The sequence below is a fragment of the Equus przewalskii genome, chromosome 17 (assembly GCF_037783145.1).
Source record: "Equus przewalskii isolate Varuska chromosome 17, EquPr2, whole genome shotgun sequence".
NCBI lineage: Eukaryota > Metazoa > Chordata > Mammalia > Perissodactyla > Equidae > Equus > Equus przewalskii.
This window is the reverse complement of record NC_091847.1, coordinates 74,866,288-74,985,473: the sequence shown is the minus strand read 5'-3', so window position 1 is coordinate 74,985,473 and position 119,186 is coordinate 74,866,288. Positions and strand designations below refer to the sequence as shown.

The following is a 119,186-nucleotide window of genomic DNA, read 5'->3' as shown; positions in this document are numbered from 1 at the left end:
CTTAATCTCTTACTTCTTCCCATTTTCTGGAATTCACATATGATGGCTGGACCTCAGTCAGTCATCTCTGACTGTGAGGAGAAAGCTGTAAGCTGATGAAGGTGGAGCGGCAAGACATAAGGAGCTTGGTTCTCTGATAGTGTTGACACACTGCTTTACTAGTCCTGATCTATCTACCTTTGGGCTTCCTTTATGTGACTCGGACAGCCATGAGAATGCACCTTACAGACCTCCTTCAACATGGCGGGTAACTGATCATGAGACCCAGATGCTGCACTTTTATATCTACCACCCCAGTTTTCATTAAGGCCATGCCTCCCACGGGCTGCTCCCCATTAACGGCTCAGTTCTGTGAAGAGACACAGGAGTCCTTGCCATGAGCCTCACCCCCAATAGCTTTGAGGAACATTCCTGGGAGTGCACAGCAGTCTAAGACCCTTCCACTCAACCTCCTCTCCCTCTCTTCTTTACAGGTCAGTCTTGTGTTGCGGTCTAATGGCTCCCTAAGCCTTCTCTGGCTCCCTTCCTATTTCCCTTCACTCACGCATTTCTCCTAATAAAACCCTTGTACACTTAATCCCATTTTTTGATGTTTGCTTCCCAGAGAACCTGAACTAACACAATGAGAAAGAAATTAACTGCTATCTTCTATCCTGTTTACTGCTATTTGGGATTTTCTGTCACTCATGAGTGAACCAAATCTGAAATATTACATATTTGCACCATGAATAACCAGGAAATCAGTGTTCATTGTTTCTATTTCCAAAGGTCTTGAATTACTTTCAGAACATAGTTATTGATGCTTTTTGAGTTGTGTAGTTTTTTGGAAATTTCACTCTCTCCAGGGGAAACAAATGTACAAACTCCCATTGTCACATAATTTTGCATATAATCTAGTGGGGTCTATAGGCCTCTGGAAGCCCACTGGAATTCATGCATAGCAGGCTAAGAATCCATTCCTTAGCCGACTTTTATTTAGAAAGGTTTTCTAAGGTAACATTTTCAGGTTTACTTTCTCCATTGTTCTTTTACTTTCATTTTGGGAGATTTCTGTGCTCTCTTTCTCTAACAGGCATGATAATTAGTCCTTGAAGAAGGATTTTCAATATTGTGACTCTTAATCCTAAAGATGGTTAATTAAGCCTTTTTAACATTTGCTTTAATTCCCATTGCTAGATTCTTCTTTTTGTACAACATATTTAGTGCCAAAACAGAGATTAGAAAGAATGTGTTCCTTCTGACAGCCACAATTGTGCTCTGCCTACAAAACTAACATGTAGGACTTTCTTAAAGGAGAACATAAAACCAAAATTGTAGGAATAAGATTCAGTGTGGCTCTAAAAGGATATGTGAAACATCACCTGATGAGGATATCAGAGCTGCACACACAGACGACGCACACACTCAAAGCAAAGAAAAGGATACGCTTCTTCCTCAGGTATGGTAACAGCATTGTTTCAGGATCAACATTTTTTTCTATCACCTGTACCAGAAACAAAAGAAGAGTTATGCAGATAAAGTTGAGAGAGCTAGTATAATGCTCACATTGGCAAGCTTATCATCATTTGATGGAAATATAAATTAACTCTTCTACTCATATTTTCAAATTGATTTAATGTCTAGAGTACACCTGGGATATACAGATCACCTCTCTTAAGCATAAAGTCTAAATCTGGAGCCCCACAACCGCTTTGCCGCTGTCCTTGGTCCTGCATCATCACTGTGCTCTAAGGCCGTGGGTGTTTCTACTAACAGGAACACCACTGATGTCTGCAAAGTTTCTCTTAGAAAGCCTGAAGCAGGTGAGGGAGAAGATACTCGCAGAGCAGACTAGAGGAGAAGGAGGTGGAGGGCAGCTGCTGGAACAGAATGGCCTCCGAGAAACTGCTTTAGTTTTTGTAAAAAAGACTTATTTGCTTATCATGTTCAAAGAGTTGCAGTTTTCAGAAAGAGATCACACCCAACCATAGCCCCCCAACCAAAGAAACAAAGGGGAAGACAAAACTGTGTATGCCAAGGATACAAAGATGTGCAAGCAAGGGCACACTTCTGAAGCAAGTCTGTGTGGGCAGCCTGGCAGCACAGCAACAGAACAGCAGCATCCAGGGGACGGCATATTGAAATGTCATGATGGGTTATGTTTTCCAAAGTGACCATGTTTCCTCTTTTTTGATTAAAAATTTGGATTTCTTGAGTGACGTCAGCATCACGGTGGAGTGGGCTCTTCACTTGGACTTTTCCCTCTAAGAAACGACCAAAAGGACATTCATACACCAACAAAGGTACACACATCACAAAAGTTGTATGGGAGACACACACAGCCATACGCCTCAAGGTGGTGATGGGGTTGGATCCTCTGGAGAAAGTGGAAGCTGATCTGCAGGATCTCCATGGACAGAGATGGGCTGTGGTGGCAGGAACTGTGCAGGTGAAATGGGGGCCCTGTTCCCGCCTGGTGCTCCAGTCCCAGAATTGTTTGGAGCACGGTGCAGAGAGCATGGTGGTAGTGGTGGGGAAAGGGCGTGGTTGAAGAGAGGTCCCCTGTCCCCACTTGGCATCCCAGTCCCAGAATTGTCCAGAGCATGGTGTGGAGAGTGCGGCAGCTGCAGATGGGAAAGTGTGTAGGGGAGAGAGTTGCCCCACCCCAGCCTGGTACTCCTGCCCCAGAATTGTCTGGAGCATGGTGCAGAGAGTGTGGCAGCCATGGAGGGGAAAGGGAAAGTGCACAGTGCTGAAATCACCCAGAACTCCGTAGAGAGAGACAAGCAGGGGTTGCGGGAAGCACTGGGTAAAGAAAGTGCCACTCCCTCTGCCCAGTGGTCCAGATCTGCCACTGATCAGTCACTCAGAGAGAAAAGCAGCCAGTGGCTAGAGCTGGTGAGCCCCTGCTTGTGCCAGGCCCAGAATACACAGTGCCTTATCCCCACCCAGTGGTGGTACGTGACAGCTGCAACCTGATAAGAACACCTTGAGTAAGCAAAAATCTACCCCATCAAGCAGTATGAGTAGGTATATTAAATCTCCAGACCAGAAGGAAAGTGACAAGTATGCAGAAACCAACCCTGAAGGCAAAGAAATCCATAACCTAAATGACAAAGAATTCAAAAGAGCTATCACAAAAAAAACTCAACAAGTTACAAGAAAATACAGAAAGACAAATTCATGAATTCAGGAGCTTCTTCACAAAGGAGATTGAAATCATAAGGAAGAACCAATCAGAACTGTTAGAGATGAAAACCACAATGGATGAAATAAAGAAAAATCTGAATTCCCTAAACAACAGAGCTGACAATATGGAGGACAGAATCAGCCAGTTAGAGGATAGTACTAGAGAAATGCTTCAGAGGGAGAAGAGAGAACTAAGACTGAAAGGAAATGAAGAAGCTCTCAGAGAAACATCTGACTCAGTCAGGAAAATGCAACATAAGGATTGTAGGTATTCAAGACGGGGAAGAGAAGGAGAATGGAGCAGAAGCCTTGTTCAAAGAAATAATACTTGAGAGCTTCCCAAACTGGGGAAGGGAGCTGGAAATCCATGTGAAAAAGACCTCCAGAGTTCCTAACTTTGTCAATGTAAAAAGACTGACAACAAGGCATATAGTAGTGAAGCTGGTAAATGTCAAGGACAAAGACAATATACTAAAGGCAGAAGGTAGAAGAAAATAACTCACAAAGGAACACCTATCGGGCTTCCAGTAGATTTCTCAGCAGAAACCTTCCAGGCTAAGAGAGAGTGGAATGATATATTCAAAATCCTGAAACACAAAAACTTTCAGCCAAGAATACTCTATCCAGCAAAAATCTCTTTCAGATATGATGGAGAAATAAAAACTTTCCCAGATAAACAGAAGCTAAGGAAGTTCATTGCCACAATACTCCCCCTACAAGAAATCCTCAAGAAGGCCCTCATATCTTTAAAAAAATAGGAAAGGGGCTGAGCAAGGAGATGAATAGATAGGCAAGAATCAGAAAACGGCAGCTCTCTATCAGATCAGGTTATAAACCACTTAACTTTAACATCAAGGATAAGGAAAAGGAAAACACCAAAACAAAAATGATACCATCATTTTAACCACAAACTCACAACACAAGATGGAAAAAGATACGACAAAAATAGAAGGCGAAGAGGAAAGACATGGAATCAGTATAGTCTAAGGAAATAAAATGCTATCACAAAATGGACTATCTCAACTATGAGATTTTTCATACGAACCTAAGGGTAACCACTAAACAAATAATTAGAACAGAGACATTTATGATAAACAAGGAGATGAAGAAAACCAACAAAGAACACTACCTAATCAAATTGGTAGTCCAAAATACACGGGACAAGAAACCAAGGATATGCAGAAGAACCTGGAAACCTGCAATCAGATGGCAGTATTAAGCCCTCATATATCAATAATCACTATAAATATAAATGGATTGAATTCTCCAATCAAAAGACACAGAGTGGCAGGATGGATTAAAGAACAAGACCCAACAATATGCTGCCTCCAGGCAGCATCTCAAACTAGAGATAAACATAGGCTCAGAGTGAAGGGATGGAAGACAATACTCCAACCTAATGGCAAACGAAAGAAAGCAACTGTTGCCATACTTATATCAGACTAAGTGGACTTCAAGATAAAACTGGTAAAGAGAGACATAGAGGGGCAGGATGTAATGATAAAAGGGACTCTCCACCAAGAAGACATAACACTTATAAACAAGTATGCACCCAACACAGGAGCACCAAAGTACATAAAGCAACTATTAACAAACCTAAAAGGAGATATCAATGACAACACAGTAATAGTAGCAGACCTGCACACTCCACTTACATCAATAGATAGATCATCCAGACAAAAAGTCAACAAGGAGATAGTGGACTTAAATGAAAAACTAGACCAGATGGACTTACTAGATATATACAGAACACTCCACCCCAAACAGCAGAATATACATTCTTCTCAAGTGCACATGGAACATTCTCAAGGACAGACAATGTATTGGGAAACAAGGCAAACCTCAATAAATTTAAGAAGATTGAAATCATATCTACTATCTTTTCTGATCATAATGCCATGAAACTAGAAATCAACTACAAGAAAAAAGCTGGAAAAGGAACAAATATGTGGAGACTAAACAAATGCTACTGAACAACCAATGGGTCATCAAATAAATAAACGGAGAAATCAGAAAATATCTGGAGACAAACAAGAATGAAAACACACCACACAAACTATTATGGGATGCAGCAAAAGCGGCCCTATGAGGGAAATTTCTAGCAATACAGGCCCACGTTAACAAACAAGAAAAGCTCAGATAAACACTCTTAAACTATACCTAACAGAATTTGAAAAAGAAGAACAAAGCCCAAAGTCAGCAAAAGGAGGGAAATAATAAAAATTAGAGCAGAAATAAATGAAATTGAAACAAAAAAGACTGTAAAAAGGATCAATGAAACAAGGAGATGGTCCTTCATAGGATAAACAAAATTGAGAAACCCTCAGCTAGACTCACTAAGAAAAAGAAGGTTCAAATAAATAAAATCGGAATGAAAGAGGGGAAATTACAACAGACATCACAGAAATACAAAAGATTATAAGAGAATGTTACGAAAAACTATATGCCAACAAACTGGAGAATCTAGAAGAAATAGATAAATTCTTAGACTCTTACAACCTCACAAAACTGAATCAAGAAGAAACAGAGAATCTGAATAGACCAATCACAAGTAAAGACATTGAAACACTAACCAAAACCTCCCCAAAAATAAAAGTCCAGGACCAGATGGCTTCTCAAGAGAATTCTACCAAACATTCAAAGACAATGTATTACCTGTTCTTCTCAAACTATTCCAAAAATTGAGGAAGACAGAAATATTCCTAACACATTCTATGAGGCCAGCATCACCCCGATCCAAAAATCAGATAAGGACAACACAAAGAAGGAAAATTACAGGCCAATATCGCTGATAAACATAGACGCAAAAATCCTCAACAAAATATTGGTAAACCGAATACAGCAATTCATTGAAAAGATCATACACCATGATCAAGTGGGATTCATACCAGGGCCACAGGGACGGTCAACATCCACAGATCAATCAATGTGATACACCACATTAACAAAATGAGAAACGAAAACCACATGGTCGTCTCCATAGATGCAGACAAAGCATTTGACAAGATCCGACATCCGTTCATAGTAAAAAACTCTCAATAAAATGGGGATAGAAGGAAAGTCCCTCAAATAATAAAGGCCATATATGACAAACCCACTACCAACATCACACTCAGTGAGGAAAAACTGAAAGCCGTCCCACTTAGAACAGGAACAGAGAAGAAACCTGGATCCTAGATGACACCATGAAGTTTCTGGACCAGCCCCACAATGTCTATCTCCAGATATCCTTTATGTAAAAGTAAAAACGGTTTGTATCTTCTTTGAACCACTGCTAGTTTTGAGTCTGTGCCATCTGCAGCTGAAACTAATCTTAAGTAATAAATATGATGGTGAATCCACAGAAGCCCAATTTTAATGGAGAAACAGGATCTGGGTAGCCTGGATAGTAAAGAATAGCATTTTAGGCTTGAGAGAGATTTGTATCTTTTGGGAAAGAATTAACGGAAGAAGCAGGCCTTGCTTGTTTGGGTATTTGTTCCAGGAGATGTCTCAAGAGACTGGAGTCTGACTCAAAGCGCCACTGGCTTGAACCGTGTTTGTTTTTCTTGATTTGGTCCATGGCATATTTGGCCAAGGGAAGTGGGAGATGGGGTCTAGCACGCACCCTGTCCTGGCAGGTCTTGGAGTGAAACAGGGAGGTCAGGACCAACACGGGGGCTGGGGGGCGGGGAAGGAAGGAGGAACAGAGTTATCTCACTGACTGGGGTTTGGAGAGACGATGCCAGTTCTCCGGTCGGGAGCATCGCATGTTCCCGTCTCGGTACGGCCGTGCGTGTTGCAGGGGGAGAATCTGTCCCTCTGCATCTCCACCAGCCCTTCGGGAGATTTCAAGTTCATATTGCACAAGGTTGAGAAATCACTTTCCTCTGTGCAGGGCTGGTGACTGATGCCTCAGGGGGCCCCGCCAGATCCAAGGCGGAGGCAGAAAGAACAAAGAGAAAGGAGGTTAAGAGGAGAAAGAAAGGAAAGGAAGGGAGACGGGTATGTGTGAAAGGACCAGGATGGGAGTAGGCGAGGGAAGAAGGAGGCGTGAACTCTGGGACCTGGTCAGGAGCAGACCCCCACCCACAGCAGCCTCAGAGCAGAGAAGGAGGCCGGAGCGGGCGTCAGCGAGGACACTTCTGCTGAGCTCGGGGTTGCTGTAAAATTCATTTTAATTGTTGGTTCTTCCCGCCTAAGTCACCCCACCCCCTCCACCTTTCTCTGAATCGTTATAGTCATCGCAGCATCCCAGAAATTTCCTCTCAGTTCTGTAAACCAAAACCCTGGGAAACACCAGGCAATGGACAGCCCTTCGGGTGCCTGTACTGATATAAAGACCCTACATTTTGTTGGGCAAAGAATGCTCAGTGACTCCTTTTGGCCCCCGTGATACTTGTGGCATGTCCCGGCTCTACGCATGAAGCAGACTGTTTTTCAGTCCAGATATTAACAATCATTTCCACATATTGGGTGCTGATTGTGTGCCGAGCACCTTGCTGACCACTCTCCAGGGAATTTAGTCCTCTTCCCAATCCCACGGGAGAAGGTACTGTTGCCAGCCCCATTCTGTAGGGGGGAAACTGAGGCTCAGAGATATTAAGCAACTCACCCAAGGCTCAGGGCTGCTGAGGGGCAGAGCAGATATCACAGGATGCAAACCCATGCCTAACTAGTCCCAAAGCCCACACCTGTGATCTCTATGCATCGCTGCTTGTCGAAGGACACACTTCAGCTCCTGACTGTGTTCGAGAGTAGCGTCTAGGGGATAAGTCACTCCTGGGCTCTTCCTCCCTCAAATCCATGTTAACTGGGTCACCTGTTCCTCTGGGGGCCCCTGGTGGAACAAGTAAGATTTCAGAAATTTCTCCCAGTGGCCTTAGCCCCTGTCCAGTGACACCTTTTGGAGACCTGGGGGCATTTTGCAAACAGCACAGCCTGGAGGCCAGTCGCATCACCTGGAGTCTCCTAACTGGCTCCTGAGCTTCCTTTTCAAAGGCAAGTTTTAATCCCGGAGGGCTTGTTTGACTGAGCCCTCTTCCCTGGTGTGCATGTTCTCTCTCTCTCTTTCTCAACAGCCCCTCCCCTCTGATTTCTGTCCACTGGGCAAGCAGGCTTGGTCACCAGCATTGAAGCTCAGCCTAACAGAATTTGGAAGGGAGTGAGGAAAGGGATAGGGAGACGTGATTTCTCTTAACAGAGTAATTGCGAAATTGGAATCAACATCTCTAGAGTGTACTTGCCAAACGACCAAAGGGCATTTGGCCCGTAGATAAGAACCCGCTTGTCTATTTTTAAAAATCAATAGAGCACAAAGCACTGTCAGGCGCTCTGCTAGAAATCTCGCTCCCGTTTGTTCGGGAACAGGGGCCGGAGGCGGAGGAGAAGGCAGACTCAAACACCTCTTCTCCCCTTTAACCAAAGCCCTCACCGTGGCCACAAAGCCTGAATAACCCGGCGCTGGCCCCTGCCGCAGCCCCAGCCTTGCTGTCCCGCAGCACCAGGACCCTGCGCCTGAGGGCCTCTGCCCTGTCCCCTCCCTCTGCAGTGCTCCTCTCCTAGACATCCGCTCCGCACCCCCTACCTGTCCCACTCAGATGGCACCTCTGGGAGGGCTAAACATCCCTCCCATCTGGAGAATCGGCTCCTGCCCACCCTGCTTCCCGCTCTGCTCCAGTTTTCATCCTAGCCCTTCTCACTGCCCCGCGTTAAACCTTTCCACGCACTTAGACGCTGCCTGCCTGTCTGTCCCCACACAGTGTAAACTCCATCGACAAGGACTCGGTCCCTCTGTGTTCTGCTGTGTCCCCTGGGAGCCCTGGAACACCCCCTGGCCCACAGCAGGCCTTTAACAAATAACCAGTTAAATTCCCATCATCCTCGTAGTGCAGTAAGCACATGGCCCCTTCCAACAGAGGAGCCGAGCACTGAGAGGTTAGCTTGTCCCAGTGAGAGTGAGAGCAGACCCAATCCATGCTTGTCTAAACAAGAAGGCCATAGTCGTTTTGGGATGCCATTCCGTTTTGCAAAGGAAGAAAAAGTGACATACTGTTACCACTTGACCCCACTGCCTCATTTCTCTCTCCCAGCAGTCCTGCGAGGGCAGCCTAACAGCCCCCACACAGGGCAGGACAAACAAGCTCATCTTATCCGGTGTGGGACCCAGGTGGCAGGGCAGAGGAAGGTGGTATGGGGCCTAGAACCTGCACAGTTGGTGGGGGGCATCTTTTTAAGAAAAATAATACAAAACGACAAAGGGGAATTAGGCTCAGGGCCTTAGAAGGGGCCTGCCGATGAGAGGCCCTGGTGCTCGGCCCTCATTAGCTTCCTGGTGATGCCACGTGCCAGTCAGGGGCACGCTGTGGCCATCCCTGACCCAGGAGCAGGGATCGCAGGTGGCTCTGACCTGGCTGGCGCCGTGGAAAGGTAGCTGTCACGACCCTTGCACGGCTGTCAGCTCTTAGGCAAGCCCTTTAACCTTCGTGCCTCGCTTCCCCCTTGCAAAGTGGTGCCATACGCTGTGACAACATTAAGAGTTAGCAGTGTCTATGGCCATGTTGCGAGGGAGGAGGAGGTTACAGGATACCCGGGGCTTTGCTGTCCCCACACGGGACACTGCCTGGAACGGTCCCAGAGGTTCTGCAGAGCTAGCCGGGCTTCTGAGAGGACAGTGGACCCAGTGAGGACCTTTAAGTCCCCAGAGCCCGGCACTGGTTCCGCTTTGCTAGGAACTCGCTGTGACTTTGGAAAGTCATCATTTCGTCCTCTGAGAAACGAGGCGAGTGGTCTGGATTGGTTCATCTCTGTGGTCCCGTCCCGACTCTAAATTGCCCTCTGCACTTCCACACACGACCGAGCGCTGAGGCTGAGCCACCTCGGGATGGCTCTCAGTCTGCTGAGGGACTTGCCCTTATCCGTGTGGTTTGAGGGAGGGAGATCGGGGAGCGGGGACCTGGACGAGCAAGAATGGCCATTTCTCTTGTTTTGCTTTCATTTCTGGGATGGAGGTGGTTGGTAATGAGCCGGGCATCTGGGACCGCGAGGGGAAAGGAGCATCAGAAAGGGGAGACCCGCAGATCCAGGGCAGTCCCTGCAAAGGCATCCTTTCCCCGCCCGGTGGAGAGGGGCGCACAGGCAAGCCCCCCCAGCAGAAGCCCAGGGCGCTCACCTTGCGGCCGTTCACGCAGAAGACCAGCTCGGCCGCCCCGTCCATGGCGGCGCCGGATCCGGGGCGCGGGGCGCGGACCGGGCAGCGAGAGCGGTCTGCCGGCGCCCGCAGTGCACGGAGGCCGCGAGGAGAGTGCGGCCCGGAGCCCGCGTCCCCGCGGCTCCAAGCCGGGGGCGCCCTTCCCGCACGTGGGGGCGTCACCGGGGCGCTCGGCCGGCTGCAGCCATTGGCGGGACCTGTCCCGTCCCGCCCCGGGGCGCCGGCTGCCAGCCTGAGATCCCCGTGACAGCTTTTGGCCTCTTTGTACTATTACATATTTTAAGTGGCCTTCCGGCTAGATCTAAAGTCCACGAAGGGTAGTTTTTTTGTACCTCTCCTCTCCCCACGCCTGCTGCAGTCCTGTACTCTTAATAGGTAATAAACAAGCACGTTTATTTCAACTTTGCAGGAAAGGACCTTAAGCACAAGGAAAGGTTTTACAACGTTATCCCACGGTTTTAGAAATAGTCAAGTTTATTTTTAAAATCAAGAGCTACCTTGATATAAACTATTTTTAAAAATATGTTCTCATAATTCACAGTTGATTCAGTAAATAACCACGAAGTTTATCTGATAAATAACAGAGGTGTAAAACATCTTGAAAAACTTTTTAAAAATAAAACTTGGAAAATACTGAAAAGCATAAAAGTAAAAATCACGTGTGCCCACAACTTAGAATTTACCACTCTTAACTTTCTGGGTCTATCCATACGTTTTTGAAAAGCTGCACTATAACGCCTTGTAAAAACTCAAATCGAATCAAACTATTTTCCAGACTTCTTTTCACTTAGCGTTCCTAGCATATTTTCCTGTGTCATCTCATTTATGTAAACACAAATTTTATTGTGAAAATTTCCAAAATTTGTACATAAAAGAGTGCAACGAGCATTCCTGGACACCTCGCTCACCGAGCTCTAACTGGCCCACGCTTTACCACACTCCTGGGTTTCTTCTGGAGTATTTTAAAGCCAATCTCAGATGCATTATTTTACCTCTAAATACTTCAGTATACACTTTTAAAAAAACAAACATTATTTTACTAAGCCAAATTGCCATTATCTAATCTAATAAAATGAATATTTTCTTAATATCCTCAAATTTCCCAATCTTAAAAAATATCTTTTTACCCTTGATTTCTACTTGATGTACTATTTGCTTGTTGTCTCTTCAGTCTCCTGTAATCTAGAACAGTCTCCTCACCCACTCCCCGTTTTTAATGCTGCTAACATGGTGAAGAAACGAGGTGGGTTGTCCTGCAGAATGAACACATTTTGCATGTGGCTGGAGGCTTCCTCCTGGTGTTCTCCGTTCTTCCATCCTGCTTTTCGCCTCTACACTGCCTAGAGGTCTAAAGCCGTGATTAATTTGTTTCGGGGGGAGTAAGTCTACTTCATGGGTGGTGCCATCGTTTTATCCTGCGGCACATTGGCAGGCATGAGATGTCTGGTGGTCACATTCTTACTGATGCTAAGACCGATCACCGGGTTCAGTGGGTTCCCTCTTCATAATGAACTTCTCCATCAACATCCTTCCTCATGGTTTCACCATCCATTGTTGACCACTGCCTGAAGCACTTATTTTGTTAGGGGGTTGCAAAAGAGTAATTTTCCTAATTCTCATATTCCTTGGCGTTCATCAGCTGAGATTCTTTTGAATCAAAGAATTACCAATATTCACTGGAACTATTTCCTGTGCACAAATTAAATTCATACCAGAAAGGCAGGACAAGTTATTACTTTCCCTTAAATACTAAAGTTTTGGAGGATTGAGTTAGTGTCCTAGTAACTGCAGTGGTATCCCGTGTTCTACTTTGTTTCTCCTTCTTTTTGAGTATCATTGAGCATCATTTATGACATTGCACAGTTCATGTTTTAATCAGTTGCAGTCAGCATTCTTTCTGATGTTCAGTTTGTCCCACCTTAGGCCGATGGAAGCACCTTCAAATTGGAACCTGTGTCCTTTTCATGTGGTCACATTAGATTTTGATAATTTCCTTGCTTTCTGGCACCAGACATCGCAGGCTCACCTTGTCTGCATCCTGTCACAGATTTTGAATCAGCCATTTCTCCAAAGCCCTGGTTCCTCTGAATGGGAAATAGTTCTTAGAAAATTGGACAGAGCTAGAAAATACACAGTTTTAAAAAGAGGAGTGCAAAAGGCATGAATTCATACCAATATTTCTAATTAAAATTTAAGACTGCAGAGTTTTTCTAATCTCCTTGGATTTCATCATTGTATCCCTTTTCTCTTATGCCTTCTTGGTTCTGAAACCCTAACATTATTGCTTTAACCTGTCCTTAGACCTATGTCAAAGAAGCCACATCAGTATTATGGCAGCAATACGACTAGTGATGAAAGTTTAAGATATTTTTAAGATAAAAAAAATTGTTGTGGTAGAATATACATAACATAAAATTTACCATTTAACCATTTTGAAGTGTACAATTCAGGGCACTGAGTACACTCATAACGCTGTGTAATCATCACCACCATCCAGCTCCAGAACTTTTTTAGCATCCCAAACTGAAACTCTGTCCCCTTTAAACAATGCCTGCCCATCATCCCCTCCCCACAGCCCCTGGTAACCACCAGTCAACTTTGTCTCTAGAATTTGCCTATTCCGGTACATCATTTAAGTGGAAGTATACAATATGTGTTCTTTTGTGCCTGGCTTATTTTACTCAGCATAACGTCTTCAGGGTTTGCTTATGTTGTAGTATGTTGTTAGAATTTCCTTCCTTTTTTTTTGATAGTTTTGAAAAATTACTTTATTGAGGGGCTGGCCCCGTGGCCGAGTGGTTAATTCGCACGCTCCGCTGTAGGCGGCCCAGTGTTTCGTTGGTTCGAATCCTGGGCGCGGACATGGCACTGCTCAACAGACCACACTGAGGCAGCGTCCCACATGCCACAACTAGAAGAACCCACAATGAAGAATACACAACTATGTACCGGGAGCTTTGGGGAGAAAAAGGAAAAAATAAAATCTTTAAAAAAAAAAATTATTTTATTGAAGTCATATTGGCTTATAACACTGTAAATTTCAGGTGGACATTATTATATATCAGTTTGCGTGTAGACTGCATCGTGTTCACCGCCAATAGTCTAGTTTCTATCTGTCACCATACATATGTGCCCATTGACCCCTTTTACCCTCCCCCACCACCATTCTTCTATGGTAACCACTAATCTGTTCTCCTTATCCATATGTGTGTTTTTCTTCCACATACAAGTGAAATCATACGGTGTCTTTCTCTGTCTGGCTTATTTGACTTAGCATAATGCCCTCAAGGTCCATCCAAATTGTCACAAATGGCACAATTTTGTCTTTTTTATGACTGAGTAGTATTCCACTGGAATGGACACTTGGGTTGCTTCCACATCTTGGCTATTATGCTGCAATGAACATACAGACGCATAAATCTCTTTGAATTGTTGATTTCAAGTTCGTTGGATGAATATCAAGTAGTGGGCTAGCTGGATCATATGGTATTTCTATTTTTAATTTTTTGAGAAATCTCCATACTGTTTTCCATAGTGGCTGCACAGTTTGCATTCCCACCAGCAGTGTATGAGGGTTCCCTTTTCTCCACAGCCTCTCCACCATTTGTTGTTTCTTGTCTTGTTAATTATAGCCATTGTGACAGGTGTAAGGAGATATTTCATTGTAGTTTTGATTTGCATTTCCCTAAGAGTTAGTGATGTTAGACATCTTTTCATTTGTCTGTAGGCATCTGTATATCTTCTTTGTAAAAATGTCTCTTCAGATCCTCTGCCCGTTTTTTGATCAGGTTGCTTTTTTTTGTTGATGTTGAGTTGTATGAGTTCTTTATATATTTTTGAAATCAACCCCTTGTCAGATATATGACTTGCAAATATTTTCTCCCAGTTGGTGGGCTGTCTTTTCATTTTGTTGATGGTTTCCTTTGCCTTGTAGAAGCTTTTTAGTTTGATGTAGTCCCATTTGTTTATTTTTTCTTTTGTTTCCCTTGCCTGAGTGTACGTGGTATTCGAAAAATACTGCTAAGACCAATGTCAAAGTGTATACTGCCTATATTTTCTTCTAGGAGTTTTATGGTTTCAGTCTTACATTCAAGTCTTTAATCCATTTGAGTTAACTTTTGTGTATGGCAAAAGATAACAGTCTACTTCTTTTGCACGTGGCTGTCCAGTTTTCCCAACACCATCTATTGATGAAACTTCCCTTTCCCCATTGTATGTTCTTGGCTCCTTTGTCGAAGAGTTACTGTCCATAGATGTGTGGTTTTACCTCTGGGCTTTCAATTTTGTTCCATTGATCTGTGTGTCTGTTTTGGCACCAGTACCATGCTGTTTTGATTACTATAGCTTTGTAGTATATTTTTAAGCCAGGGATTGTGATGCCTCCAGCTCTGTTCTTTTTCCTCTGGACTGCTTTGGCTCTTGGGGTCTTTTGGTGTTCCATATAAATTTTAGGACTCTTGGTTCTATTTTTGTGAAGAATGTCATTGGGATTCTGATTGGGATTGCACTGAATCTGTAGATTGCTTTAGGTAATATGGACATTTTAATTATGTTTATTCTTCCAATCCCTGAGCATGGAATATCATTCCATTTCTTTACATCTTCTTCTATTTCTTTCAATAATGTCTTATAATTTTCATTGTATAGGTCTTTCACTTTCATGGTTAAATTTATTCCTAGATATTTTATTATTTTTGTTGCAGTTGTATATAGGATTGTGTTCTTCTGTTTCTGCTACTTCATTATTAGTGTATAGAAATACAACTGATTTTTTTTTTGTTGATTTTGTACATTTGCTGCAGTTGTTGATTATTTCTAATAGCTTTCTAGTGGATTCTTTAGGATAGTCTATATAGATAATGATGTCATATTCCAAAACAGTGAGAGTTTCACTTCTTCCTTTCCTATTTGGATCCCTTTTATTACTTTTTCTTGTCTAATTGCTCTGGCCAAAATTTCCAGTAGTCTGTTGAATAAGAGTAGCAAGATTGTGCACCCTTGTCTTGTTCCTGTTCTTGGAGGAACAGCTTTTAGTTTTTCACTGTTAAGTATGATGTTGGCTGTGGGTCTGTCATATATACCCTTTAATATTTTGAGGTACTTTCCTTCTATACCCACTTTATTGAGAATTTTTACCATAAATGGATGTTGGATCTTGTCAAATGCTTTTTATACATCTATTGAGATGATTATGTGATTTTCATATCTCATTTAATGTTGTGTATCACATTGATTGATTTGTGGATGTTGAGCCATCCCTTTGTCCCTGGTATAAATCACACTTGATCATGGTGTATGATCCTTTTAATGTATTTAATGTATTGTTTAAATTTTAATTTTAATCCGATTTGCTAATATTTTGTCAAGGATTGTAGCATCTGTATTCATCAGTGATATTGGCCTGTAATTTTCCTTTTTTGTGTTGTCTGTGTCTGGTTTTGGTATCAAGGTAATGTTGGCCACATAGAATGAGTTAGGAAGCATTCCATCTTCAATATTTCAGAAGAGTTTGAGAATGATAGGTATTAAATCTTCTTTGAACATTTCGTAGAATTCTCCAGAGAAGCCATCTGGTCCTGGACTTTTGTTTTTTGGGAGGTTTTTGATTACTGTTTCAATCTCTTTACTTGTGATTGGTCTATTCAGATTCTGTAATTCTTCTTGATTCAATTTTGGGAGATTGTATGAGACTAAGAATTTATCTATTCCTTCTAGGTTATCCAATTTGTTGGCGCAATATCTTTTCATAATACTCTTATAATCCTTTGTATTTCTGTGATATGTTGTAATTTCTCCTCTTTCATTTCTAATTTTATTTATTTGAGCCTTGTCTTTTTTTCTTAGTGAGTTGGGGTAGGGTTTGTCAATTTTGTTTATCTCCTCAAAGAACTAGATCTTAGTTTCATTGATCCTTTCTATTGTTTTTTTAGTCTATATTTCAATTATTTCTGCTCTGATTTTTATTATTTCCCTCCTTCTACTGAATTTGGGACTTTTGTTCTTTTTCTATTTCTGTTAGGTGTTGTTTAAGATTATTTATTTGAGATTTTTCTTGTTTGTTGAGGTAGGCCTATATTGCTATAAATTTCCCTCTTAGTACCACTTTTGCTGCATCCCATAAGAGTTAGTATGTTTTCACTTTCACTTGTCTCCAGGTATTTTTTGACTTCTCCTTTGATTTCTTCATTGATCCAATGGTTGTTCAGTAGCACATTGTTTAGTCTTCACATATTTGTGACTTTCCCAGCTTTTTTCTTGTAATTGATTTCTAATTTCATAAAATTGTGGTCAGAAAGGATGCTTGATATGATTTCAAACTTCTAAAATTCATTAAGGCTTGCTTTGTTTCCCAACATATGGTCTATATTTCAGAATGTTCCATGTGCACTTGAGAAGAATGTATATTCTGTTGTTTTTGGATGGAATGTTCTACGTATATCTAGTAAGTCCATCTTGTCTAGTGTTTCATTTAAGGCCACTGATTCCTTGTTGACTTTCTGTCTGAATGATCTATCCATTGATGTAAGTATGGTATTGAGGTCCCCTACTATTATTGTGTTGCTCTTAATTTCTCCCTTTAGGTCTGTTAATAGTTGCTTTATATACTTTGGTGCTCCTGTACTAGGTGCATATATATTAATGAGTGTTATGTCTTCTTGGCAGAATGTCCTTTTTATCATTATATAATGCCCACCTTTGTTTCTCCTTGTCTTTTTTATCTTGAAGTCCGCTTTGTCTGATGTAAGTATGGCTTTACCCGCTTTTATTTGCTTGCCATTTGCTTGGAGTATCATCTTCCATCTCTTCAATCGTAGCCTATGTTTGTCTTTAGAGCTGAGATCCTTTAGAGCTGAGACCTTTAGGGTGTTTCCTGGAGGCAGCATATTTTTGGGTCTTGTTTTTCAATCCATCTAGCCACTCTATGTCTTTTGATTGGTGAATTCAATCTATTTACATTTAGAGTGAATATTGATACATGAGAGCTTAATACTGAAATTTTATCTCTTGTTTTCATATTGTTCTATATTTCCATTGTTTCTTTTTCCTTGTATTTCTGACTGGTATATCAGTTTGGTGGTTTTCTGTGATGGTTTTCTCTTTACTTTTGATTTGTGACTCTGCTCTTATGTTTTGTTTTGTGGTTACCATGAGGTTTGTATAAAAGATCTCATAGATGAGACAGTCTATTTTCTGACAGCCTCTTATCTCCATTAGCTTAATCAGGTTCCATCCCTTTGCTCTTCCTCTTCTATGTTTTTGATGTCACAAGTTATTTTTCATATTGTGAATTTGTGACTAAAATGAAGTGCTTATTTTTGATACTTTCTTTCCCTTTATCTTTTATAATTGTTTGCTAACCTATTCCGATAGAGATCTGCAATTTTTTTATTTTGTCTATCTCTCATTGCTCAAAGCTGTGTAAACCTTTGCCTTTTTGTTTCAGGTAGGAGGTCTCCCTTTATCATTTCTTGAAGACAGGTCTAGTGGTGATGAAATCCCTCAGCTCTTGTTTATCTAGGAAAGGTTTTATTTCTCCATCATATCTGAGGGATAATTTCACTGGACAGAGTATTCTTGGCTGATAGCTGTTGTCTTTCAGTATTTTGAATATATCATTCCAGTTTCTCCTAGCCTGTATGGTTTCTGCTGAGAAATCAGCTGAAAGCCTGATGGGGGTTCTTTTGTAGGTTATTTTCTTCTCTCTTGCTGCCCTTAATATTTTTTTGTCATTGACTTTTGGCAGTTTCAATATTATATTCCTTGGAGATGGTCTCTGTTTATTGATGTAATTAGGAGTTCTATTGTCTTCACGTACTTGTATGTCCAGTTTCTTATCCAGGTTTGGGAAGTTCTCAGCTATTATTTCTTTGTACAAGCTCTCTGCTCCTTTCTCCCTCTCTTCTCCATCTGGGATACCCATAATCCTTATGTTACTTTTCCTAATTGAGTTAGATATTTCTCAGAGAATTTCTTCATTTTTAAAAAATGTTAGTTCTTTCTCCTCCACCTGAAACATTTCTAGGTTTCTATCTTTGAGCCCACTAATTCTCTCCTCTATAAGGTCTACTCTATCTTTTATGCTTTCTACCTTATTTTTTATCTCATTAATTGTGTTCTTCACATCCAGAATTTCTGTTTAGGTTTTTTTTTAGGGCTTAAATCTCTTTGGTGAAGTATTCCTTCTGTTCATTAATTTTATTCTTGAGCTCACTGAGTTTTCTTGTAACTCACTGAGTTTCTTTATGACAGCTATTTTGAATTCTCTGTCAGTTAGACTATAGTCTTCTGTCACTTCACGTTTGGTTTCTGGAGAGTTGTCATTGTCCTGTTCTGTAATGTTACTGTAGTTCATCATGGTGTTTGATGAACTACAGCGCATTTGTGGTAGTAATCACCTTTTCTTATTTGGGTACAGCTTTGGTTACTTTGGTTTTGGTCACCTGGGTCTCATGTTCCTCCACTGGCTCTCCATGGCCTTGGATGCTGCTGTCTTGTGTACCACCTGCACTGCTGTTCCTGGGTTGTGTTGGAGTGCTGGTTGCACCGATGCCAGGGGTTCTGGGTTCAGAGATATCACTGTTTCTGGTGGGGGGCCTGTGGACCCAGGGACTTATATACAACCTCCTGCTGCTGGTGGAGCTTGTGTCAGAGTTGCTGCCATTCAGGGCTGAGTCACCAGTTCTGCTGTGGTTCCTGTTGTTACCAGTCACAGACTCCACCTGCCACCACTGGGGGAGGGGGACAGGGGTTGTTTTCTGTCCCTGCTCTGTCTGCTCGTAATTGTTCCAGTCAGCTGCTCTGCATTCACATGGGTGGGGCCACTGCAGCACAGTGGGAGCTCCTACAGGCAAGGCCAGCTGGGCTCCGCAAGCATTCATGTATGGGCCAGTCTGCCCCCAGTTCCATTCACATTCATGCTGACTGCTATGAGGATCTGCAACCTGCATCACTCCCAACGGCAGGGAGTAGGGTGGAGGTGGGGGGTGTTCCCCCACTTCCACTGCTTCCCAAGGGTCCAGTCCACCCACCTTCAGATGCATAGCTGAATGGATCTCTCAGGCATCCTGTTGTGCTGTGTAGAAATCCTCTGTTGGTTAATGGATGTCCATTTAGTTGTAAATTAGAGGGGAGAGACAAAGGGAACTCACTCCAACATGATGCCGATGTCACTCCCCAAAAGTTTAAGATTTTTTACATTCTTTTTATTCTTAGAGTATACCCTAATAAAGATACAAATTCAAAATTCCTTTTCTGAGGTCAAGTATCTCTGTGTTTGTCACCAACTTGGTAGTTATTTTCATTCATTTCGGGCAGCTTTCAAGTTAGCTGTCCCCTATTTATGGTTATTTAGATTGCTCCTTTTTATTTTTCTTCCTTTTTCGCTATTACAACGCATGCCATAGTGAGATTTTTGTATTTTTTCAAGAGAATTTTTGGTATAGTTTCCTAAAAGTGAGATTGCTGGGTTGAATGATTTTACACACATATGAAATTTTGCTGGATATCATCAAAATTTTTTCTATAAAGCTGTGATCATTTTGCATTCCCTCCAGTTATGTATAACAACAAGCTTGGGTAAGAAAAGGACAAGGCTGGGATTATTAGAACCTAGAAACTTGGAAGAGACCTTGAGGGGAAGGCACTGCTCGGCCACTGTTAATACCTCAAGTGCTAGGAAAAGGGCTTCCAGGAGTTGGAACTCAGATCTCAAAGGATGGCATGTGGCCAGGATGGAGCTGCCACTTCAGGAGCCTGATGGACGCTCCCTGAGGAGCTAGGCCTCAGGCCTATGAAGGCGTACAGCCCAAGTAGTGCTGCTACCTCCAGGGGGCATAATGAGACTGGTTCTGGGAGTGCTAACCAACTGGTGACTGGAGCCAACTGCTGGCCTGAGGGAAGCACCACTGCTGACGCGATGCTGACAGGAAAAGCAAGCAAATAGGCAGGAGCAAGTTCCTTTTCCCTCTTCCTGACTTTTCATCCCCTTCTATCACCTCCTATTGACAGAAGCTAAAAAAGAGTCAGCCAGCAAAGAAACAATCTGATTTGTTGTGTTCCTGCATCACAGAGCAAAGTAGAGAGAGGTGGCCTTGGAGCTGAGAGACGATAGCTAGCATACATTAAAAACTGGGATTTAGTCCATGAAAACAAGAATGTTACAGTATCAACAAATTAATGAACACAGTTCATCACACTAAGCTATCATGTGTCATTTTTGTGCTGATTATTAAGATACATTGTGTTTCAGCATCAAATCCACACTTCTCTACTCCACTTTGTTAAGGTTAGGCCTTTGCAAACCACACTTCTCCTTTGCCAGGCTCCCTTTTAGTCTCTGGCAATAGAAGATGATAGAGGCAAGCTGGAAGGAGGGAAGAGGAAGGAGAAGTTTCTTGCTTCCTGTTTGCTTCCTGTTCCTGCCAGCATCGACACAGAAATAGTTCATCCTGGCAGGAACAACTGACTTCAGTAGCAACAGGTGGCTCCAGTTCGCAGCTTTTCCACACTCAGATCAGTCTTGTCATAGTGCTTCAGAGAGACAGCACCAGCCAGTTGTACTCTTTCACCAGAGTCCTGGAACTCTTCCTAACTTCAGTAACTACATCCTGTCCTGTTCCCTCAGCCCTGGAGGTGGTGGGTGCTTCTCCTAGTTACTTCCTTGACGATACTCCACTGGTCCCTTTTGCCTTTTCAGTTCTTGTCCAGTTCTCTAGTATATGGTTAACAATTTATAAAATAAATACAATAACGAATACAACCTCCATCAATGCCAAAAGTCACATGACAAAATTCAACACTCATTCATGATTTTTCTAAAAAGCACTGAATAATAGATAGATAGTACTTTAATGTGATTATAAATATACATAACCAGCTCAAACCCATTATCTTACTAAATGGGTAAAACTGGAAGCATTCCCATGAAAATCAGGAACAGGACAAGGATACCTACCACTATTTAACATTTTACTTAAGGTAGCAGCCATGCAATTAGACAAGAAAAAGCAATGAGCAGCATATGAATTGGGGAAAAAAGAAGTAAAGATAGCTTAGTTTTCAGGAGATATGTCAGGAATATACTACAAGCAATAACAGAGTTTAGTAATTAACATACAGAAATCAATAATCTTCATATATGTAAAGAATAATCAATTAGAAGAGAGAATCAAAAAGAAGATTCCATTTATATTACAAAGAAAAAAAGGTAAAACATCAAGGCATAAATTTATCAAGAAATGTGTAAACCTCTATGAGGGAAACTTTGAAACTTCCCTAAAGTCTCTATATTTTAAAGAGTATGGGGGCTGGCTCCGTGGCCGAGTGGTTAAGTTCGAGTGCTCTGCTGCAGCGGCCCAGGGTTCGGATCCTGAGCGCCGACATGGCACAGCTCGTCAGGCCACGTTGAGGCAGCGTCCCACATCCCACGACTAGAAGGACCTGCAACTAAGATACACAACTGTGTACAGGGAGGGTTTGGGGAGATAAAGCAGAAAAAAAAGACTGGCAACAGTTGTTAGCCCAGGTGCCAATCCTTAAAAAATAAAATAAAATAAAGAGTATGGTAGTGGGGCATAAAAAAGACACACAGACTAGTAGAAGGGAAGAGAAAAAGGAGAAATAAATTTAACTGCACATGGAGATACAACATAAAAAAAGGTGGCATTTCGGGCCAGCCTGGTGGCACAGATCCGCTTCAGCAGCCCAGGGTTTGCAGGTTTGGATCCTGGGCGTGGGCCTACACACTGCTCATCAAGCCATGCTGTAGCAGCATCCCACATAGAAAACAGAGGAAGACCGGCAAAGATGTTAGCTCAGCGACCATCTTCCTCAAGCAAAAAGAGGAAGACTGGCAACAGATATTAGCTCAGGACCAATTTTCCTCACAAAAAAGAAAAGAAAAAAGAAGGTGTCATTTCAAATCAATAGTGGAAAACACAAATTTTTAAATTAATGGGGAGTCACTTGGAAAAAGGTCAAAATTGCATTCATACCTCATCCTATACAACAGAACAAAATCCACATGGATCAGAAATTTAAATGTAAAAACAAAATGTAATCATGGGTAAATGTCTTGATAATCTGGGAATACGAAAATTGTTTCTTACTGTGACCAAATTCTGCTGCTAAAAAAAAAAAAAGGTTGACAAATTTGACTATATAAAATGAAAAATAATTTGCATGGGAAGGGAAAAAAGAAAAGACAAATCTCATAGAAAGGAGAAAAAAATAGAAATAAGCAATAGGAACAAAAATATAATACCAGAGAATGATGACTACAGGAAGTCCAAAGGCTGAAAGTAACAGGGGTGCAGGAAAGGGATCAAAGGCTGTCAGGGTGCCGAGCTCCCCAACACTGTGTACACTGTGCCTGTAACAAAGCCTCTGGCCTCCACTCCACCGACACTGCTGGTCTTGTGAGCAAGTTCTGTGGGACTCTCTTCTCCTACAGCAATTCCCAAAGTTTGCTCCTAGGACAATCTACCCCCAAATTCTCTGAAATGTTTGCTAGAAATGCAGATTTCTGGGCCTATCCTTTTACTTGTCAGATATTGTTTAAGAAAGCTTTCCCATTTAGTCAGAATACAATTTGACTGGTCATTTGAATGCAGTGAGCTACGTACCTTGAGCTCAGATATGAATAGGATTTATTACTTTTCATGACTGGAATAGTAGGTGAGCTTTAAAATAAAGCATAAAAACCAAATTCAAAAGAGCCTGAAAGCTTAACCCCCTCAGCCAAGTCATCAGATTACATATAACACAAGTAATTCTGCAAGGAGAGGAATGAAGAGTGAGAGAAGACTGGCTGGGGCAGGGGGCGACTTTTAAAACCTCTGAGATGTTCCCATATACTGAACGGTTTAAAAACAAAACAAAACAAGATAGCTTGGCATACAGCGAGAAAACCAATGCGGAAAGTATTTATAATACATTTTATTTGGCTAAAAGGTAATAGCTATTGTTTAGTTAAGGGCTGTGAGGTTGAAAGAAGCTTAAATGAGCAGGTGGATAAGTTACAGGATAACCAAAATGACTTCCTAAGTTTAATATTACAAAACAGCTACTTTAGGCACATATATCTAAACATAAGAATGGATAAATCAACACTCCAGGAAAACGCAGAAGACGAAAAAAAACCCTAAAACTTTTCAAAACGCGTTTCCTTTTCTTGATCCTAGTTATATATCTGTTTTGAGAGGTTATGGTTTGAGAATTCAGAAAAACCAGAATCCATAAATTCACCTTATCTTCTCATCTTCCTGCAAAGTAGAAAAAAAGGGAAGATTAACAATAATAATAACACAAAACTACTGCTTTTGCTGTGAAGCATGGAGAAGAAAATTGCTGCTTCATATCAGTAGAAAGCTGTTTCCTCAAACCACAAGCTTTGCCATATATTTGAAATACTCTGTGATGGTGGGAACTATTAACAAAGTTTAAGAAAAATTTATTGACATAGATTTTATACATTACATGTTACCTACATATTTCCTTTTTATTATGAACGTTAGCATACATGTAGGAATATATGAAAACATACAATTTAAAAACAATCAAGTAAAAGCTGATGCACCTGCCACCCAGGTTAAGGAATAAAATACTGCCACACTCAGCAGCCTCCGGCATGCCCCTTTCTGACCACACCCTCTCGTCCCCCAAGAAGTAACACTATCCTGAAGCGTGTCCATCACTGCCTTGCTTTTTCTTTAGGGTTTTTACCATCAGTGCATTACACTCCTAAAAAGGATGTGGTTTGGTCTCAATTAGGTCTGACCTCTGCAACACTGGAAGCATTCTGTAGGTGTTTTTCTGTAACTTACTTTTTTCACTTAACACCTTTACTCATTTTCAAGCCTCTCTTTTAATTGACATTTTATATTTTATATTCTGTGTCTGATTCTGCCATCAGTTGCTTCTGCAGGTCCCTTGTCCTCTGTGTGTGTAGTGTTTTTCTTTACTGAGAACTAGCTGTTTGTTTCCTTTGGCTCTCTGTGGAAAATATGTTGAGGACTGAGACGAAGTCTCTAGAAAATATTTGCATTTGCTTCTAACAGACAACAGGGGGCGCTACAAGCCATGGACTAATACTAAATCCTCAGCTTGACTTTTTTGTGACTTCCAGAAATTGTGAGTTCCAGGCACAGTGCATGAAGATTTCATTTTGGTTACGAATTCTCAGAAGATTTTTTTTTCTCCTCAATTCAGAACCAGAGTTATCTCCTGGGGCTGAAAAAGCTGGTGGGAAGGTTATTTTTAGTTTGCTCTTCTACTGAAAGAGGAGCTCAACTTTATTGAAGGAGATTTACTATTAGACTTTTCATTTTAGCTAAACTCTAGGATCTACCCTCTGTCCCCAGCCCCATCTGTCTGTGACTCCCATGCTGAGGTTCACCTAGCTGCGCAAATGCCTTGAGGCAAACAGCCAGTTTCAGGGTCAAGTTAACTTGCTGGCTTCCTGCTCTCATTCAGTCTCTGATCTGAGCTTTCTTACTTCTCTACTAGCTAATAGATGCATTTAAGGTTTGTTTTTAAAAAATACTTCACCCAGTAACTTTATTTTGTTTTTTCAGGAAGAGGGTTGATCCGTGCACCTAGTATATCATGTAGCAAGAAGTGGTGGTGTAGCTGTTCTTTACATGATTTATGGTTTTCGGATAAGATAAATACATATGGCTCCAAATTAAAACAGTATAAATGGTTAGATGATGAGTAGGTCTCTTTCTCTTCTCTGCAGCCCTCTCTAAAGCCAACATGATACCACTGCCTTGGGTAACCAGATAGAATTTAATTAATTCTTTCAAAAGAGCTACCTATTCTAAACTAAATACAGCAAAATGCTGTAGATCTACTGGTCATGTAGATTATTTGGTAAACAGTTTAGTTGGTAAATTTTTTAAAAATGAAAATCACAATGGACATGCAGTATAAATACTAAGAATGATGCCAACCTAGGCGTCATTTTTTTCTTTTGTCTTTTTGGATTGGGAATGGCATGTGGCAGGTATATCACAGCTTCTGATAGGCCCCCAGTGACAGGAACATGCTGCTGTGGAGTGATCATCACAGGCACTGAGGACAGGAGTCACAAGAGTTATCAGGAAGGTAATACAAATATTTTTTTTTAAAGTCTTTATCTCCTAAAGCACTGAACATTACAAAGGGAGACATTTTTAATAGTAAAAGCCCGAATCCATAATCAGTATACAGTAATTATGATATTTATGTACCAAATATCAGAGCAACTACCTTTATGAAGCAAAAACAGGAGACCCATGGAAATAGATAGGAACACAATAGGAGATTTTAATATACTACTCTCAGTATAAGACAGATAAAGTAGACAAAAAATAGGTAGGAGATAGAAGATCTAAACAACGCAATCAATAGGGTAAATCTTATGAGTATATATCGAATTCTATACTCTGATAATAGAGAATACATATTCTTCTTAAGTGCTCACAGCACAGTTACAAAAGCTGATCATATATCAGGTCACAAAGAATACACTGGTAACTTCCATAAAGTAAAAGTACTACAAAAAACAATCTCTGATCACAATGCATTAAAACTAGAATTTGCAAACAAAACCAAAAATCAGAAAGGCCCATCTACCTGGAAATTTAAAAATCTCCTATTAAACAACTCCTGAGTAAAAGGAGAAATTAAAAAATGATAAACACATTACATATCAGAATCTATGGGATGCATCCAAAGCATTGCTAACAGGAAAATTAACTCCACTAAACGTTTTTACGCGTATAAGTGAAAGAATAGAAATAATATATTGAATTCTCAACTCTAAACACTAGAAAAAGAACTAAGGAAACCAAAAGAAATAAAGGAGGAAATAAATATAAAGCAGGAATTAATGAAGTAGAGAACAGAAAACAGTAGATCTAATATTAAATCAAAGTCCTAATTCTTTGAAAATGTTAACAAAATAGACAAACTATTACCTAACTTGATCAAGAAAAAAAGAGAAAAAGCACAAATATATATATAAAAAAATGACAAAGGAGAAATAATCATTGAAAAAATGTATTTAAAATTCATTTACATGTCCAATTTATAAGAGAGACTTTTGGAGACATGCAAATAAACTTGAAAACATTGATAAAACGGAAGATTTCCTATGGAAATGCAAACGACCAAAACTAACACCATTAGTGTGAGAATACTTAAACAAACCAATTGTCACAAGAGAAACAGACAAAGTTAGTAAGGAACAACTCCACAAAAAAAGCACCTGGTCCAGATGGTTTCAGAGGGGAGTCCTACAAAACCTTCAAAGACTAGATAGTCCCAACATTCTGTAAGTTATTTCACAGCAATGTAAAGAAAGGAAAACTTCTTGATTCTCTTAACGAAGCAAGTATAATACTGATGTCTAAGCAAGATAAAGACAAAGCAGGAAAAACTATAGACCCATATCAGTTAAGAGTATTGACACATGGGCCGGCCCAGTGGCGCAGCAGTAAGTGTGCATGTTCCGCTTCAGCGGCCCAGGGTTTGCCAGTTCAGATCTTGGATATGGACATGGCACCACTTGGCACGCCATGCTGTGGTAGGCATCCCACATATAAAGTAGAGGAAGATGGGCATGAATTTTAGCTCAGGGCCAGTCTTCCTCAGTGAAAAGAGGAGGATTGGCAGCAGTTAGCTCAGGGCTAATCTTCCTCAAAAGAAAAAAAGAATATTGACACAAAAGTTCTAAACAAAATATTTCAGCAAACCAATCCAACACCATATTATGAAAAACATACACCACAACCAAATGAGATTTATTTGAGGAATGCAAGGTTGGTTCAATACTAGAAAACCTATCATCATACACCATGTTAATAAATAAAAGGGAATAAAGCATATAATTTTCTCATAGATGCTGAAAAAGCCTCTGACAAAATTCAATACTCATTCATGATTAAAACACTCAATAGGCATTGAGGGACACTTTCTTAATATGATAAATTATATATACATATCTCAATCCTAAAGCCAGTATCTTGTTTAATGGGGAGGCAATACTGGGAACAAGGCAAGAATGCTCACTATTTCTGCTACTATTTAACACTGCACTGAAGGTGTCAGTGATGCAATGACACAAGAGCAATCAATTAGAGATGTGAGCGGGTAAAGAAGAAGAAAAATTATCTCTATTTTCTGATGATATCACAGCACACCCGGAAAACTCCAGGGAAACAATGAGATAGAGAAGAAAAGAATTTAGTTAAGTAGCAAGTTATAAACTTACACAGAATTCAACAGCTTTCACACCCACAAACAATAAACACTGGATATGATTTATACATCCAATTTACACGTCCATTTACAACAACAAAGACTAATCCATACAAATAAATTTAACAAGAAATGTGTAAAACCTAAGAGGAAAACTTTTAAACACTTCCAAAAGATACAAAGGAAGACTTAAAGAAATAGAAAGCCATCTCCTGTTCTTGCGTAGCACAACTCAATACAAAGATGCTAGCTCTCCCTAGATTAACATATAAATTCAATCAATCCCAATAAAAATACCAAAAAGCCAGAGCAGTAGTTTTCAACTCATAGCAGTTTTGGCCCCCAGGTGACATTCTGCAACATTTAGAGACATTTTTGATTGTTATAAATGGGTGGGTGCTACGGAAATCTAGTGAGTGGACGCCAGGAATACTGGTAAATATCCTACAATGCACAGAACAGCCTCTCATGACAAAGAAATATGTAGCCCAGAATGTCAATAGTGCCGAGACTGAGAAACCCTGATCTAGACAAGTCAATATTAAAGTTCATATGGAAAAACAAACATATAAGAACAGCCAGGAAAACACTGAAAAACTATAAGAGGGTACTAGCCCTACCAGATATTAAAGCATATTATCAAGCCTCAATACTAGACAAGCGATGACTCCAATAGAATAAAAAGCCCTGCATTAGACTCCCTAAAAATACATATAGAAATTTAGAATATGACACGGTTGACAGCTCAAATCTTTGGGGTAAAGATGAATCTTTAAATAAATAAATGGTCCTAGGACAGCTATAAAAAAAAAAGACTACCCAATAAGCTGGGTACCATTTGGAAAAAAGATAAAATTAGATCCGTATCTAACATCACACACCAGAAAAAAACCTCAAGCACTAGAGATTTATGTAAGAAATAAATGAGAAAAAGCAAAGCTCAACAGAGCAGCTACCTTTATGTAAAAAAAGGGAGACATACATATATCTGTTTGTTTGTGCAAAAGAAATATAGGAAGGATAACCAGAAACTAAGGAAATTGGTTACCCGCAGGAGATGGGTGAAAACAAGACAAGGGGTAATGTGTATGGAGTAGCAGGATGAAAGTAGTTGATGTTTCTCTGTGTACACCATTTTGGATAGCTCTGACTTGTTTCCAAGAAAAATGTTTCACATACCCTAAAAGTAAACATCAAAATCTACCAAGATGTGGGAGAAGAAAATGGAATACAATAACAAATGTACCTAACCGAATTACAAATGAATAACATAACTACGTTGAAGGGGGTTGGTAAGAAAAGAACTAACCTAAGACAAAAAAGAGCTGTACCTAAATGACATAACTTAGTAAATATGAAGAACGGTCACTAGGCTAGAGGAGACTAAGGAGAAACAAGAACTAAAGGCAAAGTGAGATCCTGGATAGGATTCTAAAACAGCAAGAGATATTAGTGGAAGTCTATAGTTTAGTTAACAGTACTGCAGCATAAGATTTTCTAGTTTTGAAAATCATACCATGGCTATGTAAGATGTTAAAATTAGAGAAAGCTGGGTGAGGAGCATATGAGAAACCTCCATTCTATTTTTACAACTTTTTGGTAGGTCTAAAATTAGTCCAACATAAAAAGTTTAACTTACAACTCAATAATAAAAAGACAACCCAACTAAAAAAAGGGCAAAGGATCTGAATAGATATTTCTTCAAAGAAGATACACAAATGGCCAGTAAGCACATGAAAAGATGCTCAACATCATCAGTCATCAGGGAAATGCAAATCAAAACCATAATAAGACACCACTTCACACCCACTGGTATGGCTAGAGTCATCAAAAAGTCAAATAATAATAAGTGTGTTGGCGAGGATATGGAGAAATCAGAACTCTCGCACACCATTGGTGGGAATGTAAAATGCTGTAGCATCTTTGGAAAACAGTCTACCAGTTCCTAAACTGATTAAACATAGAGCTACCAATGACCCACCAATTCACAACAAGAGTTCACAACAAGCAATTCACTCAAGAGAAGAGAAACATATGTACACAAAAAGACTTGCAAACAAATGTGTATAGCAGCATTATTCATAATAGCCAAAAGGTGGAAACAACCAAATGTCCACCAATACACAAATAGATAAACAAAATGTGGTGTATCTATACAAAAGACTATCATTCAGTCATAAAAAAGAATGAAATACTGATACATGCTACAATATGGACAAACCTTGAAGACATTATGTTAAATGAAAGAAGCCAGTTCCAAAGACCACATATCATATGATTCCATTCATAGGAAATGTCTGGAACAGGGAAATCTATAAAGACAGGAAGTAGATGAATGGTTGCCTAGGGCTGGAGGGTATGGTAACGATAGGTAAAGGGCATGGGGTTTGTTTTTGAGGTGAAGAAAATCTAAAATTGACTGTGGAGATGGTGCACATATTCATGAATATACCAAAAACCACTGATTTGTACACTTTAAATGGAGAAATGTATGGTTTGTGAACTACAGTTCAATAAAGCTGTTTTTTTAAAAAAAAGCCCTTGGGTCCTTTATTTCCCTTTTAATTTGCTTCTCTTGCACCCACTCCTGTATTGCTGCCATCTGCTGGTTATTGTTTTAAAATACCTGCCAGAACCTCCAATGTCTAATTTTATTAAAAAACCAAACACTGAAACAACATAAAGAAGTGAACATTTAACAATATTTTTCTCTATCTTTTTGAAAATACTGTCCCAAATACGATCAGGTTCATTTATTCTTTAAAAAAATGAGATTCTGAATAAAACACATGTAAAAGGCATTTCGGCATTTTTGAGATAATCAAGGAAATCTGAATAGGAATTAGCTATTAGATGATAACATTGATAACTTTGTTAGATGTGATCATTGTTGTCCAGTTTGGTTGAGAAGTTCTTATTTTTCAGAGATATATATGGAAATGTTTTAGGAATTGAATGACCCAATATTAGGCATTTGCTTTAAAAAATACCACAACAAAAAAGGATAGATGAAGTAAATATGTCAAAATATTGATGACAGTTGAACCTGAGGGATGGATACATGGGGGTGGGAGGTACTATTTTCTCTTTGTTGGGGTATGTCTGAAGTTTAAAAAAAGAAAGAAAAAGGAGTGTTGTTCTTTGAGGCCAAAGGACATATAAACCACTTTGAAGTCTTTGAAGGATAAGGTAGAAAATAAATGTGGGTAACAGATATTGAAACGCTGGTTTGCAAATCAGAGGCAACAAATTAGTTTTAAAAGTCTGTTCAAAGAATAAAAGACCTTTCTTCAATTCTTACCCAGATCATACTGTGGTTGTTACAAGTCAACAGTATACGTTTTATCGATAATCAGAAGTATTCAAATGCTAATTCAGGCAGGAATTTTTTAAAAAACATATATAATATCACAGTGAAATCACTTGAATATCACTGAAATACATACCTTTTGAGACTTGGCTCTTTTAAATCGAGAGGAGTACACCTTCTTCTTCGGCTTGGTAGCTCTGAAGACAGACCTTCTGACTTACTGTCAGATTTAGCAGTGTTATTTGAAACAAAATTGGTATTTGTCAAGTCCTGTAGTGTTCTATCTCCTGAAAAGAATATTATTTTCAGAAATATTTGTAAAAAGAGAGAGAGAGATGGAAAAGATATGGGATATTTAATGGCTTGCAAATTGTTGGTAGCAAATTTTTAAACTTAACAATAACTAAGTTATAATTTTAACCATTACAATAGTAACAGTGAAATTATTTGTAAATGTTTAATTTTTTTCTAGCAATAAAGAGAGGAAAAGAGACTTAAAATTTGAAATAAACTATCAAAGTGGCCTGCAACAATTTTATTCTGAAATCACATACAGGCTGATAACAATTCTTCATGATTCAACTCTCCTCACAGAATCACACAAATTAATGTGCATTCATGGAACACTGGTCATCAGTGGCTCACTCTGTGAAAGGCACCATGAGGAGCAGAGATGAAAGATGGCTCCCATCCTCTAACATGTCCTGCAGCTCTAGACCTTTCTCCTTCTTTCCCTCCAGTATTCCTTCTACTGGAGTAGCCTGATCCATCAAAGTCCTAGTGTTCCACACACATGTACTGGAAATGCTAGGCTCCCTGTAGAAAACTGTAATTGATATGGGAATGTCAAATGTCACAAAATTTCTATTAACAAAGGAACATCCTTAGGATTCAATGTTAAGGGGAAAAAGTGGGATGAGTAATGTTATATATAATAGGATTTCAAGTATCTATTTAAAATCCATAGATTCAAGTCTGCATGCATATGTCAAAATGTTGACTGCAGTTCCCCAGATGACTGTTTTTCCTGCTATTTTCTGATTCTCTACTTCCAATTTTCTTCAGTGAATACTATTTTAATAACTGGGGCAAAGAAGAAACACTGAAGGTCAAAAGCCTACCTGTCCCTAAGGGCCTAAATGCTCCCTTCATGATGCCTTTGCAGGTTCCTCTAGTCAAATGACTCCCAATTATAGCCTTCAGCATAATGTGTGTGCTTTTATTACACCATTTACCACATTTCAACACTGTTTGTTACTTTTACATACATGTATTCTGAGGAAAGGGAGCTGGTATTGGTTATTTTTTAATCCTCTAAAACATCTAGAACAATGCTTTGATCACATTAAATATACGCTGTTGGAGAGTCTCGCCCTTAGGAAACTTGCAGGTGGCTTTGGTAAACAAACCAGGGCAATTCATTATTATACACATTGAAAACACTCAATTTCCTTCAAACATATGAGGAAAAAAATTATCTGCCTAATGCCATTATCAGAGAACTTTGTGGTGAAGGCCAAATCCGTTTTTTAGGTTATAAAAGTCCAAGACATTCTCACGGTTATCTTCCCAAAGTATTAAACCTTTTTAAAATTGCTTCATATTGCTTCCATAGATCAGGCAACACAGTTAAATACTGTTTTTAAATTCTATAAAAATATCAGCTATAAAAGGAAATATTTTACTGGTTAAGTGAAAAAAATATACACTTTTAAAACTTGATCACCTCGGGTATTGACCTACCTATTTCTGATTTTTGTGTCCTCTGGCTGACTTTACATTTCATCCCTTCCATCTTCTCATGCACATCCTCACTTACTTGAAAGACTGGTGAGCTCTCCAGGGCAAAATTTTCTCTTATTATCAGATTTTTACTAGAAGAAATACTTAAAGGTATTGAACCTTCATGAACACTGTTAAAGGAAGACTCTTGTATATTAGGTGAATATATTTGAGATAAAGATGTCAACACCTTTGTGTAAAAGTCTGGCTTAACTGTGACAATTTTATCATTTTCCAAATTTTTTTCCTTATCGGCTTGTTCAGATTCAACTGATATTCCCTGAATGGTGTTGGTTACTTCACAGCTCTCTGGAGAAGGATCTCTGAAGGTCTTCCTTTTTGATCTGGATGGCATCTTACTGACTTTTCTGACCTGGCACTCTCCTTCTTTTATCACTTCCACAGAGGAGATATCTCTGTTTTTATTCAGAGTTGTAGTGCTTTGCTTTAGGTTGTTACGTAATTCCATTTGGTTTCCAGGATCAGAATCTGCTTCATTAGGAACATGTTTTAAACCCGATTCTAAGGAGATACAAGTCTGTGAAGAATCTGTTAACTGCAAAATAGGTTTGTTTTCACTTTTTGCCAAAATGTTCTTTGCCCTGCCTGATGATTCTTTCCCAGGCTTTTTAACAAGTTTACAAGGATTTGAAATTTGATCACAATTTTCCTTTTCATTACTGTTGATTTCCATACAGTTTCTACTGATAATACCTTGGCATTCAAGTCTTTGTTTGGATTTACTTATTTTAAGATCAAGATCTTTTGTATAGCTTTCTGGGCCAGGCACGTCTTTATGATTATCCTCATATATTTGGAACATTTCAGAAATTATTTCTGTCTTCCGATTTACTTTCTGCCTAGGCTTCTTACTTGTTTTTGATTCCTTTCGCTGAGCAGATTGCATATCAGTGACACGCTTTTTCATATCCAACATATTCCAGGTCTCACACTCATATAAATTTCCATTATCTTTGGTGGAAAGATAAGCTGTTTTAAATTCATTTGTGACTTCCAGGTTTTCAGAAATGTTTTCTTTATCCTTTTGGGTTAGGGAAAAGAAGCCATCTTTTTCTGGGTCATGCACACCTTTGTCATTAAATTCATTTAGCTGGTTCATTTCCAGAATTATTTCTGTCTTCCGACTTACTTTCTGCCTGAGCCTCTTATTTATTTTTGATGCATTCTGCTTTGCAGGTGGCATATCAGTAACATGCTTTTTCATCCCCAAAATGTTTTGAGTCTCATAATCACATAGGTCCCTATTACCTCTTGTGGAAGGACCAGCTGTTTCAAACTCATTTGAGTCTTCTAGGCTTTTGTGGATGATTTCTTTATCCTTTAGGGCCAGAGAAAATAAGTTACCTTTTCCTGGGTCATGTATGCCTTTGTCATTATTCTCATATATTTGGTCGATTTTGGAAATTATTTCTGTCTTCCGACATACCTTTTGCCTAAGCTTCTTATCTATTTCTGATTGATTTTGACAAGCAGCCTGCATATCACGGACAGGCTTTTTCACCCTCAAAACATCTTGAGTCTCAAAATCATACAGGTTTCCACTATCTTTGGTGGAAAGAGAATGTATTGTAAACTCACTTGGGTCTTCTCGGTTTTCAGGGATGATTGCTTTATCATTCTGGGTTAGGAAAAAAGAGTTATCCTTTCCTGGGCAATACACACTTTTCTCATCATCTATATAATTCACTTCAGAAATTATTTCTGTCTTCCGATTTACTTTCTGCCTAATCTTATTAACTTTTGATTCATTTTGCTGAAGAATGGACACATTGGTGATCTGCTTTTGAAAACCCAACACATCCTGGGTCTCACAATTGCACAGGTTTTCATTACTGATGGTGGAAAGAGTAGGTATTTGAGACTCTTTAGAAACTTCTAGGTTTCCAGAGATGGTTTCTGTATCCTTCTGGATTTGGAAGAAAAAGTTACCTTTTTCTGGGCCATGTGCGTCTTTAGCAGTATCGCCATATATCTGGTTCATTTCGGAAATTATTTCTGTCTTCCGATTTACTTTCTGCCTAAGCTTCTTATTTATTTTTGATTCATTTTGCTGAGCAGGTTGCATATCAGTGACATGCTTTTTCAAATCCAACATATTTTGGGTCTCATAATCATGTAAATTCCCATTATCTTTGGTGGAAAGATCAACTGTTTGAAACTCATTTGTGGCTTCTAGGTTTTCAGAAATGGTTTCTTTATCCTTTTGGTTTGGGAACAAGTTACCTTTTTCTAACATATGAATCACAAAAGTCTGTCTAGAAGGTTTACTTTTATTACAAGCTAGAGAACTCTGACCCATATCAAATTTACTCTCCTGTTGGAATTTATCTGAACTTTGGGAGAACAAGTACGGTTCTTCTGGTTCATCTGTTACACATATTCTGTTCTTTTTTTTATTATACCGTGTACTTTGTCTGTCATCTTGATCGAAGCCATTATGAATTTTCTTCAGGATGTTCAACTGAGCCAGCTGTTCAGTATTGAAAATAAAACTTGGATCTTCTGAATCCCCTTTGCCATCCAGAACAACAGATCTTCTTTCTGGTCTGTTTTCAATCTTTTCCTCAATATCCACATGTGAACTATTTTTAAATTGTCTCTTTGATCTTTCTTTCTTTTTGTCAGAGCTTGAATCTTTCACTTTTCTGAAAGTTTTCATTCCACAATCATTTGGCTTTTTATTACTTTTATTTTTAGTCCCTGTTGAAACTGTAATAATTGTGCTTACTTCACTTGCAGTTAAATCCATGTCAGCATCATACACAGTTTTCTGCAATTGAAAGTCACCATTACCCTCAACTTGACTCACGTGCTCTGCAGTAGGTTCACCAGCAGACTCAGAGGTGTCAGGAAGGCCCTGGATGTTTCTTTGCATTTTAATATTTGTTTCATTAGTACAATCACTTATCTCATTATTCCGATTTAATCCTGGACTTGAAATCTGCTGTTGCTCTAAATCTGTCACACAGGGAGCGTCTGCAGGATTCTTTGATTCCCGAGATGATACACGTTTTTTCCTTTCAGTCACATTACCAAGAGATGGTTTCTCCTTTCTGTGGCCGATGGACTGGACATTTTTCATCTCACTCATTAAAGAACTCTTGGAACTTTGGTCTGAGCAGGAATGGCTTTCTATAAAACAAAGGGAAACAAAACTCAGAAATAAGAAATGACATGAAATTTATCATTTTAAACAAAAGAGATTAGAAATCAAACTGTTTCACAGAGAAGAGTTCTGACAATGTGTTCTGTTCTGTTCAGATACTTATATTATGAAGAATCTATGCTGATAAAAAATAAAGCCAAAATGACCACAGTATTCATAACCCACATTTTACACTTGTATTATGGAATATAATTCCTGAGAATTCACTCTGCTTTGGTCCCAACAGTAGAGTGGAGAATAGCCAAAAGTAGAGCCACTAAAATATATTTCTAGAATGGGAGGAGGCCAGCAAAGGAACCCAAATAACAGTAATAACTCTGATAAGGATTACTGTCGAAAGGCTATGAGAAGGAAGCTAAAGTTTATATAAATTACACACACACACTCACATAAATTTTTAGAAAGGAAAAATAATTCTAAGCTCTAAATTCAATATAGTTGTGGTTCCATATCCCAATCTGAAAATCTATGACAAATACAAAGCCAGACTACACCATAGGATTATTATTCTGAAATACCACATAAATAAAATGTGTCATTTTCTCTAACTAAACCATTAGCCAGGCTCAGGTTTTCGCTTTACCACTAATTGGTTATGATTTTTAAAAAGTCACTACACCTATCTAAGCATCTAATTTTTCTATCTATGAAAAGGAGAAGACCAAACTTAATAAATATACAGTCATGCACTGCACAAAACATTTTGGTCAATGACGGACTATGTATATGACGGTGGTCCTGTAAGATTAGTACAATAGAGCCTAGGTGTGTAGTAGGCTATACCATCTAGGTTTGTGTAAGTACACTCTACGATATTTGCACAACTACGAAATCAACTAACGATGCATTTCTCAAGAATGTATCCCTGTTGTTAAGCAGGGTATGGTACCTTTTAATTCATAAGCTAAGATACCAAGAGAAGCTCTTTAGGCAGGTTTACTTCTAAATACTGCTCCCAGAGTAACAGTATTAGCCCATGGTGCATTTGACATTTGTCAGCATATTTATTTTTAAATTTTTCACCAGCAATTTTAAACAGCAAAAGTTAGTAAATCCATAACGTAACAGATCTAACTTATTAACTGTTTATAAACCATGCCTCAAGAAAAAAATTTGATGAACCTAACTACTTAATAATGATACTCAAAATGAACTAACAAGCTTACCTTCGGGAAGTATATCAATAGAAGAAATATGCTCTGAATCACTTAAACCACACACATTCTGATTATTTTCTTTAAGAAATAATAATTCCAAATTACACTGAGTTGATAAAGGTGGTCTTGTTGATACTGAAGAGGGAATATCAGGTGACATCTTTGATTTAATATTGTCATCACATTGCATTTTCTCTTTACCATCATCATCATCATCATCATCATCATCATTTGAAGTTAATGGAACCCTAAAGGAAAGTGGGAAAGAATGGGAAATTTTGTATTTTACAAAAAGTATTTGGAAAATTACATGGATAGTTCTTTCTATATTCCATTTATTTAAGATCCAACCATGAACCCACCTTGTTACCTTTTGTGTTCAGTGAAGACAACTTACAAGTAAAAAACAGATAGTTTCTAATAGTACAAACCTTGGAATAAAGAGGAATGCTTCTTATCCCCACAGCTCCAAGGGCCCCAGAAGGAGATCACTGATATAATTACTGGTTAGGCTATTAGGATAATAATACTAATGAAATGAATAAATTTCAAACATACTTACAAATACTCATGCATAATATTTATAGTTTTCCTATAATTAATTTTATGGAATACCCAAAATTCTTACTTTGGTTTCAAATAACTACAATTGCATGTAAAGTTATGTGTGAAATAACGTTTGCTATGTTTCCAAAAGGCATGCATGCAAATTAAAGCCATATTCCTAGAGTAGCTAAATCTATGGGGGGGGGGGGGGACAGAAACTCACAGAAACAATCTGATAATCTAACCTTCTTGAATTCAAACAACGAAGAGTAAAATCCCCCAATGCTAAAGATTTTGCCTTGTATGCCAAATGAATCATAGATATTTAAAAATTATTGATGATGATCAAAATAAATCTTGCAAACTATTTGTTAAAAATTTAAAGGCAAGTATTACTAGAATAGCCATTCAGAGGAAATTTCTATGCCACCTGAAGAAACAAGTTAACAAAAATAGGACAGAGGTTCTGATTCTGGGTTACAGTCGAACAGCTACTACTGAATCCAACCCTATCAAACATAATGTCTACAAATTCTGGACAAAATATAAAAAAACAATTACCTGAAGTCACTAAAAAAAGTGAACAAAAAACAAGTAGAAACTGAAGGGAGTTTGACACTTAGAAAAAGGGTGAGTTGCCACTGTTTACAACCTCAGTCACTGCCACATTTTTAAAAACTTAGAAACCCACAGTCTAGTTCAACCACAGAATTCAGGACAACTACAACAGCTGTAAACTGTGTGTGACAGGGAAAATAAATGAGAGGTAGAGCGGGGAGCCCCAAATTTTGTGTATAAACTCTTCCCAAATCTCTGGCTGACTCCCGAATCATATATACGTGAAGAAGATTCCATGCAGCCCGGCTAAGGACAAAAGAACTGAAACGAGATTCCATATGTTGCTCACAACAGAGAAGCAAGAAGTTTAAGTTCAGACAAGGTAACCACCTACTAAAATCAAATAATCAAATTTGTTGAAAGAACATACTTGAATCCAGATTTTCTACAATGTAGGATTCACAATGTCCAGGATATAGTCCAATATTATCCAACATATGAAACCATAAGACAACAACTCAAACTCGAGAGAAAAAGATAATCAACAGAGAATGATCCTGATATATATAAAAGGCCAATAAGCACATAAAAATATGCTTAATATCATTAGTTAAAGGGAAATCCAAATCAAAACCATGAGACACAACTTCATACCCACTCGGATGGCTAGAATCAGAAGGACAGATAATAAGTGTTGGTGAGGATATGGAGAAACTAGAACCCTACATTTTGCTGGTGGGAATGTAACACAGTGCAGCAGCTTTGGAAAACAGTTTGGCAGTTCCTCCAAAAGTTAAATGTAGAGTTTTCACATGACCCGGCAATTCTACTTGTAGGTACATACCCAAAAGAACTGAAAACTATGTCCATACAAAAACTCTTACACGAATGTAAGTAGCACCACGACTCATAAAAGCCAAAAAGTGGAAATAGCACAAATGTTCATTAACTGATGATGGATAAACAAAATGTAGTATATCTGTACAACAGAATACTATTCAGTCATAAAAAGGAATGAAGTACCATAGATGCTAACATGAATGAACCTTGAAAATGTTACGCTAAGTCAAAGAAGCTAGACACAAAAGGTCACATATTGTGTGATTCCACTCATATAAAATGTCCAAAATAGGCAATTCCATAGAGACAGAAAGTAGATTAGTGGTTGCCAGGGGCTAGGGAAGAGGAGACTGGGAAGTGACTGCTAACGGATACAGGCTTTCTTTTTGGAGTGATGGCAATATTCTAGTGGAATTTGATAGTGGTAAAGGTTGTACAACTTTGTGAACATACTAAAACCACTGCATTGTATACTTTAAAAGGGCGAATTTCATGTTATGAGAAATTTTATCTGTGAATTATATCTTAATTTTTTAAAAAGTAAGTAGAAGAAAGGAAATAGTGAGGAGCAAACACCAATGACATATGAAATGGAAGAAAAATTGATAACAAAAATCAATGAAACCAAAAGCTGAGTTTTTTAAGAGATCAATAAAACTGACGAAACTCTAGCTAGTTTGAGCAAAAAGGTGGAAAACACAAATTACTAATATCAGGAATGAAAGAAAGGACCACACTACAGATGTCACAGGCATTAAAAGAATAAGGGCACGTTATAAACAACTTTATACCAATATACTTGACTGCCAAGATGAAATGAATGGTTTTCTAGAAAGACAAATAGTTTCTAAATTGACTTGAAAAGAAATAGAAAATCTGAAAAGCCCCATGTCTATTTAAGAAATCAAATTAATAATTAAAAACTCCAGGCCCAAATTACTTCTCTTGTGAATTCTCCCACACATTTAAAGAAGAAATACCAACTCTATAAACTCTTTCAGAAAATGGAGGAAGAGGGAATGCTTTTCATCTCATTTTACAAAGCCAGCATAACCTTTATCAAAACCTATCAAAGAAATAATAATAAAATTATAAATCAATCTCTTATGAACACAGTTATAAAAATCTTTAAGAAAATATTAGCAAATCAAATCTATCAATATGTAAACAGAATAATACACCATGACTGAGTGGAATTTATTCTGGGAATGCAAACTTGCTTTAACATGAGAAAATCAAGTGAAGTCATCATATTAAAAGAACAAAGGAGAAAAGACATGATTTTCTCCACAGATACAGGAAAAAACATTTCACAAAATTAAATACAAATTCATTAGAAAAACTCTCAGCAAAGCAGAATAAAAAGGAACTTCAACTTGCAAAAATGGTGCTAACTTTTCAAAAGAAAAGATAGAAGCTAGAAGACAATGAAATGACCCTTTTAAATTACTCAAAGATAATTCCAAACCCTCAATTTTATAAACATACTCTTCAAAAATGAAGGTGAAATAAATATGTTTCCAGAAAAACAAAAACTGAGTGAATGCATTGCCAGTACTTGCACTAAAAGAAATAATAAAGAATTTCTTCAGGCAGAAAGAAAATTATCTCAGAAGGAAATATCAAAATGCAGGAAGCTTATTTGTCAGTTTTACCTCAATAAAGCTGAAATAATAATAAAAATAAGATTATGAACAAGCATAAAATAAAAATTGAAGGAAGTAATATGAAAAAATAGAAAAGTTATATATGTAGGTAATTATAAATGAAAACTGACTACTACACAAAACAATGAAAGTAGGAATTTGTGGGACTAAAACATATGCTGAATGAAAATACATAATAATAGAAAGGCAGAACACAGGAATGCAGAATTGAAGTATGCCAAGGTGCTAGCATTACTGAAGAAGTGGTGAAGTAATACTTTGTATAATAGTGTAATAAATCAAGGATGAATATTGCTACACTAGGGCAATCATAAAGGAATAGAAGATAAGTTAATAGCTAAGAAAAATTAAATACAGTAGTCTCCTCTTATCCTCAGTTTCGCTTTCCACAGTTTCAGTTACCGGAAGTCAACCAAGGTCCAAAAATAACGCTATGTCACAACACCTACGTCATTTGCCTCACTTCGTTTCATCACGCAGGCATTAGATCATCTCATGTCATCACAAGAAGGATGAGTACAGTACAATAAGATATTTTGAGAGAGAAAGACACCACATTCACATAACTTTTATCACAGTATATTGTTATACTTGTTCTATTTTATTATTAGTTATTGCTGTTAATCTCTTATTGTGCCTAAACTATAAACTAAACTTTATCATAGGTATGTACATATACCAAAAATACAGTATAAAAGGGTTTGGTACTATCCGTAGTTTCAGGCATCCAGTGGGGGTCTTGGAATGGATCCCCTGCAGATAAGGGGGGAGACTACTGTAACGAAAAACATTTGATTTCGAAAGAAATCAAGTAAGGAGAGAAAAAAGAACATAAAACAGGTAGCTCAAATAGAAAATAACCAGATGGCAGATATAAATCCAACTATATCAGGAACTAGATTAAACATAAACATACTAAATATTCTATGATGTTACACTGAACTTATTTTTTTAAAAAAGATGAATCTATATGCATTTTAAATATAACAGAGAGTTTGAAAGCAAAGTTATAGAAAAAGACATACCATAGAAATGGTATATCAGATAAGTAGACTTTAAAGTAGGAATCATTTCTAGAAATATTTCACATTGATAAAATAATCAATTCATCAGGAAATCAATCTTAAATTTATATGCATCTAATAATAACTTTAAAATATATAAAGCAAAAATTGACAGAACTAAAAGGAGAACCAGATGAATCCATAATCACAGTGGTACACTAAGGCACTTCTCTCAATAGCTGATAGAATAAACAGACAAGAGAACCAGGAAGGCTACGGAAGATCTGAACAATACAATCAACAAACTTGACACAACTGACACATACAGAATACTGCATCCAACAACCACAAAGTACACTTTCTTTTCATGTGAACCCGAAATACTTACCAAATTAGACCAAGATGAGACCAAGTAGGTCTCAATAAATTTCAAAAACCTAAAATCATTTTAACAATGTTCTGTAACTACAATGGACTTAAACTAGAAACCAACAACAAAAAGTAACTAGAAAAAAATAACCGGCTGTTTGGAAATTTAATAATATACTTGTAAATGATCTATAGGCCAAAAAATATATCAGAACAGACTATCAAAAATTGGGAGATGAAGCTGAAGCAGTACTTACAGGAAAATAGTTGTATTTTTTAAAAGAAAGACTGAAACTCAGTAATCTACACAATCTGAAGAAGCAAATAATGGTAATAATAATAAAAAATTTTAAATTGAAAAGGAAAAGCAAAACAGGAAGAAAAGAAATAACAATAAATGTAACAGAAAACAAAAATACTAAAAAGAAAGATCAACATAGCCCTAAAGAGGACTATCTTTGCAAAGATGAACAAAACTGATAAACTTTTAGAGCAAAATTAATCAAGAAGTATTGAGAAAGAAATAGAAAGAACATTGAGAAAGAAAAGGAGAACATCACTATATATCCTGCAGACATTAAACACATAATTAGACATACTATGAACAACTATAGCTAATAATTTGGTACTATAGATGACATGCACAAATTCCTTTCAAAAGTCAACAAACTAGACACAAGAAGAAATAGAAAATCTGAATACTTTTACATCCATTAACATGGGATGTTATCAAAAACATTTCCACAAGAAAACCACAGGCCCAGATAAACTTCTCCCAAGCATTTAAAGAAAAAAACAATTTTACACAAACACTTCCAAAAAATGGAAAAAGAACTGCACTTACCAATTCATCTACTGTGACCAGTATAATGCAAATACCAAAACTTGATAAAACATATTACAAGAAAGGAAAATTATAAACTATCCTCATTTTAAAAATACATGCAAAAATCCTTTAAAAAATTAGCAAAAAGAATTTAGTGATATATCAAAAGGATGGATTATCAGGAGCAGTTCACTGCAGGAATGCAGCGGTGGTTTAACATTCAAAAATCAATCTTTATAATTCATTATATTAATAAAAAAAGAAAGAACAAAGTATTATCTTCTCAATGGTGACAGAAAAAGCATCTGATAAAACTCAACAGCCATTAATCAGATAAGGAGCATCTACAAAAACCCAAGAGCAAACAAATCAAATAATGGGAACACAATAAGAATGTCCACTATTCTTTTATTCATTATTTACTCATTATTGAGCAAGAAGCAGCCGCTGCAATAAGGTGAGAAAAAATAAAAGTCCCATAAACTGCAGGGAGGCGGGGGAGAAAACAGTCATTCACGAATAATAAAATTATATTCATAGAAAAATGAAAAAAATCTCACCTCAGATAAACTTAAAATTTATAGTAAGGTCACAGGAAACAAGATAAATATTAAAAACTTAATTGTATTTCTACACACTAGCATCAAGAAGAAAATGAGGTTTAAAAAACAACATTCAAAATAGCACTAAAAATACCATATAAGTAGGAATAAATCTAAGATGTGTAATAACCCTATTCAAAAAACTACAAAACAGTGAGAGAACACACATAATATCTAAATAAACGAGTAATATACCATGTTCATGGATGGAACTCTCAATTTTACAAAGTGGCAATTTTCCCCAAACTGAAGTATATTCCATGTAACCCCAATCAAAACCCCAGAAGTGTGAGAGAGTGCATGTGTGCATGTGTTGATTCTAAAATTCACGTGGATATGCAAAGGGAAAATAATAGCCAAGATAATATTCAAGAACAAAAACATAAATAAATAAAATGGAGATTTATTATCAAATACTACTTATTACAAAACTAGTAATTAAGATAGTCTGGTAGTTGACAAAAAGACTCATATAAGAGAATAGTGAGTTCAGAAACAGACACATATACATTCCGTCACTTGATTTATGATACAGATGACACTGCAATGAGGTAGGGAAAGGATGGTCTTTTCAATAAATGGTGCAAGGTCAACAGGATCTCCACATGAAAAATAAGGACCCTTTCCTCACATCACACCTAAAATTCCAGATAGAATGAAGAATGTGAAATGTGAAAGGGAATGTGAAAGGGAAAATAATACAGCTTTTAAAAGAAAACACAGGCGAACATCTCATGACCTTGCAATTAGTTAAGATTTTCTTAAAAGGACACAGAAAGTAGTAACAATAACAGGTGGGGGGTATATAGATATATAGACATAGATATATTATATAGACATATAAATTGGATTTTATAAAGAACTTCAGTTTACCTAAAAACACCATTAACAGAGTAAACAGGCAAGCCACAGAGTAAAAGAGATTTGTAATACACAAAGAACTTAGACGCAATGTATATAAAGAACCCCCGGAAATCCGTAAAAAATGGTAGACAATCCAATAGAAAGAAAATAAACATACAAACAGATGCTTAATTTCATTAGTTATCAGGGAAATTAAAACCTCGATGTAGTACCACTACACACACCCCAACATGGCCAATGAAAAGGACAGACAATACTAAGTGTTGTTGAGGACACAGAACAACAAGAATTCTCATATACTGCTGCTGGAAATGTAAACTGGTATATCCCCTTTAGAAAACTGTTTGGCAGTTTCTCCTAAAGCCAAATACATGTAAATCCAGTAATTCTACTCCTAGGTATATACTCAACAGAAATGTGTACATACATTAATCAAAAGACATACACATGGCAGCACTATTTGTAACAGACCAAAACTAGAAAAAAAACCTAAATGTTTGCCATCAGAAGGATGAATAAATTATGTATAATCATACAATGGAATATTATGCAGCCATGAGAATGACTGATCTATAACCATATGACAATAGGAAGGAATCTCACAAACAATGCTGAGCAAAAGAAGCCCGGGACAAAAATTATACATACTAAATGATTTAATTACATGAAGTTCAAAACTATACAAAACTAATTAATCTATTAGGTTAATCTAGAAGTCAGGATAATATTTATCCTTGGGTGGGTGGTGAGTAGTGACTAGAGAAAGGCACAAGTGGGTATCTGAGGTACTGGTCATATTATTTCTTGATCTGGGCGTTGGTTATGCAACAGTGTTCACTTTGTGAAAATTCACCATGCTCTCAAGACTTTTGCACTTTTCTAACATGTATATTATACTTCAAACAAACGTTTACTTAAAAAATACAATGAAATTTTTTGGAAGGCAAGTTGACATTTGATTTGTATAACACTGACATGAAACAACGTGTGCATAATGACAGCCAAGATATTCTTGAAAAAGAACTAAGTAACAGATCTACAAGACAACAAAATGTACTATTTTAAAACCATAGCAGCTAAAATGTACCAGTGCAATGTGGTCTCTGGATAGCATAACAGACAAAACAATGGAACAAACTAGAACGAATACAAAGTGACAAAGTAAATTTAAGATATAAGACATAAGTCACATAACTGAAAGAACACTGTCAAAGAGACAAGAGAATTTTGGTCAATATCATTAATTAAGTCATTTTACCTCTCTGGGCTTCAATGACTGTCTTTAAAATGATAAGTTTGAAATAGGGTGTTTACTATGACTTATAATCAAATTAATCAAGATATGAGAAATTTGGGTCAGGAGAACAGCAATGATGAAAGATCATTTAAAGTCTGGGGTAGTATGAAAGATAATAAAGGTAGAAATAGTTATCAGATTTACCTAGTAGAAAACAATGAGGCTAGTAGAAAACAATGTGACCCGGGAGAAAGGAAAAAAAGAACTGAAGAGTTCTACTACATCTCCTACAGATGAACTTGACTGTTGAAGTGATGGGAAGTGTCCTTGGAGCCCTGGAGGTACGAGCTGTGGCAAATACCACAGACCATCTCATTCCTCCTCAGTAGGGAACTACAGGCTGATGAAACCCAAATATTGCATGACACACACAAACACTGATTGTGTTATACAAAAATCTAAGTGCTCTGAAGCAGTGTGATTCCAACTCATGTTGCTAAAGGTCCACCTGAGCCTCCTTCTTCTCTAGAGTGTATGGGAAAGCAGAAGAATATTTCAAAGTATAAAACTGAATTCTATTAGAGGATGTGTTCAATTTCTTTTACCGGTACAATATTAACAATTTATTTCATTATTTATTTGTAAATGTTTTTCTATGTTTAAAGGAAGCAGACTGAAAAAAACCATTTAAAGTCTAGTTCAGGCAGAAGTGTGCAAGTCAGTATTTAACTGAGTTTTGAAGCAATTACCTTGCAAATGGAAGATGCATCAACTTGCACTGTTTACTAACCCGTTTCTTCTTGCTAGCTGGCAGCAGAAAGGAACTCTGATGGAACTATTTTTGAAAAGAACAAAGAAGATGAAAAGGAACAAAATTCTCATCTCCTTATATCATGTTTGTTATTAAAGTACCAAGGATACCAATAGTAACAGAACGATTCTTTCATTAGCCTTCAATAGTTGAATGAGAATAATGTGATGATAAGGTTAAACACAGTTCATCCTTAATCACGCCATCTAAAGATAATTACTACTAATTATACCACTTCTAACAATCACTACTAATAGGAATGAATACACACGTGCACACCCGCACATATACAGTATCTCTACATATATGTGCAATACACTCATGTCTACATACGTATTACATAATACATTATTGGACTTCATAACACTTATTTTTAAATGACCTTTTAAAAGTCAAAGTCTGGGTGATTTTCATATATCTTTTAAATTTTTGCTTATCTATATTTTGTAAATTACCTGACACTCTTTGAAAATAAATACCATAAAACTGGGCAACGTGCAACCATGTTTTCCTACTACAGTGTTAACCTGTAACAGAAACAGGGGTATGGCCAAATTGACAGGCTGATTTCAAAATTCATAGGGAAATGCAAAGGACCTAGAATAACTAAAACAACTCTGAAAAGGAAGAACAAAGTTGGAGGGCTATGGTAATTGAAATAGTACAGCAGTAGCAGAAAGACAGACAAATAGATTGATAAAATAGAAGAGAGTCCAGATATAGACCCACACACATTTGGTCAACTAATTTTTGACAAAGGTGCAAAGCCAAATAGAGAGCCTGAACTTCCACACTCACCAAGCTATAATAAGGCAATTCTCTTCCAAACCAGGGACACTGTGAGCGAAGGCCAAAGGGAGAGTTGGGGCAGCTCTGCACTGACCCAGCAATGTCAGGGAGAGCACAGGGAGACTCTGGACTCCATTCTCACTCACTAACAACAAGGAGCCCCTCTCCTTCTCCACCAAGGTGGTGAGAGAAGAGGTCTAGTAGAGAGCCAGGATTTTCACCACTCTTCAATGGTAACAACCTCCCCCTTCATTATCCCCTTCACCCTGGTGTCCCTGGAAGCCATAAAAGTAACAAGGCGTCACTCGCTGTCCCAGCCACGGTGGTGTCAGCCTGAACTCCCAACCCACCCATGAGTTAGGAGACATCCCTGTGTCCAGGGTGTCAACAGAGGCTGGGTGGGGAACTTAAACTTTGACCCTTCACTTGGCAGTAGGTGGCACTTCCCTTTATCACCACATGGTGTCATAGGAAGCCTGCTAAAAGAGAAGGTTTAAATAAGATCCAGAGTCTCATAATATAATACCTAAAATGTCTAAGATTTAATCAAAAGTAACTCATCACACCAAGAATTAGGAAAACCTAAATTTCAACTTGAAAAGACAATCAACGACCACCAACACCAAGATGACACAGATGTTGGAATTATCTAACAAGGATTTTAAAGCAACTATCATAAAAATGCTTCAAAAAGCAATTACTAACAGGCTTAAAACACATGAAAAAAAGAAAGTCTCAGAAAAGAAACAGAAGATGTAAAGAAGAACCAAATGGAAACTTAGAACTGAAAAATACAATAACCAAAATCAATTAAAAACTCATTGAACTCAACAGCAAAATGGAGAGGACAAAGGGGAAAAAAATCTGTGAACTTGAAGATAGAGCAATAAAGTACCCACCTAAGCAAGAAAGAAGAGACTGAAAAAACAGAGTGCCAGAGATTTGTGGAACTATGATAAAAGATACAACATTCACGTCACCCGAGTCCCAGAAGGCAAGAAGGGGGGTGGGGCCAAAAAAGTTGTGGGGAAATAATGGCTGAGAATGTTCCAAACTTGGCAAAAGAAATCAACCTGCATATTCAAGCTGAGTGAACTTCAAAAAGGATAAACCCAAAGAAATTATGCCAAGACACATCCTAACCAAACTTCTCAAAACTAAAGACAAAGACAAAAATCTTGAGAGCACTAAGAGAGAAATGACACCTTACCTACAGAGTAAAGAAAGAATAAAAAATAAATAAGCATCTGACTCAAAGTTAGAAAAGTAACAATAAAATAAAGCACAGAAAAGCAGAAGAAAGGACTTCTCACTAAAGAAAAAAGCAAAAACTAATAAGTTTGAAACACCAAAATAGTAGAACTCAAAATTAAATACAAAAGATGATTCTTTCAAAAGAATAAAAATAGAAAAACCACAACCACCTAGTGGGGGAAAAAAAAAAAAACAGAGAAAAGCCCAAATACACAAAATTAGTCAACTGAAGGAATATACAACACAGACAAAATTAAAAAAATAACAAACTACTTGGGCCAACTCTATGCAAATCAGTTTGAAAACACAGATAAGATGGATCATTTTCTAAGGAAATATAGTTCAATAAAACTGACCACAAACGATAGAAAGAAATTTTCCTAAGCAAAACAACATACCTAGAACAAATAAAGTTAACAAAGAGCTACCATTCCCACCAAGAAAGACCCAGATCCAGATGGTTTCACAAGAGAATTCTACCAAACCTTTAAAGAAAAAATAATTCTAACACTATATCATTTTTCCAGAGCACAGGAAAAGGAAAACACCCAAATTCTTTTTATGAGTTTAATATATATACAACATTTTTATCAATGCCTAAAGACTATACAAAAAGAAAACCTCAAAGAAACCTCACTTATGAATAACAGTAAAAAATTCCCGAACGAAATACTAGCCAAAAGAATTCAGTAGCACATCAAAAGAATAATAGGTCATTTCTGACATTTATTTTAGAAATGCAAAATTAGCAAAGCTACTAAAATAAGTCATGTTAATACTCCTAAAAAGAGAGACCACATGATCATCACCGTAAGTGCTAAAAAGGTATTTTTACATTATTTATCACTATTTTTTATTTTAAAAGCTCAATAACACAAGTATTACAGGATAAATATGGACCTCATCCTTAAAAAAGCACATACACACAAGCATCGTTCTTAATGGGGAAACACTATACAACATTTTAAGAGTATTTATTGCATTCTACCATGTTCTAGACAGTGTTGTGGTACAGACAAAAATCCTGTACTCAAGAAGCTTATATTCTGGGGGGACAAACACATAACAAGTAAAATTATATGTTATATAGTGTTAAGTGCTAAGGAGAAAAATTAAAGCAGGGAAGCAGAACATGAAACACTGGGACAGGGGTGGGGAAGGAGTCAGATTTATGCAGGGTTGCCAGGGAAGGCTTCACCAAAGTGACTTCTGAATGATGCTCTGAAGCAAGCCAGGGAACTGGCCATGTGAAGGAAGAACAAGTCCAAGGCCCTGGGAGGGCAGCTTGCCTGTGTTAGACGGAGCAGGGGGAAGCCTGCGTACAGAAGATGTTAAAGAGCAGGAAGGCGAGTAGTAGATGAGGGCAGAGAAAGAACAAGAGTTTCGGTTTTCAGACAATACTGGGCAGTGGACGAGATGGGAAGCCACTGGAGGGCTTTAAGCAGAAACTACATTTTAACAGGATCACTCTGGCTGCTATGCTGAGAAGAGAACAGAGAGGGGCAAGGGCAGAAGCAAGAAGCCCCAGCTGGCATGCTACTACGATAATTCAGGGAAGAGATCATGGTGACTCAGATGAGTGGTGAAAGCGAGGGCTGTGAGAAGTGATAGAATTCCAGACTGATTTTTAAGGCAGCACTAAAAGAATCTGCTAAAGGATCAGATATGGGGTGTGAGGAAAAGATAGCAAAATAGAAGTGTAATTACCTGAGGTGAAGACCCCAAAAGGAATTGGTTTGGTGGCAAATGTGAAATTTAAGATGCCACTTAGACATCCAAATAGCAATGCCAAGTAGGTAGCTGGCTATGTACTGTCTGGAGTTCAGAGATGGCCAGGCTGGAGATGCAAACTGGGGAGTCATCAGTATTTAATAGCAATTAAAACCAGAAGACTGGATGAAATCATTTAGGGAACTAGGGTAGATAGAAGAGAGAGGTCCAAGAACTGAGTCCTGGGGTACCCAAAATTTAGCAGTCAGGAAAATAAAGAGGAACCAGCAAACAGACCAAAAAGGAACAGTCAGAAAGGTACGAAGAAACTCAGGAGAGTGTAGTATCCTAAAAGTCATGTGGCGATAACATAAGGACCAAGAAATATCCAGAGGTTCTGGTAACGTCGGAGATCAATTTTCAGAAAAGTGGTTTTAACAGAGTGGTGGTAAAAACCCAATTGGTGCAATTTCAAGAGAAACTGCAGACACTGAACAGTTCTCTCAAAGAATTGCGCTTTAGGGGCTGGCCCCGTGGCCAAGTGGTTAAGTTCACACGCTCCGCTGCAGGTGGCCCCGTGTTTCGCTGTTTCAAATCCTGGGCGCGGACATGGCTACTGCTTATCGAACCACGCTGAGGCAGCGTCCCACATGCCACAACTAGAAGGACCCACAACGAAGAATATACAACTATGTGCTGGGGGGGTTTGGGGAGAAAAAGGAAAAAAATAAAATCTTTAAAAAAAAAAAAGAATTGCACTGTAAAGCTAAGATGAAAAATGAGATAGTATAGCTGGGGGCAAGGGGTGTAAGTGGAGTAAGAGGTTTTAGTTTTGTTCTCTTTCTTTCTTTCTTTCTTTTTAAGACGGGAGATAACATTTTTGCATCCTGATGGGAATAATCCAGAAGGGAGGAAAAAAATTAATAACACTAGAGGAAAAGGCAGTCTACATCAACATCAAGCCAACAGCAAAAGACAACCCAAGTGTCCAACAACAGGAGCCTAGTTAAATGAGCTACAAGTCCACTCTAGATCCATCCTCAGCAGCACTAAGAAAGAATGAGGAAGCATTCCCTGTAATCCTACGGAGAGCTCTTCCTTCAAGACATGTCACATAAAAAAAGTAAGCCACAGAGCAGTTGGTATAGCATGTTATCTTTCGTGTAACAAAGAAAATTAAGAAAACATTTACATGTTTGTTTGTTTTTATATAAAGAAACAATTAAAAGTAGTAACCTGCATGAGGCGCGGGGAGAAGAGAGGAGAATAGAGAAGAAAGTAGCTGGAGGCAGAACAGAATTATGTGAGACGTCATTCTACACGTCTTTATACTGTTTTGGTATTAGAACTACATGTCCATATTATCCACCACCCTCCCCGCTCAAGTAAAAAGAGAAGCAATTGTGAAACTTGATATGCAAAAGATAGTCTGTTAAATAATAAGTCCAAGAAAGTGGACACCAAAGTTGTATGATGTGCCTTCATCCTCCACCTTCGCATCCGCTGTTTTTCACTTTTCCTAAATCCAGATGCTGATCTCAGCTCTCTTTGAGTTCTCCAAAGAGAGCCACACAAAATACATCTGGGAACAATGTTGATTTACTAAAGATTTTTTTAAAGAACCAACAGAGGGAAGGAACTTCACATCACCTAACTCATGACAGACCGTTGAGCAATTTTTTTAGGGCTGACTGTTCTCCAAAGTTCCTCGAGCTATCAGTGATCTGACCCTCCTCCCACATCTTGCCAATGAGCTTTTCCCTCTTACTCTCCAAGTCAATTCCTATACGGACTCTACACTCCCCACTGCTATATCTGATTCTGGTCTTACTAATTTACTCAGGGCAATTCAATTCTGCCCTGTGAGATGATCGGCAAAACAGAGGCCCTCCCGGACTCCCCCCACCCACCCCTCCAGTGAAAAGCATCTCTTCTCCTTAGAGGGTGCCAAACGCACAAGGCTCTGCTCACCGGTTATCCTAGGTCTCACATTATAATGCTAGTAGCTACACCCCCTGAACACTATTCCACAGGGACATTTACACAAATCCTCTCTTCATCCAAATGTCAATTAAGTTAGACCATAAAGTACCTCTTCTTTGGCTAGCTTTTATAAAAATTATGACAAAGGAGCTAAACATTGACCACATAGGTTGAAAGAGTTCATATCTTCTTACCACAAAGACTGCACTTAAGAGCCTTATAAATGACCTTAAAAAGTTTTTAAAAGCAGAGGTTTGCAGAGAATTTAGAAAACACAGGAAAATACACATACAATAAAAGCTATGATAGCTAGCATTTATCACACTCTTCCTACTTTCAGGACACACGCTAGCCACATTTAACTCTTACAATAACTCTTTGTAGATAGGCTACCATTATCCACACCACGCAGACAAGGACACTAAGCTTCAGAGTTCAAGGTCAAAGTCATAGAAGCAGGAAGTAGCAGAGCTGGGATCTAAACACAGGCAATCCCATTCCAAAGCCACCCTCTGGAGCACTAAACTGTCTCCAGAATCTATCAAGAAATGGATGTAAAACTGCGACTTCACTTTCTTTCTTCAGTTTACCTATTATGTATATTTTGCCTTCTCATTAGCCATTCCTTCACAACAATTAATTTTCCTCTTTAGATGCTTGAGTTAAATTCATTAACACTTGGTCCTTCTTTCTTTCTGCTCATATGTTTAATTTTCCTAGTCCGTCATTTACCTTTTATTTTTATGATTTTTAGCCTTCTAAAAAATTTTTTTCTGAGAAAATCCACCAAGAGCTTCCTTTATGGTTTCTATCTTTGTTTCTAGGTACAGAAAGGCCTCTCCTACCTTTTCATTTACATTTTCTCCTCATTGTATACAATTTCCCTTTTTACATTTATTTTAGAGAGTGGTATAAAGTAGGTTCTGACTCTGTTTTTCCCCAAATAGTTTTCTATCTTTTTTTTAATAAAGCAAATGCTTTCTTAATTTGACATACTACCTTTCTACTAATATCTTTTATGTTTTCTAGTCTGTTTAGGGGTCATTACATTCCACTGAGCAAACGTTACTTTTAATCAAAATCTAATTTTTATATAATAATTTCAATAATGGACAATACTAAATGATAATGTGCTGTTCGCCAGTTGAAACTGATATTATTGTCTTTCCTTTGCACAAAGTTTAAGATATGAATCTTTAACTTTGATGCTATTTAATCTCAAATATCCTCACTAATGTTAAAAAATTATACCACTTACATACAAATTTTACTTACCTCAGAAAGCGTGCTCATTTCAATTGCGGTTATCAAGTTATTGTTCATGAGTGCTTCTATTTCTATAAGCTTCTTATTCTGCATATATAAAATACAGAAAGATTCCTTTTAATCAATTAAGATACGGAGTTTATTATACCATACCTTTATGAATATCATCAGCTGAGAAGACTTAGAAAATAATAGAGATCACATTGAACTAAAAATTAAGACCACATTGAGCTAAGAAGGTACTACACTGTATAGTCCAAACAGCCACAAGACACGTACACATACACACACACACATTTTGAATGCTTCTGAACGATCAATCATAAATTCTCCTACAAGCATTTTTCTATCTTCTCATAATAACACATCATACAGCAAGTGAACACAGTTTGTCAGCTCCAGGAATTTAAACCCTCTAGTAGATCATTTTTCCATTTTAAATTCATTTTCACTCATTTGAGAATTAGATCTATAGTTGCAGCCTAGCCAATCATTGGCTGTTACTGCCCTGTCTGTGGAGAGAGATGCAAGTTGGAAGGAAAAGGAATGACTACAATCTTCATTCTATTTGGCTATAGCCAGTGAAATGCTGGGATAAAGGAGAATACACTCTAGGAACTCCCTCCTTTCAACCTACTGGAAGAACTATGCCCACCTCCTTAAAACGTACTAATGCACCAAGCTTTGCTTATGATAACCAATCAAATGTTGATCAAGGTATTATGCTGGTTTGTGGAGCCACAAGTACGTATCTAGAATGCAGACTTAAGACACCAATTTTATTACCCAGTAACAGTCTGTCCATTAACATGGCACACTCTTCCAACAATTTTTTACAACAATGAGAGATTTTAAATACATTTTTAGAGCTTCTATAATAATATAGTTAAGATTTTAGTTATAATTTAGAATTCAAACACAATACAGTTTCCATACCAAATTATTTAGCTTTAGGCGAAGGAATGTGTTCTCAAAATTCAGTTTCTCCACTTCTTTTTGCAATAGCATCTTTTCAGTTGTAATTCTTCGAGAATTCTCTTTCTCTCTACTAAGAGCCTGAGCTAACGCCCTGTTGTTGTGCTTTAAAGAAATTTTGAAAATAGAAGAATTGTCTGTAAAAAGATTTTAAGAGAGTTAATATTGAACTTACACCTTAATAAAATTTCAGATTCCTTAATAAAATTATTTTAGGCAAAATGTATTTCCCTTTACAATTTTTAACTAAAGGTTGGAAAAGAAGAGAATGACAATATGGATGTAGTTTTGAACAAAATGTACCCAGAGTTTGGAGCTGAAGAAATAAAAGCTAGATAGAAGATTAAAAACAAGAGTTGTGAGGAACGCAGAATGTCTGTGACTACAGAGCTGGGAATAAGAGGACTCCAGCAGAGACACGGTATTCTGGGTAATTAGATCAGTCACAAAGACTAAATCTTGATGCGTTGCCCTACCTTCCTCCGCACCTTTGACCAGGAGGTAGAATGTCTGTGACTACAGAGCTGGGAATAAGAGGACTCCAGCAGAGACATGGTATTCTGGGTAATTAGATCAGTCACAAAGACTAAATCTTGATGCGTTGCCCTACCTTCCTCCGCACCTTTGACCAGGAGGTAGAATGGAGAAGCGGATCCTGCAGCTCTAACTGAGACCTCCCATAGGAATAGGGCAGTCAATCTGCAGAAATTTTAAAACCAGTTTCTGTGGCTCCAGGATTGAACAAATTAGTTAATGCTCCCAAAGTCCATTTTTCAAAACCTTGAGTGAAAGGGAGCATACTTACTACGATATTGGACAGCTCAGCTAAATCCTGCAGGATCTTCAACCTTCACTCCAAATACCCTACTTTTACGTTTAGGCATCTACTGCAATCTAAATTTGACCTCTTCTCCTTACAAGCACTATGTAAAGATAATTTCAATCAGAAATGCTTTTCTGTTGTTAGCAAAGAAATTTTATTGTGAATTCCTTGGTGAAACTCACCTTAAATATAGTGTGTTCCCTCAGTACACTTAGTGTAATTATATTTCCTTAATTTTGATTTACATGCCACTATTCAATCCATATTCCACTGAATAAAAGTACAGTGTATGTAAAATATGTTTATAAAAGTAATAATATTTTTTAAATACTCATGGAAAGTTTGGGTATCTAAAAAACAGGGTCCAAAAAAACCACTTTATCTTTGGCACAGAGAAAGTAGTTTTAGATAGCCACCTGTGACACGGGAAATGGAAAGACTTGAACCAGTTTAGGACTACCTGTTGCGTTCCTCAAACTCAGTATATTCCTTCATAACAGTGGGTGTGCAGTTGTCCTGCCAAAGAGAACAGGAAATAGCAGCTGCTACAGGAGGTGGCCTAGTATGGCCCTCGAGGCCCGGGTAGGAGCAACATTATGATTTAAAGATACTCAGGAGGCTCGGCTATGTCACAAGGCACACACAATTACCCTTCACAGGTGCTATATCAGCAGGAAACTTCTCTGGCTCCTGCTAAGGTGGAGATGGACCTTTGAGATAATTTTTAGAAGCAATGAAAATTTATCTTGGGGAGTTTTTCCCACCTCCTTTTTTTGCCCTTCTGACATCCTCGTTCCAGAATCCATGAAATCCCATCTCCAAAGTGCTCAGTGCCCTCATGATGAGCTTTGGCCATATAAAATCACCCACTACAGCACCCTATCTGGGCCAACCAGCTCTCTTACCCATCATCCAATTGCTACAGCATGCCAGAAGAACAACCTGTCATTTCTTTGAGCTCTTTCTCCAGAAATGTCACATTGGTGTTTTCTTTGCAGTGTAGGAGGAGGTGGCCCCAGCCTCACTCCTGAAAACGCAGCTGTCACCAGGGGAAGGGGGTGGGGGGTCACAGGAGGTCAGGGGGCCACAGGGGGTGAAGGGGAGCACTTATGTGGTGACAGTCAAGAAACAATGTGCAACTGAAATCTCACATTGATGTTAACTATTATGAACTCAATAAAAAAAAAATTCAGCTGTCACGACTGATAGTAAATCATCATAACCACCCAATTGATAGGAGTTGAAGTGGATATGAAGGATTGAATGGGGAAAAAATGCCTCATTTAACAAAACAGTCATTTTAGTCATATTCTATACTTGATAAAGTACCAAATACTATATTAATTCTCCAGGGGAAATTAAAAATGTGAGTATACTTTAAAATTGACAGCACTTACTTATTATTTTTGTTTTGATTTTGGAAGCAAGAGAAACATTCAACTTAGCAGGCTTTGAAATTCTTTTTTCTTTCACATGTCTCTTGACTCCTGAGGTAAAAAGTGAGCCAGTTTCCAACACTGGGTACTCCATCACTGAAGTGGGAAAAAAAAAAGAAAGAAAGAAACCATAGTATTGATTAATAAAAGAAAAAAGAACTGATAAATATATTCTACAAAGTAACAATCATGACTTAAATAATATATTTTGTCTGTACATAAGCATTTGCAAAGTCAACCAAGTTTTTGCTCTTACCACTACTGTATGGAAATTGACCATTAAGGTCACCAAATTGCCATGTTGCTAAATCAAATACAGCAGTCAAGGCCCAGTTCTCGTTTTATTTCATCTCTGAGTAGTATTTAATATCAGATCATTCTCTCTCTGAAATACTATCTTCAGTTGGCTCCCAAAACACCCTACTGTCCTGCCTCATTGACCATTTCTTCGAAATCTCTTTTGTTGGTTATTCTTCAGCTCTCTAACCTCTTACATTAGAGTGCCCCAGTTCTCAGACCTTTAGCCTCATCTCTTTTCCATCTACATATACTCCCTTGGGGGCTATCATCCAGTGTCCTGGCTTTTAAACATAAATGCTGATGACTTGTAAATTTATACTCCCAATCAACTCCAGACTTACTCATCCAATTGCCTACTCCTCATCTCCAACTTGGACCTCTAAGATGCATCTCAATTTTAGCAGGTTCTAAACTCCCCCGACCCAAACATTCTCCCTTTAGCTCACTTAATGGCAACTCTATCCTTCCAAGTGCTTAGGTTAGAAGCCTCTTTCTCTCACATCCCATATCCACTCTATCATCAGTCATGCTGGCCCAGCTTTCACCACACAGCCATATGGATCACTTACCACTATTTATACCACTACCACTCTGATCCAGGTGCCATTCTCTCTCATGTATGTCATTTGCTACAGCAACCTAAATGGTGTCCCTGCTCCCATCTTCTCCCCTAGTATCTATTCTCAACCCAATAACCAAAATGATGCTTTTAAAACTTAAGTAAATTCATGTCACTCCTCTGTTAAAAACCCTCCAGTGGTTTTCCAGCTCACTCAAGAGTAGAGTCATAATCCTTACAACGGCCTAGAAGGTACTACACAATTTGACACTCTCTCCTTCCCCAGTTCTTATCAGTACCTCTCTGACCTCTTCACTACTCTTCCTTCTCCTCACTAAGCTCCAGCCACCCTTTCCACCTCGGGATGCTCCCACTGCAGAACCTCTGTATTCCTTTTTTTCTTTTGTACCAACTCTTCCTTCAAATAACCACTGGCTTTGCTCACTGCCTTCAAGTCTTTGCTCAAATGCCACTTTCCTAGTGGGCCTTCCCAGACCAAACTATTTAAAATTGCACACCTGACATCATTTCACTTGCTATTTTATTTTTTGACATTGACTTATCAATGTCTAACATAAAATTGCATAATTTCCTTATTTAATTTATTGTCTTTCTTCTCCTACTAAAATTTAAGTTCTGTGAGGGCACGGATTTTTGTCAAGTTTGTTTCCAGCTGTACCCTCAGTGCCCAGAAGAGTGCCTGGCACATAGCAGCTACTGAATAAACATGTGTTGAAGAAATGCCTAAGGATAAGTGAAAGAAATTTCAAGTAGTAAAAACTGCCCAATACTGGAATGAACCTCCTTTTCAAGTGTTGAACAAATGTTGTGAGATGTCAAGCAAATAACAGAAGGATGGTTTTAGAAGAAATTTCTGCAATGGGGAAGAAGTTGAACTAGGAACCTTCCAGTATTAAGGTTCAATGCTTCTTCTAAAAGCTTTGCCAAAAAGAAACTTTGATCTCCATCTATTCTATAGATAACAGAACACAGGCACACACAGAAACTCCATGCAACCTGTTGCATCTCACACACCTGAAAAAGATCCATAGAAATCTAGTCCATCTCCCAAAAAATCTTGTCAGGAAGATCAAATCTCATTTCACTAATTAGGAAATCCCAGCTGAACTGCCCTCCCCAATATGTTGGTTCTTAGTTCCCTTACTTAATAAATGACACCAACAATCACCCCCCAGATCTTCAAGTTAGAAGTCAGAAAGTCTTCCTTAACACTGCCCGGTTACCCTGCACATTAACAACCTCACCAAGTAAGGCTTTATGAGCCAAAGCCAGGCCCCTGGAGTACCATTCCAGTGTGACTTGCCATATAGAGATTGAGGTATTATAAACAGTGGTTGGGACTGTATAGGAGTCCCAGTTCCAACATTTCACAGCTATGTGATCGTAACATCTCTAAGTCTCAATTTCCAGACTTAAAAAATGATAGAAAATAAGGGCATCGCGTAGTAGGGACTAAATGAGCCAATGTATGTATAGTGCCTGGTACAGGCCCTGGCACATAGTCAACACTAATAAGGCCTATTTATTGGTATTCCGTAGCTCTTGTCCGGCCAGCATCTCGGCTATCTCTAAATCAGAAATAGTTCCACATCCAACTCTCCCGAATTGCACCCCTCATCTAGAAAAAGCATCGTCCCTATTCCCTAACGAAACCCTACTTGTACATCAAGACCCAGTTCAAGTTCTAAGTTCTTCCCAGGCTTCCATCACCCCTTCGCCTTCAGCCAGCCTCCCTTCTGGATGAGCGCTCCAAAGGCGAGGGCTCCCTCAAGAACGTGGGAAGGCAGTCTCTAAGGTTCATTCCGCAGGTACTTACTGAGCGCTCACAAGGAGCTAGATATCGCGGGTAAAAGCATGAAGCAGAGCAGTCACAAGACAGAGCTCCCTTCCTTCAAGGAGCTGACCTTCTAACTGGCGGCTCGCCCCCTCCCCCAGTCCCCAGCTGGGCGCTCAAATCTCAGCAACAAAAAGCAGCGACTTAGACCCGAACCAGGGACTGCCCCGGCGAGCCCTCAGCCGCGGACCCGGACACCGCAGGCGGAGAGTGGGCGGGGCCGCGGGCCGGCGGGGCTCGGCGGACCGGAGACCTGGGGCGGCAGCGCCCGGAGGTTCGGCCCGGGAGAGGCCCGCATCCCGCCAGACAGAGGGCGGCCACGCCCAACGTGACAGGTCACCGACTTACTGCTTTTTCAGCGTGGCGGAGACCAGCACCTGCTCCCGGAGCTCGGCGCCCGCGCCCAGGCTTGGGTTTAAACTCCTCAGCCGTTAGCGGTTGCCGCCTCAGCCAATCAGGTCCTGAGAAGGCGACGCAAAGGCGCGCGGGTAGAGGAAGTGGGAGCGGAAGGGGCGGGACCTCGCCGCGAGCGACAGGAGCGGGCGTGGCCAGGAGAGCCAGGGCGCCGTCCGCTGGGTGAAACGGCCCAGTTGTGGCTCCGAGCTGGCGCCGTGGTGCTGTCTCCTGATGCTTAGGTGAAAAAGGAAACTCTCCTTTGACGAAACTGCCTTTATCAGTCAGAGGTCTAAAAGCCTTGACAGCCACCTGAAGTCTGTTGGAAAGTTTTTGTTGTTTATGACGTTACTGTGAGAGGGCCCGCCCACATCTTATCATTTCTTCTGCATCTTTGCATTCTTTGCATGTTTGCATTATGATGCTGACACCATTATATAGTTTTCACTTAAAAGCTCTGCCCGCTTTTAACTTTCTGAGGGAAAAGCAGGAATGAAATTTGATTGAAAATTCTATCTCATCAATGTTTAGGTCTTGTACTAATGGTCTGTTTTAGCTTTATATAGAAGTATGACATTTTCCGTTATACACAACTACATAAAAAATATATATATAAACGTATATATATATATCATTCACTTTATGTTCCAACTCAGTTAGCTGAGTTTCCTTTCGCAAATGACTTTCATAATCTATACAAAGAATTTGGAGAAACAATACAGAGAATAAAATTTCCTCTTTGTATGCCATTAGACTGGAAATGAAAATAGCTCGTTACATTTAGGTTTTAATAGTTGATTATACAGTGATACAGTCAACTTCATATTCTTGTCGATGTTTTGTTCATTTGGGGACATTTGAGAATCACAACTTTCCATTTTACTTTAGAGAATCTAGACAAATGATGCAAAACATGATTTTGAGTTAAACCTTTTAGTCTAATATATTTCAAGATCGGTCTCCAAAGAGATCTGGCTATGTGAATCTTGTGTATGTAGAAAACTATTTACTGATTAGCCAGCTGCTAAAATTACAGTGCATGGTACAGTAAAAACTTCAGTGATACTGGTTTAGAATGTAATATACTGGTTATAGAAATTTCTGGTTATCTAGAGGTTAACTAGCACCATATATTGTTTACCAAGCCTGACACATTAAATGCTCAATATATATGTTTTTTCAATTGAACCATGTCATGACTCTGCCATTTAGTGGTTATTTAATCTTGGCCAAGTCACTCAATCTCTCTTAGCTTCTGTTTCCTCATTTGTAAAATGGATGTTAATAACAGCATCCAAAATATTTTTATGATGGTTTCCATAAACACACCCTTTCATTCAAGTACATTAATATTACTTTCTTCCTGATTCATTTTGTAGCTACAATTTCAAAACTAAAACAAATAGAAAAGGGAGACAGAATTCAGAGGTAGGAGAGATGTCAAAAAAATTTATCAAGACATGAATACCAACACCTCTTTTTAAAAAGCGCTGATTATCTTATCTCAGAGTATTTAAAGAACCAAGTGTTTTGTGAATTGTAAAATGTTTTTGACAATGTAAGTTCTCAACGTACATGACCATAAACCTAAAATGTATAATTAATTGAGCTGAATTTAACCTAATCTTAGCTTGCTTTCTGATCATTTGCCTCTTGGCATAATGCATAGAGGCAGGAACCTTGAATGAGGAGTGTGAAGATACAGTTAGTTGTGTCTTGAGCACACGTTAGCTGTGTGTTCTTTGTTACAAGCTCCTTATCTATAAAATAAACCAGTTAAATTAAATAAGCTCATGGTTCTATTGTGATTCTCTCCTGTGCATGGCGCTGATTTTGCTCCTCTCCCTCCATTTTCCTTTACTCTTACACTCAATTGGTTGCCCGATTTTCTTTACCTATGGGCAGATTCCAGTCAATTAACATTTGATTGTCCTGACCCACAGTACCCACACCAAAAAAAGGGGAAGAAGAGAGAAGGAGAAGAGGAAGTCTGATTTCCAAACAACAATAACAACAAAAATCCTCTTTAACATCTCAGCATTGCTAAAACAAAAATCATCCAAGAAAAACAATCTCTGGACAGGAGCCGAGTAGAAGACATACTGCAAATCAACAGACCAATAAAACAAAGTAGAAATAGTCTACTTACATTTTATTAATCCTTCTGATCTGATAATCTGTATCAGTCTGACAGGTTGAAAAGTGCCAAGAAAAACTAACCCAGGCTGATAGAAGCAGAAAAGGACCTTGGGTGATTTAAAGCATTTCTGGAGAGGATAGAGGTACGGGCTTGGAGAACAGGCAGGAACAAGGGGGCCTTCATAGCAGACAAGGACCCAGCCACACTCATGCTACCAGCACAGCCCATGAGGATGCCACTGATCTTGCACAGCCAGCAGTGGCCCTTCATACTAATGTGTATCAAGGCTGCCCCAGGGAATGAAAGAAGCCCAAGGCGTCCTGGCCTACATACCGATCTATATCATCCTCTGGGAAGCATAGGACATCCTGACCTGATTTAACCTATTCATATCCAAAGTTATACGACCACTCAACAACCAGACCCCACCAGCACTGATACCATTTTAACGACTTTTTTACATGATCTTTCCTGTATCTAGTAAAGAAATAGCTCACATACCTATACCTTGTAAATTTAGCTTTACCCTCAACCCATTGCAGCTCTTCACCACCCATGGGTCCTGTTCCCATGCTATTCTCGGAATAAAAGAGCAGGACTACCAGAACTTGACAGTCCAAGAAATCTTTCTTTCGACTCCTTGGCTCACCGAACCCACATCAATACTACTGCTGGGACTGCCACTGCGGCTTGCCTCTGGAAAAAGTGAGCATGACTGTGACGCAGTGCCCCCATCCCTGCTGTGTGGCCTCACTAGCTCCTGTTGCTAGGCCTGGGTTGGGTGTGTCTGGTTGGTCAAGCCTGGATCATAGCTACAAACTCTGGCTGCAAGGGAGTCCTGAACATTCAGCCTGTGTCTGGTTTTTTTAGCTTGTTACTGAGAGGCCATCTCTACCTCCCACCTAGGCCCAGGAAGGGCATTTTGAGCTAGGCAGACAAAAGAATCACAAAAGTTTGTTTCAGTATTTTAGGCTCCTTTGCTACAATCACTATTTCTATTTTCTTTAATGAGAAGACTTCTTGCTGTGCCTAGTGAGGGACAGGTAATAATTATAACAGCAGCAGACAACATTTATCCAGTGCTTTCCACGTCCTAGGCACTGTGTCGAGCCCTTTATGTGCCTTTTAATGATCCTATGTGGTAGATACTGTTATTTCCTTCTTATAGTTGAGCAAACTGAGGCACAGAAAATTTAAGTAACTTCTGCAAAGTTTTGTGAGTGGTACAGCTGGGATTTGAACCCAGATGGTCTGGCTGGGGCCTCTTTGAGACAGTGGAAGAAGTGGTTTGTCACGTGTCACTTCAGTTTCAAGGCATGGCATCTATCATGTGAATTGCCTGCCTAACAGTCTCTTCCTTTTCTTCAATTTACGTTTTTTGGGAGTCCCTTCCCAAAAGGGTCCAGTGGTAAAGATGGAGGAGGCAAATCCTCTTTCCTTGAGGGAGAAGACAGCCAAGCAAACAGTTCATTCCCATACACTGGGATAGGTAGAGGCTTGAGGTAATTCAAGACTGATTCTCTGGTAGGCAAGGGCAGCAAGTTATTTAACGGGGCACCGAGCCTTCTTGTCCCTGACCTGGGTCTGTGTACGAGTGGGGGGAGCCTTCCCTGCGGAGGGATAAAATAATCAGGGGCCTTGGTCTGCGTGTGTTTGGATGGATAACCTTCAGCAGTAGCTCTCTTTGCAGCTCTTTCACCTCCAATACACCAGTCCACAGGCTAGACTGTACTGAGAGACTGGAGTGGGGTCTACTTCCCACCCTCTGCCCTGTGCCTCCACAGAAAATTCCACAAAGGTTCAAGTATTTCTTTACTCAAGGCTTCCAGTCACAAAATCCAAACCATACAGACTGGGGGCTTGGGGAGCGCTTGAAGAGGCAGCTGTTGTGCTCCCTAGCTTTACTAAGGGACTTACATTTACATGCAACAGCCAGCAGTGCAGGGTCCTGCAGCCCACGTCTCCACAGTTCTCTCCAGGTGGGCTTTCCTCTGGCTCCTGCAGAGGTTTCCAAGATATCTTCGTCCGCACACTTCCTCATCATATATCCCTTCTCCCTTTTGATACTTACTGCAAACGCAAAGGAACAGCAGTTGTGGAAAATAATGAATCTGCTGTTTGAGGTCCCTTTGGGATATCTAGGTGGAGAAGTCCAGCAGGCACCCAGATATACAAACATGGAGCTCCAAAGAGATTCTGGATTTGGGACTCAGCAATGAAGGGTAACAGAAATCGCTAAAGCAGACTAAGTTATGGAGGGAAGTGTGTACAAGCGCAAGGAAGGTAGAAGGTAGAACTCTGGTGAACATCCATTAGGGAGGAAAGAGAGAAAAGGGCGGCAAGAGAGGCAGTGAGAGGTAGGAGGAGACAGAGCCCCAGGGAGGCCAGGGGAGGAGCTCATTTCAAAGAGGAACCTCCAGCTTTGTCTTACACAGTAGGAAGATGTGAGGGGGAACAACCTTGGGGGTTAACAGTTTGGAAGTCATTCACTTCATGGCAGAGAGAGTGCAGAGATGAGAGCAGATAATTCTTTGAGGATAAAAAGAGAAGTGACAATAGCTACAGGGGAATCCAGGGTGGAGGGAGGGTTTGTGTTCTTTTTATAGGCTAGAGGAAGGAGCTGGCAGAGAGAGAGTGGATGACATAGGAAAGATGTGGGTAGCGGTGGAGCAGAGTTCCATGGATCAGGAGGCTGGAAGGAGGGCTAAGCTGTGGTCTGAAGGATGGCCTCTTCTGAGGCAGGAAGAAGATATGAAAGACCAGATGGTGTAGACATAGATGAGTTTGAAACGAAAATGCTTTGTAAGCTTTTGAATTCATATAAATGTAGGAATATTATCTTTTTATTTAAAACATTTGCTTCCTTAAAAAAGAGCTATCTCCACATTTAAAAATTGCTGCTTTCATTTAATTCAGTAAAAACTGAGGTCAGAGACATTATTTAGATATGGACCAAAACTTCCTTATCTCCTGTAAACAGTTTCTGTAACAGAATGAAGGGAAATAGTTTTTACCTAAAACTCTCAGCTGTTCTTACATCAACCCCTACATAGAGTTAGGGCCTCTTAAAATACACTAAGTCATAGAAAGAAAGAAAAGCTCTGGTTTCAAACTGGGTTGCCTGCTGACTAAGCTCTCCAAAATCTGAGCAGGAAAAGATAAATAGACTAGATTGCAGATTCTTCCCAAAATAAAAATTTAGACAGTGAATATAAATAAACCCAAACAAATAGCCTCATCAAATCAATTTTTTCTCAGCCATGACAGGAACCTGTATTTAAATATTTATCATAACAGTTGGTTGAGAAAACTTTGCTATGTTCACCCTTAAAGCAAATATGAAGTACTTTTCTCAATAAAAGGACAACTAGTAATTTAAATTCACAAAATATCATGTATCTTCTCCATCATGTTAATTTTATTAAGATGGGTGACATAGGTGGTTTTCTTAACATCATATATGCTATTTTTTATGTATAAGTAATGAACTATATATAGTGGTAGAAATTATTTAGAAAAAAGATGAACAGCTAATAGATGCTAGGTCCTATGGGGTTACAACAATGGAAAGTTCATGCTGTCAAAGAATTTAGACACTGAGAGATCTGACATATACACTGATAATGATACAAGGTAGTCCACATTCATTGCCACGACAGTAGCAGAGGAAAGAGTGATTCCTATTTGGTTGTAGAGTCAGGAAGCCAACATAGAGAAGTTCATGTGAACGTGTGGTAGGCTGAACAAATGTCCCCTAAAGACATATTTGCTTCCTAATCCCTGGAACTTGCTAATATTACTTTATGTGACAAAAGCGTGGATATCACCTTATTTGGAAAAATGTCTTTGAAAATTTAAGTTAAGGATTTTGAGATGAGGAGTTTATCCTGGATTATCCATGCGAGCCCTAAGTATCATCATGAGTGTCCTTTAAGAGACAGGCAGAGGGAAATTTGACGTACAGACACACAGGAAGAGAAGACACCATGAAGATGGAGAAGAGAGAGATGCACTCACAAGCTCAGAAATGCCAACCATCACCAGAAGCTGCAAGAGGCAAGGAACGGATTCCCCCAGAGGCTGCAGAGGGAGTGCAGCCAAGCTGGCACCTCGATTTTGGACTTCTGACCACAAGAATTGTAAGAGAATACATTTCCATTGTTTCAAGCCACGCAGTCTGTGGGATTCTGTTCCAGTAGCTGCAGGAAACTAATGCAGGGGTCTTGAAGGATGAGTAGGTTTCCACCAAATGAGGACTGCAGTGTGTGGAGAGAGACATTTTATTTTGAGAGAAGGGCAGGACAAAGGCAATAAAAGGGAAAAAACGCACAAATTTTCTAATGAGTCGTTCAGTTCAGGTGCAATGTAAATGTAGAGGACTAGTTAGAAAAGGAGGGGTGTGAAGTTTTTTGGCGATAAGGATACAGGTAAGTTTTTGAGCAGAAAAGGGACATAATCAGGGCTATGCAGAATATATATATAAGCGTGCGGAAAGGCTTCTGGACTTGCTAGAACAATTTCCAGACACCCTATATAAACTCTACTTAGCCCTCCACGTAGAATTGTATTTACATTTTTTTACTTTTTATTTTGCAATAAATTATTTATGTTTTCATTTTGACAATTTCAGACTCTATAGACTCATTTAAACTGGAAAAGTCAGAAAGTCTTTTTTATGGTCTTTCCTGACCTTGGCTTTTTTTAAGAGTATAGGCAAACTAAATCACAATGCCCCTCTATTTGGGATTGTCTGATGTTTCCTCAGGATTAAATTCAAGTGTTCATTCTGGGCCAAAGTGCTATGGAAGTGATGTTGAGTTCTTCTTAGTACATCGTATCAGGAGCACATGATGGTGGTTTGTACTGTTACTGGTCACTTAGTTAAGGTGGTGTCTGCTAGGTTTCTCCACTGTAGATTTGCTATTATTTCCTTTATTTTTCATCTATCTATCCATCTATCTAGCTACCTATCTACCTACCTATCTATCTACCTATTTCAGTACGGAATCATAGATTCTTATTTTATTCAATAGATTATAATCTCTTACCTTCATAATTTTGAAGAGCAAATTGTCCCATATTTGGCCAGTGATAGTCCCTTTGAGATGATTCTGTGTCCTTTTGATAATCCTCATCATTGATTGAACACTTCCTTACTTTCTGGAACAGCAGGATATTTCTGGCTCATTTTGTACTTTCTCAGCCCCAGCCCTGGAGTCAGTCAATCAGCCATTTCACCAAAAAGCCTTGGTTCCTTTTACTGGAGAATGGGGAAGAACGGGTTCAGAAACCAAGATCTGCGTACTCAGTGTGCCCATTGCTGCTAGGGTGTCATTAATGCTAGGCTCTCTCAAGGCACAGAACTTGAAAATTTATGTACATTTATGTATACACACATGCATGTATACAAACATCTATATTTCTATCATCTACGTATGTATGTATCTGTCTGTCTATCCCTCTATCTATCTAATCTGTCCATCATCTGTCTATCTTAAAACTCATGCATTCACACTGACACTTCCAATTCCAGACGAAAACCACAAGGTTCATTCCAGCGTTTTCCTTTTCAATGTAACTACTTCTCCAACAACCAGAAATCTGGTTCCTATTATCTACAATATATTTACTTTCTGCTCAGTCCTAGCATACATAGGAAGTAACTGAAGAATTGCTAATCCACTCTATGAAAACTAACTAAAGTTGAATATTTGTTTGCTGTTCTTTCTTAAAATCTTTAGCTTAAGGGTAAGTAGCTAAATACTGTCATCTAAAGTTACTCTGATTCATTGATTTTCTCCTCTCTCTTCAGTGTGACTATGTTAGTCACTTGAATTATGGTTAGGTTTACTTATATCTCCTTGTATATAATTCTTGAATTTTTCCCTATCTTTATATGTATGTATGTTTATACTCATATATGTATTTTAGTATGTGAAACATTAATTTCAAAAGTCAGAATTTTATAAAGAGGTGTATTCAAAAGTGTCACTCCTCTCTTCCTTTCTTCTATCCCTTTCTCACTCCTAATTCCTTACTACCTGCGTTAGTTTCCTATTGCTGCTGTAACAAATTACCACAAACTTAGTAGTTTAAAACTATAGAAATTTATTCTCTGATAGTTCTAGAGGCCAGAAGTCGGAAATGAGTCTTATAAAATCGAGGTGTCAGCAGGGCCATGCTCCCTCTGGAGGCTGCAGGGGAGAGTCTGTTTCCTTGCCTTTTCCAGCATTGGGGCTGCATTCCTTACATCCCTGGACTCATGGCCCCTTCCTCCATTTTCAAAACCAGCTGCGTAGTATCTTCTGATTCTGCTTCCCTCTGTTTCCATCACATGGCCTTCTCTTCTGCCTGTAGTCAAAGTCCCTCTGCCTGCCTCTTATACGCATACTTGTCATTACATTTAGGACCCACTCTGATAATCCTAGGTAATCTCTCTATCTCAAGATACTTAATTTAATGACATCTACAAAGATCCTCCTTCTATATAAGGTAACATTCACAAGTTCCAGAGATTAAGACCTAGATATTTTTGGTGGCCATTATTCAGCCACCTATACCATCCAATTCCCACTTAACTGCTATAGGTAACTAATCTTAATAGTTTCTTGTTTATGTTTCTAATTACACAAATGATTAGATACATGTATATTTTCTCATTTTCCATTCTTAAAGTGGCATACTATAAAAACTCTTGCATTTTGTCATTTTTCTCTTAAAAAAATAATCCTGGAAATCACTCTATGTTAGTTCATAGAAAATGACTCATTCTTTTTCACAGCTTCATAGTACTCCATTGCATGGATGTACCACAGTTTATTCACACACCTTCCTGTATATAGGAATTTAGAGGGTTTTTTTTTTTGATATTTTGCAATTACAAATGATACTATAATGACTAACTTTGTGCATAGGAGTTTCATCCTGTTGGAGGTGTATCATCAGGGTAGATTAGTTTGCATTTCACTTAAAATAAGTGGGTTTGAATATCTTTTCATATTTTTGAGAAATATGTGTATTTATATGTTTGTGTGTGTGTGTAAATTGTCTCCTAATTAGTAATTTGTCTCTTGTATTTGTTTGGGGTTTTTTTTGTGAGGAAGATTGTCACTGAGCTAACCTCTGTTGCCAATCACCCTCTTTTTGCTTGAGGAAGACTGTCGCTGAGCTAACATCTGTGCCAGTCTTCCTCTATTTTGTATGTGGGATGCCACCACAGTATGGCTTGAAGAGCCATGTGTAGGTACGTGCCCAGGATCCGAACTGGCGAACCCCAGGCTGCCAAAGCAGAGTGCACGAACTTAACCACTACACCACCGGGCTGGCTGAGCCCTATTTGTTTATTTTTTATTGTTCAAAAGTTTTTTTAAACATAGTCAAATTTGTCAGTTTTATTTTTTATTGCATCTGAATTTTGAGTCATAGTTAGAAAGCCTTTTCCTACATCCAGGTTATAGAGAAAATCATACATGGTTTCTTCCAGTACTTACATGGTTTCATCTTTGACGTTTATATCCCTGGTCCATTTGGAGTTTATTCTTGATTATAGTCTGTGATGTGATTCTAATTTTATCTTTCTTCAAATAGCAAACCAGTTGTCCCACCAATATTTACTAAAATGTCTATCTTTTCCCAAGTGATTTTAGATATCATATTTATTGCATACTAAATTTCCATATGTGTTTGGATCTATTTCTGGGACTTTCTATTTTATCCCACTGGTCTATTTATCTATTCATGCACCAGTGCCATGAGTAGATAAACAAACCAGATTTATAGCATATTTTAACGACTGATAGGGCTAGTCGCTTCTCATAAACTTTTCTTTTTCAGCGTTTTCCTGGCTATGTTTACATGCTTATTTTTCCATATGAATTTTAATATCAACTTGTCCGGTTCCATAAACATCTTGGTATTTTTATTAGTATTTGTTAAATATATAAATTAACTAAGAGAAAATGTATCTTTATAACATTATGGAATGCCTTCCCATTTGTTCAAGTCCATTTTTGTATCTTTCAGCAGTACTTTAAAGTTTTCTCACATAAGTTTGCCCATTTCTTGATAATTTCATGCTGAAACATTTTATTTTCTTTGTTACTATTACAATAGTAATATTTAAGGATATAAAGTAAATATGTCCATAAGATCTACTTATTGATTATGCTGTTTACGTCTATATTTGTTTTCCTTATTTTTCGTTTACTTGGTCTGTTTGTCCTGAAAGTGGCATATTGAAGTTTCTTACTACTAGTGTATTTCTGTCAATGTTTCTTTGCATGTTCTATGATTTTTGCTTTATAACTGTGTTGCTGAGTTGTTTGGTAAATAGATTCGTAACTGTTATAATATAATACAATAATTCATTCATTCAACTGTTAAAATATAATTCATTGTGAATAGTGGCATTAAAACATGTCCTTCTTTGTCTCATTTAATGCATTTTGGTTTAAATGCTACTTTGACAGTCAGGATCACAACCTCTGCTTTCTCATCATTTCCAGCTGCCTGGTACAATGTTGCCCATTCCTTTAGTTTTTGACTTTCTGAATCACTTTGATTTAGGCATGTCTCTTATTTTCAGCAGCTTTCTTTGTGAGTCAAATTGAAAATCTTTTTCTTCTAACATATAAATTAAACCTATTCATATTTATTGATATGACATATGTTTAGATCCATGGTCACAGTATTTTATTTTAAAGTTATTTTATTTAATAATGACATTAATATTATTATAATCCCTATGTTTCTTTTTGTATATGGTGCATTTTCTTTGCTCTTTTAATTTTTAAAACTTATTTTTGTATTTAGGAAAGTTTGTAGTGTTATTCTAGTGGTTATCTTTGTATTTGTACTTTTTGTAAAGCCCTTAGTTCTCTCTTCCTTACTTAATCATTTATTATCTGATTTGTCAGTTTTAATATTATCCTTTACCCCCATCTATTGCCTGTGTCACAATCAATGGATGTATTCTGCCTTCCTCTTTCTCTTTCCCTTCTCCCATTTTTACCTGCATTATTTCTACTTTATTAGAACCTAATACACATTACATATAACATCATTGTTTGAGCTTTGTTCACATCTCTGTTTAGTTTTAGTTTTATAGTTTATAATAAATATAAAGTATTATATTTATTAAATATAATAAATGATCACTATCAGTCCTTTTGATGAAGTTTTGCCACTTGACTGAATGGAAATCATCTTTTCAAAGATTCTTCAAGAAGTGTTCATGTATACAAAATTCCCTGAATTTTTCATGTTTAAAACTCATTTTCTCTTGCCATGATACTTGAAAGACAGATTGACTGAATATCATCAATTCACACTTTTTCTCGAGTTTTTAAAAAATGCTATTCCATTGTTGCCTTTCTTGTATGTAGTTTTAAGCAGGCTGGTGCTAGGTTAATTCTTTCATCCTTGTAATTTCTTGATCATTTCTAGCTTGGATGCTTGGGTATTTTTTCTTAACTTTGAGGATAAAGAAGTCCAATAGTTTTACTTGCATATGTCTTGGAGTTGATAATTCTGGTTTAATTTCATTATGTAATTGATGAATCCTTTCAGTATTTGGATTTATATCTTCTTTCATATTCTGAAAATATTTGGATCATAGTTTTAAATATTAGTTCTGTTCTGTTGTTTTGTTTATCTTCTTTATGGACTATCATTGTTTATATGTTGTTTCTTCTTTATCTTTCATTTCAGCCACTTTTTGTTGACCCTAACTACTTTTAATTTTGTATCTTATTTTCATTATCTTGTTTATTTTCCTGCCCTTTTCCAAAGCCACTTATTAAATTTTCACTTGATTTTATTTTCAATAAATCAGAACCTTTACATTTTATTCTTCATTTCTGTGATAATTTTTGTCTTTTTCTCCTATTACTTTCCTAGATTCAATTCATTTTCTTTTCATTTCTTCCTGGGGTTTTTTTTTCCATTTCTATCTTTTAGTTTTTGAATTTCTGGTTGAAGGTGGTTTTTCATATCCCCAAGTGCTTCTTTGTGAATATTTAGTTGACTTTGGAGTTTATGTTGTAGTTTTCTTCTTCTTTGTGCCTTTTTTTTTTTTTTTTATCAGTTGGGATTGGTACTTTTTATCAGCTGAAGCGGTCTTGTTTTCTGTTTCTTATAACAGTTTTGTTTATATTTACTCTGTTTTCATCTGCGCATTTCAAAGATTTCGGATGGTTTACAAAATTTCAAGTTCACTCTTCTGCAGAGACATACAATTTTTTAATGGACGGATCTTGTGTGTGTGTGTGTAATATGGGCTAAAGATTGCAGATTTTCACAGCTTTGGCTCTCTTTTTCCTTACTTCACCCTAAAATGTCCTTTTGTTTCTTTTTCTCTTCACCAAGCTCCAAAGAGTGCCTCTCTATTTTTTTACCTTCTATACCTCCAGAAGCAATGGTTTTCACACACTATCCCCTTGAATCACGTGCATTTAAAATTTGTTTTAATATATAGTAAGTGTTCTTAGCTACCAGGATTCTTCACCAATATTTTAGCACAAAAGTGGACTTTCTCTTTTTTGTGGTTATCTTAGATCAATCATAGTCTTGCCAACAGCTCTCCTCTCTTCCATGCATTTTCTCCAGACCATTCTTTATCTCCGTGCAAGTTTGTGGCAGAAGCATGGGACATAGTTTCCTGAGATTTGGTGTTTATTTTTCTATTCACAGATAATTTGAAGTTTGGCATTCTCTTTTAGTTATGCAGAGGGCATGGGGTTCATGTAGTTTTCTTTGTTTTTTTTATTGTTCTGTATTTGGTGTTTTGGAGAATGAGTTGGGAGATTTAGATTTATACAGCTGTGGCTAATATCATCTTGGCTACTCAGAAATTCTACCCCTACTGTTATTTTGATGGAAGTGCGCACTCTGCACTAGGCATTTCAAAAAGAAAAATGTTGTAATTCATCTAAGTTTTGTGAATAAAGGAGTAACCAGACCCCTCTTGTCCTTCTTATACCTTGTCCTGGGTTGGAGGGAGGGGGTTGTTTATGATTTGAGAATCTTTCCCCAAAGGACAGACATGAGTCAGCTGAACCTGATCAGGTCTGTGACTCAGACTCTGATTTATATGGTGCTTCCTCTCTCCCTTCCCCTCAAGCTCCTATACCTCAGAGCTAGGATTATCCTTCACTTCCGGGAGAATGGGTAGGAAGAGAATAATCATCCAAGGGCTTTCCTGATGCTTGGGCTCCTCATAAGACCTGCCCTTCTACTACCATACAATTGGGAGCAGCCAGAGGGTGGGGTCACCCCAATGCTATTGAGCTAAATATCTGGGTTTTGGCTTGAACTTTGCACTAACATGCCATTGGGACTGTTCTCATCATGGCTCAGATTCCTGTTTACCTTAAATCACCTTGTCAGTTCCAACCCCTTAAGTTTTCCCCTGTCAAGTGGGCTCCCATTCCCATACTGCTAGTATGTCCACTACTCTGAGCCAATACTCCCCCTTCCTGTTCCTCTGAAACATTTCCACTGAGCCTTTTAAAATTCCCTTCTTTAATGTGCCTATGTTTTTTTGTTTTTTACTGAAACTTGTCTCTTCCTAGAGGACCTGCTTCCTCTGTAGCCCTCTCAGTAGTGACTGCTTTTCCTTCCACTCCCCACATATGTCAGGGCCAGGAGGTGGGATTGGGGTCTTCTTTTCTCCCATTATTGCTAACAAACAATTTTTCCTCCTTCCTTTTTCTAAACCCTAGCTAATCTGAATTATATGCCATCTGGATATAGTAGCTTTCTTTTTCTCCTCAATGTAGTCTTCTGAGGCTCTTCTGATCACCCATTATTGATGACATTAGCTTCTGTTCCATCATCTTCCTCTCTACATCTACTCCACTCTTGTTGACATTGCTATTTATAGGGAAACTCATCTAATAATAATTATTCCTTAAACTTCTTACCTCCACCAACCTTTCTTCCACCTCAGCTCAGACCAGAACCTTGGCATTACGGTCACTGAAATCTTGAATTCAAGTATGATGTTCTCTGACTACTGCCTCCAATCCTTCCAGCTCACTTACTCTGGTACTCCTGTTTAAGTAATTCCTCAACTACACTGAGAACTCCAATCTGTTAACCTCACTATGTTTTTTATATCCATCACCACCTTCATATAGTTATTTCCCTTCTTACCCAGTTTAGAGTCCGTGGTCCATCATGGGAATCAATCACTTACAAACGTCCTCAACTGCCTCACTCTTCTCTCCTTGCGTTATATTATTTGGCTAAATCTCAGTCCAGCTGAGCCCAATTCTCCACTTTCTCAGCACCTACACTGAAGCTGTTGAATGTTGCTGGCTGAAAGTCACATAACTGGGATGACTAGTTTGTCATCTATGTTACAATGGTTATAATCTTCAAATAGGCTATCATTCCTTCCTGGCAACCCTACCAGGTTTCTAGAGAAAGTTCGCTTTTTCAATTTTCTCAAGATAAATAATTCATACATTATCCTCCTTCCTCAAACCTCTTCTACCCTTCATGACTCTCAGCCTCTGGCCTTGCTTTAGACTTAATGGAGAAAGTAGAAGCCATTAAATCAGAATGTCCTTATTTTCCCACTGTGAAATCTACCAATTTAACTGAACTTAAATCTCTCTTCTCTGTTTTACTTCTTCCCCTTGCTCTTGTCAAACAGAAATTGACCCCCTCGGGCTCTGGCTCCAGCACCCTTTTGACTTCTCAAGTATTTCATTCCTTCACTTGTCCCCTCTGTCTCCTGCATCACCTGTCTCTTCCTATCTATTAAATGATTTCTATCAGCATAACCTGCTCTAGTGACTCGCATCCTAAAACTCCTTTCCTTGACCCCGTATCCCATCTCAACTACAGCCCCGCTTCTCTCCTTCTCTTTGCAATGTCTTCTCTACAGAGTTATATCCAGTCTGCCATCTCACATTCACTCTTCAACCCATTTTCTTCTGGGCTTGCATCCTCATCATAGCATTGATTCTGCTCTTGTCAAGGTCACAAAGAACTCCTATATTACCAAATATAGTAGACTCTTGATCTCGTGGCGGTGTTTGACATAAATGACACTTTCCTCTCTTGGTTTTTGTAGCTCCATATTCTCCTCCCCTCTGACTCTTCCTTTGAAGCCTGAACTCTAAGTATTGGAGTCAGTACTCCATCCTATTTCTTCTTATTTACCTGCCTTTTGCATAAGTGATTTCATCCAGTCCCATGGCTTTCAATGCTGATACCTTCCAAATTCACACCTTCAGCAGAGTATTTCACTCCTATGCTCTAGATTCATTCAATTGTTATTTGATCTCTATATTTGGATGGCTGTTAAACATCTCAATCTTAATAGACCAAATATAGCACCTGATCTCTCCCATAATTCACCATTTCAGTAAATGGCACCATCATCCAGTTATTCAAGCCAACAATTTAGAGGTAATCCTGCGTTTTTCTCTTTCCCTTATTTCCAATATGTGGCAGCCATGAAAGTGCACCTCTCAGAGCTCTGCTTTCAGAGAGCATTACTGAGTGACGGCCCCAGCTGCTGTGCTCTGAAGTCTATCACCAGGGTCTGGCCTGCACTTCCCACCGATGGCTCCCCATCAGTGACTGAGCGTGGCAGGGATACTAAGGTAGACCCATTCCTGGGAGACACAGGACTCCTCTTCTGGGAGACATCGGCCTGAAAACTTTCCATTGGCTTTCCTGAAACTTCCTTAGAACTGTCTCATTTCTACAACTTTTCCTTTCCTGTCCTCCACGGGAGCTGAATCTGCAGCCAGTCTAGAAGCTCTCCCAGTCCCCTCCAGATCTCGCCCTGTTTTTTCCTCACATGTGTATCTCCCCCAATAAATCTTGTGCATGTCTAATCTGATCTTACTGTTGCTTTTCAGAGAGCCTGAACTAATACATCTTAGTTGATCTGTGAGCAAATTTTCTGTCGTTTCTATTTCCTAAATATTTCTTGCATCCACCCACTTCTCTCTATTGCCATCACCTCAAGTAGAAGCTATGCCATTTGTCTCCTGGATCACTGCAACAGCCAGGTACTTTCATTTTATGTCCTCCAGTCCATTCTCATCACAGTAGCCAGAGTGATTTTTTAATAGTAAATTAATCATGCTACCTCCCAGCTTAAAACCTTTCAATGGCTTCCCATTATGCTTAGAGTAAAATTTAAACTCCTATTGTGGCTGCAAGATGCTTTAAAAGCTAGCTGCTGCCTCTCTTTTCAACTTCATCTTATATCACCTTCCCTCTGTCCCCAGGCTCACCAGGTGCAGGCACACCTGTGTCCTTTCTCTTCCTACAAATTGTTCAGCCCTTTCCCGCCTCAGGGCCTTTCGGCTTGGTCTCCCTTCTTCCTAAAATACTCCTCGCCATCTCTTCAGAGGGTGGGCTCATTCTCATCCATAGCGCTCAACGTAGTGTCCCCTCACCAGTGAGGCCTTCTTCACTGAAGCCATCATCTCCACCCTACGTTATCCCGACTATTTCCTCCCAGGTAGTTATCATTCTCTGTTAAGTCTTTTGCTTACCATCTGCTTCTCTCACTTGAACAGAGTAGGCAAATTATGGCCCATGGCCCACCAATTGTTTTGTATGGCCCACAATCTAAGACTGGTTTTTACGTATTTAAGTGTTTGAAAAAAATTTTTGAAAAGAATATTTCACAACACATGAAAATTATGTAAAATTCAAATTTCAGTGTTGGAATAATATGGAATAATAATATATATAATAAAGTTGGGATATAGTCACTCATTTGTTTACGTATTATCTACGGCTGCTTTAACACTACAACAGCAGAGTTGAGCAGTTGTGTATGGCCCACAAAACCTATAATATTTACAGAAAAAGTTTTCTGACTGTTGCACTAGAATGTAAGTGCCATGGATGAGGGACATCGATGACCTCGTTCAGTCTTCACTTCTAGTGCCTGGTCCACAGCTAGTGCTCAGTAACTACAGGTTGAACCAATCTTCCCTCTCTCCCGGGACTTTGAATATATGAGGGGGTAGGAAGGCTTACCTCTCATTAGCTTATTCCCTTCTAAGACTCAGTCAGAGGAATTGGGAACCAATTATTACCGATTCTGGGAAAGTACCCCGAAAACAGGACTGTGTTTTATTCATCGTGAAATACCTAGCAAAGTCTTTGCACAAGGTAGGGTGGAGATGGAAACCCAAAGAACTCTTTTGGGGTTATTATTAGGGGGAATTTAAATAGCCTGTGCAAAGGACTTAGCAGAATGTTAGGCGTACAGAAGTGTTCAATAAATGTTTGCTTCTGCCTCAATTTTCCTTGCTGTAATGAGAATAAAAATACAGGGTCGTCACACAGACTAAATTAAACAAGAATGCTCTGTGTGGAACAGCTTTGTCAACCACAAACACTACCCGAATGAACTTATCCCAGTGCACTGAGCAGGCCAGTTTGGAGGGAAGGGCCCTCACCTGGGGGCGAGAAGACCTAACTCACGCTAACTCTTGTCACTTATTAATCGACTCTGGACAATCTGTTTCTTTCTTCTTGTGTAAAAGCGGCCTGTGAACGGACAAGACCGTTCCTCGGGGGATCCAGCCCACGTCTCTCTGCCAGGCCTTTCCTTTTCCTGCAGGATACAAAGACCCCCAGCTCGGGTTGTCCTCCCCGCGCAGGCGGCGGCGGCCGGCGGGGCGGGGCCTGTCCGGGGGCGTGTCCTGGGCGGGGCGGGGCGTGCCGGTCCGGGGGCGTGTCCTGGGCGCGGCGGGCCGGGCCGCACGGGGGCGCCACTGGGGCCGCGCTGCCCCGACTTGCCGAGAGTTGCCGAGAGCTGCCGAGGGGCTGAGGGGCCGGGGAGGCGCTCACTTCCGCGTCGGGCCCGGCGGCGTCCGGCGGCCGTGCCGAGGGCCGGGCGGGCCGCAGGTCAGTCGGGGAGGCCGCGGAGCCGGCCCCGCCCTTGCGGAGGAGTGGGGCGCCGGGTGGGCCGCGGGCCCGGGAGGCGGCGAGGCGCCCCGAGGAAGGGCCCGGGCCGCGCCGGTAACACGGGTGCCCCGGGCTGCAGGCTCGGGCTGCGGGCCGGTTCGGCGGCCCCAGGCCGCGGGGAGACCCCGGCGGGGCTTTCTGGTGTCCCCGCCCCTCGCCTTCGTCCCCGGTCGTGGGAGGAATGCGAGTCTCTCGAGCGGTTTCCAGAGCGCGGCCCGCGGGCGGACTCCGACCGCTCCTCAGGCTTCCTGCCCCGGACCCGGTGCCGTGGCCCGGAGTCTGCCTTTTCAGCCAGCTCCCTGAGGGTTTGATGCGGGTGGCCACAGCACCGCACTTGGGGACACTCCCCCAGAGGGCAGGGCGCGTCCGACCCCGCAGGGAGCCCGAGTGGGTGCATCTGAGGATGGGGCGCCGTGACCGGCCTTGAGTGGTGATGGTCCTCTGCCTCAGGAGAGGCTGAGGCGGGGTACCTCTTAAGTCCCAGCGCTCAGGGTGCTGCTGTGTCCCTGTCGCTACCAACAGGAATCTCCCGGGGGACAGATGCCGGGGTCAGGAAGCTCAGGGTGAGACCGTGCGGGGGCCGTGCGGCGGGAAGACCTTGGAGTGGGTCCTGCCGATCGGGATCGGGGTAGCCTAGTGTGGGCCCTGCACACATCACTGTTTCTTTCCTCAGTGTCCTCATCTGTCACCACGGACAGTAATTCCCTTCCGATGAGGCTTTTGTGTCAATTAGGTAATGTCTGTCAAGTGTCTCCTACAGTGGCTGGCACGTAGTAAGCATTGAGGAAGTGGGAATTATTGACCGTGATACAGGCCCTGCCTTCCTGGGGTTTATAATTCCCTAAACTAGGGATTAAACGCGTGGGATGAAGTGCGGCAGAGGTACAAAGTGTGTTAGGAGAGCTGTGCAAGTATTCGAACTGGCGGTGCTGGGGACGGTCATGACAGTAGTGAGGTTTGCCTGCAGCCCTGAAGAATAGATAGGATTCCAGGGCGCTGGTAACTGGGGCAGCTGAACGGGCTCCATTCGGTGCCTCAGAGGTGCTTCTCTCACATGGTCGTTGGGGCTGCTCCCGGGACTTCTAGACAGTGCAAGAAGTCACATCCATGAGTGGTGTTTGAAGGCCGCACCGTTGGTCCATAATAGATTGTCTAATGACGGTGTTTGACACACATGGCTCTCAACTCAGACTCTAATGGTCTCCTTCCCCATTTAACTGGAGACTGGCTAAACTGGAGCATCCATGAAAGAATCTTAGTTGATTGCATAAGTGAACGTGAATTGCCGTGGATGTAGTTGAGCATTTTGAGAGCCGTTTTACACTTGCTGTGAAATGTGCAGATACATGGGGAATACCTTTTTCATCACAGTATTGTTTTAGGTTCCGTACAAGCACCGCAGTCACCTGTGGTTCATCCATCTCCAGAATGGATTAAGAAATCAGATCCTTAAAACTTCCCTAAAGCTTCAGCCATTTTAGAGTGAAGAAGCCAGATGCTTTAGAGGTGGTATTTGTTGTTCTTCTGGACCAGTCTGGCTACTGGTATACATAGAATTCTATTCTCAGTCGATAAATTATTTATTCTTTAGTTACCTAAGTATTACGATTACTGTCGTTAATAATTTCTGCTCTTATATTTTGTTGGATCTCCAGAGCCAGTATCAAGTCCCTCAGTATATACCTTATGATAAAGTTTATGGCATTATAGATATTATTCCTCAAGTACTTACTCTGAGCTAGACACTGTTCCATATGCTTTTTATATATTCTATCAGTTATTCCTCTGATAGTCCTTTGAGGCAGGCACCAGTCCCACCTCCATCATTTTAGAGATGAGGAAACCGAGGAAGATATGTATTTGCCCAGGGTCCCAGAGCTAGTAAGGGCTGGAGGCTGGGAGCCCGATTCCATGCTACATGCCGATGCCCTCTGCAGACTAGACAGCTCCCTCAGACTTACTATAGTTTAAAAAGATCTGTGAATATCAAAGATCGTAAGCACACCTTACCTTTGCATTATCTTGTTAAATTCATTAAACAGTCATTTCAGCAGCTATGATTTGGTTGGTAGTAGTTTATCATCATTTACAAATCCTCTGAGCCAAAGTTTTCCAGCTTCTCAGCATATCTCAAACTTCTTTCGTATTATATAAAATCCTTCAGTTCAATATTGCCAGTGCTGAGGAAGCGATTTAAGTCACATTAAAGTGTATTTATTTTATTTTCTATTTAGTGTACTATTGGAAATGTCGGTGGTGATCATCCTTTGTTTTTACAGAGGGGGACCGGGACGGCCCTTGTTTTGCATTTTCTGAAAGTCTTTCAAGACAGAAATTCAGGTGTTGGTGGGAGTGATGGAAGGTCACAAGGCAGAAGAAGAGGTGTTCGATATTCTTCGACTGAACGTGGGGGGCTCTATTTATACAGCCAGGCGTGAGTCCTTGTGCCGCTTTAAGGACTCGATGCTGGCGTCCATGTTCAGTGGTCGTTTTCCTCTAAAAACCGATGAATCAGGTAAATATCTAAAGGCTGTAAGCATGCTCATGAATATTATTAAAATAGGGGTCTAGTTTAAATTCCTTGATTTTCCTAATTACAATGGAATGTGTTAGATTAGTGTATTAATTACTGAGATCCTTAGGACTGTACAGAGACTCATTAAGTACATGGAGAAATTAAATACCAGTTTCTAGACTCTGTGATGCAGTCACTAAAAGTTGACAAAAAGCAAATGTTCATCAAGGCCAACCGTGACCTAATTATGGGGATTAATTATATTTTGAAAGTTGTAATATTCATGCAACTCCATGAGTAAAGGTATTGAGACTGATTAAATTTGTTAGCTTCTCTCTGTGTTCTTCAAGTTAAAAAGCTGCCCTCATAGCTGACAGGGCAGTCACTGTCAGAGTAGAATTGGCATTAAACTCACCACCTGGGCTGGCTGTGTAGACTTGTGTGGGCTCACGTGTACGCCCGAGAAAATGTCAGGGCAGTAATGTCGGTTACCGTCAGTCACTCAGGGTAGAGGGCTGAAAATCGGTGTTTCAGAAGAAACTGTAAAACGCAAAGCTAGGGTTCTGGGGCTGCTCTCTCTGCTTCTAGTGCTCTGGGCTTCACTGAACCTACCACTGGTAGTAAAGAATCTTCAGCAAGGCAAGTAAGTCTTTATGCACATCTTGGGGGCTCTGGGGCTCATAGAACCCCTCTTGCTTCTCTGTTAGAGGGGCAAGATTGAGGAATCTTGAGCCTGAGGGGCTGTTAGCAAACCCTGGGTCTTGAGAGATTTCTTTGCCACTTGCATGGCAGCAGAAAGAATGGAAAACTCGCTGATGGCTAGTGCCCAGGGCTGGGGTCCACTTGGGTGGAAAGGTTGCTGGTGAAAGACTGGTAAGCGGGGAGTGAGTTTTGTTCTGTACCCCCAAATTTTACTGTCTTAATCCCTTCTTTTCTCAGCTAATCAAGGGAGAAAAGGAATTATTGAGTAAACTCACACAGAAGTAGCTTTTTTTTGATTCTGCTAAATTGTCTAAGAAAAGGCTTTTATCATAAAGTAGTACCAACATAACACTTTTTAAAGTTTAGTTTCATATAGTACAAAGGGACTAACCTAATAAGTCCAAGTATCTGGCATGCCTGGAGCTAAGAAGCCTGAAGCTGACTCTTAGTGTCCCTGACATACCAACACTGGACATAGTAACGAGCACCCCACATGCCCCCTTGGGGAGGGGCTCTGTACACCTTTCCTGGCCCAGCTGGGCTGGGGTTAGGGGTAAGCTTGTTTCTACCAGCAGGCTGAGGTCTCCATGGCTTTTGCAGTGACCATAGTGCAAATATGGTCATTACATCCAAAATTCCAAGTGGAGCTCAGAATACCTTTTCCTGTGTGGTAGGTGAGAATACAGAGGATTACCAAATTTGACTAAACCTATTTGAACACTAGGTATTAACTTTCTTGTGAGAAAGAAACATTTCTAATTGTAGAGGTCTTCAGTGTGATTTTAGTTGGACACGTTGAAACTTTATCGTGGTCGTATGCATCTATGTAATCATTTTTGAACTGAATGTTTTCTAGGGGCTTGTGTTATTGACCGAGATGGACATCTATTTAAATACCTTTTGGATTATCTTCATGGAGAAGTTCACATTCCCACAGATGAGCAAACCCGCGTTGCTCTGCAGGAAGAGGCTGATTACTTTGGCATCCCTTATCCGTACAGCCTGTCTGACCACTTGGCCAATGAAATGGAGACATATTCTTTAAGGTCAAATATAGAACTTAAAAAGGTCTTGGCATTTTCCTAAGTTTTAAAAAATATATAAGTGTACATATGTATATGCATTTATTATGCACAAAGCAACATGTGTTATTTTGCATAGTTTATGTTGCCACATAAGTCAGACATGAGACAGTTTTACTTTTGATAATTTTTTTTTTTTTTTTTTTTTTTTTTTTTTTTTTTTTGTTTGAAAGTAACTTTACTTCACCTTTATTATTGAAAGAAAGGTTCATCGTTTATACAATTCCGCTTGATAAGTATTTTCCCTGAGCATGTGAAAGCCTTCGTTCCACTGGCTTCTAGCTTCCCTTATGGCTGTCAGAAGTCAGCTGACACACTAATTAGCATGGTTTTGCAGGTCCCCTGTCTTTTTTCTCTGGCTGTTTTTTTTTTTTTTTTTTTTTTTTTTTTTATTTTTTTTTATTTTTTTTTATTAATGTTATGATAGATTACAACCTTGTGAGATTTCAGTTGTACATTTTTGTTAGTCATGTTGTGGGTACACCACTTCCCCCTCCGTACCCTCCCCCCACCCCCCCTTTTCCCTGGTAACCACCAATCAGATCTCCTTCTCAATATACTAATTTCCACCTATGAGTGGAGTCATATAGAGTTCGTCTTTCTCTGACTGACTTATTTCGCTTAACATAATACCCTCGAGGTCCATCCACATTGTTGTGAATGGGCCAATTTCGTCTTTTTTTATGGCTGAGTAGTATTCCATTGTGTATATATACCACATCTTCTTTATCCAATCATTAGTTTCTGGGCATGTAGGCTGGTTCCACGTCTTGGCTATTGTAAATAATGCTGCAATGAACATAGGGGTGCAACGGACTCTTGAGATATCTGATATCAGGTTCTTAGGATAGATACCCAGTAATGGGATGGCTGGGTCATAGGGTATTTCTATTTTTAACTTTTTGAGAAATCTCCATACTGTTTTCCATAGTGGCTGTACCAGTTTGCATTCCCACCAACAGTGTATGAGGGTTCCTCTTTCTCCACAACCCCTCCAACATTTGTCGTTCTTGGTTTTGGATGTTTTTGCCAATCTAACGGGGGTAAGGTGATATCTTAGTGTAGTTTTGATTTGCATTTCCCTGATGATTAGCGATGATGAACATCTTTTCATGTGTCTATTGGCCATATTCATATCTTCTTTTGAGAAATGTCTGTTCATGTCCTCTGCCCATTTTTTGATCGGGTTGTTTGTTTTTTTGTTGTTAAGCAGTGTGAGGTCTTTGTATATTATGGAGATTAACCCTTTGTCGGATAAGTGGCTTGTAAATATTTTTTCCCAATTAGTGAGCTGTTTTTTTGTTTCAATCCTGTTTTCCCTTGCCTTGAAGAAGCTCTTTAGTCTGATGAAGTCCCATTTGTTTATTTTTTCTATTGTTTCCCTCAACTGAGGAGTTACAGTGTCTGAAAAGATTCTTTTGAAACTGATGTCAAAGAGTGTACTGCCTATATTCTCTTCCAAAAGACTTATTGTCTCAGGCCTAATCTTTAGGTCTTTGATCCATTTTGAGTTTATTTTGGTGTGTGGAGAAAAAGAATGGTCAATTTTCAATCTTTTGCATGTGGCTGTCCAGTTTTCCCAGCACCATTTGTTGAAGAGACTTTCTTTTCTCCATTGTAGGCCCTCTGCTCCTTTGTCGAAGATTAGCTGTCCATAGATGTGTGGTTTTATCTCTGGGCTTTCAATTCTGTTCCATTGATCTGTGGACCTGTTTTTGTACCAGTACCATGCTGTTTTGATCACTGTAGCTTTGTAGTATGTTTTGAAATCGGGGATTGTGATTCCGCCGGCTTTGTTTTTCTTGCTCAGGATTGCTTTAGCAATTCGCGGTCTTTTGTTGCCCCATATGAATTTTAGGATTGTTTGTTCAATTTCTGTGAAGAATGTTCTTGGGATTCTGATTGGGATAGCATTGAATCTGTATATTGCTTTAGGTAGTATGGACATTTTAACTATGTTTATTCTTCCGATCCATGTGCAAGGGATGTCTTTCCATCTCTTTATGTCATCGCCTATTTCTTTCAAGAGAGTCTTGTAGTTTTCATTGTATAGATCCTTCACTTCCTTGGTTAAGTTTATCCCAAGGTATTTTATTCTTTTCGTTGCTATTGTGAATGGGATAGAGTTCTTGAGTTCTTTTTCTGTTAGTTTATTGTTAGTGTATAGAAATGCTACTGATTTATGCACGTTAATTTTATACCCTGCTACTTTGCTGTAGTTGTTGATTATTTCTAATAGTTTTTCTGTGGATTCTTTGGGGTTTTCTATGTATAAGATCATGTCGTCTGCAAACAACGAGAGTTTTACTTCTTCGTTACCTATTTGGATTCCTTTTATTTCTTTTTCCTGCCGAATTGCTCTGGCCAGCACCTCCAGAACTATGTTGAATAGGAGTGGTGAAAGTGGGCACCCTTGTCTTGTTCCTGTCCTCAGAGGGATGGCTTTCAGCTTTTGTCCATTGAGTATGATGTTGGCTGTGGGTCTATCATATATGGCCTTTATTATGTTGAGGTACTTTCCTTCTATACCCATTTTACTGAGGGTTTTTATCATAAATGGGTGTTGGATCTTGTCGAATGCTTTCTCTGCATCTATTGAGATGATCATGTGGTTTTTGGTTTTCATTTTGTTAATGTAGTGTATCACGTTGATTGACTTGCGGATGTTGAACCATCCCTGTGTCCCTGGTATAAATCCCACTTGATCATGGTGTATAATCTTTTTGATGTATTGCTGTAATCGGTTTGCCAAAATTTTGTTGAGGATTTTTGCATCTATGTTCATCAGTGATATCGGCCTGTAGTTCTCCTTCTTTGTGTTGTCCTTGTCAGGTTTGGGGATCAGAGTGATGTTGGCTTCATAGAATGTGTTAGGGAGTTCTCCATCTTTCTCAATTTTCTGGAACAGTTTGAGGAGAATAGGTATTAAGTCTTCTTTGAATGTTTGGTAGAATTCTCCAGAGAAGCCGTCTGGTCCTGGACTCTTGTTTTTGGGGAGGTTTTTGATTACCGTTTCTATTTCCTTACTTGTGATTGGTCTATTCAGATTCTCCATTTCTTCCTGATTCAGTTTGGGGAGATTGTAGGAGTCTAGGAATTTGTCCATTTCTTCCAGGTTGTTCAATTTGTTGGCATATAGTTTTTCATAGTATTCTCTTATGATCTCTTGTATTTCATTGGTATCTGTTGTGATTTCTCCTCTGTCATTCCTGATTTTATTAATTTGCGATTTCTCTCTTCTTTTCTTGGTGAGTCTGGCTAGGGGTTTGTCAATTTTGTTAATTCTTTCGAAGAACCAACTCTTTGTTTCATTGATCCTTTCTATTGTCTTTTTTGTTTCAATATCGTTTATTTCTGCTCTTATTTTTATTATTTCCCTCCTTCTACTGACTCTGGGCCTTGTTTGTTCTTCTTTTTCTAGTTCTGTTAGGTGTCGTTTGAGGTTGCTTACGTGAGCTTTTTCTTGTTTAGTGAGGTGAGCCTGTATTGCGATGAATTTCCCTCTTAGGACTGCTTTTGCTGCATCCCAAATGATTTGGTATGTCGTGTTCTCATTTTCATTTGTCTCCAGATAATATTTGATTTCTTCTTTAATTTCTTCAATGATCCATTGTTTGTTGAGAAGCGTGTTGTTTAGTCTCCATATTTTTGCACCTTTCTCTGCTTTTTTCTTGTAGTTGATTTCTAGTTTAATAGCGTTATGATCAGAAAAGATGCTTGATATTATTTCAACTCTCTTGTATTTATTGATGTTTGCTTTGGTTCCCAAAATATGGTCAATCCTTGAGAATGTTCCATGTGCACTTGAGAAGAATGTGTAACCTGCTGTTTTTGGATGAAGTGTTCTATATATATCTATTAAGTCCATCTGGTCTAATTTTTCATTTAATTCTATTATTTCCTTGTTGATTTTCTGTCTGGATGTTCTGTCCATTGGTGTTAATGGTGTGTTGAGGTCCCCTACTATTATTGTATTGTTGTTGATGTCTTCTTTTAGATCTATTAAGAGTTGCTTTACAAATTTTGGTGCTCCTGTGTTGGGTGCGTATATATTTATAAGTGTTATGTCTTCTTGGTGGAGAGTCCCTTTTATCATTATATACTGTCCCTCTTTGTCTTTCTTTATCTGTTTTGCTTTGAAATCTACCTTGTCTGATATTAGTATAGCGACACCTGCTTTCTTTTGTTCATTATTAGCTTGGAGTATTGTTCTCCATCCCTTCACTCTGAGTCTGTGTTTGTCTTTGGGGCTGAGGTGTGTTTCCTGGAGGCAGCATATTGTTGGATCTTGTTCTTTGATCCATCCTGCCACTCTGTGTCTTTTGATTGGGGAGTTCAATCCGTTTACATTTAGAGTGATTATTGAGACGTGGTGGCCTACCACTACCATTTTGTGTCTTGTTTTCCGGTTTTCTTCAGTTTCCTTTGTTTCTCGTCCCATGGTTTAATCTGTTCTGATGTAGAGCTGCTACTCTCTGTTGTTGTCCTTCTACTTATCTCCTCTGCTCTTGGTTTTGTAGACCCTTTCCTTTTTTGGATTTTTCAGGAATGAGGGTTTTCCTGAGGATTTCCTGAAGAGGAGGTTTTGTGGCAATGAACTCCCTTAATTTTTGTTTATCTGGGAAAGTTTTTATTTCTCCATCGTATTTGAAGGATATTTTCGCTGGGTAGAGAATTCTCGGCTGTAGGTTTTTGTCCTTCAGATTATTGAATATATCATTCCACTCTCTTCTAGCCTGTAAAGTTTCTGCTGAGAAATCTGCTGATAGCCTGATGGGGGTTCCTTTGTAGGTTAGTTTCTTTTGCCTGGCTGTCCTTAATATTTTCTCCTTGTCGTTGACTTTTGCTAGCTTCACTACTATATGGCGTGGAGTTGGTCTTCTTGCATTGATAAAGTTTGGAGATCTATTGGCTTCTGTCACCTGAAGATCCATCTCCCTCACCAGATTTGGGAAGTTCTCAGCCATTATTTCTTTGAATAGGTTTTCTGCCCCTTTCTCCTTCTCTTCTCCCTCTGGTATACCTATAATCCTTACGTTGCATCTCCTAATTGTGTCTGATAATTCTCGGAGAGTTTCTTCATTTCTTTTAAGTCTTGCTTCTCTCTCCTCCTCTGCCTGCAACAATTCTATATTGCCATCTTCCAAATTGCTAATTCTTTCCTCCATATTATCGGCCCTACTGTTCAGAGCATCTAGATTTTTCTTAATCTCCTCTATTGTGTTCTTCATTTCCAGTATTTCTGTTTGGTTCTTCTTTATCGTATCAAACTCTTTTGTGACATAGCTCCTGAACTCGTTGAGTTGTCGGTCAGAATTCTCTCTTAACTCAGTGAGTATTTTAATGATGGCTGTTTTGAAGTCATCATCATTTAGGTTATATATCTCATTTTCTTTGGGATTGTTTTCTGTGTATTTGTTACTTTCTTTCTGTTCTGGAGATTTGATGTATTTTTTCATATTGCTTGATGATGTTGATTTGTGCCTCCGCATGGAGATAGAGTTTAGTTGCTCCTTTCACTTGTTTCAGCTGCTGCGGTGGGGGGAGCAGCTGTTTATACTTCACCAACCAGGAACCCTGTCCGTAGTTGCTAACTGGGCCTGGGCCCCTCTTCGTAGCCACAGTGGCCCTTTGGATTCCCTCCTCTGCCGTGGGGGCCGTCACGGGGGGCTTCAGACTGCAGGTGCCTACTGTTGTTGCCCACCTAGATGCGCTCTCTCCTTGGGGTCTGCAACGGTGTTATGGGCTTTTCCAGCGGCCAGGGGTGGGATCACTTTTATTTGTCGCTCGGTTGCTGTCGGCACCCACCAAATCTCACTTGTCCTCTATGGGTCGCAGGAGAGCTATTGGCATCTTCTACAGTCTGTGGTTAGTACACCTAGCTATGCTGCTTTTGCCCTGGGGACTTCCAGCCTTGTGGCTGGCGGCTGGGTGCCTTCTACTGGTGCTGTGCCGAGGCTTTCCCTAAGGCTTCTGTGAGCCTGTAGGGTTTCCCCCTAGGCTACTAAGCTGGGTCTCTGGAACTCTCTCCAGCCCCAGTCCTCTCCGAGATCTCCGGCAATCCCTAGCCTCACCGGGTGGGCAACAGCAGCTGGGGGTCGCCCCGCCCTCTGGGCTTCTGTCCGGGCTTGTGCCGGGAGCCCTGAGTGCTCAGCGTGGCCCCTCTGCTACCGGCAGACAGGGAGTTTTGTCTGCTGCCTGGGGGAGCTCCGGCACTTCCCCTCCGGGTCGCCGATCCGGCCTTTGAAAATTCCCCCGCCCCGGTCCTCTCCGAGATCTCCGGCAATCCCTAGTCCCACGGGGCGGGCAACGGCAGCTGGGGGTCGCCCCGCCCTCTGGGCTTCTGTCCGGGCCTCTGCCGGGAGCTCTGAATGCTCAGCGTGGCCCCTCTGCTACCGGCAGACAGAGAGTTTTGTCTGCTGCCCGGGCGGAGCTCCGGCGCTTCTCCACCGGATCGCCGGACCCGCCTTTGAAAGTTCCCCCGCCCCGGTCCTCTCCGAGATCTCCGGCAATCCCTAGTCCCACGGGGCGGGCAACGGCAGCTGGGGGTCGCCCCGCCCTCTGGGCTTCTGTCCGGGCTTGTGCCGGGAGCCCTGAGTGCTCAGCGTGGCCCCTCTGCTACCGGCAGACAGGGAGTTTTGTCTGCTGCCTGGGGGAGCTCCGGCACTTCCCCTCCGGGTCGCCGATCCGGCCTTTGAAAATTCCCCCGCCCCGGTCCTCTCCGAGATCTCCGGCAATCCCTAGTCCCACGGGGCGGGCAACGGCAGCTGGGGGTCGCCCCGCCCTCTGGGCTTCTGTCCGGGCCTCTGCCGGGAGCTCTGAATGCTCAGCGTGGCCCCTCTGCTACCGGCAGACAGAGAGTTTTGTCTGCTGCCCGGGCGGAGCTCCGGCGCTTCTCCACCGGATCGCCGGATCCGCCTTTGAAAGTTCCCCCGCCCCGGTCCTCTCCTAGATCTCCGGCAATCCCTAGTCCCACGGGGCGGGCAACGGCAGCTGGGGGTCGCCCCGCCCTCTGGGCTTCTGTCCGGGCTTGTGCCGGGAGCCCTGAGTGCTCAGCGTGGCCCCTCTGCTACCGGCAGACAGAGAGTTTTGTCTGCTGCCTGGGGGAGCTCCGGCACTTCCCCTCCGGGTCGCCGATCCGGCCTTTGAAAATTCCCCCGCCCCGGTCCTCTCCGAGATCTCCGGCAATCCCTAGTCCCACGGGGCGGGCAACGGCAGCTGGGGGTCGCCCCGCCCTCTGGGCTTCTGTCCGGGCCTCTGCCGGGAGCTCTGAATGCTCAGCGTGGCCCCTCTGCTACCGGCAGACAGAGAGTTTTGTCTGCTGCCCGGGCGGAGCTCCGGCGCTTCTCCACCGGATCGCCGGACCCGCCTTTGAAAGTTCCCCCGCCCCGGTCCTCTCTGAGATCTCCGGCAATCCCTAGTCCCACGGGGCGGGCAACGGCAGCTGGGAGACCTCCGTGCCCACCGTGTCTCTCTCTGGGACCCTCCGGGCGCCCCGAGCACCAGGCTGGGTCTCCCCGCCAATGGCGGCGAGAGACTCTCCCTGCGGGCTCAGGTGTGCAACTCCAAAGTTTCCCTCTGCATTTAGGAGTAATTGCGGGGGGTTTAAGTAGGGTTCTGGTCACCTGTTTCCACCGTCGCTCCTCTGTTGTGTTCTCGCTCCTGCCCTAGATGTGTGTGGATCCTCTGGGGGCGTCCGTTGGAAGAAAGCCGCTTGCGGGTACTAGGCTGCCCGTCGGGGTCGGAGAGTTTTCACCTATTTCCACATCCTCCCGGAGGAAAGTCCGTCCACCTTCCGATGTATAGTCGCGTGGGTGTCTCAGACGTCCTGAGATGCTGTCTGGATATCCTTTGTCAAGCGATAAGTGTCCAAATAATTGTAGACTCGAAGGGCGAGAGACAAAGAGGACTACTCACGGCGCCATCTTGGAAGAATCTACTTTTGATAATTTTTGAAGACATGTTTCTTAATTACTACTACTCATTTTTTAAGGCCAATATTCTATTCTAGGAAAGCTCATTACATCACCACTCAAAGGTTTATGGAGTTTTTATTCCTCACTGAAGGTTTAACACTTTTTGATGGGTATTTTTGCAGAACTACTCTGCTCTTGAAGTTCTTTTTAAATTAAGAGCAATACTGTAGTATGTCAGGGTATAGTGGTATTATTTTATTTACTGAAATAATTTTTTAAAAGAATGGTCATGATAAGTAAAAGATTGTATAAAATCTCTTACCTGATTTAGAGAATGTAACAGTTTGTTACTAAGTTAAAACATCAGTTTGATGAATTCACTTTGAGATCAATAAATCTTTCTTTAAGATGCTTCTATTTTGTCACATTTTAAATATCTTTACATGACTTGAAAAACTTCATTATTTGTTTCTGTCTTATTGATAAGTATTACATTTGCTATTAATTAGCATATTTGGGCATCCAAGCAAAATATTTTTCCTAGGTAATTGTTAGTAGTAGAAACTGACCTAAATTGGTTTGAATTTTTGGTTTGGATGTCAGAGTTCAGGAGAGCAAGCTGACAGTATGGTTATTAGGAGAGCAGCATGAGGAGAAAGTTGATTTGGTTCCACATCTCGTCAGGAATTTGCATGGTTGTATGGGTTCTGCTACTGAAGCTATTTATAATTTGAGTTGTCAGTCTTTTGGTGCTATTCACCCCTTCTGCAGACTGGGGCTAAAAAAGCATATCTGGAAGATTGAGGTGGGTTAACATTCATCTTCTCAAGTCCCAACTCTGTAGTCTTTTATTCCTGGTTTGTTACAGCAAGCATACATTCATTCTGTCAGCCAACACATGTTTATTTCAAATGCTTTTGGCATATGGAGCACTGTTCTAGGGACTGTGTGGGACACAAGGAAATACAACATACAGCTCTAGCCCTTGAACAGTTTATAATATAGTTGGGAATTCTACAGATGGGCAAGTAAAGTTAAAAACCAATACTGGAGTTAGATAGTAATGTTAAATGAAAGTGCAAGACATGTTAGGGTCCTATTTTCCTTCACTGAATCAATAAATCTTAAGCATCTCCTTTGTGTCGGGCACTATTTCAGGCACTTGGGAGACAAAACAAAATAGACAAAAGTGCCTGTCCTCAGGGCGCTCAACACCATTCCTCCCAGGGAAGGCCCTTGCTGCCCCCTGGGCGAGGCCCTCCTGCTTGTGCCCCTTTGTACCCTGTAGGTCCACTGGCAACACTTTTTACACGGTGTGCTGATGGCGTATTTGACGTCTGTCTTCTGCATTAGCTATAAACTCCAGGAGGGCTGGGTGCCTGTTTTTTGCTCCTCAGCATTGTAGCTCCAGGACCTCAGACAGTGCTCAGCGTATAGTTGGTACTTAATATTCAAATGAATGAATGACTAGGTAGATAAATGCCGTATGAGTCAGACAGTATGTATTGAGTTCATATATTCATATCTTTCAGTGTAAAAGAACAAGTTAATCTGGTTAACCCATGATTAGATTTGAAGTTAAAAATAAGCGTCAACCATGGGGCTAGTCAGTAGAAGGTGAAAGGAAGATTGAATCAAATGGGAAATTTAGGAGGAAATAAAGGGAAAAGAAAAAGGTCTGACTTTTAGTTATTATATGAACATTTTAAAATTAAAAGTGATGTTGGTAGTGACGCTAAAGGAGGAAGAAATAAAATAGAATTTCCACATGGAAAAAGATCCTCTCGCTGAAAAGGTGCTGGGTTTTGGGTGGTGCTTTTTGTGGTTTGCTCCCCCCCACCGCCAAATTCACAAATGCATATGTGGTTTTTAAAGGCACGAAGACTGGGCTGAAATTTATAATCTTTTTCTTTCTCTTATGACCAACTGAAATTTCAGCGTTACGTGAAAGTAATAGAGCAAATTCTTGTTTGCTTTACACCAGAAGTAAATTCAAATTTTATATATTTTTTTGCTCCAGGCTTTAACAGACTTCTGTGATTCATATGGTTTAGTTTGCAATAAACCAACAGTTTGGGTTCTGCACTATCTTAACACATCTGGTGCAAGCTGTGAGAGTAGAATTATTGGTGTATATTCCACAAAAACTGATGGAACAGATGCTATTGATAAGCAACTGGGAGGACGAATTCACAGTAAAAGCATTTTTAAAAGGTATGTCCATATTTAAATATGAAAAGAATCAAAATAAAGTCTTGGTCTCTTCTAAGAGGTGTTATTGAATGGAATATGTGGTTGACTAGAAAAGACCCTTAACGTCTTTCCACAGACGGAGTAAGGCCTTATAGCTGTCGAGATAGGCCTGCTTCTTGAGAAGATTATAATTAAGACTGTTTCACATACATATGAGCTAAAGGCCATCTACGTGGTGGTGCAGTGGTTCTCAACTGGGAGTGGGCATCAGAATCTCCTGAGAGGCTTTACAGACAATGAAAGAAAGAAAGAAAAGTCATATGCCTGGGTATCTCCCCTAGGCTGTAGTCCGGGCTCAGAAACATGGGCCTCGAAGACAGCAGTTTCATTGAGTGCCCTGGGCTGCGGAGTCCTGTTCTGAGAAATGAAAGACTTCCCTGCTTCCTCCCAGCGTTAAATTCTATGACTTGAACATGTTAAATTTGTAAGGGTCATTCTCTTAATATTTATCCTGTAATCGTATTTATACTGGTCAATTCACTTAGCAAAATTTTTTTTTAATTCTCTGGGAGATTGGATTGAGTCATATATTAGTGACTAGTGCATGACCACATGAGCTTGCTTTTTAGATTGTTAAATATGTCCTCATTTTCTGAATTCTTTATAGGCGAGGATGTTTCTGTATAAAATATAAGTGCCTGGCACAGTGCTAGGAAAGTTTTATTCAAAGTTGTCTTTTCTAACTTTACTGGAGTTAGGTGATTTTATAGAAAACTTATTTTAAAGATTTGTTGATTTGTCTGCATGGTCTATATTTTGGAATTAACATATACTTTACCATAGTAAAATGAGGTCAAATGTAGATTAGTATATGAGTATAGTATATTACACTCATATAGTATATAATATTATATATATACACACATATGCTAAGGAGTCACAGAAGAACAGCTACGCAATGCCTACAGATTTTTTTGCTTTGTTAATGAGCACTTGAGTGTCTATGAGCTATATATACATATATATATATGCACACTCATGTTTGTACCTAGGTAGTGTATTTTCATTACCTTTTGCAATATTTCTAGAGAGGCGGGAAATAATGTTCAGTACATTTGGAGCTATTATTCAGTAGCAGAACTGAAGAAAATGATGGATGCTTTTGATGCCTGGGAAGGAAAAGGTACAGTACAATTCTTTTATTTCATGCAGAAGGTAGACTTTTCCTTAGTAAGACAAAGTAAGCTCAAATACTACATTTCTTTTTTTGAGAAATTATTTTTTTGTGTGGGTTAAGGTATTTGTCACCTCATAGTAACATTAAGGCAGTTTATTTACAAATCTTTAAACTCCATACGTTGCTAGATATTATTACTGGGTTTATCATTCAGTAACCTAAAATATGCTTCTGTTCGTAATGCTTGTTTAGTTCAATTAAACAAGAGTTCATTTAGCAACTACATTGTACCTGGCATTGTCCTAGGAACTATACCTCTAAATTAAGCATAAAATGTATAATCCAAAAAAAGAGAGAAAATGAAAATAATGCTGGGGAAGTTGTTTAAGGAGCCCTTAGAAAACAGTTAAAATAATCTTTAAATGCATGCTTTGAAATTTGACCATTTCACCAAGCTGCTTAAAGTGAGTTGATAATAATAATGCTGTTTAATGTCCAGTGTGATAAGTAGTTTACATTCAGTATCTCTCAGTCCTAAAACAGCCTTGAATGCTGTTTACCATTTTATTGATGAGGAAACTGAGTCTCAGGGAGGCCATGCCGCTTGCTTAAGGATCACAGAGGGTTAACTGTTCTATGCTGAAGTATTTTTTTTTTCTTAATTAACAATCGTGTATTGAGTGTCTGTTAGGTTCACCACTATAGTAAGTCCTAAAATTGGGTCCAAAGATAAGTAAGACACATCTTAGTCCTCAAATGCTCTTAAAAGCCAGTAGGCGCAGACATGGCAAGTCATGTAAGATTGAATAAAAGGAGAGGAAAAGGCTTTTAAGAACTCTCTTTATCAGCTGTTCTTCCTTCAGGCAGGGTGCTAGAACCAACCTTTCTTCCTTTCCTCAATTTGCCCCCTCACTTTTCCTCCTTTTTCTTTTCATATCACACCCCCAAGTATCTAGGATCAAGTATAATGAAAGAAGTGCTCTTCTCTTTAAAGAGCTTATTATTTTAGATTTAATTGACTTTGAAATACTTAGGCTTGAGTTGAGGAACAAACCCCTGGTGTTCTCTGTGTCTCCTTTTGTGTCTCTCGCCTGGCAGGCCGCCCAGGAGGCTTCTCGAGGGCCCTGGCTGGGCTTCTGTCTCCACTGACTAAGGAAGCTGGAGCGGAGAGCTGGAATCACTGACTTTTAAAAAGCGTGCAACTGATTTTAACTTTTTAGAAAGCACGTAATGAAGTATCATTGTTATTTAACAGTTCTGGGGGGCCTGTGGAAAGCCATAAGGCAGGAAACAGAATTAAGAGAAAGAACTATTGGAAAGAAGAAGACAGTTATTGTTATTTTTGTGGGCAACATATCTTTTTAGAAAACCCAAAGAATAAACTAAAGATATTTTAAATGGTGAGTTCAGTAGACTAAACCAGCTGGATACAATATAAGTAAAGAAAGCTCAGCAGCTTGCCTCTGATAGATTAATGAGAAATTATAGGGGAAAATCCCATTCACAAAGCAATAAACAAAACGAAATAACTAGGACTGCCCCGCCAAGAAACACTTGGGCCTTTTTTGAAGAAAACTGCTAAAATGTATTCATCCATCCATCCATCCATCTATCCATCTATGAAAAAGAAAACATGAAGATTACGGTGGGACATAGCATGATTCTGAATGGGAAATCTGAGTATCACTTCTTCTCAGATTAAATTATAGGTTTGACACAGTTCCTACCAAAATATCAGTGGAACTCTTTGGAAATCTTGAAGAAATGATTCTAAAATTCCTTTAAAAGAATAAACAGGTGAAATAGCCAAGAACATTTTGGGAAGAAGAAATCATTAGTGGGATGAGTCTAACTATTTGGTAGTAAAAATGCTATACATAGATTTATAGTAATAAAAACCATGTATTTCTGGTAGAAGAATAGATTCAGAGATCAGGAGTAAACCCCAATAAAACTTTATTATATTTGTAAGAATAAAAATACTATGTGATAAAATATTAAATATCAATGAAAAAAGGGTAGATTGTTTAATAAGTGAGAAATATACTTGGGAGAGAAAATAGAACTCCAGCCTCACGTCATTTATCAAAATAACCCCAGGTGGATTTATAAATGAAATATGAAACTATAATAAACTATAATGAAATGTAAGCAAATAACTGATTTCTTAATAGATAAAAATTATAAGCTTAAATCATAAAGACAAAGACTAATAAATTTGATTACATAATATTTAATATATTAACCTTAAAACAAAAAATTGTAAATAAAATTAAGGCCAATCAAAGACTTGGATAAAAATGTTACATTAATTGGACAAAGAATATCCTTGATATAGAGAGGGTTTATTTAAATTGATTAGAAAATCAGCTCAACCCATACTACAAATAAATGTGCAAGATTGATGACCATAAAATTCCCAGAAAGGGAAACAAACATGTGGCAGGAGGTTCAAACTCATTATTTATCAATGAGATATACATTAAATGAGAACTATTTTTTATATCCCAGATTAGTAAAGATCTCTCATGCATTTTGAAAGGAGTAAAAATTAAAACTGCTTTTTTTGGAAAAAATTTATCAATCAGTATATATCAATAACATCAAAATTGCTCATATTCCTTGACCCAGTAATTCTACTTCTAGGAACCTTCCTTAAGGACATAATCAAATGCAGAAAAAGGCTTATGAACAGAAATGTTTATTAAGCATTATTCATAATAGGGAAAAAATAAAAACAGTCTAAATGTCTACAGTAGAGGATTAAATACGTATTGGCACATCCTTGGGATATAGATGGGATATAGCTATTAAAATTATTTTGAATAACTTTTTACAGGATTGCTTTGACTATTTGGGGTCTTTTGGTGTCCCATATGAATTTTAGGATTCTTTATTCTATTTCCATCAAGAATGTCATTGGGATTCTGATTGGGATGGCATCAAATCTGTAGATTGCTTTAGGTAGTAGGGACATTTTAACCATATTTATTCTTCCAATCCACATGCGTGGAATATCTTTCCATTTCTTTATGTCATCATTGATTTCTTTCAGTAATGTCTTATAGTTTTCATTGTGTGAGTCTTTCACCTTCTTGGTTAAATTTATTCCTAGATATTTTATTCTTTTTGTTGTGATTGTAATGGGACTGTATTCTTGAGTTCTCTTTCTGTTAGTTCGTTATTAGTGTATAGAAATGCAACTGGTTTTTTTAAGTTGATTTTGTACCCTGTAACTTTGCTGTAATTGTCGATTACTTCTAATAGTTTTTCAAAGGATTCTTTAGGGTTTTCTATATATAAACTCATGTCATCTGCAGATGACGAGAGTTTGCTTCTTCATTGCCTATTTGGATACCTTTTGTTTCATTTTCTTGACTAATTGCTCTGGTCAAGACCTCCGGTACTATGTTGTATAAGAGTGGTGAGAGTGGGCACCCTTGTCTTGTTTCTGTTCTGAGAAGGATGGCTTTAAGTTTTTCCCCACTGAGTATGATGTTGGCTGTGGGTTTTTCATATATGGCCTTTATTATGTTGAGGTGCTTTTCTTCTATACTCATTTTATTGAGAGTTTTTTTTTTTTAATCATAAATGAATGTTGGATCTTGTCAAATACTTTCTCAGCATCTATTGAGATGATCATGTGGTTTTTATTGCTTATTTTGTTAATGTGGTGTATCACATTGATTGATTTGCAGATGTCGAACCATCCCTGTGTCCCTGGTATAAATCCCACTTGATCGTGATATATTACCCTTTTAATGTATTGCAGTATTCGGTTTGCAATATTTTGTTGAAGAGTTTTGCATCTATGTTCATCAGTGATATTGGCCTGTGATTTTCCTTGTGTTGTCCTTATCTGGCTTTGGGATCAGATGATGTTGGCCTCAAAAAATGTGTTAGGAAGTGTTCTGTCTTCTTCAATATTTTGGAATAGTTTCAGAAGGACAGGTATTAAATCTTCTTTGATTGTTTGGTAGAATTCTCCAGAGAAGCTGTCTGGTTCTAGACTTTTATTTTTGGGGAGGTTTTTGATTACTGTTTCAATCTCTTGTGATTGGGCTATTCAGATTCTCTATTTCTTCTTGATTCAGTTTTGGGAGTTTGTTTGAGTCAAAGGATTTATCCTTTGCTTCTAGATTGTCCAATTTGTTGGCATATAATTTTTCATAATAGTCTCCTACAAGCCTTTGTACTTCTCTGGTGTCCATTGTAAGTTCTCCTCTTTCATCTCTAATTTTATTTGAGCTTTCTCTCTTTTTTTGTTAGTGAGCCCGGCTAAGGGTTTGTCAAATTTGTTTATCTTCTCAAAGAAGCAGCTCTTTGTTTCATTGATCCTTTCTACTGTTTTTTTGGTTTCAATTTCATTTATTTCTGCCGTATTTTTATTATTTTCCTCCTTCTGCTGACTTTGGGCTTTGTTCTTCCTTTTCTAATTCTGTTAGGTGTAGTTTAAGATTGCTTGTTTGAGATTTTTCTTGTTTGTTAAGGTAGGCCTATATTGCTATGAATTTCCTCATAAGACCACTTTGCTGCAACCCATGAGTTGGTATGGTGTATTTTCATTTTCATTTGTCTCCAGATATTTTTTGATTTCTCCTTTAATTTCTTCAGTGACCCATTGGTTGTTCAGTAGAATGTTGTTTAGTCTCCACATATTTGTCACTTTCCCAGCTTTCTTCTTGTAGTTGATGTCTGGTTTCATAGCATTATGGTCAGAAAAGATGCTTGATATGATTTCAATCTTAAATTTATTGAGGCTTGCCTTGTTTCCCACTGTATGGTCTGTCCTTGAGACTGTTCCATGTACACTTGAGAAGAATGTGTATTCTGCTCATTTTGGATGGAGAATTCTATACTTATCTGTTAAATACATCTCATCCGGTTTTTCATTTAAAACCACTATTTCCTTGTTGACTTTCTGTCTGGATGATCTGTCCATTGATGTAAATGAAGTGTTAGGGTCCCCTGCTATTATTGTGTTGTTGTTAATATCTCCTTTTAGATTTGTTAATAGTTGCTTTATGTACTTTTGTGCTCCTGTGTTGGGCGCATATATAAGTGTTATGTCTTCTTGGTGGACTGTCCCTTTTATCATTATATAATGCCCACCTTTGTCTCTCATTGTCTTTTTTACCTTGCAGTCTACTTTGTCTGATATAAGTATGACAACACCTGCTTTCTTTTGTTTACCGTTAGCTCAGAGTATCATCTTCCATCTCTTCACTCTGAGCCTGTGTTTGTCTTTAGAGTTGAGATGTGTTTACTGGAGGCAGTATACTGTTGGGTCTTGTTTTTTTTTTTTTTTATCTATCCTGCCACTCTGTGTCTTTTGGTTGGTGAATTCAATCCATTTACATTTACAGTGATTATTGATATATGAGGGCTTAATGTCACCATTTTATTCCTTGTTTTCTGGTTGTTCTGCATTTCCCTTGTTTCTCATTCCACGTATTTCAGACTGCCAATTCAGTTTGGTAGTTCTCTATGATGGTTTTCTCAGTTTTCTCTTTATTTATCATTTGTATCTCAGTTCTGAATTTTTTTTAGTGGTTACCATGAGGTTTGTATAAAAAAATCTTGTAGATGAGATAGTCCGTTTTCTGATAGCCTCTTATTTCCTTAGTCTAAGCTGGTTCCATCCCTCTCCTCTTTCCCTTCTAAGCTATTGTTGTCACAACTTATTCTGTTTTGTGTAGTGAGTTTGTGGTTAAAATGACAAGATTATTTTTTATGTTTTCCTTCCCTTTATCTTTAATGTTATAATTAAGTCTTTGCTAACCTTTTCTGATAGAAAGCTGCAATTTTCTGATTTTGTCTGCCTGTTTATCTCCTTGCTCAAGGTTTTGTGAATGCTTTTTCTCCTTTCAGTTATGAGGGCCTTCTTGATCATTTCTTGTAGGGAGGGTCTTGTGGTGATGAACTCCTTCAGCTTTTGTTTCTCTGGGAAAGTTTTTATTTCTCCATCATGTCTGAAGGATCTGTTCACTGTATAGAGTATTCTGGGCTGAAAGTTTTTGTCTTTCAGAATTTTGAATATATTGTTCCACTCTCTCCTAGGCTGTAAGGTGTCTGCTGAGAAATCTCGTGAAAGCCTGATAGGGGTTCCTTTGTAAGTTGTTTTCTTCTGCCTTGGTGCCCTTAATAGTTTTTCTTTGTCATTGACTTTTGCCAGTTTTAGTACTTTATGTCTTGGAGAAGGTCTTTTTACATTGATGTAATTAGGAATTCTATTAGCTTCTTTTACTTGTAATTCCAGCTCCTTCCCCAGTTTGGGAAAGTTCTCAGCTGTTATTTCTTTGAGCAAGCTTTCTGTTCCTTTCTCCCTCTATTCTCTCTCTGGAAAACCTATAATCCTTATGTTGCATTTCCTAATTGAGTTGGATATTTCTCAGAGAATTTCTTCATTTCTTTTTAGTCTTAATTCTCTCCTCCATCTGAAGCATTTCTGTATTTCTGTCATTCAGATTGCTAATTCTGTCCTCCATAATATTAGCTCTGTTATTCAAAGACTCCAGATTTTTATTGAGCTCATTCATTGTGTTTTTCATCTCTAATATTTCTGATTGGTTTTTCTTTATAGTTTCAATCTCTTTTGTGAAGAATTCCCTCTGTTCATTAGTTTTAATCCTGATTTCATTGAACTGTCTATCTGAATTTGCTTGCAACTCGTTTAGCTTTCTTATGATAGCTATTTTGAATTCTCTGTCATTTAGATAGTAAATTTTTGTGCCTTCAGGATTGATTTCTGAATGCTTGTCATTTTCCTTCTAGTCTGGATTAGTAATGTATTTCTTCATCCTATTTGCTGGGGTGGATTTCTTCTGTCACGTAGTGGTAGTATCTGGTTGTAGATTCCACTGGGGGGCTGGGGTCAGCAGCTGTGTATTCTGAGCCTGCCAAGATACCTGGTGTCTGTGCCTGACCTTTAGAATCTATGCTATCAGGGCCTGTGTGCGATTCCCTGCTTGCAACGGCAGCTTTACTAACATATGCATGGGCACTTTGGCGGGGGTCACTTGCTCTGGCTGACCAGCTCAGCTGGTGCACCAGGCAGGGTGGGGGGCACTTTTTTTCATGTGTGCACTCCCTGGGGCATTCTCGCTTTGCCCTTGCTATCTGCCCTGCTGGGGTGCTCACTTGATGAAGACACCCCTGCAAGAGCTTAGCCTCCTCTGTGTGGGGCTTTCCTATGGGCTGTGAGAGAACTTGGAGAGCAAAGGCATTCCCACGGAGAGCCACCCCTTCCGCTTCTCTTCTCAGAGCTGCACCTGGTCCTGCGCCCTACGTCACTCCCGGGGAGGGAGAGGAGATTCTCTTACCTCCTTCCACTTTCTCCTGGGGGTTCCAGCACTTCCACTTTCAGACATATGGCTGCATGGGTCTCTTAGATGTCTTTTGTGTTGTGTGAATGTCCTCTGTTGCTTTAGAAATGTCCTTTTTCTTGTATCTTGGGGGGAGAGTCTAAGGAAAGAGCTCACTCCGTCATGAGGCTGACATCTCTTTCTTTAAGTGTTTTTTAATGTGTCTATATAATTTTTTATGCTTCCTTTTTAAAAAATTAGGGGAAATTCACATAACATAGAATTAATTAAAGTGTACATTCAGTGGCATTTACTACATTAACAATGTTGTGTAAACACCACGTCTATCTAGTTCCAAAACATTTTCATCACCACAAAAGGAAACCCAATACCCATTAAGCAGTTACTCCCCATTCCCTTCTCCTCTCTGCCTCTGGTAACCACCAGTCCACTTTCTGTCTCAATGGATTTTCCTATTCTGGATATTTCGTATATATGGAGTCATATCATATATGACCTTTTGTGTCTGGCTTCATTCACCTAGCCTAATATTTTCAAGGTCCATTAGACTACAGCCTTCAATCAGAAATATCAGATTTAAAAGTTAAAATGAATTTGACTGGAATCTTAGTGTAACACATTAACTCAAATTATTCTTGTTTGAAAAGGTGCTTATAGGGTACTGATATCTCATAGTCACATAGTGGTTGCCTCTTACAGAGTGGTTCACAAAATTTACCTGATTTGATGGTCACAGCAACCCAGTGAGGTAGACAGGGAAAGTGTTAGAACCCGCACTGTCCAGTCCTTACACTACTACTAACACTAATATTATGACTTATAGTAAAAGCACCTAAGATCGCTTGAATGCTTTGTCTGTGCCACGCCCTGTTCTAAGAATTTTGCATTTATTTACTCATTTAATCCTCACAACAATCCTAAGAGGTGTATGTACTACTATTGTCATCATTTCATTTCACAGGTGAGAAAATTTAGGCACAAAAGGTAAGTAACGTTCTCAAGGTCATGTGATTAGTAAGACAGAAGTGAGGTTCAGACCCAGGCAGTCTTCGCTTCAAAGCCTGGGCCCTTAACCAGCACACACTCAGTTGCCCAGGGCCCATATAAAATCTTGCTGATTGTAAGTGGCAGAGCTGCGGCTGGTCTGGCTCTTCCTAGACCCAGGTCATGGCTGTGCTACTACTGCCCTGACTCTTCTTAGGAGCACTTCCTGTGTACACCTCCCTTTGTCAAATGGGAGGCATGGACCTCAGACTCTTTTTGGCCAGTCTTACTTGAAAGAGTGTTGCTGAATCTTTTGCAGTAAACAGTGGCTTTCTTCATGATGGATTTTTATCTTCCAGGTGTTAGCTACTGGCGGGTGCCTCATGAGCTGATAGAATGTTGGACTCTGGAAGAGCGGCCTTTACTTGGAAGCCTGCGTCACATGGCCCCAATTCGAAAGAGGTTATCTGTGTTCTGTTGATCTTTTAAAATCTGTGACCTATATTTTTACTGCCTTTATTGGAGAAGTGAATAATGGTTCTTGACCTTACTAAGCTTATTAGTCACCTAGATGAATATTCTGCCTTACCATCAAAATATAAATCTTGATAAATGCAGTCACCAAAACTATGTAAAACCTGGAAATAATTACGTAAAACTGAGTTATGATAGATTCTTTTTTGGAGAGTGTGATTTTAAAAATACTAGTGGACATAGTAGGAATGCTGCAGTATTTTTCCCTACAGAAGTGAAATCCCGGACTCTATTCGAAGTAGTCAAAATATTTATTAGACTTAATATTTGGGATTTCCTGTGACTTATTCTTAATTCCTTTCTCCTTTTTCTTCTCACGATAGCATTTTTATTTAATGATATATTCTAGTGTTCTATGAAATTATTAGCATTAAATTCATTCTACATCTGTGCCTTTTGCTGTGTTTTAAATACATTTAAAATCATATTTCTTTTTCATGGTCTGGGTATTATTCACGGTTTTCAGATGTTCTAATTTCTTGATCATCTACTCTAGAATTTGGAATTTTAGACTGCTTTCTTACTTCTGCCCTCTAGATCTTTCATAGAAATGCAGAGAAGTTTATTCAGTTTTTAGTGGTTAATCATCTCTTGTTAAAACAGATCTTTTTTCCTAAAGGATCTCGTTTTATTATCATTATTTATTTTGTCTTTTGAACTTATAGTTAGCAAATATTATTTGGGTATAGATCAGTGGTTCTAACCTGGGGGCAATCTTGTCCTCCAGGGGATATTTGGTAGTATTTGAAGACACTGTGGAGTGCGGGATGCTACTGGCATCCAGCGGGTAGAGGCCACTGATGCTGTTACACCTTCTAGAATCCACAGGGCAGCCCCCATAACAAAGAATTATCCACCCACAAATGGCAGTAGGGCTAAGGTTGAGAAACCTTGGTCTAGAGTCTAGTGGAAGATGTAGGCAGAAAGCAAAGCAAGTAGGAATGGTTTTATGGAGACTTTCCTCTGTGTTAGTTGTCTTCCCCCTGGAATTTTGTTAAGCATCATTTTTGTTTCATGGGTACGATAATGATAATGATGACTTGGAAGTACTTGTGAGGTCCTGAAGAACCATCTGACTCACTTGAGAAAATTTAGTTATGTTCAGTAGAGTTTTAGAGTTGGATATATTATATTCACATTCTTTATTACAAATGGCAATTTTGAAATCACCATGCTGTTATGATCCCTTTTCCAAGAATCGGAATTCACTTGTTGTATTTGCCTCTGAAAACACAACAGTGCTGGGTGAGAGGGAGAAGTCTTGGAGGATTGCTATTATACTTCATGTTCAGGAGCTGATCTTCATGAAGTAAAACTGATGGAAGCAGTAGGGGGAGCAGGCAAACTTGACAGTGGTTGTTTGATAGTTTTAAGGTCATTTAAAACAATATTCTGTGTGATTTATCCTTCATTTTGTTATGTGGTGTATCACACTGACTGATTTGCAGATGTTGAACCATCTTTGATCTCTGGAATAAATCCAACTTGATCATAGTGTATCATCCTCTTAAAGTGCTGTTGAGTTCAGTTTGCTAATATTTTGTTGAGAATTTTGTATGTATGTTCAGCAGGGATATTGGCCTATATTTTCTGTCTTGTGGCATCTTTGTCTGGTTTTGGTATCAGGGTAATGCTGACCTTATAAAATGAGTTTGGAAGAGTTCCCTCTTCTATTTTTTGGAACAGTTTGAGAAGGATTTATATTAATTCTTCTTTGAATGTTTGGTAGAATTCACCAGTGAAGCCATCTGGTCCTGGACTTTTGTTGGTAGGTTTTTGATTACTGATTCAATCTCCTTACTAGTAATCAGTCTGTTCAGATTTTCTTTTTCATCATGATTCAGTCTTGGTAGGTTGTATGTTTCTAGGAATTTATCTGTTTGTTCTAGGTTGTCCAATTTGTATGTACATAATTATCTATAGTAGTCTGTTCTTATTCTTTGTATATCTCTGGTATCAGTTGTAACATCTCTTTCATTTCTGCTTTTATTTATTTGAGTCCTCTCTCTTTCTTTTCTTGGTGAGTCTAGCTAAAGGTTTGTCAAATTTTTCCCCCTCAGAGAATCAGCTGTTAGTTCAGTGATCTTTTCTCTTGTCTTTTTAGTGTCTATTTCATTTATTTCTGCTCTAATCTTTGTTATTTCCTTCCTTCTACTAACTTTGGGCTCCGTTTGTTCTTCTTTTTCCAGTTCCTTGAGGTGTAAAGTTAAGTTGTTTGTTTGAGCCTTTTCTTGTTTCTTGAGGTAGGCATTTACTGCTATGAACTTCCCTCTTAGAACTGCTTTTGCTGCCTCCCATAAATTTTGATATGTTACATTTCCATTTTTGTTTGTCTCAAGGTATTTTTTTTTTTACGTCTCTTTTGTTTTCTTCTTTGACTCACTGGTTCTGTAGCATGTTGTTTCATCTTCATGTATTTGTTAATTTTCCAGTTTTCTTCATGTAATTAATTTCTAGTTTCATACCATTGTTGTTGGAAAAGATGCTTGATATCATTTCAGTCCTCTTAAATTTATTTAAAACTTGTTTTGTGCCCTAATATATGATCTATCTTGAAGAATGTTCCGTGTGCACTTGAAAAGAGTGTGTAGTCTGCTGATTTTAGATGGAATGTTCTTTATACATCTGTTAAGTCCATCTGGTCTAACATGTCGTTTAAAGTGATGTTTCCTTATTGATCTTCAGTCTGGATGATCTATCCATTGACGTAAGTGGGGTGTTAAAGTCCTCTTCTATTATTTTATTGCTGTCTATTTCTCCCTTTACGTCTGTTAATATTTCCTTTATATATTTAGGTGCTCCTATGTTGGATGCATAAATATTTACAAATATTGTATCCTCTTGTTGGATTGACCCCTTTATCATTATGTAATGCTCTTCTTTGTCTCTTATTACAGTCTCTGTTTTAAAGTCTATTTTGTGTGATATAAGTATAGCTACTCCAGCTTTCTTTTGGTTTCTATTTGCATGGAATATCTTTTTCCACCCCTTCACTTTCAGTCTGTGTGTGCCCTTAATCTAAAGTGAGTCTTGTGTAGGCAGCATATAGATGGGTCTTGCTTTTTTATCCATTCAGCTACTCTGTGTCTTTTGATTGGAGAATTTAGTCCATTTACATTTAAAGCAATTATTGATAGGTATGTGCTTATTTCCATTTTGTTAATAGTTTTCTGGCTGTTTTTGTAGTTCCTCTCTGTTCCTTTCTTCTTCTCTTGCTCTCTTTCTTTGTGGTTTGATGATTTTCTTTAGTTCTATCCCTCAATTCCTTTCTTTTTATCTTTTGTGTGTTTGCTATAGGTTTTTGCTTTGTGGTTACCATGAGGCTAACATATAACAGCTTATAACAGTCTATTTTTTAAAGTTAATTTTTATTGAGTTTATGATAGTTTGCAATGTTGTGAAATTTCAGTTGTACATTATCGTTTGTCAGTCGTGTTGTGGGTGCACCCCTTCACCCTCTGTGCCCACCCCCTACCCCCACTTTCCCCTGGTAGCCACTAATCTGTTCTCTTTGTCTACATTTTTAAATTCCTCATATGAGTGGAGTCATAGATTGTCTTTCTCTATCTGGCTTATTTCACTTAACATAATTCCCTCAAGGTCCATCCATGTTGTTGTGAATGGGACAATTTTATTCTTTTCTATGGCTGAGTAGTATTCCATTGTATATATATTCCATATCTTCTTTATCCAATCATCAGTTGATGAGCACTTAGGTTGCTTCCATGTCTTGCCTATTGTAAATGATGCTGCAATAAACATAGGGGTGCATGGGACTTTTGGAATTGCTGACTTCAAGTTCTTTGGGTAGATACCCAGTAGTGGGATGGCTGGATTGTATGGTAGTTCTATTTTTAATTTTTTGAGAAATCTCCATACTGTTTTCCTTAGTGACTGCACCAGTTTGCATTCCCACCAGCAGTGTATGAGGGTTCCTTTTTCTCCACAACCTTTCCAACATTTGTCACTTTTTGTTTTGGTTATTTTTGCCATTCTAATGGGTGTAAGGTGATATCTTAGTGTAGTTTTGATTTACATTTCCCTGATGATCAGTGATGATGAACATCTTTTCGTGTGCGTATTGGCCATCCGTATATGTTCTTTGGAGAAATGTCTGTTCATGTCTCCTGCCCATTTTTTGATCAGGTTGTTTGATTTTTTGTTGTTGAGTTGTGTGAGTTCTTTATATATTATGGATATTAACCCTTTGTTGGATGTATGACTTGCAAATATTTTTTCCCAGTTAATGGGTTGTTTTTTTGTTTCAATCCTGTTTTCCTTTGCCTTGAAGAAGCTCTTTAGTCTGATGAAGTCCCATTTGTTTATTCTTTCTATTGTTTCCCTTGTCTGAGAAGACATGGTGTCCAAAAAGATCCTTTTAATACTGATGTCAAAGAGTGTACTGTCTACATTTTCTTCTAGAAGCCTTATGGTTTCAGGTCTTACCTTTAGGTCTTTGATCCATTTTGAGTTTATTTTGGTGAATGGTGAAAAAGAATGGTCAATTTTCATTCTTTTAGATGTGGCTTTCCAGTCTTCCCAGCACCATTTGTTGAAAAGACTTTCTTTTCTCCATCGTATGCCCTCAGCTCCTTTGTCGAAGATAAGCTGTCCATAGATGTGTGGTTTTATTTCTGGGCTTTCAATTCTGTTCCATTGATCTGTGCACCTGTTTTTGTAACAGTACATGCTGTTTTGATTACTGTAGCTTTGTAGTATGTTTTGAAGTCAGGGATTGTGATGCCTCCAGTTTTGTTCTTTTTTCTCAGGACTGCTTTAGCAATTCGGGGTCTTTTGTTGCCCCATATGGATTTTAGGATTCTTTGTTCTAATTCTGTAAAGAATGTCATTGGGATTCTGATTGGGATTGCGTTGAATCTCTAGATTGCTTTAGGTAGTATGGACATTTTAATTATGTTTATTCTTCCAATCCACGTGCATGGAATGTCTTTCCATTTGTTTATGTTGTCATCAATTTCTTTCAGGAAAGTTGTAGTTTTGATTGTATAGGTCTTTCACTTCCTTAGTTAAATCCACCCCAAGGTATTTTCTTCTTTTTGTTGTAATTGTGAATGGTATTGTGTTCTTGAGTTTTTTTCCTGTTAATTCATTATTAGAGTATAGAAATGCTACTGATTTATGTAAGTTGATTTTATACCCTGCAACATTGCTGTAGTTGTTGATCATTTCTAAAAGTTTTCCAGTGGATTCTTTGGGGTTTTCTGTATATAAGATCATGTTGTCTGAAAACAGTGAGAGTTTCACTTCTTCCCTCCCTATTTGGATTCCTTTTATTCCTTTCTCTTGCCTAATTGCTCTGGTCAAAACCTCCAGTACTATGTTAAATAAGAGTGGTGATAGAGGGCATCCTTGTCTCGTTCCTGTTCTCAGGGGGATGGTGCTCAGTTTTTGCCCATTGAGTATGATGTTGGCTGTGGGTTTGTCATATATGGCCTTTATTATGTTGATGTAATTTCCTTCTATGCCCATTTTGTTCAGAGTCTTTATCATAAATGGCTGTTGGATCTTGTCAAATGCTTTCTCTGCATCTAATGAGATGATCATGTGGTTTTTATTCCTCAGTTTGTTGATGTGGTGTATCACGTTGATTGATTTGCAGATGTTGAGCCATCCCTGTGTCCCTGGTATGAATCCCACTTGATCGTGAAGTATGATCCTTTTGATGAATTGCTGAATTTGGATTGCAAAAATTTTGTTGAGAATTTTTTTCTTTTTAAGATTTTATTTTTCCTTTTTCTCCCCAAAGCCCCCTGGTACATAGCTGTATATTCTTAGTTGTGGGTCCTTCTAGTTGTGGCATGTGGGACGCCGCCTCAGCATGACTTGCCGAGTGGTGCCATGTCTGCACCCAGGATCTGAACTGGTGAAACCCTGGGCCACCGAAGCAGAGCGCGCGAACTTAACCGCTCAGCCGCTGGGCCGGGCCCTGTTGAGTATTTTTGCATCTATGTTCATCAGCGATATTGGCCTATAGTTCTCCTTTTTCGTTCTGTCCTTGTCAGGCTTTGGTATCAGTGTGATGTTGGCCTTGTACAATGTGTTAGGAAGTGTTCCATCCTCCCCAATTTTTTGGAATAGGTTGAAAAGTATAGGTATTAAATCCTCTTTGAAAGTTTGGTATAATTCCCCAGGAAAGCTGTCTGGTTCTGGGGTTTTATTCTTTGGGATGCTTTTGATTGCTGTTTCAATCTCTTTCCTTGTGATTGGCTTGTTCAGATTGTCTGCTTCTTCTTGACTTAGTTTTGGGAGATTGTAAGAGTCTAAGAATTTGTCCATTTCCTCTAGGTTATCCATTTGTTGGCATATAGTTTTTCGTGGTATTCTCTTATAATCCGTTGTATTTCTGTGGAGTCTGTTGTTATTTCTCCTCTCTCATTTCTGATTTTGTTTATTTGAGCTTTCTCTCTTTTTTTCTTTGTAAGTCTGGCTAGGGGTTTGTCAATTTTATTTATCTTCTCAAAGAACCATCTCTTTTTTTCATTAATCCTTTCTACTGCCTTTTTTGTTTCAGAAGCATTTATTTCTGCTCTGGTATTTATTATTTCTCACCTTCTGCTGACTTTGGGCTTTGTTTGTTCTTCTTTCTCTAATTTAGTTAGGTGTAGTTTGAGATTGCTTATTTGGGATTTTTCTTGTTTGTTAAGGTGTGCATGTATTGTGATGAATTTCCCTCTTAATACAGGTTTTGCTGCATCCCATATGAGTTGTTATGACATGTTATCATTTTCATTTGTCTCCAGATATTTTTTTATTTCTCCTTTAATTTCTTCAGTGATCCATTGTTGTTCAATAGCATATTTATTCTCCACATCTTTGTCCCTTTGTCAGCTTTTTTCTTTGAATTAATTTCTAGCTTCATAGCATTATGATCAGAGAAGATGCTTGTTATTATATCACTTTTTTTAAATTTATAGAGGCTTGCCTTGTTTCCCAACATATGGTCTATCTTTGAGAATGTTCTGTGCGCTCTTGAGAAGAATGTGTATTCTGCTGTTTTTGGATGGAGTGTTCTGTGTATGTCTATTAAAGTCCAACTGTTTTAGCTTTTCATTTAATCCACTGTTTCCTTGTTGATTTTCTGTTTGGATGATCTGTCCAATGATGTGAGTGGGGTGTTGAGGTCCCCTACTATTATTGTGTTATTTTTGATACCTTCTTTTAGGTTTGTTAACAGTTGCTTTATGAACTTTGATTCTCCTGTGTTGGGTGCATAGATATTTATAAGCATTGTTTCTTCTTGATGTAGTGTCCCTTTGATCATTATATACTGCCCCATCTTGAAATCTACTTTGTTTGATATAAGCATTGCAATACCTGCTTTCTTTTGTTTGCCATTAGCTTGGAATATCGTCTTCCACCCCTTCACTCTTTATTTGTCATTGGAGCTCAGGTGTCTTTCCTGGAGGCAACAAATTGTTGGATCTTGTTCTTTAATCGATCTTGCCACTGTGTGTCTTTTTCTTGGAGAGTTCAGTCCGTTTATATTGAGGGTGATTATTGATGTATGATGGCTTAGTGCTGTCATTCTGTCACTCATTTTCCAATTTTCCCACATTTCCTTTGTTTCTCGTCCTGTGTGTTTTGGTCTTCCCATTGACTTCTGCAATTTCTTATGCTGTGTTTCTTAGTTTTTTTGTTATTTATTCTTTGTGTCTCTGTTCTGCTTTTTAGTTTAGTGGCTACCCTGAAGTTTGTATTCAGAATCTTGTGCATAACATAGTCCATTTTCCGATGGCCTCTTGTTTCCTTAGTCTAAACGGATTCAGTCCCTTTCCTCCTCCCTTCCAACTTGTGTTGTGAGTTTGTGGTTAAAGTGACAAGATTGTCTTTGTTTTTGGAGTTTTCCTTCCTTTTATCCTAATATAGTTGAATATTTGCTATCCTATTCTGATTCTGTTTGTCTCCTTACTCTGTTTTGTGACCCCTTTCTCCCTTGTTTTCTTTTTTCGGGTGTGAGGGCCTTCTTGAGGATTTCTTCTAGGGGTCATCTCGTGGCTACGAAGTCCCTTAGCTTTTGTTTCTCTGGGAAAGATTTAATTTCTCCCTCATATCTGAAGGATATTTTTGCTGGATATAGTATTCTTGGCTGAAGATTTTTATCTTTTAAAGTTTTGAATATGTCATTCCAATCTGTCCTAGCTTGTAAGGTTTCTGCAGAGAAATCCACTGAAAGTCTGATAGGAGTTCCTTTGTAGGTTATTTTCTTCTACCTTACTGCCCTGAGTATTCTTTCTTTGTCATTCATTTTTGCCAGTTTTACTACTATATGCCTTGCAGTAGGTCTTTTTACATTGACATATCTAGGAGATCTGAAAACTTCCTCCACACACATTTCTCTCTCATCCCCTAGATTTGGGAAGTTCTCTGCTATTATTTCTTTGAGCACGCTTTCTGCTCCATCCTCCTTTTCTTCACCTTCTTGGACACCTATAGTTCTTATGCTACATTTCCTCATTGAGTCAGCTCTCTCTCAGAGATTTTCTTCATTTGTTTTTAGTCTTATTTCTCTCTCTTCCTCTGTCTGGTGCCATTCAACCTGTCTATCTTCGATTATGCTGATTTTCTCCTCTATGGTGTCCACACGAGCATTCAGGGTATCTGTATTTTGTTTTATCTGATCCATTGTATTTTTCATCTCTAGTACTTCTCATCGATTCTTCTTTATAGTTTCAATCTCTTTTATGAAGGAACTCCAGAACTCGTTGAATTGTTTCTGTATATTTTCTTTTACCTCATTGAATTTTTTGACGATAGCTATTCTGAATTCATTGTCATTTAGTTTACTTATTTCCAAGTCCTCAGGACATAATTCTGTGTATTTATTGTTTACCTTCTCATCTGGAGCTTCTATGAATTGTTTGATGCTAGAAGAACGATCTTTCCTCGGTGATATTATTCTGTTGTAGTTACAGCCTATCACCACTAGATGGGGGTCGAGATCTGTGTATTCTGAGCCCTCCGCCTTCAGGTGGTGCAGCACAGTGGGTTGTGGGAGGGGCACTTTCTCTTACCCCAAACCGGGGTTTTCTGATCAGCTCTCGCTATCTGGTCTCCTGGGGTCTTGGCTTGATGAGGTCACCCCTCACGAAAGCTTTCACCCTGTTAGAGTGCTTCCCTTGAGGCTACAAGGGCGCCAGGGAGTCCTGGGTGAGCCTGTGGATGCACAACCCCTCCCACATTCCTTCCCTCCCAGAGCCTCCCGAGCAGCGACCGCAGTCTTTAGGGGAGGGAGCTAAGTCCTCTCTTACCCTGTTCCAGCTTCTCCCAGTGGGGCTCCAGCCTCTCCCCGCTGCGTTGTTTGGCTGCTGTGGGTCTCCGAGGATTCCTGTGGTATTAGGATATTTTTTGTTGGAATACGGTTGCTCCTTTTTGTTGTATGTGGAGGGGAGAGAGTCCTGGGCAAACTCACTCCACCATGACGCTGACGTCACTCCTGTAACAGTCTGTTTTGAGTTGATAACTCAAGTTTGATCCCATTCTAAACTTAACATTTTTACTCTACTCCCACATTTAAAAATTTTGATGTCATATTTTGCATCTTTTTATCTTGTGTATCCCTTTAATTATTATAATCACAGTTATTTTTACTGCCTTTGGCTTTTAACCTTCATACTAGTTTTATAAGCAATTAATCCACTGTCTTTACTGTATATTTACCTTTCCAGTGAGATTTATTCTTTCATATGTTCTTGTTAGTAATTAGCACCCTTTCTTTTTGGCTTAAAGAAGCCCCTTTAACATTTCTTGTAAGGCTGGTTTAGTGGTGATGAATTCCTTTAGCTTTTGTTTGTCTGGAAAACTGTTGATCTCTCCTTCAATTCTGAGTGATAACTTTGCCAGGTATTTTTGGTGAGATATTTTTTCCTATCAGCAATTTGAATATATTATGCCACTTCCTTCTGGTCCGCAAAATTTCTGCTCAAAAATCTGCTGATAGTTTTATAAGGGTTCCCTTGTATGTATATAACAAGTTGTTATTCTCTTGCTGCTTTTAAGATTGTCTTCTTGTCTTTAACTTTTGACATGTTAATTATAATGTGTCTTACTATGGGTCTCTGGGTTCCTCTTATTTGAAAGTCTCTGGGCTTTCTGGATCTGAGTGTCTGTTTATTTTCTCCGGTTAGAGAAGTTTTCAGTGCTTATTTCTTCAAATAAGATTTCTGCCCCTTTCTCTCTCTCTTCTTCTGGGAGCTCTATAATGTAAATGTTAGTCCGTTTCATGTTGTCCCATAAGTCCCTTAAGCTATCTTCACTTTTATTCATTCTTTTTTTTCCCCCACCTCTGATTGGATGAGTTCCACTGCCCTGTCTTCGAGTCCACTGATCCTTTCTTCTGTGTCATCTAATCTGCTCTTAAACCCTTCTATAGTATTCTTCAGTTCAGTTGGTGTGTTTTTCAGCTCTGTGACTTCTATTTGGTACTTTCTTATGTTTTCCGTCTCTTTGCTGAAGTTCTCACTGTGTTTATCCATTCTTCACCTGAGTTCAGTGAGCATCTTTATGACCATTCCTTTTAACTATTTATCAGGTAAATTACTTATCTCCATTTCATTAAGGTTTTTTCTGAGCTTTTATCTTATTCTTTCATTTGGAACATATTCTTTTATTTCTTAATTTTGCTTGACTCTCTGTGTTGGTTTCTATACAGTAGATGAAACAACAAGGAGTGGCCTTGTGTAAGAGATGTACCTTGTTATTCTATCCAGGCCTACCTCTTGGTGGTCTCTCAATCTTCTGTGCTGGTCCAAGCAGCCTATTATATTTTTAATAGCTCCCAGTCATTGAGGATGTGCCAAGACCAATCAGTATACCAAAGGAGGTACCTCAGCACCTAGATTCAGGCTGACTGGAAGCTAGACCCTCAGGCAGCAGCTTTTAAAAGTATGCAAATATATACAGTCTTGTGGGCCTACGAGTGTAAGCCCTGCTGGCCATCAGAGCCAGGCAATATGGAGATGTACCCTGGGCAACATTTGCAAAAATTGGGGCTCCAGCCAAGTGTATAAGCTCTTTTCTGGGAGATACTGGTGAGCTGGATCAAGGCAGAGGGAGAGCACCAAAATGGCATTCACAGCCTATGTTCCTTGAGAGCAGCTCTGTAGGCCAGTAGATGTGTGCCAAACCTGAAGCCTGCCCCTCAGAGCGAAGCTCCAGAACAAGCAAAGAGTCCTCCTTCACAGAAGGACTGGGGAGTGTGCTGTTGTCTGTACAGTGCCCTGGGGTGGTAGCCTGTCAAGAACTGTCCCTCCAATTGTCATAGTCTTGTAGGACCCAGGAATGCAAGACCCCCAGCCACCATAGCCAGGTGATCAAGGGGTGTCCCTTGGGCAGCAGTTGCAAAGACCAGGGCACCATGTTTAAAAACTAGGGCACCAAATGTGTGTAAAGCTCCCCTCCAGGAGACACTGGTGCTCTGAAGTGTGGCAGAGTGTGAAGATCGCCCCTGCCAGTCTCCATCCCCAGAAAGTGTCCCATCAGGCTCCTAAATGTGTGTGTTAAATTTGATGTCTGCTCCTCAGTCTGCTGCTTTAATATAAGAGGTGATGCTCCTTGTAAACAAGTAAACAAGTTGTTTACTTGCTCTTTGTAAACAAATAAACACATTCTTGTTTAAGTAAACAACTCCTTAAAGACTTGTTTAAGTCTAGCATGATTGGCTGCCTCTGAGCTGGGCCCCAGGGCAAGTGAGTCCAAGTGCATGAGCCCTTGAAGAGCCATTTCTTGGATTGCTACAGTCTTGTACATCTTGGGGCATGAGCCCCATTGGTTTTCAAAGTTAGATATTTTGGGGGCTCTTCTCTCAAGTGCATGTCTTAAAAAGTTGGGATGCCTGATGTGGGGCTCGAACCCTTCACTCCTCAGGGAGAAGCTCTGGGTTTTGAGTCCCCTCCTAGGTGTGAGTTGCCATGCTAGGGGTGGGGTTTATGGGGAGATCATGTCCCAGCCTCTCCCACCTGCTTCGATGTTGTTTTCTACTTGTTTGCCCAATGTGTAGTTGTCACTCAGCCAGCCTTTATGTTTTTTAAAGAGGAAATTTTTCCGTATGTTGCTGTAGGCTCAGTGTATCTGTGGTAGGAGGTGAGTTCAGGATCTTCCTACATTGCCATCTTGAACTGGAACCAATCTATCTTTTGGTTTTGATATCATATAAAAAATCATATGATCATCTCAATAGATGCAGAAAAAGCACTTGACAAAATTCAACATCCATTTATGATAAAAACTCTCAACAAAGTGGGTCCAGAGGAGTTGTACCTCAACATAATAAAGGTCACATACGACAAGCCCAAAGCTAAAGTCATACTCAATGGTGAAAAGCTGATGGCTTTTCCTTTAAGAAGAGGAACAAGACAAGGATGCCCACTCTCATCACTTTTATTCCACATGTTGGAAGTACTACCCAGAGCAGTTAGGCAAGAAAAAGAAATAAAAGGCATCAAAATTGGAAAGGAAGAACTAAAACTATCTTTATTTGCAGATGACATGATATTATGTATAGAAAACCCTAAAGACTCCATCAAAAAACTGTTAGAACTAATAAATGAATTCAATAAAGTTGCAGGATCAAAATCAACACACAAAAAATCTGTTGTGTTTCTATACACTAATAATGAGCTATCAGAAAGAGAAATTAAGAAAACAATCCTATTTACAATTGCACCAAAGAGAGTAAAATACCAGGGAGGTGAAGAACTTGTATACTGAAAGCTCCAAGACATTAATGAAAGAAATTGAAGAAGACACAAATAAATGGAAAGATATTCTGTGCTCATAGATTGGAAGAATTAATATTGTTAAAATGTTTATACGACCCAGAGCAATATATAGATTCAATGCAATCCCTATAAAAATTCCAATGGCATTTTTCACAGAAATAGAACAAACAATCCTAAAATGTATATGGAACCACAAAAGATCCCAAATAGCCTAAGCAATCTTGAGAAAGAAGAACAAAGCTGGAGGCATCACACTCCCTGATTTCAAACTATTTACAAAGCCATAGTAATCAAACAGTATGGTATTGGCACAAAAACAGACACATAGATCAATGGAACAGAATAGAGAGCCCAAAAATAAACCCATGCATATACGGTCAACTAATTTATGACAAAGAAGCCAAGAATATACAATGGGGAAAGGACAGTCTCTTCTATGAATGGTGCTTGAAAAATTGGATATCCACAGGCAAAAGAATGAAACTAGACCACTATCTTACACATACACAAAAATGGAACTCAAAATGGATTAAAGGCTTGAACATAAGACCCGAAATTATAAAACTTCTAGAAGAAAACATAGGCAGTAAACGCCTTCACATGTATCTTGGCAATGATTTTTTGGATTTGACACCAAAAGCAAGAGCAACAAAAGTAAAAATCAAAAAATAGGACTACATCAAACTAAAAAGCTTCTGCACAGCAAAGGGAATAATCAACAAAATGAAAATGCAGCCTATTGAATGGGAGAAAATATTTGCAAATCATATATCTGATAAGGGGTTAATATCCAAAATATGTATAAAGTACTCATACAACTGAACAGTTAAAAAACAACCAGTCCTATTAAAAAATGGGCAGAAGATCTGAAGAGAAATTTTTCCAAAGAAGACATACAGATGGCCATTAGGTACATAAAAAGATGCTCATCATCATTAATCATCAGGAAAATGCAAATCAAAACCACGTGAGTTAGCACCTCACACCTGTGTGTGGCTGTTATCAAAAAGTAGCTGTTATCAGAAAGACAGGAAATAAGTGTTGGTGAGGATGTAGAGAAAAGGGAATCTTTGCGCACTGTTAGTGGGAATGCAAATTGGTGTAGCCACTGTGGAAAACAGTATGGAGGTTCCTAAAAAAATTAAAAGTAGAACTGCTCTACAGTCCAGCAATTCCACTTCTGGGTATTTATTCAAAGAAAATGAAAACACTAACTCAAAAAGATATATGCACCCTCATGTTCATTGCAGCATTATTTACAATAGTCAAGATATGGAAACAACCTAAGTGTCCATTGATGGATGAATGGATAAAGAGATTGTGGTATAAACATAGAATGAAATATTATTTAGCCATAAAAAAGAGTGAAATTTTGCCATTTCTGACAACATGGATGGACCTTGAGGGCATTATGCTAAGTGAAATGTCGGACAAAGACAAATACCAGATGATCTCTGATCTCTTATATGTGGAATCTTAAAAAACACCACAACCAAGCTAATAGATACAGAGACCAGATCGGTGATTTCTAGAGGCAGGAGGTGTGGATGGGGTAGGAAAAAAGGGTGAACTATTTTTTTGTATTTTTTTAGTTTAAGTAATTGAATAAAAAAAATTAAAAAAATAAAATGCTGTTCCCGCTTAGGCTTTTTATAATGAATGGCAAACAGTTCAGGACTCTTTGAAGGTTTTTCCAAGACTTCTCAAATTGAAAAAGCATTTAACTGTGTTATGGGTTTGACCATTCTAGCAGTTCACAAAGTGTGTTCCACAGAATGCTAATTTTTCTGGTGCCAAAGATTGTGTTACAGAATGACTGGGAAATGTGGATGGAACAAAGTGAAATAGGTGTCTGCTATATGCCTTCTCAGAACTTCCAATTTGTTGATACAGATTTTAAAGCGTCAAGAGAACAAAATATGCACTAGCGTTTCTCCAGTTTCTTTGACTGTGAAACCCTTTTTCCCTCAGTAAATCTCTTGAAACTGCTGTTCCCAGAAAAACAGCTTGGGTCTTCCCGCTTATCCTCTGGATCACATCAGGATTCTTGGGAGCAGTGATATGCCGTATAATTCCAGTGTAACACTCCACATTTTAACTTGTCATTGGTATTAACATTATGTGTGATTTTAAAAGAGTTTGTATTCAGACTGAAACAATCTTTTATAAACTTGGTAATTTACTTACTGACCTTGGTGGGAGATGATAGGGAGATAGTAGGTTGATACCTTTTAACCTCTTGACTCAAATTCTTGACAAAAACCTTTTAATTCCCCTGACAGTAAACTTTGGAGATGTTTTCATTAGTTACTGAGCCTCTAAATGCTGACGGTGACTTCTGTATTTACAGGCGACTGGTAGAGTTCAATGAAGAGGAAGAAGGTGTGAACTGTAAGACTGGTCCTAAGCCAGTCAGATTTGTGGGCCCTTCCACCAGCACCCAAATTAAAGTCAAGAACTCGGCTTCCGTCCGGGTGTCTCCGGCCAGAGCGTCCCAGGCCTGGTCCCGGGCGCCGGTGAGCCGGGCTCCGGGCGGGAAGGCAGCGCCGCGCCCTGCGCCCTCCGCAGCCCCGGCCCCGGCGGGCACTGGGGGGCCCGGGCATTCCCAGGCTTCCTGCGGGTCCGCGAGTGCTGAGAATGGAGCCACGCATCCATCTCCAGCCAAGGTTCTGCTCCCGGACAAGAAGGGCACCCCGCACCGAGTGATCAAGCTGAAGCGGACCCCGCTGAGCACCGCCGGCACAGCAGCCCGGCCCGCGGGGCCCCCGCCACCCCCCGGAGCCCCCAGCGCCTTGGGCGTGCGGACTGAAAACGGGCAGGACAAGACTGGCTGATGGTGACGGCGGACTCGGGACGCCCGGTTCGCCTCCCGAGCTCCCGCCCGCGTGTTCTCCGTGCCGGAGAGCTGTGGCCTCCGGTCCTCGTTAGGGTCGTCCCGGGAAAGGGAACCGGCGGGCAGGAGTGGAGCAGGGAGACTTGAAGTGGCTGGGCCTATGTTTACTGCTCATTCTCCCAACTTTTAAATGATTATTTGTCTAGGGGACATTTTGAATTTCAGGTTTGTTTTCTTTTAATGGTTCGTTGGTATTAAGACAACAGAACAGCACAGCGGTCACCACTGGAGAAGTCCACTTTGTTGCTGAAATAATTACAGACTTTAGGCCCTTCGGTAACGTCACTCGCTGCAGCCCAGGGCCGGGAGTGGGGTTTGGGCCCTGGTACCCGGTCTGGTGAGGGGAGGGTGAGGTGGGCGCTCTCCCGCGGCCGGATTGATGGCAGAGAAGGAAGCTCAGGGCGAACTCCCCACACGCGCCTCCCAGGCTCCAAGGCCCGGAGGAAGAGGCTGGGAGCACCCGCACGGTGATGGAGAGCGCACTTTGACTCTCACTCCATTGGACTGTTTTCTCTCCTGGATTGGCTTTTCTCGCTTTTCCCTTAGCAGATTTATTTATACATCACAAGAAGATTTCTTGGGTTAAGAACTATATAACATGTCTTTGGGAAGAATTATTGAACTATTTTAATTTGAATAGCGAAGTTTTGAAAGTATTCTGAAAAAGAAAAGTTAAAAGTTTAACTTTTTAACTAAAGTTAATATTTGCTTTTTAGAAATGACCATTGAAGAGTCATTCTGATTATACAATATGATTTTTTATGCGTAAATTTCCACATAACTTGAATTTAATATTTTTAAACAAAACATTTTGATTACTCCTCTATTTTTCCACAACTATTCAGTTGTCTGTGTTTACTGTTACGTGTTATGTTTTATAATTGGATCACATATTTTCTACCTTCAGAAAGCAGTATGCCTTCAGTGTGTTAAAAGTAAGTTCATAAAGCAGGGTACTTTTTATTCAATGCCTATCATTGTACTTGCATTGCTTTGAAAGAGTAAAGCAAATATACTCAAAACATTACTTTTTACAAAATAAAGTAAAACTTTTCCATAAAACGTGCCATTTTCCATGATTGTACTTATTTTTAAACCTTGGAGCTCTCTAGTATTTCAAAGGCTTGTTCGTTTATATAGGTTATCTGTTTCTGCTTACAAAATTGCTTTCTTGTCTAGGTAATGTAGGAAATAATTAAACCAGTTTTAGATAGCTATCCAAATACCAGCAACCTTTTAAAATAGGTGGTTTATTTGGCTAGGAAAAGTGAATATTTAACTGAAGATTCATGAGTGACATTCCCCTGTGGAATATATAAAATATTCAGTCACCTTG

At 39.3% G+C, this 119,186-nt stretch overlaps 2 protein-coding genes and 1 long non-coding RNA gene across 13 annotated transcripts; 1 reads left to right on the top strand and 2 right to left on the bottom strand.

Moving 5' to 3' along the window:
- Positions 1 to 1,037: 1,037 nt before the first annotated feature.
- Positions 1,038 to 10,727, bottom strand: LOC103544909 (uncharacterized). Its single transcript, XR_011528866.1, has 2 exons — positions 10,319 to 10,727; positions 1,038 to 1,483 (listed from the first exon to the last, which is right to left on the bottom strand). It is a non-coding gene; the product is annotated as an uncharacterized lncRNA (long non-coding RNA).
- A 12,551-nt stretch (positions 10,728 to 23,278) lies between these two features.
- On the bottom strand, positions 23,279 to 60,048 carry SGO2 (shugoshin 2). Of its 11 annotated transcripts, none has more exons than XM_008508008.2 (9): positions 59,657 to 60,048; positions 56,556 to 56,690; positions 54,297 to 54,472; positions 53,370 to 53,447; positions 46,297 to 46,382; positions 37,044 to 37,282; positions 32,652 to 35,843; positions 31,045 to 31,195; positions 23,279 to 23,619 (listed from the first exon to the last, which is right to left on the bottom strand). In XM_008508008.2, coding segments are annotated over exons 1-9 (4,074 nt in total). In that variant the 5' UTR covers positions 59,658 to 60,048; the 3' UTR covers positions 23,279 to 23,603. The 11 variants fall into 11 exon arrangements, with proteins under 11 accessions (XP_008506230.2, XP_008506233.2, XP_070436667.1 ...); XM_008508011.2 differs by having other exon boundaries at positions 54,297 to 54,440; positions 59,657 to 59,792; XM_070580558.1 differs by lacking the exon at positions 23,279 to 23,619 and adding an exon at positions 24,882 to 25,429.
- Positions 60,049 to 77,566: 17,518 nt separating this feature from the next.
- On the top strand, positions 77,567 to 118,912 carry KCTD18 (potassium channel tetramerization domain containing 18). Its single transcript, XM_070580557.1, has 7 exons — positions 77,567 to 77,732; positions 80,072 to 80,307; positions 81,866 to 82,077; positions 92,028 to 92,221; positions 93,289 to 93,383; positions 102,046 to 102,148; positions 117,308 to 118,912. Exons 2-7 carry the CDS (start codon positions 80,148 to 80,150, stop codon positions 117,789 to 117,791), a joined length of 1,248 nt encoding a protein of 415 aa, XP_070436658.1. The 5' UTR covers positions 77,567 to 77,732; positions 80,072 to 80,147; the 3' UTR covers positions 117,792 to 118,912.
- Positions 118,913 to 119,186: the final 274 nt, after the last annotated feature.

Coding starts and splice junctions, on each gene's coding strand:
- SGO2 (XM_070580558.1), bottom strand. Junction 46,383..53,369: donor AAATGAGCACGCTTTCTGAG/GTAAGTAAAATT, acceptor TTTCAAAAATAG/TTCCATCAGAGTTCCTTTCT. Junction 35,844..37,043: donor TATTGATATACTTCCCGAAG/GTAAGCTTGTTA, acceptor TTTGTTTTATAG/AAAGCCATTCCTGCTCAGAC.
- KCTD18 (XM_070580557.1), top strand. CDS start 80,148: ATGGAAGGTCACAAGGCAGAAGAAGAGGTGTTCGATATTCTTCGACTG. Junction 80,308..81,865: donor TCTAAAAACCGATGAATCAG/GTAAATATCTAA, acceptor AATGTTTTCTAG/GGGCTTGTGTTATTGACCGA. Junction 82,078..92,027: donor CAAATATAGAACTTAAAAAG/GTCTTGGCATTT, acceptor TTTTTGCTCCAG/GCTTTAACAGACTTCTGTGA.